Consider the following 144179-nt stretch of genomic DNA (forward strand, 5'->3'; position numbering starts at 1 on the left):
TGGCTAGAGTGGAAACCAACGAGGTTGCTCAAGCAGGCGGTAGCCCTTTGTGCCGTTTGTCGATGTAGCCGAGAGCGTGGGTGGTGGAGCCGTGGTCGAGGTAGCCGTGCAAAGAATGTCGTGGTCGATTTCGAGTCGGGGTGGCCGGTGTCGAGGAAGTCGCCGTAGAGCCGCGGGCGCAAGGGGGCGCCGAGTTAGTCATGGGCGCAGTGGTGTCGAAGTAGTGGTGCGCCGGGAAGAAGATGTTGACGACGCGTCGCGGCGGGTTTGCCAAGCCCAGGGACACATTGTGGACGAAGGCACGCCCCGGTGTTGCCAGCATAGGGCATGCGTAGATGGACGAAGACGAAGTTGACGAAGCGTCGCACCAGGCTTGCCAGGCCCGGAGACACGTCGTGGACGAAGGCACGCGACAGCGTAGCCAGCACCGGGCATGCGTAGACTGGGACCTGCACGAGCTGTACGCCATGTCGAAGAAGTCGGAGAGGCCAGCAAAGAAGCACTCGACGACGGTTGCGGCGCCAATCGACGCATGGCCAATGTCGCCCGCAGTTGTCGGAGTAGATGAAGCGGTCGGGGTAGATGACGGCGACGCTGGCAACGGGCTGGTGCTGGATGAAGACGAAGGGGGTGGACGGGTGGCTGCGGCGGCTACGGGGGTAGCGGCGGCGGCCGAAGAGGAGCGGCGGCGGCGGCTAGGTTGAAGCGTGGTAGCGGTGCTCGAAGTAGGCGAAGAACCCGATAGCATGACGAAGACCGGTGCAGACGGTGGCGTTCCCGCGCCAAGGGAGGCGGCGCGACGCATACCACGGGAAGTCAACGCGCGTGGACGATGAAGTGGACCGTGGGCCGCCGCGCTACGGCCCTAAGGGGCGACGCAGCAGCGGCGGGCAGGTCGGGGTGACGGCAGGAAGACCTCGGGGCGGCAGCAGGGACCGCGGGCCGCGGCGTGACAGCCCGAAGGGGCGGCGCGATGGAGGAGCGCGAGTTGATGCAACCGCGGGGAGGCCTCTGGACGGCGCCATGGACCGCGTGCCACGCTCGCTACGGCCCGACGGGGCGACGCAGTGGCGGCGCAAGGGTCGGTGCTGCCACGGGGACGACTTGGAGTGGACGGCATCTGGGTGGCGGTGGACCGCGGGCCGCGGTACTATGGCCCGAAGGGGCGACGCAGCGGTGACGCGGGTGAGAAGAACCACGGGGCGGCGGCGCTGCGGCCCGACGGGGCGACACAGCGGCAGCCCGTTGCTCGATCGGTAGAGGGGCGCGCTGAACTCGGGACAGTCTTCACGGGGCCTGCGAAGGCGCGCGCAACCGACGGGCTAGGTCGGTTGCATGGCGTAGATGAGGCGGATTGCGGCGGCGGGCGGGTGATCAATCCGATCGCGCGCGAGGTCGGGGACGCCACTCGATGGAGGCGCGGTGGCAACGGAGTCCGAGATGAAGCCGACGGCGGCGGGCGGCTATGATTGGCCGCAGCATGGCGCGAGGCCGCCGGGTCGAGGTGATGCAGGAGTCCTGGTCGGAGCAGGGCAATGACGGTCGGCGTAGATTGACGGGCGGGCAGGCGCGCGAACGGCGGCGGTGAAGGGCCGCCGCATGACGCGAGGCCGCCGGGTCGGGGCGACCGCCGGGCCGACGTGTGGACGACGCGCGAGGCCGCCGAGTCAGGGTGACCGGCAGGCAGACGCGCGGACGACGTGCGAGGCCGCCGGGTCGGTGAAGAAGCCGGCCAAACGCGCCGGTGTTGAAGTAGAGGTGCATGAGGTCGACGGCGGCGATGGGTGACGCAAACCGGATCACATAGACCAGAAAACCAAAAAGTAGACGCCGATCAAAACGACCGACTAGAGAGAGAAAACCCGGATCAAAGGATCGGGAAAAAAGACTCTCTAGGGCAGCCGGCCAACACGGTCGGCGGACAAACCCTAGGTACGGGTGGCGCGGCCCCCGGCGGCGGTCATGGAGGCCGACCACCCTGGGGGCGGCGCGCGGGTGCGGAAGCGGCGGCGGCTAGAGTTTAGGATCGACTTGCGATAGATACCATGTTAGAAAGGAGAGAGGGATTGATGGAATAGTTCAATATATTGCTTGAGCCTCGTGAGCATATATATATAGGAGTACAATCATCTACTTGGAGTACAAGACAAGCCAGAACAAATCCTAGTTTATATCATCTTTCCTAATAAACATTATACTCCACACCATTATTATAAAAATAAGACAAGTGCTTTTCTACCTTTTTCGGCTCAACAAAAGATGCACTCTTGTTTTACGTTAGTCCTAGATACACTTGGAGAGAGGAAGATGTTGTTTACCACAGTCGTCTCATATTACATACAGTACTAGCACACATACCCGTGTGTTGCAACGGGATAATAAAATTACATGCCTCTAGCTCAATATAAGAATGGATCAAGACCCCCACACGACCGTATTCTCTAGTTCGGCATGGCACCCTTTAATTAGAGTCAAATCAGTAAATTCTGTTGTATTGGCACGTGCCCACAATTTCTTTGAATTACAATTAACCTGCATATTCTTTTTTTATTGTCATATGGAAGCTATCACCGTTAATAATTTATGGCACCCCTTATTCCGAACAAGCTGACTTAGCTCGATGTGCCAGATGCGGAGCTGGCCCAGGATGGGAGTGATCTAACTCATGACCTTAAAGACCCGACTACATGTTGCTAGCCACTCAAACAAACATGTCCTACTATAGTCAGCGTGAACATTAAAGAATATAATGCAACGTCCGCTTCAAAACATTTTTATTTATTTTTTAATCTTTTCAGACATTGATTACTATCCACTGCCAAATATACTTGGCAACATGAACATGATGGATTCACTAATGTTTCCGAGTATGCTCTGGATATGTATCTGTCGGGGTACTAATCCACGAGCACCTATGGGACCGGCGGACCGAGCCCCTTTCGGTTCGGCGGGGGGGGGGGGGGGGGGGCCGGAGATCGCACAAAGAGCAGATTGAGCCGAAACACACGAGCAGTTTACCCAGGTTCGGGCCGCACGGATGCGTAAAACCCTACTCCTGCTTTGTGGTTTGTATTGAGTTCTTGCTCGGGAGCGCTGAGTGCTACAGTACACACCAGCAGCTAACGAGACCGAGCGTGAGTGTTCTCTCCTTCCAACCTTTCTCTCCCTCTATGTTGCGCATGGGCCTCCTTTTATATGCTGAAGGGGTCACCGACAGGTGGCAACGTAGACAAGGGTAAAAATGGAAAGGTGTTGCGGTTGGTACAGCTACCTGCTACAGTGAATCATACCTAACCCTGACGGCAGGGGACAAAGGCATTAAATGCCTGTCTGCGTCGCTCAAATAGTGCAAAAGGGACCGTCAGGGACGCCACCGCTCGCCACGATGGCAATCTTGCCAGCGCCACTTGCCACCGCGCACCGCTGGCTGCATAGCCTCCCGCCACGTATGCCTGGAAGGGTCCCAGAGCGACACGTTGGTGGATGTGCTGGAGCGCGGGCACAGAGTGGTGGCTTGCCGCGGCAAGCGCCTTGCCGCGGTCGTTGTCTTGTCGCGTCCGGGAGCTTGTCGCTCACCGGGCCTTGCCTGGACGCGTGGCGCGTCGCGGCAACTTCCTTGAGATGCCTTGGTTGGCCTTCCCGGCAAGCTCCTCTTGCCGGGGTCTTGTCTCCTTGGCTTGGATACTTTGTCCTTGAATGGCTCCAAAGGAACCACGGAGGACCTTGGCGGTCACCCGGCAAGCCTTGCCGCGGGATGCTGCGACTGCCCGTGCACAAGTTCGGGATACTAGGGTACCCCTACTCTAGTACATCGACAGGAGCCCCTGTGCCAGGGCCATACATGGTGCCGAGCGCTGTTGGGCCAGGCCCAAAATAGGGCACGGGCACGCGCGGCCTGGGTTACGCCGTATCTCTCCCCGTATCCACCGCGCCCTCCCCGAACGGCACGCATTGAATGCGGCGTCGTGGGAGAGATCGTGGGTGGTTTCTTTATTCGGAAAGGCGGAACGTCCGCCCCCTCCCTCTTTATAAGCATGGGAAACAGGGGTAGTTCGCCCATTCGCCGGTTGCTACTCCAATCTCGGAAACCTCCACCGCTCCCTCGTCTTCCCAAAGCTGAAAGAGAGCAGCGCCCCGCCCCGCCCCCCATCGCCACCAGCACCACCAACGCCGTCGACCTCCTCCACCACTTCCGCCATGGCTCCGAGAGCCGACAAAGGGAAGGTTGTGAAGTCGACCGAGGCGCAGCGGCTTGTGGCGCTGCGAAAGGAGCGGACAATCTTCCCCCCCAAGCTCGCCGCGAGGGAGCTGAGGGAGGATTACTACCTCTTCTGGTCGGCGGAGACGCGAGCGCATCCGCGCATGAAGGTACTTCCAGCCGCCGCTTGGAAAATGGCTCCAAATGGATATCCTTTCTTCGCCTTGTTCTTCTACTGCGGGCTCTGCCCGCCTTTCTCTGAGTTTTTCTGCGATATTATGAAGACCTACGGATTCCGCCTCCTTGACTTCACCCCCAATGCTGTTCTAACCATGGCAGTTTTCGCACATCTCTGCGAAAACTTTGTCGGAGTCTATCCAAATGTAGCCCTTTTTCGCCACTTCTTTATGCCCCGAGTAGAGAGAGGAGAGCCTTTATCCGGCGGAATCGCCTGGATATCGAGGGTCGGCAAGAAGGACACTTATCTGGAGGGAGAGTTCCGCGGCAAGTGGGAGGAATGGAGAGCAGACTGGTGCTGGATTGTCGAGGAGAATCCGCAGCCGTTTACCGCCCGGCGCCAAGCCCCAGTAGCACGCGGCAGCGATTGGAGTGACGTGGCTCCGGAAGACGATAGGCTGAAGATTGCCGTCACCCGGATCCAATGCCTCAGGCTTGCCGGGCTCACTGTAGGCACTGTCGGCGCAGATTTTCTTCGCCGCCGCATCGCCCCCCTGCAAGAACGGAGGAGACCCGCTTGGGAATTCAAGAATGCGGCGGATATCATGAGGCTGCGTCCGGGCCTCAACTTCAACTTCACTGTTCTAGAGCTTAACGCGATGCTCCAGGAGCTGTTCAAGTACGACCCTCAACATCCCGAAGTGTTCAGGTTGCCGAAGGGTGTCGTTCCGCTGTGCAACAACTCCGCGCTCGACCGCATCCGTGCAATGATGCCGCTGTGCAATTCGCATGGAATTGTCGCAACTTGGCAAGAGCCTGCAGACGACGTCGTGCAGGAGTTCTTTGACGGCTTGGTAGAAGTGTCGGTCCGCTCCGACGAAAAGAATAGCCTCACCCGCGACACCACCGATGCAGAGACGCAACGCATCGCCACCAGGCTGGAAGAGGCGGCGGTAGCCGCAGCCACGGGCGAGTTTGGATTCACCATGGAGGAGGCAGAGGCAACAGAGGCGGCAAGCCGTACCGAGCGAGAGGGGCTTGCCGGCGGGGAAGAGCTTGCCGGGCATGACGTCGAGTTGAGCGAGCCCGCCGAGGATACGAGCGGCTCATTGGAGATCAACTCCTCTTCCTCAGACAGCTCGCCGCAAGCAGAGCCCCCAGCTCCACCAAGAAGGCGTCTCCGCAAGGCCGGGGACGTAGCGGGGCGGCGGGCAAGTCGACAGTCGCCGCGCCGCGCGACACGCTCCACCGCAGCAAGCACTATTGCCGCGGGAGCACCTCACGCTGCTGCGGCAACTGGAGCGGGGTCCACCCGGACCACCGCTTCTGCTCCTGCCGCTTCTCACGCCGCGGCGGCAGCCGGAGCAGGGTCGTCTCAGACCACCGTCACTATTCCCGCCAAGCGGCCAAGGGAACCTACTCCTCTGCCTCCTCGCGCCGGACGTGAGCCGGACTTCGACTTCTCCGCGTTCAGCTCCGACGAGGAAGAAGAAAAGTAAGATTCTCTTGTTGTACTTGTAGTTCTTCAATTCTTGCTGTTTTGTCTTGTATCTCATTTGCTTTACTCTGAACTTATTCCTTTTTAGGACTCTGGCCCAGAGAGCAGCGAAGAGAGCCAAGGTCCCGGTGATTGTCATCGAGGACGAACCCACCGCGACAGCAGGGGGTGTGTCCGAGACAACCTTGCCGGCCCGGCAACTGTTCTCCAGAGCAGCCCCCAGCGTAAGTATATGGTTCACTTTCCGCTGTTAGGCGCGCATGGATACTCTTTCTTTGCTGACATCTGACTGTTGGTTTGTGTAGGAGCAGAGCAGCCCCACCAGGAGCGCCCGGAGGCCGCCCCCGAAATGCCAAGGGAGAGTCCTCCGGCAAGGGAGAGGTCTCCGGTAAGGGAGAGTTCTCAGGCAAGGGAGAAGTCTCCGGCAAGGGAGAGTTCTCTGGCAAGGGACAGCACCAGCGGCCCCCCGGCGGTGGAGACCACGACTGCAGAACCCGGTAAAGGTAATCCTCTCGCTTCAAAACTTCCCTTGGGTTCTTCTTCTTTTGATCTTCTTTTCTTTTGGATATTTGCTTGACTCTTCTCCCTTTTCTGGCCGTCAGACCCATCTGCTGCGGAGCCGATGGAGACCGAGGTTGCCGCCGACGACACTGCTGCCACCAAAAAAGCATCCGGCGCTGACGATCCCGCCGGCGCAGAGGCCGCCAAAGCTGCCGCCGCAGAAGCAGGCGGGGGGTCTGGCGACCGCACTGACGGCCCTGAGGCCGCAGGAGTGCCAGGCGCTACGCCGACCGCCGATCCCTCCGCCGCTGCCACAACGTCAGGCTCCGAAGAGCCCCAGCCAGGCGTCTACTTGAAGGCCGGCGATGGCGTCTTCATCAACCTCCCCTGGGCGTCAAGCTCCAGGGCGCCGGTCGAAGGAGAGAGCTTCGATGGAGAGGTGCTCGCCTCCGCTGGGCTGACGCTGGTTGACGCGCCGAGCAGCAGCGGCAACGAGCCTGAGGAGGAGCGGCTGCTGCGGAAGCTGGTGTCGCTCTACCGTGCCCGGCAAGCCAAACTGGAATCCCGCGAGGCGCTTGTTGCGAAGGCGGGAGTGGACATCGAAAAGCGCGCGGAGGAGCTCCGGGGTTTCAACCAGGAAGCTCTCCGGTCCCTGGCAGAGGAGCGGGCGCAACTCGCCGAGGAGTAGAAGGCCTTCCTCCTCGAGAGGGCTGAAGTCGAAGAGCAACAGCGGCTTGCCGCTGAAAAGCTGTCTGCGCAGGAGGGCGAGCTGGTGCAGCGGAAGGTCAACCTTGACAGCCACGAGGAGGAGCTTGCCGCGCGCGAGCGAACATTCGGCGGAGCCCTCAAGCAAACGGAGGATGCTGCCGCAGCTGCCGAGGCCGCCAAGAAGGAGCTGGAGACGAAGGTGGCACAGCTGGAGGCCGATCTCAAGGCGAGCGGTGAAGAGCTTGCCGCACTCAAGCGTGAGCAGGAGAAGGACGCCTACAGCCACTCAGAGCTGCAGGCTCTTCTCGCCGAGAAGGGCAAGGAGCTTAGCGCCACCAAGGACTCCAACGCAGATCTTGAGTTGAAGCTGACTACTTTGATCAAGACGCTGGACGGCGCCAGGGAGCAGGAGGCGGCTTTGAAGGAGGAGGTCAAGGCCGACAAGGCACTGCTGGCGAGTGCCGTTGCCGCCCAGAACACTTTTAGGGAGAATGTGGAGCATTGGACGGAGTGTCTCGTGAATGTTGCTGCAGACATTGACAGGGAGCTGGCGCAGCTGGGGATGGAGGATCTCGGGTATCCCTCCGACGAGAACCTCCAACCCAGCGCCAAGCTCATCTTGTTCTTCAAAGGTGTGGCGACGGCCCTCCAGCGACTCCGGGAGAGGATCCCAAAGCAGCTGGCCGACGAGTCGCGCAAGATCTGCGCGGGAGCTCTTCAAAAGGTGTTGGTGAAGGTGGCCTTCCGCAACCCGGGCCTCAATCTCACCAACGTCCTCAAGACCCTGCCGCCGGATGCTGATCTGGAGGCGCTCAAGAGCCTTGTCGCACCTATTGTGGACAAGGTGAGCGGGATCAAGAGGATTGAGGGCGATCGCGTAGACTAGGCCGCCCGTTTTCTTCTTTTCTTGTCGCTGCTAGTCATGTTATGAGAACAATCTGTTAGAGCCACGACAAGCTACCTTGTAATATAACTCTATTCCGGGTAATGATTGCAATGTTATCTCCTTTACTTGATTCCTTCCTTTGTATGTTTTTGCCCTACGCTTTTAGGGAACTTGCCGGCGCAGGCACCTTAGCCGTGAGCGCTGACTGCGGGACGTCAGCAGCCTGCTGGCGGCGCCGCTACCGACAAGAAACCTTGTCGCAACTAGTCGCACCTCACTTAAGTTGTTGAGCGGACTCGAAACAAAGTAAGGGCGCAACTAGCTACGAGTTGGTTCCTCCGCGCACAGGTTTTCCATACAAAGCACGGTCGTTCAAGGAAGATAACTTAAAAATTTTAAAAATCTGATTGCTCAAACTTTGGCAACTTAGCTTTTCTGTTGTTTGCTTCCCGGTAAGGTGAAACTTTCTTGAACGACGCCTGGTCCATACCATTATCTTCTCCTTTCCCCCCCGGCAAACTTGTGGGCGAGGGAACCTTCCTTTCCTTGAGAAGAAAGAAAGAGGAGAAAGAAAGATATGGAGCCTTATGGCTCGTTGTTGCTTACCGGGGGTAGGTGCTGCACAAAGTGTCAGTTAACACATGCAAAAAATAGAAAGCATGAAATTGACAAGGTGTGCGGAGCACATGAGCTTTCTGCACGGGGTCTGCGCCCAGCTTTGTACAAAGGATTACATGCAACAGCGGCAAGACTTGTACAAAAGGTGGTTGCCGGAACGGGTTCCGGCAACCGCGCCTTACGAGTAAAACTTACGAAGATGCCCAATGTTCCAGGAGTTGCTCACTGGAATGGCATCTTCAGTCTCAAGGAGGACAGCGCCAGGCCTAGTGACTCGTTTCACCCGGTAAGGGCCTTCCCACTTCGGCGTCAACTTGTTGGAATTCTTGGCGGACTGAACACGCCGAAGAACAAGGTCGCCTTCCTCGAGACTTCTGGCGTTAACTTTGCGGCCATGGTAGCGGCGCAAAGCTTGCTGGTAGCGAGCAGCTCGTACAGCAGCCTGAAGATGGTCTTCCTCAAGGAGCAGCGCGTCATCTTGTCGCAGCTACTCTTGCTCAAGCTCATCATAAGCGAGCACTCGAGGTGACCCGTATACGAGTTCCGTGGGGAGAACTGCCTCTGCTCCATAGACTAGAGCGAAAGGTGTCTGGCCAGTGGCTCGATTTGGCGTCGTCCTGATCGACCAAAGAACCACCGGCAGCTCCTCAATCCAGTTTCTTCCGCACTTGTGCAGCCTGTCGAAAGTCCTGGTCTTGAGCCCACGCAGCACTTCAGCATTTGCCCTCTCCGCTTGACCGTTGCTTCTCGGGTGAGCAACAGAAGCGAAGCAGACCTTGGCGCCAAGATCTTGGACGTACTGCATGAAGGTGCGGCTCGTGAATTGTGTACCGTTGTCGGTGATTATCCTGTTAGGGATCCCGAAGCGGCAAACAATCGACCTGAAGGACTTGACTGCTGACTGTGCTGTCACCTTCCTCACTGCTTCCACTTCCGGCCACTTTGTCAACTTGTCGATTGCAACGTACAAGTACTCAAAGCCCCCGACTGCTCGGGTAAAGGGGCCGAGGATGTCGAGCCCCCAGACTGAAAATGGCTAGGATAAAGGGATCGTCTGGAGAGCTTGAGCTGGCTGGTGTATCTGCTTGGAATGGAACTGGCACGCTTCACACTTGGTTACTTGTGCAGTTGCATCCTGGAGGGCTGTCGGCCAAAAGAATCCTTGCCTGAATGCTTTGCCGGCAAGTGCTCTTACGCCAATGTGGTGACCACATATGCCTCCATGTATCTCTGCCAACAGCTTCTGTCCATCTTTCCGGTGAATACACTTCAATTTCACGCCATTGAGTCTTCTTCTGTACAGTGTGTTGTCGACAAACTGGTACATACTTGACTGCCGGGCTACTCTTTCCGCTTCTTCTTGCTCTTCGGGAAGTTCTCCTGTCTGAAGGAAACGGACAATCTGCTGTGCCCATGCTGGAGCTTGTGGCTCGACAACAAGGACTAAAGGCACATCTGCTGCTGTGTGAACATCCGCTTCTACGGCGAGAACCTGCGGCTCAGCCGGAGCTTGACGTTCCCCGGCAAGCTTGCCAGAGCGAAACTTGTCGGGAGCCTCTGCTTCAACGGAACAAACCCTAGGGCTTGCCGGAGCAGACTGCTCCTCAACACTCTTGGTGTTGATCTTGGGGACCTTCTTGGCGGCGGCTTCGGGAAGCTCTGCCAGAAAATAGTCACCAGAAATCAACTTCCTCTTCTTGCTCTGTCCAGTTGATGGCGTTACGGACGGTCGAGTCAGCTTGAGCACAAAGATCCCTGGTTCCATAGGTAACTTAAGTGCGGCGCACTTTGATAGGCCATCGGCAATGTCATTCTGAGCTCTTGGAACATGCTCCATCTGTAGGCCGTCAAAGTGCTCTTCTAGCTTTCTCACTTCGTCAACGTAGGCTTCCATCAACGGACTCTGATAGCTCTTGTTCACTTAGTGGACGACAAGCTGCGAGTCACCCCTGACAATGAGCTTCTTGATCCCAAGGTCTGCCGCGATCCTGAGACCGGCAAGCAAGCCTTCATACTCTGCAGTATTGTTTGTTGCTTGCTCCTTGGGAAAGTGCATCTGGACTACGTACTTGAGGTGCTCTCCGGTGGGTGCGACAAGCAGCATGCCAGCACCGGCGCCTTGCAGCGAAAAGGCACCATCAAAGTACATCAGCCACTCTTTGCTTGCTTCCTCGACGGGGATGCTTGTTTCTGGAATTTCTTCATCTGGTGTTGGCGTCCACTCTGCTATGAATTCTGCCAATTCTTTGCTTTGGATAGTTGAAGTACTCTCAAACTTGAGGCCAGAGCTTGACAGTTCTAGTGCCCACTCAACAATCCTGCCTGTCGCTTCTGGATTCTGTAGTATCCTCTTCAGCGGAAAATGAGTGACAACTGTGATCTCATGTGCCTGGAAGTAATGGCGCAGCTTTCTCGAGGCCATGAGAAGGCCGGAAAGCAATTTCTGCACGCCAGAGTACCTTGACCTAGCCCCCTGCAGAAGGGAACTGACAAAGTAAACTGGGCGCCATACCATTCTCTTCTGTATCTCCTCGCGCGTCAGCGCAGATCCATCCTTGTCGGGACCAGAGCTTGTCGGGGAAGCCCCCTGCTTGTCGCTGGATGCGCCTGCCGTGGTTGCTGGCTCGTCATCTGTCTCCCTCTCTGCTACTAACGCAGCACTAACCACTTGATTGGTTGCCGCTATATACAGCACCAACTTCTCTTGTGGCTTAGGTGCGACAAGTGTTGGAGTGGAGGACAGGTATCTCTTCAAGTCTTGCAGCGCAGCCTCCGCTTCCGCAGTCCATTTCATTGGACCTGCCTTTTTCAATATTTTGAAAAACGGCAGGGCGCGCTCAGCAGACCTAGAGATAAACCTGCTGAGAGCAGCCACGCAACCGGCAAGTCTTCGTACATCCTTGACGCGCTTTGGTGCTTCAATCCACTCAATGGCCTTGATCTTGTCGGGATTGGCTTCAATTCCCCGCTGAGACACGAAGAACCCGAGAAGCTTGCCGGAGGGGACTCCAAACACACACTTCTCGGGGTTGAGCTTGAGGCTGATCTTGCGCAGATTTGCAAAGGTCTCGTCTAAATCTTGAATCAGAGTTGCCTTGTCCTTGCTCTTGACCACTATGTCATCCATGTAGGCTTCCACATTTCTGTGTATTTGTGGCTCAAGAGTGACATGGACTACCCTTGCAAATGTTGAACCAGCATTTTTTAAACCGAAAGGCATCCGTATGAAACAGTACGTGTCACATGGAGTGATGAATGCGGTCTTCTCCTCATCCTCTTCTGTCATGAAGATTTGATGGTATCCTGAGTATGCGTCAAGAAATGAAAGCAAGTCACATCCGGCCGTGGAGTCAACAATCTGGTCAATGCGCGGCAAGGGAAATGGGTGTTTGGGACAAGCTTTATTAACATCGGTAAAGTCGATGCAAAGCCTCCATTTCCCGTTTGCCTTGCGCACGACTACAGGATTGGCCAACCACGTAGGATGGAGCACTCCTCTGACAAGGCCAGCTGCTTCCAATTTCTTGATCTCTTCTGCGATGAATTCTTGGCGCTCCACTGCTTGCTTCCTGACCTTCTGCTTGACGGGCCGCGCATGAGGACAAACAGCAAGATGGTGCTCAATTACTTTCCTGGGAACACCGGGGATGTCAGACGGTTGCCACGCAAACACGTCGACGTTCGCCCACAGGAAAGCAATGAGCGCGCTTTCCTATTTAGGGTCAAGAGTGGCACTGATGGTGAAGGTACCACCAGTGCCATCCTCCTTGGCGGACACCTTCTTGGTCTCTGGCGGAGCTGCCATTGTCTTCTTACACTTGCCGGTGGAGCTCGATGGTGCGTCCTCGACGGCAGCGCGGCACTCCGAAGAGGTGCGCTTGCCGGAGTGGGCATCAGAACTCTTGCCGGACTTGGTCTTCTTCTTTCCCCCGGGAGCTTCAACGGCAGGTGACTTGCGATCTGTTGCGGCTGCCGCTTCCCGGTAGATCTTGTCGGCGCAGATAAGAGCATCCTTCTTGTCGCCAAGGACAGAAATGACGCTTATCGGGCCTGGCATCTTCAGCATGTTGTATGCGTAGTGAGAGGCTGCCATGAACTTGGCGAGTGCTGGACGGCCGAGTATCCCATTGTAAGGCAATGGAAAATCGGCAACGTCAAAAGTGACCCTCTCAGTCCTGAAGTTCAACTCGCTGCCAAATGTTACTGGCAACGTGACCTTCCCCTTTGGCTTGCTCCTTCCCGGGTTGATTCCTTGGAATGTGCCGGTCTCTTCAAGCTCGCTGTCAGGGATCTGGAGTTTCTGGAGTACAGCGGAGGAGATCAGGTTCAAGCCGGCCCCGCCGTCAACTAGAATCTTAGTGACCTTGAGGTTGCGGATAGTTGGTGAAACCAACATCGGCAAGCACCCGACCGCAGTTGTGCGATCAGGGTGGTCCTCAATATCAAAGATGATAGGCGTGCTGGACCATTTCAGAAGCTTGCGTGACTCGACAGGTGGTTCCGCCGCATTGACTTCCCGCACCCACTGCTTGAGTTGGCGGTGCGAAGTATGCAGAGAAGCACCGCCGTCAACGCACAAGACCTCTATGGCTTTCTGGAACTCCTGCTCACTGGTCTCGACATCATCCATGTCTTCATCGTCGTTGTCATCTTCATCCTTGTCGCGGCCGCGGGGAGGTCTGTCTCCTTGCCGCTGCTTGGCCTTGCCACGGCGTCCTCCCCGGCCGGCGCGCTTCTTGCCAGATTCTCCAGCGCCTCCTTGGGCCCTCTCCTTGTCGCGTCGCCGGTATTCAGCCTTTTGCTGCTGGACAAGCTGCTCGACCTTCTTGCAGCTCTGGAGGTCATGGCCCTTGGTGCGGTGGATCTTGCAGTACTGCTTGTCGGTACCGTCCTGCTTGTCGGCGACCACCACAGCCTGGCAGTTGGTGCATGCGGCAATATCCTTGCCGGAGCTACCAGCTTTGGCTTTCTTGGCGCCACCTTCGTTGCCGGACTGCTCAATGACTAGCACATCTTTGCCTTTCTTCTTCCTGTTGTTCTGCCGCCGGTTTTTCTTTGCCGGGGCAGCATCCTCGCTGTCAGATCCTCCTGCTCCTGTATTCTCTCCGGGGAGTTTCCTCCCTTCCTCAGCACGTGCACACTTGTCGGCCAGGGCATACAGCTCACTGACGTCTCTGATCTTGCACATCGCCATTTCCTCCCTCATCCTGCGGTTACGCACATTCTGATGGAACGCGCTGATGACTGCGGCAGGGTGGACATCTGGGATGTTGTGCTGTACACGGCTGAATCTCTGAATGTACTTGCGCAGGGGCTCTCCTTCCTTCTGGGCGAGCAAGTGAAGGTCACTCTATTGGCCATGAGGTTTGTGGCCGCCTGTAAAGGCGCCAACAAACTGATGGCATAGGTCTGCCCAGGAGGATATGGAGTTGTCCGGCAAATGCATGAGCCAGGACCTGACGTTGGGCTTGAGCACCAGCGGGAAGTAGTTGGCAAGGATCTTGTCGTCCCGCCCCCCGGCAGCTTGCACCGCGATGGTATAGATGCTGAGGAACTCTGACGGATGCGACTTGCCGTCGTACTTCTCTGGTACGTCTGGCTTGAAATTCTTCTTGATGGGCCACTGGACTTGCCGCAGCTCACGAGTAAACGCAGGGCAACCTACCGCGTACGGCAAGTCACCTGGTTCCCCAGGCGCATGCATGTGAACAGAGGGCCCAGCGCGCTGGTCTGATTGACGCCGCACTTCTCTTTGGCGCTCGATGCGAGTACGAGCGTCTTCTTGCTGTCGTTCGCGAAGAACTTGGCGCTGATCGCGACGAGCTCGTGGATCTGATGACGCGGTGGAGTCGCTGTCAAGGTGGATCCGGCGAGTCGGCGATCTTGGCCTTCGGGGCAGAGAGCGCACAGTGGTTGCACCCCCACCGGTCTTGTCGCCATCGGCTCGTGCCTGGCTGACTTGCCGCGGCTGCGATATACTCGGCTGCCGTGGAGTGTCGCCTTTGGCGAAGCCGATGAGACTTTGAATGGTGGCCCTCCAGTCGTCGATCTTGTCTGCCGCTGGAGGGTAGTCTAGGAGCAGTTGAGCCCGCGCCAAAGTTTCTGCTGAAGTGACGGGTGGCGGCGGCGAACGGTGTGAGGAGCGGGATATGCTCGGACTTCTAACTATGTTAGAAGGAGCAGTATCTCGTCCAGGCGACCGTGCCCCGCTCATGCCAGCATGTTGGCGTGCATGCTGGTCTTGAGCACTCCGAGATCCACCAGCTCGATCTTGGTCCAGCAAACGTATGGCACCTTGAGTACCATGACGCTGCCGGTCCCGCGCCTCCTGGGATGGGCGCGGTGCATGTACGGACGCCGAGGTCTTGGAGTGCGCTCGGTCGTTGTGGGAGCCGACTGCACCGCCGATGGGCAGCGCAGCCTTGTCCTTGGACCTGGCAGCACCGTGAGCTCCCTCGTCGACGCCCGTTCTTCCGCCGGCGTCTACCCCACCAGCCGTTTGCTCCAGCGGTGGTGGGTTCGGCACGGACGGAGCAGTCGCCTCCGAAGCCTTCTTCTTCGGCGGCATGTCGATGAAGACGATGAAGATTTAGCTCGACGCACCCCCTACCTGGCGCGCCAAGGATGTCAGGGTACTAATCCACGAGCACCTATGGGACCGGCGGACCGAGCCCCTTTCGGTTCGGCGGGGGGGGGGGGGGGGGGGGGCGGAGATCGCACGAAGAGCAGATCGAGGCGAAACACACAAGCAGTTTACCCAGGTTCGGGCCGCACGGATGCGTTAAACCCTACTCTTGCTTTGTGGTTTGTATTGAGTTCTTGCTCGGGAGCGCTGAGTGCTACAGTACACACCAGCAGCTAACGAGACCGAGCGTGAGTGTTCTCTCCTTCCAACCTTTCTCTCCCTCTACGTTGCGCATCGGCCTCCTTTTATATGCTCAAGGGGTTACCGACAGGTGGCAACGTAGACAAGGGTAAAAATGGAAAGGTGTTGCGGTTGGTACAGCTACCTACTACAGTGTATCATACCTAACCCTGACGGCAGGGGACAAGGGTATTAAATGCCTGTCTGCGTCGCTCAAATAGTGCAAAAGGGACCGTCAGGGACGCCACCGCTCGCCACGATGGCAATCTTGTCAGCGCCGCTTGCCACCGCGCACCGCTGGCTGCACAGCCTCCCGCCACGTACGCCTGGAAGGGTCCCAGAGCGACACGTTGGTGGATGTGCTGGAGCGCGGGCACAGAGTGGTGGCTTGCCGCGGCAAGCGCCTTGCCGCGGTTGTTGTCTTGTCGCGTCCGGGAGCTTGTTGCTCACCGGGCCTTGCCGGGACGCGTGGCGCGTCGCGGCAAGTTCCTTGAGATGCCTTGGTTGGCCTTCCCGGCAAGCTCCTCTTGCCGGGGTCTTGTCTCCTTGGCTTGGATACTTTGTCCTTGAATGGCTCCAAAGGAACCACGGAGGACCTTGGCGGTCACCCGGCAAGCCTTTCCGCGGGATGCTGCGACTGCCCGTGCACAAGTTCGGGATACTAGGTTACCCCTACTCTAGTACACCGACAGTATCTCTGTGGGTGAGGATTAAGGGGCTGCCAGATGGACTCACAAGGAAAAGGGAGCTAGCGGAGAAAGTTGCTAAGAAGGTGGGAGAGCCGCCGTTCACGGTGGTTGTGAATGAAGGGAGAATTAATCCATCTAGCCACTTAAGGGTAAGGGTGTTTATGAATGTGCAGAAACCGTTGGTGAGATTCGTGAGTATTATGCTCAAAGAGACAAAAAGGTATCTTGTTACATATGAAAAGCTTCTAGATTTCTGTTTCTTTTGTGGCTGTATGGGCCATGTGGTGGAAGAGTGCGGAGACGGGGTTCACGATCCTTCCGAATGTGATTGGGGGGACTGGTTGCACTGGAGTGTTGAACCGGCAATGGCAGGAGGTGGTGTAGGGCGAGGCAGAGGAGGTGGGCCAGCAGGTTTCGGTGAGGGAGGAATTAGACGGGCTGGTAGAGGCGGTGGTAGAGGAGTAGGAATCCTAGGAGAAAGGGGTAGTGTAGAAAGTCGGCTGGCTGGAGGAGCAGAGGTGGTTGGAAAGAAGGATGGTAGGAGTGGGATTCAGGTGTCGAGCGCCCCCAACATTGGGGAGGAGGACCTCAAGACCGCTCGGAAAAGACTCATGGGGGCTGATGGAGTTGTGATGGTTCGTGGCCCACCAGTGCCGAATCTTGCTGGCAAGGTCCCAAACACGGTTTTGCTATTGGAAAGTGGAAGTGGGTCAGGGGAAAATGTAGTGCCTGCTCCGTCATCTACGCCGGGCAAGACACAAGTTGTAAAAAGGAGGAAGCAAGGTGAGGAGAGGGAGGATGTTGTAACGACGGAAGAGGCGGCCTCCTACGAGGAGGACCGCCGGGCTCAATGAATATCCCTAGTTGGAACTGCCGGGGAGGGGGGAATCCCCGGACAGTTTGTGAGTTGGCGACTATCTGTCAGTCGCACTCCCCCAGTGTGGTGTTTTTGTGTGAAACAAGGCAGAAAGCTGAAAGAATGAAGAAGGTGCGAGGGAGCATTGGGTTAAAGGGTTTTGTAGGAGTTGACAGTAATGGCATGAGCGGTGGTCTTGCGTTGTATTGGCATGAGAGTTATGATGTGGTAATCCTGGACAAGGAAGAACATTTTATTGATGCAACAGTCCGTGTTCAGGAAGGGGCAGCCCAATGGCGGATTACTTGTATATATGGTGAACCGCGTGTGGAGAATAGGCACCGTATTTGGTCCAAAATTGAACAACTAAAACTTGTGAACGATTTACCTTGGCTAGTGGTGGGTGACTTCAACGAGGCCATGTGGGGCTTTGAGCATCTTTCAGTGACACCACGGGGTGAGCCACAAATGGTTGCTTTCCGTGATATGTTGGAGATTTGTGGTCTTGTTGACCTAGGTTTTGTTGGGACCCCGTTTACGTATGATAATAAGAGGGGCAGAGGAGGCAATGTGAAGGTGAGGCTGGATAGGGCAGTGGCTAACAACGCATGGAGGAATTTGTTCGCTTATGCTTCGATACTTCATGTGCCATCACCATGCTCGGATCATGTGGCACTTGTATTGAAGGGGTCGGCTTATCGAGGACCGAATGGAAGGGGCAGCCCAATGGCGGATTACTTGTATATATGGTGAACCGCGTGTGGAGAACAGGCACCGTATTTGGTCCAAAATTGAACAACTAAAAGTTGTGAACGATTTACCTTGGCTAGTGGTGGGTGACTTCAACGAGGCCATGTGGGGCTTTGAGCATCTTTCAGCGACACCACGGGGTGAGCCACAAATGGTCGCTTTCTGTGATACGTTGGAGATTTGTGGTCTTGTTGACCTAGGTTTTGTTGGGACCCCGTTTACGTATGATAATAAGAGGGGCGGAGGAGGCAATGTGAAGGTGAGGCTGGATAGGGCAGCGGCTAACAACGCATGGAGGAATTTGTTCGCTTATGATTCGATACTTCATGTGCCATCACCATGCTTGGATCATGTGGCACTTGTATTGAAGGGGTCGGCTGATCGAGGACCGAATGGAGGGAAGCAGCGGAGGTATGAACTTTTTTGGGAGAGGGACGGAGCTTTACCGGAGGTGATTAAGGAGGCTTGGGAGGCTGCGGGAGGTGTGCACAACATGACACAGCTGAGAGACGCGCTAACTAAAACAATGACAGCCCTGCGTCTTTGGAGCAAAAAATTCGGTAATGTAACTCGAGAGCTAGCAAAATCTCGGTCCCAGCTAGAGGAGTTGATGTGCATGAATGCTGATCGCCAAGATATAGTTCGGGTGACGGATAAGATGAATGAGCTTTTGTATCAAGAAGAGATGCTTTGGTTGCAACGTTCGCGTATTACGTGGCTGAAGGAAGGGGATAGAAACACAAGATATTTCCAAAGTAAGGCAGTGTGGGGGGCAAGGAAGAACAAAATTCGTGAACTTACGGACAGCGTTGGAGTAATACACTCAGACCTTGCCGGCATGGGAGATTTGGCTAATATGTACTTCCATGATATTTTTATAGCTGATCCGACGCTTAATGCTGCGCCTATTCTGGACCTAATAAACCAGGTGGTTACTGAAGAGGATAATACTAAGCTATGTGCGCCTTTTACAGATAAAGAGATTTCGGATGCCTTGTTCCAGATTGGCCCTCTAAAATCCCCGGGTCCAGATGGCTTTCCTGCGAGATTCTTCCAGAGGAATTGGACTACCCTCGAGGAGGGGGTTTTGCCAGCGGTAAGGGATTTTTTCAGTACAGGTATCATGCCGGAGGGGGTGAAATCTACCTCAATTGTACTTATTCCCAAGATCCCCAATCCAGTGAGAATCACAGATTACAGACCAATTAGTCTATGCAATGTTATCTATAAGGTGATCTCCAAGTGCCTGGTGAATAGGATGAGGCCTTTATTGGATGATCTCATATCTCCTGAACAGAGTGCATTCATCCCAGGAAGGATGATCACGGACAACGCACTTGTTGCGTTTGAATGTATCCATCATATTAAGCAGGAGAAGGATCCCACAAGGAGTTACTGTGCGTACAAATTGGACTTATCAAAAGCATACGATCGAGTTGATTGGGTCTTTTTGAGGCAAATGATGCAAAAGTTAGGTTTCTCTCAGCGATGGGTTGACTGGATAATGTCTTGTGTCACGTCGGTGAGGTACTCTGTCAAACTTAACGGAACCTTCTTGGATTCATTTGCACCGACGCGTGGGCTTCGGCAAGGAGATCTGCTATCCCCGTTTCTTTTTTTATTGGTGGCAGATGGACTTTCTGTTTTACTAAGGAACAAAGTGGCCACAGGGGACATCACAGTGGTGAAAGTGGCTAGACGAGGACCTGGCGTGTCCCACTTATTGTTTGCTGATGATACGTTGTTGTTCTTTCAAGCAACAGGTGAACAAGCACGGGAGGTCAAAGCCTTGCTAGATGTATACAGTAGGGTGACAGGCCAGTGCCTAAACCCTAATAAGTGCTCAATTCTATTTGGGGATGCTTGTCCCGCGGCGAGGCAGGAGGAAGTACGAGCAGTGCTTGGGATCACTAATTTGCTATTTGAGGAACGGTACATGGGCCTGCCGACACCGGAGGGTCGGATGTCTAAGGGCCGTTTTCAAAACCTTCAGACTCGGTTAACCAAGCGATTGATACAGTGGGGTGACGGCCTCCTTGCGCAACCGGGAAGAGAAGTGTTGATCAAGTCAGTTGCACAGGCTCTTCCAACATACATCATGGGTGTGTTCAAGGTACCCTTTTCTGTTTGTGATGATCTTACGCGCATGGTACGGAAGTTTTACTGGGGGTCGGCAAAGGGGAAGAGGAAAGTACATTGGAAGAATTGGGATGATCTCATGCAGCCCAAGGAGAGGGGAGGTCTTGGTTTCCATGATTTCAGGTTGTTCAATCAAGCATTATTGGCTCGGCAGGCATGGAGACTTATAACCAAGCCGGAAAGCCTGTGTGCTAGGGTTTTAAAAGCGCGGTACTACCCGGATGGTAAATTGGAAGATACAGTGTTTTCTGGAAATGGTTCATCTTCATGGAAAGCTATCTGCCATGAGCTGGAACTGCTGAAAAAGGGTCTACCGTGGAGAGTTGGTGACGATGCAAGCATAAGGGTTTGGTGAGATAATTGGATTCCTTTGTGGTTTGTGTCCGGTCTTCTGAATGATAATGGGTCATGGAATATGAAGCTTCTTCAGGCTTTCTTTGTGGAAGCAGATGTACTGGAAATCCTAAAGACCCGCGCCTCGCCCAGGTCGATGGGGGATGTTATTGCTTGGGGACCTGGTCGCCATGGCAGCTTTTCGGTTAAGTCTGCATATGAGTTGGCCTTCGACGAGGATCATTGTGATTCTGCGTCCTCGTCTAGTGCATCACCCTCAGGACGTCGCGCCTGCTGGGACTTCATTTGGAAGTGCGGTGCCCAGCCAGCAGTGAGGCACTTCGCTTGGCGGATGGCTACTGATGCACTTCCTACCTGGAAGAAGAAACACCGGATTGGGCTGGAGACTACGAGTATATGCCCGGTGTGTGGAATAGAAGAGGAGGATAATTTTCATCCGTTCGTTCGGTGTCAGCTCGGACGGGATCTATTTCTGGCTATGGCTAAGGTATGGAGGCTGCCTGACATAGCTTCTATACTGAATAATGGAAAGGAATGGCTGCTACATGTGTTGAGTCCTCTTAATGAGCTTGGGCGCACAATGGTACTAATGATCTTTTGGAGAAGTTGGTTTGTTCGTAATGAGCTTACTCATGCGGAGCCTGCCCCACCAATGGAAGTGTCAACACGTTTTTTGCAAAGCTACTTGGAATCTTTGTTGGGTATAAAGCTAAACCCACAAGCTGATCCGGCCAAGGGAAAAGCTTATGTTGAATGGCAAAGCTCGAGGAAGAGGGGGAGCGATGCTGCAGTTCAAGAAGAACGAAGATGGACGAAACCGGATGAGGGTTGGTGCAAGGTAAACACAGATGGCTCTTTTGCTGTGTCTAGCGAAGCTAGGGCGGGGATGATCCTGCGTGATCATCTGGGCGCCATCAACTACTCGGCTTGCAGGGCCTTGTACTCGTGCAGGGACCCCTTCGAGGCGGAGCTTTGCGCATGTATGGAGGGTTTGTCTTTGGCAATACAGCGATGTGACACACCACTAGTGTTGGAGTTGGATTCCTCTGAAGCAGTCACGCTCATATCAAGCTCTGAGATCGACCGGTCGGTATACTCCTCAATTGTCAAAGAGATCAAGCATCTGTTGGGTCTTAGGAAAATTTGTATTTCCCTTATATCTAGATCTCAAAATAAGGCTAGTGATAGTTTAGCTAGTTTTGCTAGAACCCAAGGTAGGACCATGACTTGGTTAGGAGCTGGTCCAGTTGAAGTTATGGAAATAGCATCCGTTGATTGTAAGGACCCTGTGATTGATTAATACATTGCTATTTCACCCGCAAAAAAAAACGGAGTGGCGCGAGTGCGGGAAGAGCGGCTAGGTCTTCTCCATAGAAGCGGCTCCCTTTTATACTCCGATGCTTGAAATGATAAAAATGCCCCCGGCGGGGCATCGAATTAACAAGGGGTGGCACAAGCGAGGTGGAACTGTTCATAGCGATTTAAAGCCGACGTGGATGGCCTCGTCCTGCCTAGGACTTTTTGCGAGGTGGAACTATTCGTAGCGATTTAAAGCAGACGTGGATAGCCTCATCCTGCCTACGACTTTTTGAGAGTTTATATGTTCAATGATCAATATGTAATGGATGGATACAATGCTTGTATATATAATCCATATATTGAGGGTGTCTCTCGGCATAATTTTTGCAGATGTTGGAATTTCTAGTTGTTTTCATCTAATAAGAATAATAAAAGAGATTATGTCCCTAAAAAGGAATGCAAGTTAAAATTCTGCCAAAAAAGTCTCATGTAGATAGACTAGGAAAGTCAAGGCTAGTGTACCTCTCACATGTCGATGAAATCCTTTTTTATGATAACTTGACAAAATACAAAAATGGGAGAACTCAAATGCAGAAAATGCACTAACCATCACTATAACTACGACAGAGTAAGGAATAGCATTATATTGTTATTCTAGTACCCCAAATGTATATTTCTATAACTACTAACATATCCCAATACTCTGTTGGACGAGGGGGGGAGGTGGGGAGGCAATGTATTAATAAGCCTAACATCTATAATGTCCAAGCAGAATATAAATATCATGACCTATGGACCAATCCCACAAACCAAATTATGTGAGGTGCATAAACATGCATGGGCAGGTGGTGCCTTTCGATATTTGGGGTCAATGCTGCAGATCCGAGGTATTGATGAAAATGTGAACCTTTGAATCAAAGATCGATGGATAAAGTGACACCAAGCTTCTGGCATTCTGTATGACAAGAAAGTGCCACAAAACCGAAAATCAAGTTCTATAGGACGGCGGTTCGACCCGCCATGTTGTATGGCACTGAGTGTTGGTTGACTAAAATACGACATGTTCAATAGTTAGGTGTGATGGAGATGCGCATGTTGAGATGGATGTTTGGCCACACGAGGAAAGACTGGGTCCGGAATGACGATATACGAGATAGAGTTTGGGTAGCACCAATTGAAGAGAAGCTTGTCCAACACTGTCTGAGATGGTTTTGGCATATTCAGCGCAGGTCTCCAGAAGCTCCAGTGCATAGCGGACGGCTAAAGTGTGCTGATAATGTCAAGAGAGGACGACTCTAGTGCATCAGTTGTCTCCAAAAAATTAAGTAAAATGGGCTGTTGCGTGAGTGACAGAACAGAGCACAAAGCATGACAGGAAGATGAACATAAGTACATGACGGCCTACTGAAGGAAATATGCCCTAGAGGCAATAATAAAGTTATTATTTATTTCCTTATATCATGATAAAAGTTTATTATTCATGCTAGAATTGTATTAACCGGAAACATAATACATGTGTGAATACATAGACAAACAGAGTGTCACTAGTGTGCCTCTACTTGACTAGCTCGTTAATCAAAGATCGTTATGTTTCCTGACCATGGACAAAGAGTTGTTATTTGATTAACGGGATCACATCATTAGTTGAATGATCTGATTGACATGACCCATTCCATTAGCTTAGCACCCGATCGTTTAGTATGTTGCTATTGCTTTCTTCATGACTTATACATGTTCCAATGACTATGAGATTATGTAACTCCCATGTGCCGGAGGAACACTTTGTGTGCTACCAAACGTCACAACGTAACTGGGTGATTATAAAGGTGCTCTACAGGTGTCTCCAAAGGTACATGTTGGGTTGACGTATTTCGAGATTAGGATTGTCGGTGTACTAGAGTAGGGGTACCCTAGTATCCCGAACTTGTGCACGGGCAGTCGCAGCATCCCGCGGCAAGGCTTGCCGGGTGACTGCCAAGGTCCTCCGTGGCTCCTTTGGAGCCATTCAAAAACAAAGTGTCCAAGCCAAGAAGACAAGACCCCGGCAAGAGGAGCTTGCCGGGAAGGCTAACAAAAGCATCTCAAGACCCCGGCAAGAGGAGCTTGCCGGGAAGGCCACCCAAGGCATTTCAAGGAACTTGCCGGGGCGCACCACGCGTCCCGGCAAGGCCCAATGAGCGACAAGCTCCCGGACGCGACAAGACCACAACCGCAGCAAGGCGCTTGCCGCGGCAAGACACCACTGTGCCCGCGCTCCAGCACATCCACCAACGTGTCGCTCTGGAACCCCTCCAGGCGTACGTGGCGGAAGGCTGTGCAGCTTGCGGTGCGCGGTGGCAAGCGGCGCTGACAAGTTTGCCATCGTGGCGAGCGGTGGCGCCCCTGACGGTCCTTTTTTTGCACTGTTTAGGCGAAACAGACGGGCATTTAAGGCCCTTGTCCCCTGCCGTCAGGGTTAGGTATGATACACTGTAGCAGGTAGCTGTACCTACCGCAGCACCTTTCCATTTTTACCCTTTGCCTCCGTTGCCACCTGTCGGTGACCCCTTGAGCATATAAAAGGAGGCCCGTGTGCAACGTAGAGGGGGTTCGAACACTCACGCTCGATCTCGTTAGCTGCTGAAGTGTATTGTAGCACTCCGCGCTCCCGAGCAAGAACTCAATACAAACCAGAAAGCAGGAGTAGGGTTTTACCCATCCGTGCGGCCCGAACCTGGGTAAACTGCTCGCGTGCTTCGCCTTGATCCGCTCTTTGCACGACCTCCGCCCCTGCCGAACCGAAAGGGACTCGGTCCGCCGGTCCCATAGGTGTTCGTGGATTACTCCCCCGACATCTTTGGTGCGCCAGGTAGGGGGCGTCGAAGTTGTGTGAACCAGATCCGGCGTTCTCGCGAGCTAGATCTTCATCATCTTCATCGACATGCCGCCGAAGAAGAAGGTTTCGGAAGCGGCTGCTCCGTCCGCGCCGAACCCACCATCGCCGGAGCAAACGGCTGATGGGGCAGGCGCCGGCGGAAGAACGGGCGTCGACGAGGGAGCTCACGGTGCTGCCAGGTCCAAGGACAAGGCTGCGCTGCCCATCGGCGGCGTAGCCGGCTCCCACAATGACCGGGTGCACTCCAAGACCTCGGCGTCCGTACATGCACCGCGCCCATCTCAGGAGGTGCGGGACCGGCAGCGTCATGGTACTCACGGTACCATGCGTTTGCTGGACCAAGATCGAGCTGGCGAACCTCGGAGTGCTCAAGACCAGCATGCACGCCAACATGCTGGCATGAGCGAGGCACGGTCGCCTGGACGGGATACTGCTCCTTCTAACATAGTTAGAAGTTCGAGCATATCCCGCTCCTCGCACCGTTCGCCACCGCCACCCGCCACTGCAGCAGAAGCTTTGGCGCGAGCTCACCTGCTCCTGGACTACCCTCCAACAGCAGACAAGATCGACGACTGGAGGGCCACCATTCAGAATCTCATCGGCTTCGCCAACGGCGACACCCAACGGCAGCCAAGCACGTCGCAGCCGCCGCAAGTCAGCCAGGCACGAGCCGGTGGTGACAAGACCGGTGGGGGTGCAACCACTGTGCACTCTCCGCCCCAAAGGCCAAGATCGCCGACTCGCCGGATCCACCACGACAGCGACTCCACCGCGCCAAGTTCTTCACGAATGACAGCAAGAAGAGGAAGTTGATTTCTGGTGACTATTTGCCGGCAGAGCTTCCCGAAGCCGCCGCCAAGAAGGTCCCCAAGATCAACGGCAAGAGCGCTGAGGAGCAGTCTGCTCCGGCAAGCCCTAGGGTTTGTTCCGTTGAAGCAGAAGCTCCCGACAAGTTTTGCTCTGGCAAGCTTGCCGGGGAACGTCAAGCTCCGGTAGAGCCGTAGGTTCTCGCCGTAGAAGCGGACGTTCCCGCAGCAATAGATTTGCCTTGCGCTGAGGAGCAGTCTGCTCCGGCAAACCCTAGGGTTTGTTCCGTTGAAGCAGAAGCTCCCGGCAAGTTTTCCTCCAGCAAGCTTGCCGGGGAACGTGAAGCTCCGGCAGAGCCATAGGTTCTCGCCGTAGAAGCAGACGTTCCCGCAGCAACAGATTTGCCTTGCGCTGAGGAGCAATCTGCTCCGGCAAACCATAAGGTTTGTTCCGTCGAAGCAGAAGCTCCCGACAAGTTTTGCTCCGGCAAACTTGCCGGGGAACGTCAAGCTCCGGCGGAGCCGCAGGCTCTCGCCGTGGAAGCAGATGTTCCCGCAGCAGCAAATTTGCCTTTAGTCCTTGCTGCCGATGGTTCTTTGGTCGATCAGGACGACGCCAAATCGAGCCACTGGACAGACACCTTTCGCTCTAGTCTATGGAGCAGAGGCAGTTATCCCCACGGAACTCGTATACGGGTCACCTCGAGTGCTCGCTTATGATGAGCTTGAGCAAGAGCAGCTGCGACAAGATGACGCGCTGCTCCTTGAGGAAGACCGTCTTCAGGCTGCTGTGCGAGCTGCTCGCTACCATCAAGCTTTGCGCCGCTACCATAGCCGCAAAGTTAACTCCAGAAGTCTCGAGGAAGGCGACCTTGTTCTTCGGCGCGTTCAGTCCGCCAAGAATTCCAACAAGCTGACGCCGAAGTGGGAAGGCCCTTACCGGGTGAAACGAGTCACTAGGCTTGGCGCTGTCCGCCTTGAGACCAAAGATGGCATTCCGGTGAGCAACTCCTGGAACATTGAGCATCTTCGTAAGTTTTACCCGTAAGGCGCGGTTGCCGGAACCTGTTCCGGCAACCACCTTTTGTACAAGTCTTGCCGCTGTTGCATGTAATCCTTTGTACAAAGCCGGGCGCAGACCCTGTGCATAAGTAAAGCTCATCTGCTCCACACATTTTGTCGATTTCATGCTTCTTATTTTTTGGCATATATGATCTGACACTTTGTGCAGCACCTATTCCACGGTAAGCAATAACGAGCCATAAGGCTCCATATCTTTATTTTCTCTTCTTTCTTTTCTCTCAAGGAAAGAAAGGTTCCCTCGCCCACAAGTTTGCCGGGGAGGAAAGGAGAAGACGATGGTATGGACCAGGCGCCGTTCAAGAAAGTTTTGCCTTGCCAGGAAGCAAACAACAGAAAAGCTAAGTTGCCAAAGTTTGAGCAATCAAATTTTTTAAATTTTAAGTTATCTCCCTTGAACGACCACACTTTGTATGAAAAACCTGTGCGCGGAGGAACCAACTCGTAGCTAGTTGCGCCCTTACTTTGTTTCGAGTCCGCTCAACAACTTAAGTGAGCTGCTAGCACCCTTACTTTGTTTCGAGTCCGCTCAGCAACTTAAGTGAGCCGCTAGCGCCCTTACTTTGTTTTGAGTCCGCTCAGCAACTTAAGTGAGCTGCGACTAGTTGCGACAAGGTTTCTTGTCGGTAGCGGCACCGCCAGCAGGCTGCTGACGTTCCGCACTCAGCGCTCGCGGCTAAGGTGCCTGCACCGGCAAGTTCCCTAAAAGCGTAGGGCAAAAACATACAAAGGGAGGAATCAAGTAAAGGGAATAACCTTGCGATCATTGCCCAGAATAGAGTTATATTACAAAGATAACTTGTCGCAGCTCTAACAGATTGTTTTCATGACATAATAAACAGCGACAAGGAAAGAAGAAATAGGCAGCCTAATCTACGCGATCGCCTTCGACCCTCTTGATCCCGCTCACCTTGTCCACAATGGGTGCGACAAGGGCCTTGAGCTCCTCCAGATCAGCTTTCGGCGGCAAGGTCCTGAGGATGTTGGTGAGGCGGAGGCCCAGATTGCGGAAGGCCACCTTCATCAACACTTTCTGAAGAGCTCCCGCGCAGATCTTGCGCGACTCGTCAGCCAGTTGCTTGGGGATCCTCTCCCGGAGTCGCTGGAGGGCTGTCGCCACGCCCTTGAAGAACAAGACGAGCTTGGCGCTGGGTTGGAGGTTCTAGTCGGAGGGATACCCGAGATCCTCCATCCCCAGCTGTGCCAGCTCCTTGTCAATATCTGTGGCGGTATTCACAAGACTCTCCGTCCAGTGCGTCACAGTCTCCCTAAAAGCGTTCTGGGCGGCGGCAGCACTCTCCAGCAGCGCCTTGTCGGCCTTGATTCCCTCCTTCAAGGCCGCCTCCCGCTTCTTGGCGCTGTCCAGAGTCTTGGTCAAAGTGGTTAGCTTCAACTCAAGATCCACGTTGGAGACCTTGGCGGCGCTGAGCTCTCTGCCCTTCTCGGCGAGGTCGGCTTCCAGCCGCGCCACCTTCGTCTTCAACTCCTCCTTGGCGGCCTCGGCGGCGGTGGCGGCGTCCTCTGCTTGTTTGAGGGCTCCACTGAGTTTTTCCTCGCGCGCGGCAAGCTCCTCCTCGTGGGCGTCGAGATTGACCTTCCGCTGCGCCAGCTCGCCCTCCTCCGCGGCTAGCGTCACAGCGGCAAGTCGCTGCCGCTCTTCGACTTCGGCCTTCTCGAGGAGGAAGGCCTTCTGCACTTCAGCGAGCCGCTCCCGCTCCTCCGCCAGGGATCGGAGGGCTTCCCGATGGAAACCCCCGAGCTCTTCTGCGCGCTTCTCGATATCAGCTCCCGCCCTCGCGACAAGCGCCTCGCGGGATTCCATCTTGGCTTGCCGCGCATGGTAGAGCGACATCAACTTCCGCAGCAGCCGCTCTTCTTCGGGCTCGTTGCTGCTGCTGCTTGGCGCGTCGACCAGCGTCAACCCCGCGGAGGCAAGCACTTCTCCGTCAAAGATCTCCCCCTCGACCGGCGCCCTGGAGCTTGATGCCCAGGGGAGGTTGATGAAGATGCCTTCGCCGGCCTTCAAGTAGACGCCCGGCTGGGGCTCCCCAGAGCTTGGCGCTGCGGCTTCGGCGGACGGGTCGGCGATCGGCGTAGCGCCTGGCGCTCCTGCGGCCTCTGGGCCGTCAGTACGATCGCCAGATCCCTCGCCAGTTGCCGCGTCGGCAGCCTTGCCGGCCCCTGCGCCGGCGGCATCGCCACCACCGGCTGCTTCGTCGGCGGCGACCTCGGTCTCCATCTGCTCCGCAGCGGATGGATCTGACGGCCGAAAAAGGGGGAAGAGCCAAACAAAATCCAGCAAAAACCCAAGAAGATCAAAAGAAGAAGAACCCAAGGGAAGTTTTGAAGCAAGAGGAGTACCTGCACCAGGTTCTGCAGTTGTGGTCTCCGCCGTCAGGGGGCCGCTGGTGCTGTCCCTCGCCAGAGAACCCTCCCTTGCCGGAGACTTCTCCCTTACCGGGAAGCCCTCCCTTGCCGGAGAATTCTCCCTTGTCGGGGGATTCTCCCTTGGCTCCTGGTGGGGCTGCTCGGCTCCTACACAAGTCAACAAGCAGATATCAGCAAAGACAAGTACCCGTGCGTGCCTCGCAGCGGCAAGTAAATCATACACTTACGCTGGGGGCTGCTCTGGAGGAAAGTCGCCGGGTCCGGCAAGGTTGTCTCGGGCGCGCCACCTGCTGTTGCAGTGGGCTCGTCCTCGATGACGATCACCGGAACCTTAGCTCTCTTTGCCGCTCTCTAGGCCAGAGTCCTAAAGAGGAACAAGTTCAGAGAAAAGCAAGTGAGGAACAAGACAAACAGCAAGAATTGAAGAAATGAAAGTACAGCAAGAGAAGCTTACACTTCTTCTTCTTCCTCGTCGGAGCTGAACGCGGAGAAATCGAAGTCCGGCGCGCGCCCGGCGCGAGGTGGCGGAGGAGAAGCTTCCCTTGGCCGCTTGGCGGGAGCAGTGGCGGTGGTCTGAGACGACCCCGCTCCAAGGATTTGTCACTCCGATCGTCGAAGAGGTATCTCTGGGCCCTCTCAGTAATGCACATCACTTAAGCCTTGCAAGCATTGCAACTAATTAGTTAGTTGCGGGATGATGTATTACAGAACGAGTAAAGAGACTTGCCTGTAACGAGATTGAACTAGGTATTGGATACCGACGATCGAATCTCGGGCAAGTAACATACCTATGACAAAGGGAACAACGTATGTAGTTATGCGGTCTGACCGATAAAGATCTTCGTAGAATATGTGGGAGCCAATATGGGCATCCAGGATCCACCTATTGGTTATTGACCGGAGACGTGTCTCGGTCATGTCTACATTGTTCTCGAACCGTAGGGTCCGCACGCTTAAAGTTACGATGACAGTTTCATTATGAGTTTATGTATTTTGATGTACCGAAGGTTGTTCGGAGTCCCAGATGTGATCACAGACATGACGAGGTGTCTCGAAATGGTCGAGACATAAAGATCGATATATTGGAAGCCTATATTTGGACATCGGAATCGTTCCGGGTGAAATCGGCATTTTATCGGAGTACCGGGGGGTTACCGGAACCCCCCCGGGGGGTTATTCGGCCTACATGGGCCTTGAGGGAGAAGAGAGAAGGAGGCAGGAGGTGGCCGCGCGCCCCTCCCCTTCCTAGTCCGAATAGGACAAGGGAAGGGGCGCGGCGCCCCCCCTTTCCTTCCTCTCTTCCTCCTCTTTCCCCCCTTCTCCTTCTCCAACTAGGAAAGAAGGGAGTCCTACTCCCGGTGGGAGTAGGACTCCCCCCTGGCGCGCCCTCCTTGGCCGGCCGCCCCCTCCCCTTGGCTCCTTTATATACGGGGCAGGGGGGCACCCTAGGACACACAAGTTGATCTTCGTGATCGTTCCTTAGCCGTGTGCGGTGCCCCCTCCACGATATTACACCTCGATCATATTGTAGCGGTGCTTAGGCGAAGCCCTGCGACGGTTAAACATCAAGATTGTCACCACGCCGTCGTGATGACGAAACTCCTCCCCGAAGCTTTGCTGGATCGGAGCCCGGGGTGCGTCATCGAGCTATACGTGTGTCAAGAACTCGGAGGTACTGGAGTAACGGTGCTTGGATCGGTTGGACCGGGAAGACGTACGACTACTTCCTCTACGTTGCGTCAACGCTTCCGCTTCGGTCTACGAGGGTACGTAGACAACACTCTCCCCTCTCGTTGCTATGCATCACCATGATCTTGCGTGTGCGTAGGAATTTTTTTGAAATTACTACATTCCCCAACAGTGGCATCAGAGCCTAGGTTTTATGGTTTGATGTTATATGCACGAGTAGAACACAAGTGAGTTGTGGGCGATATAAGTCATACTGCTTACCAGCATGTCATACTTTGGTTCGGCGGTATTGTTGGATGAAGCGGCCCAGACCGACATTACGCGTACGCTTATGCGAGACCGGTTCTCCCAACGTGCTTTGCACATAGGTGGCTTGTGGGTGACAGTTTCTCCAACTTTAGATGAACCGAGTGTGGCTACGCCCGGTCCTTGCGAAGGTTAAAACGGCATCAACTTGACAAACTATCGTTGTGGTTTTGATGCGTAGGTAAGATCGCTTCTTGCTTAAGCCTGTAGCAGCCACGTAAAACTTGCAACAAACAAAGTAGAGGACGTCTAACTTGTTTTTGCAGGGCATGTTGTGATGTGATATGGTCAAGACATGATACTAAATTTTATTATATGAGATGATCATGTTTTGTAACCGAGTTATCGGCAATTGGCAGGAGCCATATGGTTGTCGCTTTATTGTATGCAATGCAATCGCACTGTAATGCTTTACTTTATCACTAAGCGGTAGCGATAGTCGTGGAAGCATAAGATTGGCGAGATGACAACGATGCTACGATGGAGATCAAAGTGTCGCGCCGGTGACGATGGTGATCATGACGGTGCTTCGGAGATGGAGATCACAAGCACACGATGATGATGGCCATATCATATCACTTATATTGATTGCATGTGATGTTTATCTTTTATGCATCTTATCTTGCTTTGATTGATGGTAGCATTATAAGATGATCTCTCACTAAATTATTAAGAAGTGTTCTCCCTGAGTATGCACCGTTGCCAAAGTTCATCGTGCCCAGACACCACGTGATGATCGGGTGTGATAAGCTCTACGTCCATCTACAACGGGTGCAAGCCAGTTTTTGCAGACGCAGAATACTCAGGTTAAACTTGACGAGCCTAGCATATGCAGATATGGCCTCGGAACACGGAGACCGAAAGGTCGAGCGTGAATCATATAGTAGATATGATCAACATAATGATGTTCACCATTGAAAACCAATCCATTTCACGTGATGATCGGTTATGGTTTAGTTGATTTGGATCACGTGATCACTTAGAGGATTAGAGGGATGTCCATCTAAGTGGGAGTTCTTAAGTAATATGATTAATTGAACTTAAATTTATCATGAACTTAGTACCTGATAGTATCTTGCTTATGTATGTTTGATTGTAGATAGATGGCCCGTGCTGTTGTTCCGTTGAATTTTAATACGTTCCTTGAGAAAGCAAAGTTGAAAGATGATGGTAGCAATTACACGGACTGGGTCCGTAACTTGAGGATTATCCTCATTGCTGCACAGAAGAATTACATCCTGGAAGCACCGCTGGGTGCCAGGCCTCCTGCTGGAGCAACACCAGATGTTATGAACGTCTGGCAGAGCAAAGCTGATGATTACTCGATAGTTCAGTGTGCCATGCTTTACGGCTTAGAATCGGGACTTCAACGACGTTTTGAACGTCATGGAGCATATGAGATGTTCCAGGAGTTGAAGTTAATATTTCAAGCAAATGCCCGGATTGAGAGATATGAAGTCTCCAATAAGTTCTATAGCTGCAAGATGGAGGAGAACAGTTCTGTCAGTGAGCATATACTCAAAATGTCTGGGTATAATAATCACTTGATTCAGATGGGAGTTAATCTTCCAGATGATTGCGTCATTGACAGAATTCTCCAATCACTGCCACCAAGCTACAAGAGCTTCGTGATGAACTATAATATGCAAGGGATGAATAAGGCTATTACCGAGCTCTTCGCAATGCTGAAAGCTGCGGAGGTAGAAATCAAAAAGGAGCATCAAGTGTTGATGGTCAACAAGACCACTAGTTTCAAGAAAAAGGGCAAAGGAAAGAAGAAGGGGAACTTCAAGAAGAACAGCAAGCAAGTTGCTGCTCAAGAGAAGAAACCCAAGTCTGGACCTAAGCCTGAAACTGAGTGCTTCTACTGTAAGCAGACTGGTCACTGGAAGCAGAACTGCCCCAAGTATTTGGCGGATAAGAAGGATGGCAAGGTGAACAAAGGTATATGTGATATACATGTTATTGATGTGTACCTTACTAGAGCTCGCAGTAGCACCTGGGTATTTGATACTGGTTCTGTTGCTAATATTTGCAACTCGAACCAGGGACTACGGATTAAGCGAACACTGGCAAAGGACGAGGTGACGATGCGCGTGGGAAATGGTTCCAAAGTCGATGTGATCGCGGTCGGCACGCTACCTCTACATCTACCTTCGGGATTAATATTAGACCTAAATAATTGTTATTTGGTGCCAGCGTTGAGCATGAACATCATATATGGATCTTGTTTGATGCGAGACGGTTATTCATTTAAATCAGAGAATAATGGTTGTTCTATTTATATCAGTAATATCTTTTATGGTCATGCACCCTTAAGAGTGGTCTATTTTTGATGAATCTCGATAGGAGTGATACACATATTCATAATGTTGAAGCCAAAAGATGCAGAGTTGATAATGATAGTGCAACTTATTTGTGGCACTGCCGTTTAGGTCATATCGGTGTAAAGCGCATGAAGAAACTCCATACTGGTGGACTTTTGGAACCACTTGATTATGAATCACCTGGTACTTGCGAACCGTGCCTCATGGGCAAGATGACTAAAACGCCGTTCTCCAGTACTATGGAGAGAGCAACAGATTTGTTGGAAATCATACATACAGATGTGTGTGGTCCGATGAATGTTGAGGCTCGTGGCGGATATCGTTATTTTCTCACCTTGACAGATGATTTAAGAAGATAAGGGTATATCTACTTAATGAAACATAAGTCTGAAACATTTGAAAAGTTCAAAGAATTTCAGAGTGAAGTCGAAAATCATCGTAACAAGAAAATAAAGTTTCTACGATCTGATCGTGGAGAAGAATATTTGAGTTACGAGTTTGGTGTACATTTGAAACAATGCGGAATAGTTTCGCAACTCACGCCACCCGGAACACCACAGCGTAATGGTGTGTCCGAACGTCGTAATCGTACTTTACTAGATATGGTGCGATCTATGATGTCTCTTACTGATTTACCGCTATCATTTTGGGGTTATGCTTTAGAGATGGCCGCATTCACGTTAAATAGGGCACCATCAAAATCCGTTGAGACGACTCCTTATGAGCTATGGTTTGGCGAGAAACCAAAGTTGTCATTTCTGAAAGTTTGGGGCTGCGATGCTTATGTGAAAAAGCTTCAACCTGATAAGCTCGAACCCAAATCGGAGAAATGTGTTTTCATAGGATACCCAAAGGAGACTGTTGGGTATACCTTCTATCACAGATCTGAAGGCAAGACATTCGTTGCTAAGAATGGATCCTTTCTAGAGAAGGAGTTTCTCTCGAAAGAAGTGAGTGGGAGGAAAGTAGAACTTGATGAGGTAACTGTACCTGCTCCCTTATTGAAAAGTAGTTCATCACAGAAACCGGTTTCTGCGATACCTACACCAATTAGTGAGGAATTTAATGATGATGATCATGAAATTTCAGATCAAGTTACTGCTGAGCCTCGTAGATCAACCAGAGTAAGATCCGCACCAGAGTGGTATGGTAATCCTGTTCTGGAAGTCATGCTACTAGATCATGATGAACCTACGAACTATGAAGAAGCGATGGTGAGCCCAGATTCCGCAAAATGGCTTGAAGCCATGAAATCTGAGATGGATCCATGTATGAGAACAAAGTATGGACTTTGGTTGACTTGCCTGATGATCGGCAAGCAATTGAGAATAAATGGATCTTCAAGAATAAGACTGACGCTGACGGTAATATTACTGTCTACAAAGCTCGACTTGTCGCAAAAGGGTTTCGGCAAGTTCAAGGGGTTGACTACGATGAGACCTTCTCACCCGTAGCGATGCTTAAGTTTGTCCGAATCATGTTAGCAATTGCCGCATTTTATGATTATGAAATTTGGCAGATGGATGTAAAAACTGCATTCCTGAATGGATTTCTGGAAGAAGAGTTGTATATGATGCAACCGGAAGGTTTTGTCGATCCAAAGGGAGCTAACAAAGTGTGCAAGCTCTAGCGATCCATTTATGGACTGGTGCAAGCCTCTCGGAGTTGGAATAAACGCTTTGATAGTGTGATCAAAGCATTTGGTTTTAAACAGACTTTCGGAGAAGTCTGTATTTACAAGAAAGTGAGTGGGAGCTCTGTAGCATTTCTGATATTGTATGTGGATGACATATTACTGATTGGAAATGATATAGAATTTCTGGATAGCATAAAGGGATACTTGAATAAGAGTTTTTCAATGAAAGACCTCGGTGAAGCTGCTTACATATTGGGCATTAAGATCTATAGAGATAGATCAAGACGCTTAATTGGACTTTCACAAAGCACATACCTTGACAAAGTTTTGAAGAAGTTCAAAATGGATCAAGCAAAGAAAGGGTTCTTGCCTGTGTTACAAGGTGTGAAGTTGAGTAAGACTCAATGCCCGACCACTGCAGAAGATAGAGAGAAAATGAAAGATGTTCCCTATGCTTCAGCCATAGGCTCTATCATGTATGCAATGCTGTGTACCAGACCTGATGTGTGCCTTGCTATAAGTTTAGCAGGGAGGTACCAAAGTAATCCAGGAGTGGATCATTGGACAGCGGTCAAGAACATCCTGAAGTACCTAAAAAGGACTAAGGATATGTTTCTCGTATATGGAGGTGACAAAGAGCTCATCGTAGACGGTTACGTTGATGCAAGCTTTGACACTGATCCGGACGATTCTAAATCGCAAACCGGATACGTGTTTACATTAAATGGTGGAGCTGTCAGTTGCTGCAGTTCTAAACAAAGCGTCGTGGCGGGATCTACATGTGAAGCGGAGTACATAGCTGCTTCGGAAGCGGCAAACGAAGGAGTCTGGATGAAGGAGTTCATATCCGATCTAGGTGTCATACCTAGTGCATCGGGTCCAATGAAAATCTTTTGTGACAATACTGGTGCAATTGCCTTGGCAAAGGAATCCAGATTTCACAAAAGAACCAAGCACATCAAGAGACGCTTCAATTCCATCCGGGATCTAGTCCAGGTGGGAGACATAGAGATTTGCAAGATACATACGGATCTGAATGTAGCAGACCCGTTGAGTAAGCCTCTTCCACGAGCAAAACATGATCAACACCAAGGCTCCATGGGTGTTAGAATCATTACTGTGTAATCTAGATTATTGACTCTAGTGCAAGTGGGAGACTGAAGGAAATATTCCCTAGAGGCAATAATAAAGTTATTATTTATTTCCTTATATCATGATAAAAGTTTATTATTCATGCTAGAATTGTATTAACCGGAAACATAATACATGTGTGAATACATAGACAAACAGAGTGTCACTAGTATGCCTCTACTTGACTAGCTCGTTAATCAAAGATGGTTATGTTTCCTGACCATGGACAAAGAGTTGTTATTTGATTAACGGGATCACATCATTAGTTGAATGATCTGATTGACATGACCCATTCCATTAGCTTAGCACCTGATCGTTTAGTATGTTGCTATTGCTTTCCTCATGACTTATACATGTTCCTATGACTATGAGATTATTTAACTCCCGTGTGCCGGAGGAACACTTTGTGTGCTACCAAACATCACAACGTAACTGGGTGATTATAAAGGTGCTCTACAGGTGTCTCCAAAGGTACATGTTGGGTTGACGTATTTCGAGATTAGGATTTGTCACTCCGATCGTCGGAGAGGTATCTTTGGGCCCTCTCGGTAATGCACATCACTTAAGCCTTGCAAGCCTTGCAACTAATGAGTTAGTTGCGGGATGATGTATTACAGAACGAGTAAAGAGACTTGCCGGTAACGAGATTGAACTAGGTATTGGATACCGACGATCGAATCTCGGGCAAGTAACATACCGATGACAAAGGGAACAACGTATGTAGTTATGCGGTCTGACCGATAAAGATCTTCATAGAATATGTAGGAGCCAATATGGGCATCCAGGTCCCGCTATTGGTTATTGACCGAAGACGTGTCTCGGTCATGTCTACATTGTTCTCGAACCGTAGGGTCCGCACACTTAAAGTTACGGTGACAGTTTCATTATGAGTTTATATATTTTGATCTACCGAAGGTTGTTCGGAGTCCCGGATGTGATCACGGACATGACGAGGAGTCTCAAAATGGTCGAGACATAAAGATCGATATATTGGAAGCCTATATTTGGACATCGGAATCGTTCCGGGTGAAATCGGCATTTTACCGGAGTACCGGTGGGTTACCGGAACCCCCCGGGGGGTTATTGGGCCTACATGGGCCTTGAGGGAGAAGAGAGAAGGAGGCAGGAGGTGGCCGCGCGCCCCTCCCCTTCCTAGTCCGAATACGACAAGGGAAGGGGGGTGGCGCCCCCCCTTTCCTTCCTCTCTTCCTCCTCTTTCCCCCCTTCTCCTTCTCCAACTAGGAAAGAAGGGAGTCCTACTCCCGATGGGAGTAGGACTCCCACCTGGCGCGCCCTCCTTGGCAGGCTGCCCCCTCCCCTTGGCTCCTTTATATACGGGGGCAGGGGGCACCTAGGACACACAAGTTGATCTTCGTGATCGTTCCTTAGTCGTGTGCGGTGCCCCCCTCCACGATATTACACCTCAATCATATTGTAGTGGTGCTTAGGCGAAGCCCTGCGACGGTTAAACATCAAGATTGTCACCACGCCGTCGTGTTGACGAAACTCCTCCCCGAAGCTTTGCTGGATCGGAGCCCGGGGTGCGTCATCGAGCTGTACGTGTGTCAAGAACTCGGAGGTACCGGAGTAACGGTGCTTGGATCGGTTGGACCGGGAAGACGTACGACTACTTCCTCTACGTTGCGTCAACGCTTCCGCTTCGGTCTACGAGGGTACGTAGACAACACTCTCCCCTCTCGTTGCTATGCAGAACCATGATCTTGCGTGTGCGTAGGATTTTTTTTGAAATTACTACGTTCCCCAACACCTACAGCATTCAAGACTGAGTTGAGAGATGATGTTTCTTTGCTTTGAAACATGAATTAACAAAGAAGGTCGAGGTTAATGGAATTTCCAGCAACCCTACCAGCTTACACTGGTAGAAAAAGGGCCTGTAGTCCCGGTTCGTAAGGGCCTGTAGTCCCAGTCCTGGAACCGGGACTAAAGGGTCGGTACTAATGCCCTGTCCCTTTAGTCCCGGTTCAATCCAGAACCGGGACAGATGGGCCTCCACATGGCATGTGCGCGGAGCCCAGGCAGGAGACCCTTTGGTCCCGGTTGGTGGCACCAACCGGGACCAATAGGCATCCACGCGTCAGCATTTCTGTGGCTGGGGTTTTTGTTTTTTTTGAAGGGGGGGTTGGGGGTTTTGGGGTGTTAATTTAGGTGTTTCATATATTGTGTTAGGTAGCTATAATTAATAGAGAGAAGTGTCCTCTCTTATGTCCATGCTTGGTCGACGCTACGTATTATACATACGTATAGAGAGGACTAGACACGCTAGCTAGCTAGTAAGCAAATGAAGGAAACAGAAGATCGTCATGAACATATATGCATACAGAGAGAAGTGATATCGACCACCTCTCCTTCTCCGAGAGATTAGTCGAACAACAAGTTCTCGTATATCTATCCGACACTACCGGCTACATATATACAATAATTATCTCTTACAAATATAATCATACAGACTCATGGTCCACATAGTATTCTCCGTCTTCAGCGATCACGTGGTCAAGAAAGAATGCCGCCAATTCCTCTTGAATTGCTCGCATGCGAGTTGGTGCTAGGAGTTCATCCTGCTTCCGAAACATCTAATTTGAAGAAGGGGGTCAATACATATATATATGAATGAATGAAACTCAACACAGATGATTGTAATAAAATAAAATTGTAAATGTTGTTATTTATGTACTTCATATTGTTCGTCAGAGTACCCGCCCCGCTCACAGGTCGTGTGGCGGATGGACTCGCAGACGTAGTATCCACAGAAATCATTCCCTTGTTCCTGCCACAACCACTTTACAAGAAATAGAGGTCAATCAAACTGATAAGCAAGAATGCTAAATGGTATTGATGAAACTAGCGCTTGAATCACTAGGAGATGCACGGAACATGCTACTATAGTACTTACTTTCGGGTGTCTAAATTCCAGCTCCTTCGGCGGTCCCGGAACTTTTCTGGTGAATTTTCTCCAAACCCTGCCGGACAAAGAAAACAATTACTTGATATCAGGAAATGAACAAAGTTGCTGATATGGTGGATAATGATCAATTTAACTTACTTCTTGAGGATTTCAGTCATGTCCGCATACTCCTGGGGATCTTTTCGTTTAGAGTCCAAGACAGTTACTACTCCCCGCTCAAGCCTAATCTCTAGGAGAATATAGTGGTACCTGCGCACGCATGCATAACTCATCAATTACATTACTATAACCTGGACTAATATATAAGGGAAACCGAATATGCACAAGACAGTAACACTCACTTGAAGTTGTAAGGAAAGAGTATTATATCTTTGTTTTCATTTTTTTGAATGATCGTAGCAAGTTGGCCTCGGTATCTTCGGGACGATGTTCAACCTCAGTTGCATCTATGAGATATGTGTTAACGAACCCAATATCACCGATTTGTCTTTTCTTCAATTCGGCGATCTTCAATCTGCATAATATAGTGAGGATAATTATAAATACATGCAATGAAAGAGATGAGCTATATAGAGAGACTTAATGATAGAAGTAGTAGTACTTACAGACAGTAGCAGGTGACCGTTGTTTTATCGAGGGCCAATTGATTGAAAAACTGATAGAACTCCTCAAATGGAATAGGCAACAGTTCAATTCCAACGAGGTCATGCTCCGGTTTAACTCTCGCATACAAAGTACTCCTCCCCCCAGACTCTCTGTAGATTTTCAAGTACCAATCATGTAATCTTCGCATCATCGTTGTTAAAGATTTTTCATCTTTGACGAGAGGCTTCCCGTACTCGTATCTGTGTATCTGCACCTCCATGGGATCATAATGTACATCGTCGGGCAGGTAATCGTCAACATTGCAATAACCGGGCACCATCCTCGAATCTACGATGTCGCTAGGCACCTTGAGCGGGGGGCACGATTGCTTCGCTTGTTCGCCGAGCTGGGCAATTTGTCTCCCAGCTGCTCGTCGTTCTTTCAGCCTTTGATCACTGACTGTACTTCCCGACCGCTCCACTTCGGCCCATGTCTTTGCAATAATGCGCTCATAGTTGCCTTTCGGCGGAGACTTGGGTGGTTTTGCCAGGGCAGCCAGAGTGCGCTTCACTTTCACCGGATCTACCTTCTCCTCCGGAGGTGGATGTCTCTTTGCTTTCAACCCTTTAAACCAGTCATCCACTTCGGTTCGCGCGATCTTCACGTTCTCCTCCGGGGTCCTCTCGTATGGTAACTTCTGTGGACTCTTCAGAGAAGGACCGAATCTGTATGTCCTCCCGCCTCTGGTTGTACTGCTAGACGTCGGCCGAGCAGACGGAGCGGTTGTCTTCTTTACTTGCTTACGAGGCGGAGGAGAAGGACTACGACGCGCCGGAGCAGCTGCCAGAGCGGCGGCGGGTCTCTTCCGCCCTTGCTGACGAGGCGGAGAAGGAGGAGGCTGGCTGCTCGGGCGCGCAGGCGTAGGCGGAGAAGGAGGCGGAGTGCGGCCACGCGCCGGAGAAGGAGCTGGCCGAGGGCCCTGATCGTCACTCGCCGGAGGAGGAGGCGGTGGAGGAGGCGGAGTGCCCTGACTCGCCGGAGGAGGAGGAGGAGGAGGAGGCGGAGGCGTCTAGTTCAGAAGGTTGATGAGCTCCTTCCGCCATAGGCATGGAGTCTTCATAGCAGACCCCAGCCGAGTCTCCCCTTCACCGGTAGGGTGGTCAAGCTGGAGGTCCTCAAATCCCTCCGTTATTTCATCCACCATCACCCTAGCATATCCTTCTGGAATCGGCCGGCAGTGAAAAGTTGTGCCGGGTTCAGTAGGGTAAACAGAGCCAACAGCCGCCTTGACCTTCAAATTCATCCATTGTGTCATAAGGTGGCAATTTTGAGACTCCGTGATAGCATCCACGGGATAGCTGGCAGGAGCCGTCAAGGCATGCTCCAGCTGAAGCAGCTCGGTGGAAGCCACGCTACTTCTGCGCTGAGATGGCGGGGTAGCTTCAGGGGAAGCTTCGGCAGTACGTTTGCTGCGATTTTCTTCTCGTTCCTCTATCGCGTCTACCCTTGCTTGCAGCGCCTGCATTTGGGTCTGCTGCACTTTTTTCCTCCTCTCATGGGATTTGTAACCGCCTGCGTCCGGAAACCCAACCTTCCACGGAATAGAGCCTGGCGTGCCTCGTGTCCGTCCAGGGTGCTCAGGATTCCCGAGGGCCATTGTGAGCTCGTCGTTCTCTCTGTCTGGAAAGAACGTCCCTTCCTGCGTTGCTTCAATATACTGCTTAAGCTTCCTGACTGGTATGTCCATTTGATCGTTCGTCCAAATGCACTTCCCTGTTACAGGGTCCAAGGTTCCGCCAGCCCCGAAGAACCAAGTCCGGCAACGGTCTGGCCAGTTAATTGTCTCTGGTTCGATCCCTTTATCAACCAGATCATTCTCAGTCTTGGCCCACTTAGGCCGGGCTACGAGGTAGCCACCTGACCCCGTGCGATGGTGAAGCTTCTTCTTCGCAGCATTTTGCTTGTTTGTCGCCGACATCTTCTTAATCTTTTCCGATGTCTTGTGGGCCACAAATGCGGGCCAGTGATCTCTGATCTTCTCATATCTGCCCTTGAATTCTGGTGTCTCATTATTTTCGACAAACTTATTCAGCTCTTTCTTCCACCTCCTGAATAGTTCTGCCATCCTCTTAAGAGGAAAAGACTTGATTAATTTCTCTTTAATTGGGTTCTCTGGATTATCCTCTGGCGGTAGGGTGAAATTTGACTTCAGCTCAGTCCAAAGATCATTTTTCTGCATATCATTGACATAAGACACCTCAGGGTCTTCTGTACCCGACTTAAACCATTGCTGGATGCTTATCGGGATCTTGTCCCTAACCAGAACCCCGCACTGAGCAACAAATGCGTTCTTTGTTCGAATGGGTTTAATCGGTTGGCCGTCGGGCGCGATTGCTATGATCTCAAACCTTTCATCCGAGCTCAACTTTTTCTTCGGGCCTCGTCTCTTTACCGAAGTTGTGCTCGATCCGGAGGGCTAGAAAAAAGAACAAAGACTTAATTAATATGTGTACATACCAAAACAATGAATGCATCAATCAGCTAGTCAGCACAGGCTTAACTAATATATATACCTGGCCAGACTCGGTTTGGTCACCAGAGGCATCATCACGGTCTCCTTCTTGCACCGGCATTGGGTCACCGGAGCCGTCCTCATGTTCTTCTTCTTGCACCGGCATTAGGTCACTGTAGCCAGCTTCTTCACCCTCTCCTTCCAGACCATCGGTGTCGTTGAGAAACAACGAGACGGCATCACTTCCTTCTGCGATTATGTCCCTCAACAACGCTTCTTTTGCTTTCTCTCGGGCGGTGTCCATAGTTTCTACAAATATTTACAACATGGCAATTATTATTCAAACATGACAGATGGATATATTAGTGGCAAACGTAGAACTAGCTACCTAATCATAGTAAGGAATCATATATATTAATTAGTGGCCTCGATGCTGCTTCTCTAGGGTTTGGGGTGGCCTCGAGAACGCTTCAAGGAGGGGGTAATATCGACCCCCCCACGTGTTGAAGCTATCGGGAGGGGGTATATATCGACAATGATGACACTACATCTATGTCCCTCGACGACCCTCGTTCCCGATAGAAAAAGAGGAAGAAGAAGAAAAAAAAGAGGAGAAGAAAGAATAGAGGAGAAGAACTCCTCTACTCTTTCTTCTCCTATTTTTTTTCTTCTTCCTCTTCTTTTTTTATCCTCTTCTTCCTCTCATGTTCGAGAGGATCGCTGAGGGGTCGGGAGGTTGCCTAGTGTCAAAGGATTCAAAAAAACCATGTCTTCATCATTAGGCGAAAGTAACAGGTGCATGATGGTATGAAGCTCTCCAAAGTTATTTTGGAACGGAGTCCTAGATAGGATAATTCGCTTTTTGGTACAAAGTTCAGCAAGAACCTTCCAAATATCGTTATTTGAAAGGCCTTTGCTGAAATTCATACAAGAAGGCAAATTATCCTATCCGGGACACCATTCCAAAATAACTTTGGAGGACTTCGTCATGCCCTGGTTACTTCTGGCTAATGATGAAGCCATGGATTTCTTCAATACTTTGACACTAGGAAATCTCTCTCTCGACCCCTCGGCGATCCTCGACCCCTCGAGCCCTCGACGACCCTGGAACCCTCGACCCCTCGGCGATCCTCTTCTTCCTCTCATGTTCGAGAGGATCGCCGAGGGGTCGGGAGGTTGCATAGTGTCAAAGGATTCAACAAAACCATGTCTTCATCATTAGGCGAAAGTAACAGGTGCATGATGGTACGAAGCTCTCCAAAGTTATTTTGGAACTGAGTCCTAGATAGGATAATTCGCTTTTTGGTACAAAGTTCAGCAAGAACCTTCCAAATATCGTTATTTGGAAGGCCTTTGCTGAAATTCATACAAAAAGGCAAATTATCCTATCCAGGACACCATTCCAAAATAATTTTGGAGGACTTCGTCATGCCCTGGTTACTTCCGGCTAATGATGAAGCCATGGATTTCTTCAATACTTTGACACTAGGAAACCTCTCTCGACCCCTCGGCGATCCTCGACCCCTCGAACCCTCGACGACCCTGGAACCCTCGACCCCTAGACGACCCTGGAACCCTCGACCCTCGACCCTATAGAACCCTCGAACCCACGACTCTGAAACCCTCGACCCTTGACCCCTTAACGACCCTCGACCCTCTACCCTAGTTCCCGACCCTCGACCCCTCTGCGATCCTCGACACCCTCATTCCTGATAAAAATTAAGAAGAAGAAGAAGAAGAAGAAGAAGAAGAAGAAGGAGAAGAAGAAGAAAAAAAAAGAGGAGAAGAAGAAAGGAATAGCTAGAGGAGAAGATCGAAGAAAAAAAGAAGAAAAAAAAGAGGAGAAGAAGAAAGGAATAGTGAAGAAGAAGAGAAATATTCACAGTTCTTATTCTCCTCTTCGTTTTCTTCTTTTTTCTTCTTCTTATTTATTTCTCCTCTTCTTCCTCTCCTCTTCTTCTTTCTAAGTCCTGCTTATATACACAGAGTATTGGTCCCGGTTCGTACCCCTCTCGACCCCTCGTCCCTCTCTCAACCCCTCGATGACCCTCGTCCCTGATAACATTTTTTTCTCCCCTCAACCCCTCTCGACCTCTCGTCCCCCTCTCGACCCCTCATCATCATTTATCACCCCCTCGTTTTTTTAGCATATATCCATGAACAAAAAAATAATTCATATATAGAAAAAATGCTATATGAACATACATACATATGAGCATATACAGAGAGCATATACATAGCCAAATCCATATACAGAGAGCATGTACATACATACATACATATGAGCATATACATACATACATAGCCAAATCCAAATACATATGAGCATATACATACAGATATGAAAAGTTTTATCACACACAGAGAGCAGCGGCGGCGGCGGCGATGGTCAGAGCGATAGGGATCGATGGGAAGGGGGGAGCTCCCTGGGGGTGTGACGGGGAGGAGGCCGGGGACGGGGAGGAGGCCGGCGACGGCGCGGGGGAGGCCGGCGACACGGCGCGAGGCGACGGGGAGGGGGGCGGAGATAGCGCACGCAGCGACGAGGAGGAGGCCGGCGACGGCGCAAGCAGGAAGGGGACAAGGCCTGCGGCGGCGCGGGGCGACGGCGACGGGGAGCGGGCGACGACGGGCTCGGGGCGGCGACGACGACGACGAACGGCCTGGGGGCGTCGGGGGCGAATGGGAGTGTTTGACGAAATTTTCACAAGTGCTACCTTATATACCCAGAGCAATGGTCCCGGTTCGTGGCACGAACCGGTACCAATGCACACCTATGGTCCCGGTTTGTGCCACCAACCGGGACCATAGGTCTCTTTTCAGCAGCCGAAAGGGCGGGAAGCAGAGGCCTATGGTCCCGGTTGGTGGCACAAACCGGGACTAAAGGGGGGCATTGGTCACGGTTGGTTCCACGAACCGTGACCAATGCCCCCTTTAGTCCCGGTTGGTGGCACCAACCGGGACCAATGGCCTTGTGCTGCCCCGCGCCCAAAAGTTTAGTCCCACCTCGCTAGTTGAGAGGGCTCGGGAGTAGTTTATAAGCGCTGTTGCGCCCACCCTCCCGAGCTCCTCTCAACTGCAGGCTTTCGGGCCTAATCTGTCACTGCAATGCCTCTGGGCCTACTGGGCCTGCTGCGGGCCTGAATCCTGGCCCATGGTAGGGTTTCTAGTCGTATTCAGGCCGTGGTAGCCCAGTAGGTGGCATTTTTTTGTTTTTTTGTTGCTTTACTTATTTTCTTTTGTTTTTTGCTTTATTTTTTAATTCTTTATGCTTTTAGTTTTAGAAAAATTATAAACTTTTTGTTAATGCCATTAGTTTTCAAATTTGAAAATACTTTTTTAGTTTTTTAGTTTTCTTTGTTGCTTTATTTATTTTATTTTGTGATTAACTTTACTATAAAAATAGTTTTTTCCTGTTTTTTTGATTTGTTTTTTGCATTATTTATTTTCTTTTGTTTTTCTTGATCTTCTGAAAACATCATCGGGCACATCGTCTGGTTCCTCTTGATCTTCAGCAGCTTCACCCGTTGCAGCATCATTGGGCACATCGTCTGGTTCCTCTTGATCTTCACCAGCTCCCCCCGTTGCAGCATCACCGTATTCAGGGGGCACATAGTTGTCATCGTACTCTTCTTCTTCGCTGTCTTCCATCATAACCCGTATTTCTCCGTGCCTCGTCCAAACATTATAGTGTGGCATGAAACCCTTGTAAAGCAGGTGGGAGTGAAGGATTTTCCGGTTAGAGTAAGACCTCGTATTCCCACATTCAGTGCATGGACAACACATAAAACCATTCTGCTTGTTTGCCTCAGCCGCTTCGAGAAACTCATGCACGCCCTTAATGTACTCGCGGGTGTGTCTGTCACCGTACATCCATTGCCGGTTCATCTGCGTGCATTATATATAATTAAGTGTCCAAATTAATAGAAGTTCGTCATCACATTAAAACCAAAGTGCATACATAGTTCTCATCTAACAACATATAGCTCTCCAGAGCATCTAATTAATTAAACCATACATTGAAACTATGTAAAACATTTCAATGCGAAAACAAATGCGATCATAATCGCAACCAAGGTAACAATTGATCCAACGGCATAATGATACCAAGCCTCGGTGTGAATGGCATATGCATATTTTCTAATCTTTCTAATCTTCAAGCGCATTGTATCCATCTTGATCTTGTGATCATCGACGACATCCGCAACATGCAACTCCAATATCATCTTCTCCTCCTCAATTTTTTTTATTCTTTCCTTCAACAAATTGTTTTCTTCTTCAACTAAATTTAACCTCTCGACAATAGGGTCGGTTGGCATTTCCAATTCACATACATCCTACATAAATAAAATCTATGTCACGTTGGTCGGCATAATTTTCAAAAACAATAAATGAACCAATAGTTATAAAGATAATATATATACCACATCCGAATCATAGACAGGACGAGGGCCGACGGGGGCAGATACCAAAACCATCGCACTATATAAGATGCAATAATAAAAGTAAGAAAATAATACAAGTATCTATGTAAACATGCAAGTAAGAATATTTTTCCTTTCAGAAAGAAGATAAAACAAGAGGCTCACCACGATGGTGCCGGCGATGAGCTCGGCGCGGGTGATCGACGGCGGTGAAGATGGGGACGGGGCGTGACGGACCGCTAAACCTAGACAAATATTATGGAAAATGGAGCTTGGAGGTCGAGCTTGGAGAGGAGAAAGCTTAAGTAGTGTGGCTCGAGCATTCCATCGAACACCTTGTGTGCATAGGAGGTGAGCTAGAGCACCACCAAGCCCTCTCCCCCTCGGCCAGAGAAAAACAGAGCACTGGGGTGCTCTGCTCGTGAGCGAGGGGTATATATAGGCACCTCGTTGGTCTCGGTTGGTGGCATGAGCCGGGACTAACGGGGAGCCTTTGGTCCCGGTTCAAGCCACCAATCGGGACCAATGGTGGTGGGCCAGGAGCGAGGCCCATTGGTCCCGGTTCATCCCACCAACCGGGACCAAAAGGTCCAGATGAACCGGGACCAATGGCCCACGTGGCCCGGCCGGCCCCCTGGGCTCACGAACCAGGACCAATGCCCACATTGGTCCCGGTTCTGGACTGAACCTGGACTAATGGGCTGAGCCGGCCTGGACCAAAGCCCTGTTTTCTACTAGTGTTAGTAACAAAGGAGCAGCCACACCTTTCTCCAAAGGAAACACTTGTACCATAAGGTAGTAATCAAGAGCTGGCCAAAACTAAACTAAAAAATAGTCACTTGGTTGACATTTTTTGGGGAACATGTGAACATGTACGCCACTACAAAGTTCACTCATCTCTGATTTAGCTTCAGCAGTAAATCAGTGCCTATCTAAATCAAATTTACATATAGGTTTTCTTCTCACTACCAGTCTAATAAAGCTATCAGATGATGGGCAATTGAGTATGTTCTTGAAATGATCAGATGTGGTAGCTTTATTAGACTGGTCATTTCAAGGGCAAGGCCCTCCACTCCACTGCCCTTGTATCTCATCTCTTTTCCCAACTCTTCTCTCAGTGGTGAAGCTACATGCACTGCTGAGGGGGCCGGTGCCCCCTAGCCCTTGGATATTTATGTTGGGGAACGCAGTAATTTCAAAAAAATTCCTACGGACACGCAAGATCATGGTGATGCATAGCAACGAGAGGAGAGAGTGTGATATACATACCCTTGTAGATTGCAACGGAAGCGTTAACACAACGTAGAGGAAGTAGTCGTACGTCTTCTTCCCGATCCGACCGATCCAAGCACCGTTACTCCGGCATCTCCGAGTTCTTAGCACACGTACAGCTCGATGACGATCCCCGGGCTCCGATCCAGCAAAGCGTCGGGGAAGAGTTCCGTCAGCACGACGGCATGGTGACGATCTTGATGTTCTACTGTCGCAGGGCTTCGCCTAACCACCGCTACAATATGATCGAGGTGGAATATGGTGGCAGGGGGCACCGCACACGGCTAAGGAGCGATCTCAAGGATCAACTTGTGTGTCTATGGGGTGCCCCCTGCCCCCGCATATAAAGGAGTGGAGGAGGGGAGGGCCGGCCCTCTCTATGGCGCGCCCTAGGGGAGTCCTACTCCCACCGGGAGTAGGATTCCTCCTTTCCTAGTCCAACTAGGAGTCCATCCATGTATTAGGAGTAGGAGTCAAGGCAAGGGAAAAGAGGAGAGAAGGAAGGAGTGGGCGCAGCCCTTCCCCCTAGAACAAATCGGACTAGGCCTTGGGGGGTGCCCAACTTCTCCTATCTCTTTCCCCTAAAGCGCAATAAGGCCCATATACTCCCCGGTGAATTCCCGTAACTCTCCGGTACTCCGAAAAATACTCGGATCACTCGGAACCTTTCCGATGTCCGAATATAGTCGTCCAATATATCGATTTTTACGTCTCGACCATTTCGAGAATCCTCGTCATGTCCCCGATCTCATCCGGGACTCCGAACTCCTTCGGTACATCAAAACTTATAAACTCATTATATAACTGTCATCGAAACCTTAAGCGTGCGGACCCTACGGTTCGAGAACAATGTAGACATGACCGAGACACGTCTCCTGGATGCCCATATTGGCTCCTACATATTCTACGAAGATCTTTATCGGTCAGACCGCATAACAACATACGTTGTTCCCTTTGTCATCGGTATGTTACTTGCCCGAGATTCGATCGTCGGTATCCAATACCTAGTTCAATCTCGTTACCGGCAAGTCTCTTTACTCGTTCCGTAATACATCATCTCACAACTAACATATTAGTTGTAATGCTTGCAAGGCTTATGTGATGTGCATTACCGAGAGGGCCCAGAGATACCTCTCCGACAATCGAAGTGACAAATCCTAATCTCGAAATACGCCAACCCAACATCTACCTTTGGAGACACCTGTAATGCTCCTTTATAATCACCCAGTTACGTTGTGACGTTTGGTAGCACCCAAAGTGTTCCTCCGGTAAACGGGAGTTGCATAATCTCATAGTCATAGGAACATGTATAAGTCATGAAGAAAGCAATATCAACATACTAAACGACCGGGTGCTAAGCTAATGGAATGGGTCATGTCAATCAGATCATTCATCTGATGATGTGATCCCGTTAATCAAATAACAACTCTTTGTCCATGGTTAGGAAACATAACCATCTTTGATTAACGAGCTAGTCAAGTAGAGGCATACTAGTGACACTCTCTTTGTCTATGTATTCACACATGTATTATGTTTCCGGTTAATACAATTCTAGCATGAATAATAAACATTTATCATGATATAAGGAAATAAATAATAACTTTATTATTGCCTCTAGGGCATATTTCCTTCAGTCTCCCACTTGCACTAGAGTCAATAATCTAGATCACATCACCATGTGATTAACATCGATAGTTCACATCATCATGTGATTAACACCCATAGTTCACATCGCCATGTGACCAACACCCTAAGGGTTTACTAGATTCAGTAATCTAGTTCACATCGCTATGTGATTAACACCCAAAGAGTACTAAGGTGTGATCATGTTTTTCTTGTGAGAGAATCTTAGTCAACGGGTCTGCCACATTCAGATCCACATGTATTTTGCAAAATTTCTATGTCAACAATGCTCTGCATGGAGCTACTCTAGCTAATTGCTCCCACTTTCAATATGTATCTAGACCGAGACTTAGAGTCATCTAGATTAGTGTCAAAACTTGCATCGGCATAACCTTTTACGACGAACCTTTTTTTTGTCACGTCCATAATCGAGAAACATATCCTTATTTCACTAAGGATAATTCTGACCGCTGTCCAGTGATCTACTCCTAGATCACTATTGTACTCCCTTGCCAAATCAGTGCAGGGTATACAATAGATCTGGTATACAACATGACATACTTTATAGAACCTATGGCCAAGGCATAGGGAATGACTTTCATTCTCTATCTATCTTCTGCCGTGGTTGGGCTTTGAGTCTTACTCAACTTCACACCTTGTAATACAGGCAATAACTCTTTCTTTGACTGCTCCATTTTGAACTACTTCAAAATCTTGTCAACGTATGTACTCATTGAAAAAACTTATCAAGCGTCTTGATCTATCTCTATAGATCTTGAAGCTCAATATGTAAGCAGCTTCACCGAAGTCTTTCTTTGAAAAAACTCCTTTCAAACACTCCTTTATGCTTTACAGAACAATTCTACATTATTTCCGATCAACAATATGTCATTCACATATACTTATCAGAAATAATGTAGTGCTCCCACTGACTTTCTCGTAAATACAGGCTTTACCGCAAGTCTGTATAAAACTATATGCTTTGATCAACTCATCAAAGCGTATATTCCAACTCTGAGATGCTTGCACCAGTCCACAGATGGATCGCTGGAGTTTGCACATTTTGTTAGCACCTTTCGGATTGACAAAACCTTCTGGTTGCATCATATACAACTCTTCTTTAATAAATCCATTAAGGAATGCAGTTTTGTTTATCCATTTGCCAGATTTCATAAAATGCGGCAATTACTAACATGATTCGGATAGGCTGAAGCATAGATACGAGTGAGACACTCTCATCGTAGTCAACACCTTGAACTTGTCGAAAACCTTTTGCGACAATTCTAGCTTTGTAGATAGTAACACTACTATCAGCGTCCGTCTTCCTCTTGAAGATCCATTTATTCTCAATTGCTTGCCGATCATCGGGCAAGTCAACCAAAGTCCAAACTTTGTTCTCATACATGGATCATATCTCAGATTTCATGGCCTCAAACCATTTCGCGGAATCTGGGCTCATCATCGCTTCCTCATAGTTCGTAGGTTCGTCATGGTCAAGTAACATGACCTCCAGAACAGGATTACCGTACCACTCTGGTGCGGATCTCACTCTGTTTTACCTACGAGATTCGGTAGTAACTTGATCTGAAGTTACATGATCATCATCATTAGCTTCCTCACTAATTGGTGTAGTAGTCACAAGAACAGATTTTTGTGATGAACTACTTTCCAATAAGGGAGAAGGTACAATTACCTTATCAAGTTTTCTACTTTCCTCCCACTCACTTCTTTCGAGAGAAACTCCTTCTCTTGAAAGTATCCATTCTCAGCAACGAATATCTTGCCTTCGGATCCGTGATAGAAGGTGTACCCAACATTTTTCTTTTTGGGTATCCTATGAAGATGCACTTCTCCGATTTGGGTTTGAGCTTATCAGGATGAAACTTTTCCATATAAGCATTGCAACCTCAAACTTTAAGAAACGACAGCTTAGGTTTCTTGCCAAACCATAGTTCATACGGTGTCGTCTCAACGGATTTAGATGGTGCCCTATTTAACGTGAATGCAGCTGTCTCTAATGCATAACCCCAAAACGATAGTGGTGGATCGGTAAGAGACATCATAGATCGCACTATATCTAATAAAGTACGATTATGACGTTCGGACACACCATTACACTATGGTGTTCCAGGTGGTGTGAGTAGTGAAACTATTTCACATTGTTTTAACTGAAGGCCAAACTCGTAACTCAAATAGTTTACCTCTGCGATCATATCGTAGAAACTTTTATTTTCTTGTTACGATGATTCTCCACTTCACTATGAAATTCTTTGAACTTTTCAAATGTTTCAGACTTGTGTTTCATCAAGTAGATATACTCATATCTGCTCAAATCATCTGTGAAGATCAGAAAATAATGATACCTGTCGCGAGCCTCAATATTCATCGGACCACATACATCAGTATGTATGATTTCCAACAAATTTGTTGCTCGCTCCATTGTTCCGAAGAATAGAGTCTCAGTCATCTTGCCCATGAGGCATGGTTCGCAAGCATCAACTGATTCATAATCAAGTGATTCTAAAATCCCATCAGCATGGAGTTTCTTCGTGCGCTTTACACCAATATGACCTAAACGGCAGTGCCACAAATAAGTTGCACTATCATTATTAACTTTGCATCTTTTGGTTTCAATATTATGATTATGTGAATCACTACGATCGAGATCCAACGAACTATTTTCATCGGGTGTGTAACCATATAAGGTTTTATTCATGTAAACAGAGCAACAATTTATTCTCTTACTTAAATGAATAACCGTATTACAATAAACATGATCAAATCATATTCATGCTCAACGCAAACACCAAATAACACTTATTTAGGTTCAACACTAATCTCGAAATTATAGGGAATGTGCGATGATGATCATATCAATCTTGGAACCACTTCCAACACATATCATCACTTCACCCTTAACTAGTCTCTGTTTATTCTGCAACTCCCGTTTCGAGTTACTAATCTTAGCAACTGAACCAGTATCAAATACTGAGGGTTTGCTATAAACACTAGTAAAATACACATCAATAACATGTATATCAAATATACTTATGTTCACTTTGCCATCCTTCTTATCCGCCAATCACTTGGGGTAGTTCCGCTTCCAGTGACCCGTCCCTTTGTAGTAGAAGCACTTAGTCTCAGTCTTAGGACCAGACTTGGGCTTCTTCACTTGAGCAGCAACTTGCTTGCTGTTCTTTCTCGAAGTTACCCTTCTTCCCTCTGCCCTTTTCTTGGAACTAGTGATCTTGTCAACCATCAACACTTGATGTTTTTCTTGATTTCTACCTTCGTTGATTTCATTATCACGAAGAGCTTGGGAGTTGTTTCCGTTATCCCTTGCATATTATAGTTCATCACGAAGTTCTACTAACTTGGTGATGGTGACTGGAGAATTCTGTCAATCACTATCTTATCTGGAAGATTAACTCCCACTTGATTCAAGCGATTGTAGTACCCAGACAATCTGAGTACATGCTCACTAGTTGAGCGATTCTCCTCCATCTTTTAGCTATAGAACTTGTTGGAGACTTCATATCTCTCAACTCAGGTATTTGCTTTGAGATATTAACTTCAACTTATGGAACATCTCATATGGTCCATGACGTTCAAAACGTCTTTGAAGTCCCGATTCTAAGCCATTAAGCATGGTGCACTAAACTATCAAGTAGTCATCATATTGAGCTAGCCAAACGTTCATAACGTCTGCATCTGCTCCTGCAATAGGTCTGTCACCTAGCGGTGCATCAAGGACATAATTCTTCTATGCAGCAATGAGGATAAACCTCAGATCATGGATCCAATCCGCATCATTGCTACTAACATCTTTCAACACAATTTTCTCTAGGAACATATCAAAATAAACATAGGGAAGCAACAACGCGAGCTATTGATCTACAACATGATTTGCAAAATACTACCAGGACTAAGTTCATGATAAATTTAAGTTCAATTAATCATATTATTTAAGAACTCCCACTTAGATAGATATCCCTCTAATCTTCTAAGTGATCACGTGATCCAAATCAACTAAACCATAACCGATCATCACGTGAGATGGAGTAGTTTTCAATGGTGAACATCGTTATGTTGATCATATCTACTATATGATTCACGCTCGACCTTTCGGTCTCCGTGTTCCGAGGCCATATCTGCATATGCTAGGCTCGTCAAGTATAACCCGAGTATTCTGCGTGTGCAAAACTGGCTTGCACCCGTTGTAGATGGACGTAGAGCTTATCACACCCGATCATCACGTGGTGTCTGGGCACGACGAACTTTGGCAACGGTGCATACTCGGGGAGAACACTTCTTGATAATTTAGTGAGAGATCATCTTATAATGCTACCGTCAATCAAAGCAAGATAAGATGCATAAAGGATAAACATCACATGCAATCAATATAAGTGATATGATATGGCCATCATCATCTTGTGCCTGTGATCTCCATCTCCGAAGCACCGTCATGATCACCATCGTCACCGGCGCGACACCTTGATCTCCATCGTAGCATCGTTGTCGTCTCGCCAATCTTATGCTTCCACGACTATCACTACCGCTTAGTAATAAAGTAAAGCATTACATCGCAATTGCATTGCATACAATAAAGTGACAACCATATGGCTCCTGCCAGTTGCCGATAACTCGGTTACAAAACATGATCATCTCATACAATAAAATTTAGCATCATGTCTTGGCCATATCACATCACAACATGCCCTGCAAAAACAAGTTAGACGTTCTCTACTTTGTTGTTGCAAGTTTTACGTGGCTGCTACGGGCTTAAGCAAGAACCAATCTCACCTACGCATCAAAACCACAACGATAGTTTGTCAAATAGACTCCGTTTTAACCTTCGCAAGGACCGGGCGTAGCCACACTTGGTTCAACTAAAGTTGGAGAGACAGTCGCCCGCAAGCAACATGTGTGCAAAGCACGTCGGGGAAACCGGTCTCGCGTAAGCGTCCGCGTAATGTTGGTCCGGGTCGTCTCGTCCAACAATACCGCCGAACCAAAGTATGACATGCTGGTAGGTAGTATGACTTATATCGCCCACAACTCACCTATGTTCTACTCGTGCATATAACATCAAACCATAAAACCTAGGCTCGGATGCCACTGTTGGGGAACGCAGTAATTTCAAAAAAATTCCTACGGACACGCAAGATCATGGTGTTGCATAGCAACGAGAGGAGAGAGTGTGATATACATACCCTTGTAGATTGCAACGGAAGCGTTAACACAACGTAGAGGAAGTAGTCGTACGTCTTCTTCCCGATCCGACCGATCCAAGCACCGTTACTCCGGCATCTCCGAGTTCTTAGCACACGTACAGCTCGATGACGATCCCCGGGCTCCGATCCAGCAAAGCGTCGGGGAAGAGTTCCGTCAGCACGACGGCATGGTGACGATCTTGATGTTCTACTGTCGCAGGGCTTCGCCTAACCACCGCTACAATATGATCGAGGTGGAATATGGTGGCAGGGGGCACCGCACACGGCTAAGGAGCGATCTCAAGGATCAACTTGTGTGTCTATGGGGTGCCCCCTGCCCCCGCATATAAAGGAGTGGAGGAGGGGAGGGCCGGCCCTCTCTATGGCGCGCCCTAGGCGAGTCCTACTCCCACCGGGAGTAGGATTCCTCCTTTCCTAGTCCAACTAGGAGTCCATCCATGTATTAGGAGTAGGAGTCAAGGCAAGGGAAAAGAGGAGAGAAGGAAGGAGTGGGCGCAGCCCTTCCCCCTAGTCCAATTCGGACTAGGCCTTGGGGGGTGCCCAACTTCTCCTATCTCTTTCCCCTAAAGCGCAATAAGGCCCATATACTCCCCGGTGAATTCCCGTAACTCTCCGGTACTCCAAAAAATACTCGGATCACTCGGAACCTTTCCGATGTCCGAATATAGTCGTCCAATATATCGATTTTTACGTCTCGACCATTTCGAGAATCCTCGTCATGTCCCCGATCTCATCCGGGACTCCGAACTCCTTCGGTACATCAAAACTTATAAACTCATTATATAACTGTCATCGAAACCTTAAGCGTGCGGACCCTACGGTTCGAGAACAATGTAGACATGACCGAGACACGTCTCCTGGATGCCCATATTGGCTCCTACATATTCTACGAAGATCTTTATCGGTCAGACCGCATAACAACATACGTTGTTCCCTTTGTCATCGGTATGTTACTTGCCCGAGATTCGATCGTCGGTATCCAATACCTAGTTCAATCTCGTTACCGGCAAGTCTCTTTACTCGTTCCGTAATACATCATCTCACAACTAACATATTAGTTGTAATGCTTGCAAGGCTTATGTGATGTGCATTACCGAGAGGGCCCAGAGATACCTCTCCGACAATCGAAGTGACAAATCCTAATCTCGAAATACGCCAACCCAACATCTACCTTTGGAGACACCTGTAATGCTCCTTTATAATCACCCAGTTACGTTGTGACGTTTGGTAGCACCCAAAGTGTTCCTCCGGTAAACGGGAGTTGCATAATCTCATAGTCATAGGAACATGTATAAGTCATGAAGAAAGCAATATCAACATACTAAACGATCGGGTGCTAAGCTAATGGAATGGGTCATGTCAATCAGATCATTCATCTGATGATGTGATCCCGTTAATCAAATAACAACTCTTTGTCCATGGTTAGGAAACATAACCATCTTTGATTAACGAGCTAGTCAAGTAGAGGCATACTAGTGACACTCTCTTTGTCTATGTATTCACACATGTATTATGTTTCCGGTTAATACAATTCTAGCATGAATAATAAACATTTATCATGATATAAGGAAATAAATAATAACTTTATTATTGCCTCTAGGGCATATTTCCTTCAGTCTCCCACTTGCACTAGAGTCAATAATCTAGATCACATCACCATGTGATTAACATCGATAGTTCACATCATCATGTGATTAACACCCATAGTTCACATCGCCATGTGACCAACACCCTAAGGGTTTACTAGATTCAGTAATCTAGTTCACATCGCTATGTGATTAACACCCAAAGAGTACTAAGGTGTGATCATGTTTTTCTTGTGAGAGAATCTTAGTCAACGGGTCTGCCACATTCAGATCCACATGTATTTTGCAAAATTTCTATGTCAACAATGCTCTGCATGGAGCTACTCTAGCTAATTGCTCCCACTTTCAATATGTATCTAGACCGAGACTTAGAGTCATCTAGATTAGTGTCAAAACTTGCATCGGCATAACCTTTTACGACGAACCTTTTTTTTGTCACGTCCATAATCGAGAAACATATCCTTATTTCACTAAGGATAATTCTGACCGCTGTCCAGTGATCTACTCCTAGATCACTATTGTACTCCCTTGCCAAATCAGTGCAGGGTATACAATAGATCTGGTATACAGCATGACATACTTTATAGAACCTATGGCCAAGGCATAGGGAATGACTTTCATTCTCTATCTATCTTCTGCCGTGGTTGGGCTTTGAGTCTTACTCAACTTCACACCTTGTAATACAGGCAATAACTCTTTCTTTGACTGCTCCATTTTGAACTACTTCAAAATCTTGTCAAGGTATGTACTCATTGAAAAAACTTATCAAGCGTCTTGATCTATCTCTATAGATCTTGAAGCTCAATATGTAAGCAGCTTCACCGAAGTCTTTCTTTGAAAAAACTCCTTTCAACCACTCCTTTATGCTTTACAGAATAATTCTACATTATTTCCGATCAACAATATGTCATTCACATATACTTATCAGAAATGATGTAGTGCTCCCACTGACTTTCTCGTAAATACAGGCTTTACCGCAAGTCTGTATAAAACTATATGCTTTGATCAACTCATCAAAGCGTATATTCCAACTCTGAGATGCTTGCACCAGTCCACAGATGGATCGCTGGAGTTTGCACATTTTGTTAGCACCTTTCGGATTGACAAAACCTTCTGGTTGCATCATATACAACTCTTCTTTAATAAATCCATTAAGGAATGCAGTTTTGTTTATCCATTTGCCAGATTTCATAAAATGCGGCAATTACTAACATGATTCGGATAGGCTGAAGCATAGATACGAGTGAGACACTCTCATCGTAGTCAACACCTTGAACTTGTCGAAAACCTTTTGCGACAATTCTAGCTTTGTAGATAGTAACACTACTATCAGCGTCCGTCTTCCTCTTGAAGATCCATTTATTCTCAATTGCTTGCCGATCATCGGGCAAGTCAACCAAAGTCCAAACTTTGTTCTCATACATGGATCATATCTCAGATTTCATGGCCTCAAACCATTTCGCGGAATCTGGGCTCATCATCGCTTCCTCATAGTTCGTAGGTTCGTCATGGTCAAGTAACATGACCTCCAGAACAGGATTACCGTACCACTCTGGTGCGGATCTCACTCTGTTTTACCTACGAGATTCGGTAGTAACTTGATCTGAAGTTACATGATCATCATCATTAGCTTCCTCACTAATTGGTGTAGTAGTCACAAGAACAGATTTTTGTGATGAACTACTTTCCAATAAGGGAGAAGGTACAATTACCTTATCAAGTTTTCTACTTTCCTCCCACTCACTTCTTTCGAGAGAAACTCCTTCTCTTGAAAGTATCCATTCTCAGCAACGAATATCTTGCCTTCGGATCCGTGATAGAAGGTGTACCCAACATTTTTCTTTTTGGGTATCCTATGAAGATGCACTTCTCCGATTTGGGTTTGAGCTTATCAGGATGAAACTTTTCCATATAAGCATTGCAACCTCAAACTTTAAGAAACGACAGCTTAGGTTTCTTGCCAAACCATAGTTCATACGGTGTCGTCTCAACGGATTTAGATGGTGCCCTATTTAACGTGAATGCAGCTGTCTCTAATGCATAACCCCAAAACGATAGTGGTAGATCGGTAAGAGACATCATAGATCGCACTATATCTAATAAAGTACGATTATGACGTTCGGACACACCATTACACTATGGTGTTCCAGGTGGTGTGAGTAGTGAAACTATTTCACATTGTTTTAACTGAAGGCCAAACTCGTAACTCAAATAGTTTACCTCTGCGATCATATCGTAGAAACTTTTATTTTCTTGTTACGATGATTCTCCACTTCACTATGAAATTCTTTGAACTTTTCAAATGTTTCAGACTTGTGTTTCATCAAGTAGATATACTCATATCTGCTCAAATCATCTGTGAAGATCAGAAAATAATGATACCTGTCGCGAGCCTCAATATTCATCGGACCACATACATCAGTATGTATGATTTCCAACAAATTTGTTGCTCGCTCCATTGTTCCGAAGAATAGAGTCTCAGTCATCTTGCCCATGAGGCATGGTTCGCAAGCATCAACTGATTCATAATCAAGTGATTCTAAAATCCCATCAGCATGGAGTTTCTTCGTGCGCTTTACACCAATATGACCTAAACGGCAGTGCCACAAATAAGTTGCACTATCATTATTAACTTTGCATCTTTTGGTTTCAATATTATGATTATGTGAATCACTACGATCGAGATCCAACGAACTATTTTCATCGGGTGTGTAACCATATAAGGTTTTATTCATGTAAACAGAGCAACAATTTATTCTCTTACTTAAATGAATAACCGTATTACAATAAACATGATCAAATCATATTCATGCTCAACGCAAACACCAAATAACACTTATTTAGGTTCAACACTAATCTCGAAATTATAGGGAATGTGCGATGATGATCATATCAATCTTGGAACCACTTCCAACACATATCATCACTTCACCCTTAACTAGTCTCTGTTTATTCTGCAACTCCCGTTTCGAGTTACTAATCTTAGCAACTGAACCAGTATCAAATACTGAGGGTTTGCTATAAACACTAGTAAAATACACATCAATAACATGTATATCAAATATACTTATGTTCACTTTGCCATCCTTCTTATCCGCCAATCACTTGGGGTAGTTCCGCTTGCAGTGACCCGTCCCTTTGTAGTAGAAGCACTTAGTCTCAGTCTTAGGACCAGACTTGGGCTTCTTCACTTGAGCAGCAACTTGCTTGCTGTTCTTTCTCGAAGTTACCCTTCTTCCCTCTGCCCTTTTCTTGGAACTAGTGATCTTGTCAACCATCAACACTTGATGTTTTTCTTGATTTCTACCTTCGTTGATTTCATTATCACGAAGAGCTTGGGAGTTGTTTCCGTTATCCCTTGCATATTATAGTTCATCACGAAGTTCTACTAACTTGGTGATGGTGACTGGAGAATTCTGTCAATCACTATCTTATCTGGAAGATTAACTCCCACTTGATTCAAGCGATTGTAGTACCCAGACAATCTGAGTACATGCTCACTAGTTGAGCGATTCTCCTCCATCTTTTAGCTATAGAACTTGTTGGAGACTTCATATCTCTCAACTCAGGTATTTGCTTTGAAATATTAACTTCAACTTATGGAACATCTCATATGGTCCATGACGTTCAAAACGTCTTTGAAGTCCCGATTCTAAGCCATTAAGCATGGTGCACTAAACTATCAAGTAGTCATCATATTGAGCTAGCCAAACGTTCATAACGTCTGCATCTGCTCCTGCAATAGGTCTGTCACCTAGCGGTGCATCAAGGACATAATTCTTCTATGCAGCAATGAGGATAAACCTCAGATCATGGATCCAATCCGCATCATTGCTACTAACATCTTTCAACACAATTTTCTCTAGGAACATATCAAAATAAACATAGGGAAGCAACAACGCGAGCTATTGATCTACAACATGATTTGCAAAATACTACCAGGACTAAGTTCATGATAAATTTAAGTTCAATTAATCATATTATTTAAGAACTCCCACTTAGATAGATATCCCTCTAATCTTCTAAGTGATCACGTGATCCAAATCAACTAAACCATAACCGATCATCACGTGAGATGGAGTAGTTTTCAATGGTGAACATCGTTATGTTGATCATATCTACTATATGATTCACGCTCGACCTTTCGGTCTCCGTGTTCCGAGGCCATATCTGCATATGCTAGGCTCGTCAAGTATAACCCGAGTATTCTGCGTGTGCAAAACTGGCTTGCACCCGTTGTAGATGGACGTAGAGCTTATCACACCCGATCATCACGTGGTGTCTGGGCACGACGAACTTTGGCAACGGTGCATACTCGGGGAGAACACTTCTTGATAATTTAGTGAGAGATCATCTTATAATGCTACCGTCAATCAAAGCAAGATAAGATGCATAAAGGATAAACATCACATGCAATCAATATAAGTGATATGATATGGCCATCATCATCTTGTGCCTGTGATCTCCATCTCCGAAGCACCGTCATGATCACCATCGTCACCGGCGCGACACCTTGATCTCCATCGTAGCATCGTTGTCGTCTCGCCAATCTTATGCTTCCACGACTATCACTACCACTTAGTAATAAAGTAAAGCATTACATCGCAATTGCATTGCATACAATAAAGTGACAACCATATGGCTCCTGCCAGTTGCCGATAACTCGGTTACAAAACATGATCATCTCATACAATAAAATTTAGCATCATGTCTTGGCCATATCACATCACAACATGCCCTGCAAAAACAAGTTAGACGTTCTCTACTTTGTTGTTGCAAGTTTTACGTGGCTGCTACGGGCTTAAGCAAGAACCAATCTCACCTACGCATCAAAACCACAACGATAGTTTGTCAAATAGACTCCGTTTTAACCTTCGCAAGGACCGGGCGTAGCCACACTTGGTTCAACTAAAGTTGGAGAGACAGTCGCCCGCAAGCAACATGTGTGCAAAGCACGTCAGGGAAACCGGTCTCGCGTAAGCGTCCGCGTAATGTTGGTCCGGGTCGTCTCGTCCAACAATACCGCCGAACCAAAGTATGACATGCTGGTAGGTAGTATGACTTATATTGCCCACAACTCACCTATGTTCTACTCGTGCATATAACATCAAACCATAAAACCTAGGCTCGGATGGCACTGTTGGGGAACGCAGTAATTTCAAAAAAATTCCTACGCACACGCAAGATCATGATGATGCATAGCAACGAGAGGGGAGAGTGTGATCTACATACCCTTGTAGATTGCAACGGAAGCGTTAACACAACATAGAGGAAGTAGTCGTACGTCTTCTTCCCGATCCGACCGATCCAAGCACCGTTACTCCGGCACCTCCTAGTTCTTAGCACACGTACAGCTCGATGACGATCCCCGGGCTCCGATCCAGCAAAGCGTCGGGGAAGAGTTCCGTCAGCACGACGGCATGGTGACGATCTTGATGTTCTACTGTTGCAGGGCTTCGCCTAAGCACCGCTACAATATGATCGAGGTGGAATATGGTGGCAGGGGGCACCGCACACGGCTAAGGAGCGATCTCAAGGATCAACTTGTGTGTCTATGGGGTGCCCCCTGCCCCCGTATATAAAGGAGTGGAGGAGGGGAGGGCCGGCCCTCTCTATCGCGCGCCCTAGGGGAGTCCTACTCCCACCGGGAGTAGGATTCCTCCTTTCCTAGTCCAACTAGGAGTCCTTCCATGTATTAGGAGTAGGAGTCAAGGCAAGGGAAAAGAGGAGAGAAGGAAGGAGTGGGCGCAGCCCTTCCCCATAGTCCAATTCGGACTAGGCCTTGGGGGGGCGCCCAACTTCTCCTATCTCTTTCCCTAAAGCCCAATAAGGCCCATATACTCCCCGGTGAATTCCCGTAACTCTCCGGTACTCCGAAAAATACTCGTATCACTCGGAACCTTTCCGATGTCCGAATATAGTCGTCCAATATATCGATTTTTACGTCTTGACCATTTCGAGACTCCTCGTCATGTCCCCGAACTCATCCGGGACTCCGAACTCCTTCGGTACATCAAAACTTATAAACTCATTATATAACTGTCATCGAAACCTTAAGCGTGCGGACCCTACGGTTCGAGAACAATGTAGACATGACCGAGACACGTCTCCGGTCAATAACCAATAGCGGGACCTGGATGCCCATATTGGCTCCTACATATTCTATGAAGATCTTTATCGGTCAGACCGCATAACAACATACGTTGTTCCCTTTGTCATCGGTATGTTACTTGCCCGAGATTCGATCGTCGGTATCCAATACCTAGTTCAATCTCATTACCGGCAAGTCTCTTTACTCGTTCCGTAATACATCATCTCACAACTAACATATTAGTTGTAATGCTTGCAAGGCTTATGTGATGTGCATTACCGAGAGGGCCCAGAGATACCTCTCCGACAATCGAAGTGACAAATACTAATCTCGAAATACGCCAACCCAATATCTACCTTTGGAGACACCTGTAATGCTCCTTTATAATCACCCAGTTACATTGTGACGTTTGGTAGCACCCAAAGTGTTCCTCCGGTAAACGGGAGTTGCATAATCTCATAGTCATAGGAACATGTATAAGTCATGAAGAAAGCAATAGCAACATACTAAACGATCGGGTGCTAAGTTAATGGAATGGGTCATGTCAATCAGATCATTCATCTAATGATGTGATCCCGTTAATCAAATAACAACTCTTTGTCCATGGTTAGGAAACATAACCATCTTTGATTAACGAGCTAGTCAAGTAGAGGCATACTAGTGACACTCTCTTTGTCTATGTATTCACACATGTATTATGTTTCCGGTTAATACAATTCTAGCATGAATAATAAACATTTATCATGATATAAGGAAATAAATAATAACTTTATTATTGCCTCTAGGGCATATTTCCTTCAATTTAGTGAAGAAAAATAAAAAGAAAGGCATAGACTAAGAAGATTGCATCCATTTGCCCCCCTCAAACATGTGTATTTTCTCTTTGCCCCCTAGCTCTGCCACTACCTCCTCTCCTCTCGATTTGAGCTCCCGATCATGGTGAAGGGCGTAGCTATCTTATCTACATGATGATGCTGCATTTCGTGTGGAGCTTCGCCCAAGCCGTAGTCTACCTGCTCACTCAATTGGCCGGTGACGACATTCACCGCCTCGACATCGCCTTCCTTCTAGCACTAGGTGACGGGGTACGTACGTGTTGGGAATTAGCACACAAATGCACTTGTGGTTTACTGAAAACTGCAACGAAAACAATGTAATCTCAGCACCACATCATGTACTAACTCAAGGATCGTTGCTTAGCATGGAAGAAAACATATGCAGTAGCATATATGGAGGTAAAATATGTTACTCAACAGACAAGACACTCCTCAGCCGAGTGTCTTGTGTTAGGAGTAACTTTCTGGACAGCGGCAAGCATCAACAAAGAGACATGAGATTTTTACGTGGAAAAAACCCCAACTTGAGGGGAAAAACCACAGGCCGAAGCTACCCAAATCTTTTTTCACTATTATCAAATGTGGGATACAAGAAGTCTTCTCTAGATAGCACTAGAGGATTGCATACATGTACACAAGGGATTGGAACAATCTCACCAAAGATGGTGGAACCGGAACTTGGAGGAGACAAGGTAGTGGATCTGGACCCACTAGTAGAAAAAGGGCCTTCAGTCCCGGTTCATAAGGGCCTTTAGTCCCGGTTCTGGAACCGGGACTAAAATGTCGGTACTAATGCCTCTCCCTTTAGTCCCGGTTCAATCAGAACCGGGACTAAAGGGTGCGGCCACGTGGAGCTCCACCTTTAGTCCCGGTTGGTAACACCAACCGGGACTAAAGGAAAATTTATGATTTTTTTTTGAAATTTTTTTTTGAAATTTTTTTTAATTTTTCTTTTTCAAATTTCTGAATTATTTTAACCTCTAGTCTGTAATCACCACCCCTCATCACTTCTCAATTTATCCTCTAATCACCCCTCATCATTCCAAATCATCTAACTTCCCGAACGGTCACCCGTCCTCCCACTCCCCCAGCCTGAGCACGCTTAACTTCCGGATTCTATTCTCCCTCGCTCCAAGTCTGCACTTGTTGTTTTCCTGACAATACTAAGATGTCAATCCTATTAACCTTCAGGAATTTTGCTTGAGCATGAAGTGACACATTTCATAGTTTTATTTTGAAACTATTGTTTTAAAAAACAATAATTATTTAGTAACACTAATATTTCTTGAATAATTAGTTTGACCATTGTTTGACCATAGTTTGACCAGATTTGACCAAAATTGAAATAACTGAAATAATTATTTAGTAACACTAATATTCTAGAATAATTAGTTTGACCATTGTTTGACCATGCCCATTGTTTGAAGTTTTTCGCTTTTTTTCACTCTAGATCTTAAAAGCCCCGTGACTTTTTTTCTATTAGGTTTTTGAGAATTTTGAAAATGTTTAACAGGGTACCCCGGTTAAATTCGGATGTAACTTTTCGAGTAGATGATTTTTCATATAAAAAACTTTTTCATCCGAGTTAGTATGCAAAAGTTATGCCCATTTTTACAAATTTCAGAGAGATTTTGCAAATAAAGTCAAAATTCACATTTGCAAATTTTCCCAACAACTAGACCACATATCACATGGGAAACTTATTTTCTTTTATTTTTTGACATTTCCATCATTTTCTTTTTTTTAACTGAAAAGGCGATCCAAGGGGGGGGGAGGGTAGAGTTTGAAAATGGGACCTTTAGTACCGGTTCGTGGCACGAACCGGGACTAAAGGTCTCATCCCCATTAGTCCCGGTTCGTGCCTCAAACCGGGACTAAAGGTCTAATCTTTAGTCCCGGTTTGAGGCACGAACCGGGACCAATGGTTGTGGGCCAGGAGCGAGGCCCATTGGTCCCGGTTCATCCCACCAACCGGGACCAAAAGGTCCAGATGAACCGGGACCAATGGCCCACGTGGCCCGGCCGGCCCCCTGGGCTCACGAACCGGGACCAATGCCCCCATTGGTCCCAGTTCTGGACTGAACCGGGACCAATGGGGTTACCCGGCCTGGACCAAAGCCCCCTTTTCTACTAGTGACCATCACAACATGCATGCATAATGTATCCATGTGTATGTAGGTGGTGGCTCTTTTCACCTTGTCGACGGTCTTTTTTGTGTGGGAAATTCCGAGAGCTTTTATTCAAACAAAAGCATTCCTAGGACAATCCGGTAATAAACTGGTCACTAGGAACCTAGAGTCATATCGAGCCAGCTTTCGGTCACACTCAATGCACAAGTGCGCTTGGTACAGGGATGAGCTGGGACATTAGTTGATCGATTTACATGTTGAACATCAAATAAAGAGAAATCACTAACTAGCTCTCCAATTTCAAGTAACAGAGGAGCCACAATTAAATGAGAATTGTGGCGAGTTTTCCAGAGTTGTACCATCTCCGGACAATCCGCTTCCATTATCACATGCATGAAGCCTCGTAATTTAGCGAAGAGAGCCCCATCTTGCATTGATAAAGCTTCAGCTATAAGTGGATCAGAAATGCCCGCGTGGGTTCACACCACGCACCTAAGAACTTTCCTCCCGAGCGAGTCACACCACCACCACCACCACTGCAATTTTCTACGAAGTCTATAGCGTCGTCCATGTTGAGCTTGATGATGTTCTCCTCCGGCGGTCTCCAGCCATGTCCTGGAAGGATGACTAGGATCTCTCTTAGCAACTCAAGGACTGCAGGAGCCTCTCTAGTCCGCTACATGGAAGTGGCTGGGTCGAGTCCCTCCTTCTCATGTTTTATCCGGTTACGCGAGTGCCATATATATGGACCACATGATAGTAATAATTTTTGTTATTTCCGTGTCCAAGAACCTAGGATCACAAAGAATGTCCCTTGCCCATGAGCTAGGGTGCAGCCGGGGTGACGAAAGATCAAACCACGCATGTGCTTCCTCTCAAAAACGTTTTGCATGTGAGCATGAAATCAAAGCATGTTGGATATCCTCTTCCATTGCACAACAGATATTACATCTGCTAATTTCGGCTATGTGACGTCGTTTCAGAGTGTTCTCATCAGGGAGGATTCCACGAAGGACTCTCCACCAAAACACATGTACTTCCGCTACCACATTGAGCTTCCAAAGAGCCTTCCACATCTGTTGATTATTCCTGAAGTCCCGGTAGCCCTCCCTTCCTCTAGAGATTCTCGCTTGAGTCATACGAGCACGGTACGCTGTCTTTACATAGTTGCTGCCCAATCGGTCAAACGCCCAAGCGAAAAAATCACCACCACCACCATGATGTAGTGGGATATTTAAAATGGCTTCGGCATCTGATGCAATCAAAGTGTCACAGATCACTTGCGGTCGCCATGTCCAATTGTCCTCATCAATTACATCCGAGACAGTTTCTATAGTGGTTTGACTTTATTTCTCTTGTGTTTTCTCGAACGGTTTTAATAACTTTTCTTTTGGTCTTATTCCTATTTTTCTTCTTTTTCATGTTCTTTACCTTATTATTATTATATTTTTGGGGGTTTTCTTCTCTCTTTTTTATTTTCATTTTTCATGTTTAATACAAGACCATATTATAATTTTGTGAACATTCAAAAAATCCTCAACTGTTTTCCAAATCTATGAATATTTTTTCAAATTTAGGAACAATTTAAAATTTTGGGAATATTTTTAATCCATGAACATTATTTGAAATCCAAGAATATTTTAAAATTCACAAACATATTTAAAAAAATTCGTGATACTAAGCTCCCTTTATTTGGAACCTCCCAGTGAGTAGGGAGTTGTGGGGGTTGATATGGACCCCGTTTGTAATGATGTGTGCCGCTGGTTGAGACACGAGAGTAGTGCAAATCTATATAGCAGCAACGTGCCAGCCAGTCTATCCACTTCTGATTTCCTTTTTGTGTGTTTTCTCCAATGGTTTTAATAATTTTTCTTTTGGTTTTCTATTTTTCTTCTTTCTTTTCATGTATGTTTTGGGTTCTTTCCTCTCTTTTTTTTACCTTTTTCAGATCTTAATTCATGATAATTTTAAAAACTGTGAACAACAAAAAAATCGTGAAGTTTTTTAAAACTCCATGTTTTTGTTTTGCAAGTTCATGAACATTTTCTAAACTCATGGATATTTTAAATTACATGAACAGTTTTTAGGTATGTGAACCTTTAAAATTTTGCGAACCTTTTTTTTCAAATTCGCCAACACTATTGAAATCAACGAATATTTTGAACCTTCACAATTTTTTTAAATTTAGGTTTTCTTTCCTTCAGATCATTTTCAAAATATATTCTTTGAAAAAATCATGAATATCTTATGATCTAGTGAAGCTTTTCAAATGAAAAAAAAGATAGTTGAATTTTTTCGAGTTAGCAGTGGAGCAAGCGTGAAAGGGGTAAGCGAGTGAGAGGAGCAGGGAGCCGAGTTGGGCGAGCGAGAGCTTCATGGACCGGCCCATGTGAGTGTTATAGCAGCAATTTCATGTTTTCAACGTGGAATATGAGCTCCCAAGGGGCATCGCGCATGCACTGCACAAGGCCCCTGCACACAGTGCAGCAGCCTCGAAGGTGCTCACCTAGCTGGATAGGACGGGTCGTGAGAAGAGGACGAGGACCAGACCTCAGCTCGGACTCGATCACCACCATGACACACTACACAAGGCCCAGTGTTCTGACCCCTTACCTGGAGGTAGCATCATGCTCACCCTTCTTTTCATTTTTTCAGTTCATCCACCTTTAAAATTACCATGTCTTTGTCCCAGTATAGACATAGCACAATTTTGTAATTACACTCTCACTTGCATGGCCACTAAAAAGGCATATGTTTCCATGGAAACTAAAAAGCATATGTTGCCATGGCAACCAAAATCATCTGAACTTTCTGTTAAGTTTTATAGATTCCGTGTCAAGTAAAATTGATATGTGCACATGGCAACTAAAAAGCATATGTTGCTATGGCAACCAAAATCTTATAAACTTTCTGTTAAATTTTATATATGATGTTGCGATGGCAACTAAATCATATGTTGCAATTGCGACAACTTATTCATTGTGTGATTTGTCATATGTACTCAAATGATTTTGCCCTAGTTATGTTTTATAAGTTCTATAGTTTTATGGGTCATGTATTTTTTCTATATATACGAATACATATAATGGCAATTTTTTCTTATACAAAGCATGACAAGTATAATCAAAACAATATGGCAATGTTTTCACATGCATCCGTCATGGCAAATTTTGTTTCATAATTTGGTGTTACTTTATATTCATGACAAAATTTTGTTTCCATGACAAATTTGTTGCCATGCCGAGTCAACTTATGTTGCCATGAAAAATTAAATCATGTTTCTGTTGCTATGGTAATAAAAAAGTATATATTACCATGGGTAGCTCCATGGCATTTGTGAGTTGGGACTGTTCATATGTATTTTACCAGGGCAAAGTTTAATATGTATCTGCCATGGCAATTTTTGTTCATAACTCTGTTTACACTGTTCATTCAATTTTCAATGGCAATTTCCATATAAAGCATGGGAGCCTTAAGTAAAATAGCACAACATATTCTATACGTATATGCCATGGCATTTTGGTTATTTTTCCAGTTATTTTTTGCCAAGGCAAATTCTAATATGTATCTACATTTTTCCCAGGGGAACAAAAGCATTTATAGTTGCCGGATGTTAAAAGAACAGTTTTTCCTCTTTTTTTTCACCGTTTTGCAAAAATAAATTGTTCGCAAATTCATACGGGCCCATAAAATCATTTTTTGCCAAGGAAAAAATGTTCATGGAAATTTTTTAGGTTTTTTACCATGAAAATTTTAGTAATTGACCATGGCAAATTTTTGTAGTTGGCCCTACCAAATTTAGTTTATTAACCATGGAAAATGTAAGTACTTTTTTGACTATTGAAATTCAGTAATTTACCTTGGAAAATTTAGTATATTGACCATGGAAAATTTTAAGTCCTTTTTCGACAATGGAAAAGTTTTATCAATTGGCCATGGAAAATTTAATGTCCTTTCTTGGCATGGTAAATTTAGTAATTGACGATGGCAAATTTTAGTAATTGACCATGGCAAGTTTTTAGAAATTGTCCATGGCCAATTTAGTTTATTGACCATGGCAAATTTTAAATACTTCTTCGACCATGGCAACTTTTAGTGTGACCATGGCATTTTTTTATAGATCATGGAAAATTAGTAATTGAGCATGGCAAATTTTAGTAGTTGGCCATGGCAAATTTTAGTAATTAAGCATGTCAAATTTAATAATTGAGCATGGCAAATTTGTAGTAATTGACCATGGCAAATTTTACGTACTTTTTCGACCATGACAAATTTTGTAATTAACCATGGGAAATTATTTGGTGAATCATGTCAGATTTAGTAATTGAGCATGACAAATTTGTAGTAATTGACCATGGAAGATTTTAAGTGCTTTTCGAGCACGGCAAATTTAGTAATTGAGCATGGCAAATTTGTAGTAATTGACCATGGAAAATTTTAAGTACTTTTTCGACCACGGCAATTTTTCATAATTGACCATGGCAAATTATTTGGTGGATCATGGCAAATTTAGTAATTGAGCATGGCAAATTTAAAGTGCTTTTTAGACCATGGCAAATCTATAATACCTAAATAGTTCATCCCTACTAAACTAATTCTCTTGACATGCATCTTATCCACATCAGTGGCCCCACTACCTCATCAGCCTTCCTGATGTCATTTCTTTTTACAAAAGGATTCCTCCGCAACACAACATAAAGGTTCCAACATGTGTGTCCAACTGACTTTATTACTTTCCATTGATGAGGGTTAACACTCCACTTCCTTCAGATGCATCAACTTCCACTCTCATTTCTCCTTTGGTTCAGCCATGAACCTTCCTGTTAACACCCTCACAAGTCATAGTAATCGATGAAATGCAACTCCCATCTAAGCAACTTGCCACCTCACCAGAAACTACAGTTTGGTGAAGCCACATTATCTTATGGCCCACTTATCCACACATCTGAATCTGAAAGAGTTGTTGATCTCTTGCGTCCCCCTCCCTCATTAGTCCTTCATCATGTCTGACTACACGTCCACTTTCTTGCATTCGTTTCTGTAATGAACACTCCAAGTCAATGCAAGAAAATGAAAAGTCTTTTCTGGCAGCCTATTTAGTGTGGTTAGTCTAGGAAGATCAGCCGGTGGAGGCACAAAGTAGAGGCTTGCCAACAATCCAGCGACAGTGGAGGAGCCGAGAGGACACCGGCGGCCAGCTCACGCACCATCTCCACACCTCATACGTCGTTCTCTTCTCCTCTCATTTGTCCTTCAGGCCATGCTATACCGATCTCTCTGACCACCAAATTATCAGCCTTCGTGGGCAATCGAAAGGGTTTGGATGTTGAGCCGGTCTGCAAGTCGTTACTTCCATGATGCCCCCTTCTTTTGCTTTGTACGTTTATTTATAGGCAAGTCCCATGTTCTGCAGTCACAGGCGAGAAGTGTCACGTAAGGAACAAATTGAAGTTTAAGTGTCAAAAAGGGAAGAAACAAGTTTTTTGGGCCAAAAAGGGAAGCAAATTTTAAGAAAGGGCCAACTAAGGAATTCTCTCATCTCGATAAGTTTTGGTGTGCACCCACGTTGTAGGCTTACCGTATCTTTTTTTCACCGTTTGCACCAGAACTTTTACATCATCTGTGATGAGCGGACTTTTACATCATCTGTGATGGCAGTGTGTTTCCAAATTTTATCATGAATCTTTCTCATATTTATTTGTGTGTATAGTTTAATTATCTATGACAAGTGTCCACAAGGTATTTGATGAAAATCCAAGCAGACTGCATGTGAAAATAAATATATGTAGTTTTCATGCTTTTCCATTGTCTGCTATTTTTTTGTATAGCCGTTCATAATTATGATATGCAGGTTTGGAATATAAAAAGTTTCAACATGTATGTTTGTAATCGCTTATCTTATTTGATTGTTCTCAATTGTCATGTGGTTCATTGATTCACCTTATAACTTAATTTATATCACTTAATGTTCGTATTTTTCACATCTTTTTATCGTGATGTACGTAACATGTTTTTGTCCTAACATTTTTACCTGAAATGTAGTGAAGAAAGATCAACTTTTCCTTTTTGATATAGAAGAGAGATTAACTATCTCAAAAATGAGAGATCAGCTACTTACACAAATGTGGAGACTAAATTCCTAACATATTCAAATCTTGATATAATGTCTAATCATATAAGTTATGGTTGCACCATTTTGTACTAAAAGCCTGGTGATCCATGAGAGTTAGGGATGCATATTAGGTGTCGTCTCCAAGAAGTGTTGCTCCTCATTTTGCGAGCCTTGCATCAATGTCAAATCATTGTCAATTCGGACCAAAGAAAATTGACCAAATTATATCTCTGCGGTATATATATTTGTTTTCTGAAAAAGGATCTCTGCGGTATATATGACAAGTACACCACTTCCCTCACATTTTCATTTTAATTACAATGACTTATGTTGCATCAAGTGAGCTTTCTCCATGCTAAAATCTTCCATTTTCATTGCCTATTGTTCTACCTTTGATGTAGTTTATCACCGCTTACTTCCTGTCCATTTGTCCTCCTATTTATATATAAAATAATGTATGCAAAAAATTCCCGTAGCAACACACGGAGTATTTTCTACTTTTAGTAATTGACCATGTCAAATTATTTGGTGGATCATGGAAAATTTAGTAATTAAGCATGGCAAATCCTCACCAAGGTTTTGGTTATGGAAGCATCAAAAATGATTTTTGATTACGACTTGAAAATTTTGGTTATGGCATGGTTACTGAGTTTTGTCGATGCCCCATGAGAAAAGTGTATAGCGAGCAGAAAAAAAATCAGTTTTTCTCGAAATTTTTGAATTTAAACGCCTGTCGTATAGTTAAATAACCTAGTATCTTTTTTCAGACACCATGGCTGGTCGTGGCGTAGTGTAAGTACTAGTGGTTGGGGCGCGCCTCTTGAGGCCTTCTGGTGCGCACTAATCATGCTGGTGTGCTTGTTTATGTTTTGAAAGTGCATATAAACCACATTGATTAAAAGTATGATGCATGGAACACAATTGCATGAGAACATTCATACAACAGAGCAAGCATAGTAATTTCATAGAAGCTAACAGGTTCATATTAATATAAAAGGGTTGGACTTAGAAGGTGCTTGACCGATCACAAAGACCTAAGTAGTGATTCAAATCAAAATCTAACAGGCTCGAAAAGCAAGGCTATGTCCAAAAGCAGAGGTAGAGTTCCTCAGATCAACATAAAGTAGGCGGTGCCTTGACTTGCACTTGAAATGGAATGACTTTCTTGTATGTTTGTGTGATAGCGAAACTCTGACCTGTTCATCATGATGGTAGCCCTCTTGTCGGTTCCAAGAATAAAGTGACAGTCGCCACCCATAGTGTCGTCCGCAAGGTTAACTGGTATGTTATCATCATCCTAGTGGGTACATTTCCTCAAGTTGTCCTCTGTGTATTACACTTAAAAGTATTGTTGACATAGAGAAAAGGAGTGAGAACACAAAAGAGTATTGTGTGATGGTCAATAACAGGATTAATCTTTGAACGCACCATCCTCTAGCCTCGTTTGGCAAAGGTCTTATTGATGGCGCACACATAGTACTTGATCTTTGGCGCCTTGTGTCAAAACACCGCATGGTGTTCACAGAGTTTGACCTCATTGCCCCAGAAACTATGTTCCTCTAGCTTTCCATGGTGTGCCGCATTTATTCTATATGTTAGCTGCAGTTGTACAAGCGTGGGGTTGTTCCTTGGCTGTTGGGGTCAACGTTGCAGCAAACCGGCATCGTCACGATGTGCTTCACCTTGGAGGCAGACGAGGGGGGCGACGGCATGGCGGAAGAGAGATTTGTGAGGGTGGTGGCAAGAGGGAACGGGGTCGTGTGGGAGACCCAGGCTACGTTAGTCGAATTTCATCTCAATCTCCTATATAGCCAGCTCGGTTATTTATTTTCTCATGCTAGGTTGTGCTCCGGCACAACAAAAAAGTGACGACCTGGATACCTCCAATGATGGCCCTGTTATTCCCTCTTGAAGAGGGCCTCCTCTGCTGTCCTATGCGCACAAATCTTGCCGATGCCATTTTGATCGTGCATATGCAGCCCAGATGAGAGGCAGAGGTTAAAAATACTCCACTTAACATAAATACATCATTGAAGTGTTCAGTCATATAGCAGAGCAACCCAGGAGGTCTATATTAGCATGTACTCCCTCCGTCTACCGTCTACGTCACAGTGTTACAAGGTGGATGCCAGAGCACAACCAACGATTGAAAATCAAAGCCTAACATATCTTTGCTGACTTTAACCACAATACCTGTCACTCTTCTTGACACTCTCAAAGCAAAACTATCACTAATTCACCTGATAAAATCTCTTGTTTGTGCCATCCCACACACAAATCCATCATGTTCTCCAGTGGCAATTGTGGCGTATCTGCAGAAAACAATTCTAGAAACTGAGCATTGATAGGATAAGGCATCATATATGCTTTACTGCATTCTCCTAATAATAATACAAAAGTGAATTCAAACTCTGTACCTCCATGAATCAGTCATGCTCGGAGCCACATCAACATATTGCCATCGGTCCCCGGTCTTCCACATCTACGCACTAGCAAAATAAAGAAGCTGCTCAAAAGTGTTCCGGTCTTCCACATCTACGCACTAGCAAAATAAAGAAGATGCTCAAAAGTGTTCCGGTCTTCCACATCTACGCACTAGCAAAATAAAGAAGCTGCTCAAAAGTGTTCAGCTGAAACATAAGTAGATATACAATGTGGGGCTTTCCCCAGCCCAGTCCTTGCTAAAATAAATTAAAATGTAAGTGATTAATTTTTTTGGAATGAATGTCAAGGGAATATGTACTATAAAAAGCAGGGGGTATTTTCTTTTAGTCATTTGAACAGACAAACAAGGCACACCTTTTCTGTCACATAATTAATTGCAGCCATCAAAACAAAAAGTTGTTAGATTAATTGTGGATAAAGATCCATGATAAAATAGATGCAAACATCCTATTTGATGCATTAACACAATCCATCGAAGGGCATATACACCATGCATAGAAAAGAAACTAAACAAGCAGGAAAAACAAATGAAAATCGCATCCAAGGAGGATGGCATAATCCAGACGAACTGATCATCCCCAACCCATCCAAGGCAAGGCCATACTCGAATCCCGTGGTGGTGGAGTATCTTGGGCAGCGGAGCAGGGAAAGGAGAATAAGAGCATCTCCAGCCGCGCCCCCAACAGGCCCTTCCCAGGCGATTTTGCTGCGTTGGCGTCGAAAAAACGGCCCAGTCGCGCCCCCAGAAGCCCGTTTTTCGCCGGCTCGGGGCGAAACTGGTGCCGGCGGACCCAGGCCGAACCCGGCTTCCTGGGAGGCGCCTTGGTCGCCGGCACAAGCGAAAAGGGCGCGTGGGTCCGCCCTGTCGGCGAGGCGATCGCCTCTTCCCGCCGTTTCTTCCCGCGTTTTCCCCACTTCCATCACGTACTCTTCCTTCCTCCCGTCAATCTCCCTCCCAGCCGGCCGCCATGCCACTGAAGAAGTACGTCTCCCCCCGCGCGGCGGCAACCGCGACCGTCTCCATCGCCCAGCCGAAGTAGAGGAAGCCGAGGGCGCCGCCGGTCAAGCCACCGGGCATGTCAAACGCCGAGTGGAGGGCAGAAGTTCAGCGGCGGGAGGCTATCACTGCCGACCGGCCGAACAGGGCCATCGCCAAGAAGGCCCGCGACAACGCAGCGCGCGCGGCTGCGGCTGCCTCGGCGGACCAAATCGAGGCCGAGGAGGCTCGCGCGGGGATGATGAATCCACCCGGAAGCCACGCCCAGTACGCGCCCTGGGGTCAGCAAGGCGTCGGCTCTCCGCAACCATGGGGATCTCCCTCGCCGGGCTACGCTGACGGGGACGCGCACGGTGGGTTCAACCCAAACGTCACCTTCCCCCATGGATACCCGGTCCAACGCACGCCCTCTCCCGCCTTCGCCGGCGTGCAGTACCCTCCATACAACTACTCGCCGCCCGCCTACGCTTCCTCCCCGACGCCCCCGCTACGCCGTGGCCCGCTGCCCTTCTCGCACCTCGGCGACACCGACGAGACCGAGGCCGACATGGACGACATTATCGTGACAGGTTCGGCCGCGGCCGCCGCATCTCCCGGGTTCGTCACCCAGGACGAGGTGGTGGATCTCAGCGGCGGCATGGACGGCGAGCTCGGCTACGTATACGGCGAGGACGAGCAGGAGGAGCAGGAGGAGGAGGACGACGAAGAGGAGGAGGAGGAGGAGCCGACGCCTGCGACGGCGAAGGGCCGCAAAAAGAAGCGGGCGACCAGGACAGGCGAGCCGCGCATCAAGTGGGCGTCCAAGGAGGAGGAATGCCTCGCAGAAGCATGGAAAGTCGTCTGCCTCGACCCGACGACCGGCACGAACCAGAGCGTCGACACATACTGGGACCGCATCAAGGCCGAGATCGACGAGCGCAAGCTCGTCGACCCCTACTTCAAAGGCGCCTACATGCAGCGCGGCTCCAAGACGATGGCGAACCATTTGGGGCGTATCCAGGGGGCGTGCAACAAATGGCATGGGGTCGTCGAGGAGGTCGCGGCTCGCCCGAAGAGCGGCGCCAGCATCGAGGATCAGGTATGCCACGCCGGCCTCTCGCCTCTCTTCGTCGTGTACGTGCGCCAACTGTTTGTCCCTCCGCACAATTGCTACGCATGTTCACCCTGTACCAGCAGAGCAACAGCGACGCCAAATTCAAGTACCTCCACGTCTACAAGCGCATTGACAAGTGTGAGAAGTGGGCGGAAGTCTGGCGCACCCTCGACAAGGCCAAGGAGACCTACAACCCGGACGCGCCGACTCCTGGCGCATCAGAAGGGCGGCCGGACGGCAAAGAAGGGGAAATACGCCGACGCGGCCACCGCTCGAGTGCAGGAGTCCATCGAGCACTGCCTCACCGACGCGCAGGCCCAGGCCGTCCTTCGTGAAGAGAAGACCGAGGCGCGGTGGTCGGCGTTGATGTCGAGCAGCGCCGTCAAGCTCGACCTGCTCCGGACGAACGTCGCCGCGAAGAAGAGAAACACCGACCTGACTTTCTTGCTGGGCGGGGCGGACATGCTCCAGAGCACCGACGAGGCGTTCAAGGCGTGGTACTTGGCAGAGCGCGGCCTCATCCTGAACCAGCTTCCCTCGACAAGGCCACCGACGCCGACACACACGCCGACGCCGACGCCGACGCACACGCCGCCGCCGGCGCCAAGCCCGCATGACGACGCTTCCACGACGCCCAGCACCACCGAAGCCGCGCCGACACCGCCCAACGCAGAGGCTGCTCCGACACGCCAAGCCCGCGCACGCCAACTCCGCCGACGCCTGGGGCAGAGCCCGCCGAGTGATGCGCATGCGAACTTCTGCCGCTCTATTTTTTGTACGCCGAACTGTGGCTTGTGATCGCCCGACTTGTGGCGTCTTTTGTGAGCGGGAACGACCAAGTTCGAATTTTTCGCGTCCTGGGGGCGGCGCCTGGGGGCGTGACTGGGAGCTAGGTCGCCCCCAGGGGCCGAACTAGCGCCGGTTCGCCCCCAGACCGCCCTTTTTTAGCGCCCTGGGGGGCCGAACGGCTGGATATGCTCTAACATACCAGCAGCGTGACCGGCGACGATGAAGACACCAATGACTGCTCGGCCTCCTCGTCCTTCTCTTCGGTGCCACACTCCGAGGCACGATAAGTGTTTTCATCATTCCAATTCCCATTGAACTGATGCTTGATTCTGGTGCTAACCTATAAGAAAGAACACATATTTATGTATATTTCATCAACTATATGCCAGAAATATCAACAAGCGAAGTTGAACGTAAACCTGTGCGGTTTGACCTCAAGTCCCATCATCGTAGAAACGTTTGAATCACCATCCTTGTGGTTGTGTATGGAGTGTTTGCCATCTTTGCTCTAGAAACATATTTATATATGTGAATTCGCTAGTCCCAATCATATGTGTAAAGACGAGGGTAAACATGAACCGGCTATATGAGTTTATTACAGCATACAGGCCCTTGACACGCTTTGCATACAGATCCCTTTCCTTATGAGCTGAAGTAAAATGAGCTAGTATCCAATATTTAGCAGGATAATAAAACCAACATTTGTCATGTTAGCACAACCAAGCTGTGGCAGTAAGAAAACTTCCTCTTAGGGGCAAACAGAAACTAATGTGCATCCAAGAAACTAAGGAGGGATAGGAAAAGTAATTGTAGCAATGAAGGCCATCGCCCATATATTATGTGCCCTCAATTATTGCCCAGGAACACATATGCAGAAGGTGATTATCAAAACAAAAGGACTGGTAAATTAACATCAACAAATGGATCATTTAGCAAACATGTCACAGGGTTTCCTAATGTATCAACATAGTTGATATAATTCTTGAATCATTCGAGCGAATTTAGCTGATACAGAATATAATAATATAAGTATGCATACTTACATTCTATATTTCAACTCCCTTATGTGCATTTGCTCAGACATCTTGCATGCTCCTCAAAGCATCTTATATATGGAGAAATAAATGGATCTTCCCTTTGGTAGTCACAAAAAAGAAAAGCCATAAATCCTGATTGGGGGGGGGGGGGGGGGTGATTACTCATGTCCAGTCAAGGGCCAAGAAAGTGCAGTATGGTGCACACTAGCTATCCAATGAAACAGCATGCACCGTCTGAATTTTCTGAAATATACCTTGTCACACACAGGCTGTGTGTACTTCAAATCGTCATCCCACGGGCACTCGGACCAAAAGTTCCTGAAATCTTCCTACAGATTAATTACACTGTGCTTATTAAGTGATCCCACATCGTAGCATTGCAGAGCATAGCAACAGATAATGGTGAACGTACCTGGAACCAGATCTTGAGGTAGAAGGCGGTGCAGTTGTGCCCGGCTGCATGGAGCGGCCGGAGCGCGACGCTCAGCAGCACTGCCCCCCGCCGTGGAGCTCTCCCCGCTACCGCGCACCGTACGAGGTGCTCCTCGCTGATCTCAGCCGCCCTGGGTGAAGGCGCGGCTGCGAGCGGCGCCAAGGACGAGAGGCCGCGAAACAACACAATTGGTCCAGTCGCCACGCATCAGGGCGGAGTCAACACATCGTGATATGGGGTCTCAGATCAACGGCTTGGCGTCGCCGAAACCCACGACCGAAAGCCAGGCTAGTCCCTTCTCATGCGATCCCCAGACACCTCACCGGCGCACCCGACACCGTGACAGCTGCCTGAGCCCGGGCCTCCATGCCGGTGGCATCGCGGCGTGGATGGGAGGCATGGCCTCGCGAGACAGAGAGATCCGACACTACCACCACTCGGGGACGCATGTCTACGCCTAGGGTCAAGCCTCCTTAGCGCCACCGTTTTCTAAGTGGCCCGTGGTCTCCGGTGGTGCGGTCTTCGGCCGTGGCGAGCGGGACGGGCGGAGAATAGAGGGAGAGGAGGCTTGCGTGTGTGAAAGGAGGAGGCGGCGTGCATGGGGTGGAGGCTGAAGTCGCTTTTCTCTTCCCATCTCTTTCTTCGCGACGAAGCGAACCATGTTTTGTCTCACAGCATTGCCGGTGTACCCAAAATACAAGTGAACCAACGAGGTGCAAATATTTTGTCGACATAACAGTAGCTCCTGCCGACGTGGCTAGGCCAAGGATGCGCCATTGTGGCGATCCTTATTGTGTTTGATGATCTTCCATCAGCAACTGCGCGTATAGGTTCGATTACCGCCAACCGTGCTCTTCTAATTTCTATTCTATTCTTGGAGAGTGCATTCAACCCTGAACGTGATAGTTGCTAGAAATGTGAGGGGGTCGAGACCTTGCGACACCAGACCACCTGCCTCTGCGCTAGTACATAGTTAGGTATAAATTTGCGTTCTAAACTTAAAAATTGAATTCAAATTTTGATTGTGAATTTCGTCCCCCTTTTTTTTTGGTATTTCGTGGTTACCCTGGTAACCAAGTTTTTCGTCCCTCCTGGGTAAAAACTATGTGTTCGATAGCCAAAACGTTGATCCTGACTCGTTTCGCTGCCCTCCTTGAATCTGAGAATGAAGATGAGGAGGACGCATATGTGAAGGTAGCTAAAAATGGAGGCCGGCGTACAGCTACACGATGGCTAGTTTGTATACGATGATGGATGTTATTTGCTTGCCTTGTGTAAGGCTACGGTATCTATTGTGTCTTCTTAAGCTGCGACGATTAACAATTTTTTTCTAAACACAGTACAGACATAGACGCTCATACGTACACACATACATGCATTCTTATAAACGTACGCATGCACACCTATCTCTATAAGCATCTTCAAGAGACTGAGCCAGCACATCATCTGAGATTGACAGAGTTGTCACGGTGTCAAGCCTAGGACTTGAACCCTGATGAAATGAGGATACCACTGTCCTCCTAACTATCCAACCACATTTTAGTTCGTGATGATCAACAATTAATGTATCTTTTTCTTATGGCGCTAATGTATTTTCTTCCTCCTTTTTCTTCTATTTTTCATTTCCAATAAAGTCTTTTTATATAATACTCCCTCCTTCCCAATATAAGTGTCTCAAGCTTACTACAATTTTGTACTAAAGTTAGTACAAAGTTAAGACACTTATTTTGGGACAGAGGGAGTACATACACATTTTTATTTTCTTTTTCCCATTTTCTAATTTTTGAAGAAATTCTTTTTATATAATATATACACATTTTTTGACAAATACACTCATTTATCTTCTCTGTTTATTTTTATTCCTTCTTTTTGTTTTTTCATTCTGTTTTTATTTCTATTTAACTTTTTGGATGTTTTTCCATTTATTTTTGTTTCAAGGAAGTATACATAATTTGTTGAAAAAAATGTAAGAATCATTTTTAATGTGTGGACAATTTTCTAAAACTACAAATATATATTTTAAAGACATGAGCACTTCTAAAATTATATAAATTATTTTTAAATACATGAACAGTTTTTAAAACCTGCATTGATTTTTTTAAGAAATGATCCCAGACCTTCCTTTCCTTTAGACCTAGTTAATTTGCCCCATGCTAACCAATGACTCTCCCCACCAAAAAATCCTAATAATCTGGGTTAACTCCTCACAATGGGAAGCTGGAAACTTAAAGATACCCACTGCATACACAGGTAGAGCCTGAATAACTGACTTTATTAAGTCTTTCTTCACCCGAGAAGAAGCGTATTTTTCAATCCAATCAGAGAGCCTTTTCAAAACCTTTTCTTTAGTAGATTGGAACTTATCAGCCTTCATTCTTCCCTCTGGAACCGGTAGTCCAAGATATTTATCCTCGAACCCATCGACCGTAATTTTTAAGATTACCATTATCGCCACTTCATTCTCCAAATTGCACTTTTTCCCAAACATCATGGAACACTTATCTAGACTTAAAAGTTGCCCAGTCCCCTTCTCGTATCCTGTCAGAATATTCTTAATGGTTACTGCTTGATCAATGGAGCCTTTGAAAAATAACATACTGTCATCCGCGAACAACAAGTGCGAAATACATGGAGCTTGTCTATTCAAACGAAACACCTGAAGAGCTCCTCTGGCTGAAGCATCATTTTTGCAATTCTGCAATTGTTCAATTGACATAGTTGCATTCTTTTATTCCATGGCAGCGCACAACCACTCAACTAGTATGGGTAATATGTGTATCAGGCGTGCTTTGGATCGTTTCCTCATATTTTTGTTGCAGCTCCGAACCATGATGGCAGCTGGATTCGTGCTTGTGCCTAGCACATGGAACAACATGGCACTGTAGCTCGGGGAGTGTGACTTCTCCTGCGCGTTCGGCGTCATCATGTTCACATCCCTCGCCTCACTGACCTACTCGGGAACCTGCATGTAAGCACACAAAAAAGGGGCCCATTCAACATGCTAGTCCTCAGGACCAGCCTTAGGCCATGGCAAAAGGTGCGGCGGTCTAGGCCCATCTTAAATAAGGGCTCAATATATCAACATACTTAAATAATTAAAAAAATATTTTGCAGAACAAAAAATAACATGGACAGAGGGCATATGCCCCCCTCCCCAACGAAGTTCACCACGTTGTATTATTCAGTAGTTATTTATAGTACATTATAATCATTATTTGCATCATATAATCACATATAGATGGTGTATTCAGACTTTATTTGTCAAATAAAATTATGTTTTTATGTTAATGATTTTCTATTTTTCATGATATACGATATATATTGTTGAAAGTACATATGTTACTAATGTTAATGTTCATTATGCCTCAATTGCACCAAGGGCCTCCATAATGTTAGGTGCCGCCCTGCTAGTCCTGATGCATATATGCATGCAGCATATGCTAATCTGCTTCCTGTGTCTCTACATAGCTATATTATCTGCGTGATGCTACTGCATTTTGTGTGGAGTATCGTCCAAGCCATAGTCTACCTGCTCACATTATAAAAAAATACTTTCATGATGATATGTGTTTGTCACAGTAGGTCACATTTTCTATCATGTATGTACATCCGTGATGATTTTATGACAGAATTAAGATAGTCATATATGTGTTGTCGTAGAAATATTCCATGACAATACTTAAATTATCATCATGAAAGTGTTCACTTCCATGATGATAAATGACGTGTCATGAATGTGTTTTCGTTAAGGGTAACCGACACGTGGCATCCACCATAATGGGTTGTTGTTAAGCTATTAGCACTAGTAGAAAAAGGGCCTAATGTTCAGCTTATTAGTCCCGGTTTGTAATTGAACCGGCACTAATGTGACCATTAGTGCCGGTTCCAACGGCTAGGCGGGCAGCGCTCATTAGTCCCGGTTCGTGGCGAACCTTTAGTATCGGTTCGTGCCACGAACCAGGACTAACGAGGTGGTGGCAGGCTGGTGTCAGGCTACGGCCCCACCAACACCTTTAGTCTCGGTTCGTGGCACAAACCGGGACTAGAGATGAACCTTTAGTCCCGGTTCGTATAACCAACCGGGACTAAAGATCATCCTATATAAACCCTTCGTCGATCCCAAGCTCTCTATTCTTCCACTTCCATCTCCTCTATTTTCTTCCTCTTTCTCTCGAGTTGATCCTCCATTTTTGCCAGAATTTGTCAAGATTTGAAGGCATCCCATCCATCCAAGTGATCACAAAGCTAGATTAGCTCTTGCAATGCTCTATAAGTATAGTGATTTGTGGGTTTTTAATTTGGGTGGAATTAGATGTGATAGTTTATTTGATTTATATGCAATTTGAGGTCAAAATAACTCTTAGTTTGCATATGCGGTGTGGTTTACTTAGTGCCTTCCCGTCCCCGTCCTAACCACCGTCGATCGCCCGCACCGTACTGTCGTCGGCACCACCTTGTGGTGAGCCTCTTGTTCTTATCTTTTTTATATAAAAAATCATGTTTGTGTGATTTAGATATATAGTTACTTGTATAATTATCTTACCCGTACGTTATTTGTTATACATAGTGCCATGGTTTTGATATCCGTCCTCATCGGCCCTCGTCCAGGTTATGATTCTGATGTGGTATATTCTCTTTTATAACTATTTGTTGCATTTTGTGTTTATGACAAATTATGCCCATCAAGTTGACATAGATATTTTTATCTAGGAGGTATGTGAACCGGAAATTCCAACCGACCCTATTGTCGAGAGGTTAAATTTAGTTGAAAATGAAAATGAGTATTTGAAAGAAAAATTGAAAAGAATTAAGGAGGAGAAGATGGAATTGGAGTTGCATGTTGCCGATGTTATCGATGATCACAAGATCAAGATGGAGAAAATGCGCTTGAAGATTAGAAAGATTAGAAAATATGCCATTGATCATGAGGCTTGGTATCATTATGCTATTGGATCAATTGTTACCTTAGTTGCGATCTTGATCGCATTTGTTGTTGCATTTAAATGCTTTAGCTAGAGAGTTATTTGTATGTTGTTTTATGAGAATAAGTGTTGTATGAACTTGTATTAATTTGGTCTATTCGGTGTTGTGTAATGAAGATGAGTTGGCAATGGATGTACGATGACCGATGCTCTCCCCGGTTCATTAAAGGCGTGCATACTTTTCTGCTTGCGGCTGAGGAAAACAAGCGGGCGGATGGTTTTATATCTTCTCCATGTGCTGGCTGTAAGAATGATCACAATTGCTCTAACTCAAGAACCATTCACTGGCACCTGTTTGAGTCCGATTTCATGCCCCACTATAATGTTTGGACCAAGCACGGAGAAAGAGGGGTTATGATGGAAGAAAATAAAGAAGAGGACGACGACAACTATCCTGGCCATGGGTTCTCTGAATATGATGGTACAACAATGGGGGAAGAAGCTGAGCCGGCAATGCGGGAAGAAGCTGAAGAAGAGCCATCAGATGAGCCCACTGATGATCTCGGTCGGGCCATTGCCGATGCAAAGAGAAACTACACAAGTGAGAAGGAGAGGCTGAAGTTGCAGCGCATGTTAGAGGATCACAAGAAATTGTTGTACCCGAATTGCGAAGCTGACAAGAAAAAGTTGGGCACCACACTGGAATTGCTGATAATGTTAAAGAAGATGCTTCCAAAGGACAACAAATTGCCCGAGAGTACATACGAAGCAAAGAAGGTTGTCTGCCCTCTAGGATTAGAGGTGTAGAAGATACATGCATGCCTGCATTCTCTACCGCGGTGAGTTCGAGGATTTGAACGCGTGCCCGGCATGCGGTGCATTGCGCTATAAGATCAGCCGCGATGACCCTGGTCATGTCGAAGGCGAGCGCCACAGGAAGAAGATACCTGCCAAGGTGATGTGGTATGCTCCAATAATACCATGGTTGAAATGTTTGTTCCAAAACAAAGAGCATGCCAAGTTGATGCGATGGCACAGAGAAGACCGTAAGAAAGATGGGAAGTTGAGAGTACCCACTGACGGGTTGCAGTGAAGAAAAATCGAGAGGAAGTGGGGGGACTTTGCAGGTGACACAAGGAACGTATGGTTTGGTCTAAGCGCAGATGGCATTAATCCTTTTGGGGAGCAGAGCAACAATCATAGCACCTGGCCTATGACTCTATGTATGTATAACCTTCCTCCTTGGTTGTGCATGAAGCGGAAGTTCATTATGATGTCAGTGCTCATCCAAGGCCCTAAGCAACCCGGCAACGACATTGATGTGTACCTAAGGCCAATAGTTGAAGAACTCTTACAGTAGTGGATGGAAAAGGTGTACGTGTGAGGGATGAGGTTGATCAGGAATAATTTGACCTACATGCGTTGCTATTTGTGACCATCAATGATTGGCTTGCTCTTAGTAACCTTTCAGGACAAACAAACAAGGGATATTGCGCATGCACGCAATTGTTTGGATGATACCGATAATATATATTTGGATAATTTTAGGAAGAATGTGTACATGGGACATCGTCAATTTCTTCTGAATAGGCATTCTATAAGAAAGCATGGCAAGCATTTAAAAGGTGAGGCAAATCACCGGATGAAGCCTCGCCACCGTACTGGTGATGATGTACATGATATGGTCAAGGATTTGAAAGTAATCTTTGGAAAGGGTCCTGGCGGACAATCTGTTCCAAATGACGCTGACGGACGCGCACCCATGTGGAAGAAGAAATCTATATTTTGGGACCTACCCTATTGGAAAGACCTAGAGGTCCGCTCTGCAATCGACGTGATGCATGTGAGGAAGAATCTTTGTGTGACCCTGCTTGGCTTCTTGGGGGTGTATGGGAAGACAAAAGATACACCAGAGGCACGGGAGGACCAGCAACGTATGCATGGAAAATACGGCATACATCAGGGTCATGCCAGCTACGCACTTACCAAAGAAGAGAAGGAAATCTTCTTTGAATGCCTGCCCAATATGAAGGTCCCGTCTGCCTTCTCGTCGAATATAAAGAGAATAATAAATATGGCAGAGAAAAAGTTCTAGAACCTAAAGTCTCATGACTGCCACGTGATTATGACGCAACTACTTCCGGTTGCATTGAGGGGGCTTCTACCGGGAAATGTTCGATTAGCCATTGTGAAGCTATGTGCATTCCTCAATGCAATCTCTCAAAAGGTAATCGATCCAGAAATCATACCAAGGTTAGAGAATGATTTGGTGCAATGTCTTGTCAGTTTCGAGTTGGTGTTCCCACCATCCTTCTTGAACATCATGACGCACGTCCTAGTTCACCTATGCGAAGAGATTAACGTTCTGGGTCCTGTATTTCTACACAATATGTTCCCCTTTGAGAGGTTCATGGGAGTCTTAAAGAAATATGTTCATAACCATGCTAGGCCAGAAGGAAGCATCTCCAAGGGCCATGAAAATGAGGAGGTCATTGAGTTTTGTATTGACTTTATTCCTGACCTTAAGCCGATTGGTGTTCCTAAATCACGGCATAAGGGAAGACCGGGTGGAAATGGCACGCTAGGACCGGAACAAATAATATGTATGGACGAACATTCTCTCACTCAAGCACACTACATAGTTTTACAAAATTCCGCCTTGGTGGCTCCGTATATGGAGGAACACAAGAATATTCTACGTTTCAAACACCCGGAGCAGTCTGACGACTGGATTACACATGAACAAACGGGGACTTTCGCCGGTTGGTTGCAGACACGTGTGCTACCTCTTGAGCATGCGTTGGTTTTCCCTTGAAGAGGAAAGGGTGATGCAGCAAAGTAGCGTAAGTATTTCCCTCAGTTTTTGAGAACCAAGGTATCAATCTAGTAGGAGACTACACGCAAGTCACCTAGTACCTACACAAACAATCAAGAACCTTGCAACCAACGCGATAAAAGGGGTTGTCAATCCCTTCACGGCCACTTGCAAAAGTGATATCTGATAGAGATAATAAGATAATATTTTTGGTATTTTTGTTGTATAGATTGAAAAGTAAAGATTGCAAAATAAAATAGATAGTAAACTAGAATTGTAGATCGGAAACTTATATGATGTAAAATAGACCCGGGGGCCATAGGTTTCACTAGTGGCTTCTCTCATGGTAGCATATATTACGGTGGGTGAACAAATTGCTGCCGAGCAATTGATAGAAAAGCACATAATTATGAGAATATCTAGGCATGATCATGAATATAGGCATCACATCTGTGTCAAGTAGACCGAAACGATTTTGCATCTACTACTATTACTCCACACATCGACCGCTATCCAGCATGCATCTAGAGTATTAAGTTCATAAGAACAGAGTAATGCATTAGGCAAGATGACATGATGTAGAGGGATAAACTCAAGCAATATGATATAAACCCCATCTTTTTATCCTCGATGGCAACAATACAATACGTGCCTTGCTGCCCCTGCTGTCACTTGGAAAAGGACACCGCAAGATTGAACCCAAAGCTAAGCACTTCTCCCATTGCAAGAAAGATCAATCTAGTAGGCCAAACTAAACCGATAATGTGAAGAGACTTGCAAAGATATCAAATCATGCATATAATAATTCAGAGAAGAACCAAATATTGTTCATAGATAAACTTGATCATACACCCACAATTCATCGGATCTCGGCAAACACACCGCAAAAGAATATTACATCGAATAGATCTCCAAGAACATCGAGGAGAACTTTGTATTGAGAACCAAAGAGAGAGAAGAAGCCATCTAGCTAATAACTATGGACCCGAAGGTCTGTGGTAAACTACTCACACATCATCAGAGAGGCTATGGTGTTGATGTAGAAGCCCTCCGTGATCGAATCCCCCTCCATCAGATCGCCGGAAAAGGCCCCAGATGGGATCTCACGGGTACAGAAGGTTGCGGCGGTGGAAAAGTGGTTCCGTGGCTCTTCTGGATGTTTTTAGGGTACATGGGTATATATAGGCAAAAGAAGTACGTCGGTGGAGCTACGAGGGGCCCACGAGGGTGGGGGCGCGCCTACCCCCTGGGCGCGCCCTCCTGCCTCGTGACCGCCTCGTTGCTTCTCTGACTTCCACTCCAAGTCTCCTGGATTGCGTTTGTTCCAAGAAAGATCCTCATGAAGGTTTTGTTCCGTTTGATATTCCTTTTCCGCGAAACACTGAAATAGGCAAAAAAATAGCAACTGGCACTGGGCCTCCGGTTAATAAGTGCTACCTCTTTTAGCACTGCGTTGGTTTTCCCCGAAGAGGAAGGGATGATGCAGCAAAGTAGCTTAAGTATTTCCCTCAGTTTTTGAGAACCAAGGTATCAATCCAGTAGGAGGCTACACGCAAGTCCCTCGTACCTGCACAAAACAAATAAATCCTCGCAACCAACGCAAATAGGGTTGTCATAGGGCCACTTACAAGAGTGAGATCTGATAGATATGATAAGATAATATTTTGGTATTTTTATGATAAAGATGCAAAGTAAAATAAAGGCAAAGTAAAATAGCAAAGTAAATAACCAGGTAGTAGGAGATTGATATGATAAAGATAGACCCGGGGGCCATAGGTTTCACTAGTGGCTTCTCTCGAGAGCATAAGTATTCTACGGTGGGTGAACAAATTACTGTTGAGAAATTGACAGAATTGAGCATAGTTATAAGAATATCTAGGTATGATCATGTATATAGGCATCACGTCCGAGACAAGTAGACCGACTCCTGCCCGCATCTACTACTATTACTCCACTCATCGGCCGCTATCCAGCATGCATCTAGAGTATTAAGTTAAAACAGAGTAATGCCTTAAGCAAGATGACATGATGTAGAGGGATAGACTCATGCAATATGAAGAAAACCCCATCTTGTTATCCTCGATGGCAACAATACAATACGTGCCTTGCTGCCCTTACTGTCACCGGGAAAGGACACCGCAAGATTGAACCGAAAGCTAAGCACTTCCCCCATTGCAAGAAAGATCAATCTAGTAGGCCAAACCAAACTCATAATTCGAAGAGACTTGCAAAGATAACCAATCATACATAAAAGAATTCAGAGAAGATTCAAATATTATTCATAGATAGACTTGATCATAAACCCACAATTCATCGGTCTCAAAAAACACACCGCAAAAAGAAGATTACATCGAATAGATCTCCACAAGAGAGGGGGAGAACATTGTATTGAGATCCAAAAAGAGAGAAGAAGCCATCTAGCTACTAACTATGGACCCGTAGGTCTGAATTAAACTACTCACACTTCATCGGAGAGGCTATGGTGTTGATGTAGAAGCCCTCCGTGATCGATGCCCCCTCCGGCGGAGCTTCGGAATAGGCCCCAAGATGGGATCTCGTGGATACAAAAAGTTACGGCGGTGGAATTAGGGTTTTGGCTCCGTATCTACTCATTTGGGGGTACATGGGTATATATAGGAGGAAGAAGTACGTCGGTGGAGCAACAGGGGGCCCACGAGGGTGGAGGGCGTGCCTGGGGGGGGGGCATGCGCGCCCCCTACCTCGTGGCCTCCTGTTAGCTGGCTTGACATAGGGTCCAAGTCTCCTGAGTTGTATTCGGTGAGAAAATCACGTTCCCGAAGGTTTTATTCCGTTTGGACTCCGTTTGATATTCCTTTTCTTCGAAACCCTAAAACAGGAAAAAAAACAACAATTCTGGGCTGGGCCTCCAGTTAATAGGTTAGTCCCAAAAATAATATAAAAGTGGATAATAAAGCCCAATAATGTCCAAAACAATAGATAATATAGCATGGAGCAATAAAAAGTTATAGATACATTGGAGACGTATGCTACCTCTTGAGCACTGCGTTGGATTTCCCCGAAGAGGAGAGGATGATGCAGCAAAGTAGCGTAAGTATTTCCCTCAGTTTTTGAGAACCAAGGTATCAATCCAGTAGGAGGCTACGCACGAGTCCCTCGTACCTACACAAAAACAGTAGCTCAACGCAACCAACGCGCTTAGGGGTTGTCAATCCCTACACGGTCACTTACGAAAGTGAGATCTGATAGAGATGATAAATAATATTTTTGGTATTTTTGGTATAGAGATGCAAAGTAAAAAGTAAAAGCAAAGCAATAATAAAGTGATGGAGATTGATATGATGAGAAAGAGACCTGGGGGCCATAGGTTTCACTAGTGGCTTCTCTCAAGAGCATAAGTATTCTACGGTGGGTGAACAAATTACTGTTGAGCAATTGACAGAATTGAGCATAGTTATAAGAATATCTAGGTATAATCATGTATATAGGCATCACGTCCGAGACAAGTAGACCGAGTAGACAGGGGGCCGCATCTACTACTATTACTCCACTCATCGGCCGCTATCCAGCATGCATCTAGAGTATTAAGTTAAAACAGAGTAGTGCCTTAAGCAAGATGACATGATGTAGAGGGATAGACTCATGCAATATGAAGAAAACCCCATCTTGTTATCCTCGATGGCAACAATACAATACGTGCCTTGCTGCCCTTACTGTCACCGGGAAAGGACATCGCAAGATTGAACCCAAAGCTAAGCACTTCCCCCATTGCAAGAAAGATCAATCTAGTAGGCCAAACCAACTGATAATTCGAAGAGACTTGCAAAGATAACCAATCATACATAAAAGAATTCAAAGAAGATTCAAATATTATTCATAGATAGACTTGATCATAAACCCACAATTCATCGATCTCAACAAACACACCGCAAAAAGAAGATTACATCGAATAGATCTCCACGAGAGAGGGGGAGAACATTGTATTGAGATCCAAAAAGAGAGAAGAAGCCATCTAGCTACTAACTATGGACCCGTAGGTCTGAAGTAAACTACTCACACTTCATCGGAGGGGCTTGGATGATGATGTAGAAGCCCTCCGTGATCAATGCCCTCTCTGACGGAGCTCCGAAACAGGCCCTAAGATGGGATCTCGTGGATACAGAAAGTTGCGGTGGTGGAATTAGCTTTTTGGCTCCGTATCTGATCGTTTGGGGGTACGTGGATATATATAGGAGGAAGAAGTACGTCGGTGGAGCTTCGAGGGGCCCACGAGGCAGGGGGGCGCGCCCTAGGGGGGGGCTGTAACGCCCCGGACACTCCCGCCGGTGGTCGTTACTCCTGGCGGGATCTAGACTGGCCCCACAGATCAATACTAGTCTTTTCTGCGCACTTTGTCCTCACTCATGCGCACCCGGGAGCAAGTTCCCGGTCGGTCACCCATCCTGACACTACTCCAAGTTGAGCACGCTTAACTTTGGAGTTCTGTCCGAATGGGCTCCCGGAAAAGAAGGAATTCCTTATTGATATGAGTAGTCTATCATCCCTAATAAGCCAGGCCATCACATACACCCCCACTCAGAGGAACCGACGTCCTCGTCGGGCCACAGGAACGTTCCCTCTTGGCACATACGTCTGTGCATCCAGTCCGGTACATGTGCCATGCCAGGTGCCATGACGGGTCACAAACGTCATGAACAACATGACCACGCACCTGTCCGCAACCATCCGCCGCCGTCCTCCTCCCGTGCCGCTCCGGTGGCCTCACCGCCCGGATCCGGCCGTCACGTCCACCCCCGGCGAGTTCTTCGTCTCCGGCGAACCATGGAGTGCGAGCCGCTATAGTGTTTCCGGCGAGATCCCGATCTGGATCTGGATCTACTCGATTGACTTTTTCCCTCCTAACCCTATTTTTTTTGCATACTTCGTCAGCTCATAACTCTGCATCCGTAGCTCCGATTCGTGCGTGTAGCATATCAAAATATACGACTCGACGAGTACATCATTTCATCTCATTGAATCATTTCCATTTGAGCTCATCTTGATGCCCGAAATGTTGTTGGAAGAGGGCTATGTGATGATAGTTTCAGATCTGTTTCAGCAAATGCACTTTTGTCATTTTTTCATGATTAATGTGTGCATGCTATGATCCTGAGATCTACATGTGTTTTGTTATATGCCATGCCATCTTTACAGGGGTGTAAGCCATGTATTTTTGTGATCTTCGTGGTGACTAGCACAAGCATGCAAAGTAGCTTACTCAATGATGCTGATTTCAGGGACTTAGAATTTCACTAAGTCCTTGTCCTGCTATAATTGTTATGCCATATGTTCATATTGTTTCCTAGTGATCCGTGCCTCTTTTGAGGATGATCAGTAAGGATGTTTTGTAGATATTGTGGTTCTCTATCCATCCATGTCTTTTGTTGCAATTATGGAGCACCCTAGCTTGATTCAATCAAGCTCTACTTTTGCTATAAAATGTTCCTGGCAGATTGGTAACATGCTTAGCAATTTTGCCGAGCTTGTTGTTGTTGATCCATGCATGCTATGTTGTTGTTCTTGCCATGTATAGCTTCTATGCCATGTCTATTTGCTGGGTGTATGCTTAGTTTGTCATGCAATGCCTAGTAGTGAGTGCATCGAGCTCGTAAACATGCCTACTTGATGTCTGTTTTGCCATGCTCCAGTTTTTCACTAAGTCTGAATCTGTTTATGTTTTTGCTATGTTCACATGCTTTGCAATTGTATTTTCTGATCCCTTTTGGCTCATGGTCACTAAGGGACTTTTGTTATATGCTTTGAGTAGCTTCATGCCAGGCCTTGATTTGCCATGATATGTTCTTGTAGCATGTAGTTTTCATGCTTGAAAGATTGCTCCCTGATGTTAAATTCCTGACATGCTGTTAATTTCACTAAGTCTGAAACCTGTTATCTTTTGCACTTTTGCCATGCTTGTTTGAACCTGCTATTGAGCGAATTAGCCGTAGCTCAGTGTTCATCTTTTGTCAAGCATCATGAGTGGATCCCTGCCATGTATTTTGTTGTCATGTTGGAGTGCTGTAGAATGTTGTTCTTGTTGCATTTAGATGGTCTCTTGCTGATTATCGCAGACCGATGCCATATTTGTTTTGCTTGTCAATTCCAAACCATGCATCCGATTCCGGCGATCTTTATATCGATTTCGACCGAAATCAACTCACCTTTCCAGTGGCACTCTTGGATTTCCAAGTTGAGGCCAGGTTCAATCATTCCTTTCAAAATCATGCATATGCACCGCATACGCATCCCGCATATCATGCCATGTTCTTGTGTTGGTTGTTTACTATGTTGTGTGCTTCTTTCCGGTGTTGCTTCTTAGGGTTGGTTCCGATAACGTCGCGTTTGTGAGGACCCGTTCGAATACGTCCATTTATCTTCTTCATGGACTCGTTCTTCTTCCTTGCGGGATTTCAGGCAAGATGACCATACCCTCGAAATCACTTATATCTTTGCTTGCTAGATGCTTGCTCTTTTGCTATTCCTATGCTACGATACCTACCACTTGCTTATCATGCCTCCCATATTGCCAGGTCAAGCCTCTAACCCACCTTGTCCTAGCAAACCGTTGTTTGGCTATGTTACCGCTTTGCTCAGCCCTCCTTATAACGTTGTTAGTTGCAGGTGAAGATTGGAGTTTGTTCCTTGTTGGAACATGGATATTTGTTGGGATATCACAATATATCTTATTTATATTAATGCATCTATATACTTGGTAAAGGGTGGAAGGCTCGGCTGTTGGGGAACGTAGTAATTTCAAAAAAATTCCTACGCACACGCAAGATCATGGTGATGCATAGCAACGAGAGGGGAGAGTGTGATCTACGTACCCTTGTAGACCGACAGCGGAAGAGTTAGCACAACGGGTTGATGTAGTCGTACGTCTTCACGGCCCGACCGATCAAGCACCGAAACTACGGTACCTCCGAGTTCTAGCGCATGTTCAGCTCGATGACGATCCCCGGACTCCGATCCAGCAAAGTGTCGGGGAAGAGTTCCATCAGCACGATGGCGTGGTGACGATCTTGATGTTCTACCGTCGAAGGGCTTCGCCTAAGCACCGCTACAATATTATCGAGGATTTATGGTGGAAGGGGGCACCGCACACGGCGAAGAATATGATCACGTGGATCAACTTGTGTGTCTAGGGGTGCCCCCTGCCCCCGTATATAAAGGAGCAAGGGGAGGTGCTGCCGGCCAGGAGGAGGTGCTGCCGGCCATGAGAGGATGACCATCGGGAGTAGGACTCCCTTCTTTCCTAGTTGGAGAAGGAGAAGGGGGGAAAGAGGAGGAAGAGAGGAAGGAAAGGGGGGGCGCCACCCCCCTTCCCTTGTCGTATTCGGACTAGGAAGGGGAGGGGCGCGCGGCCACCTCCTGCCTCCTTCTCTCTTCTCCCTCAAGGCCCATGTAGGCCCAATAACCCCCCGGGGGGTTCCGGTAACCCACCGGTACTCCGGTAAAATGCCGATTTCACCCGGAACGATTCCGATGTCCAAATATAGGCTTCCAATATATCGATCATTATGTCTCGACCATTTTGAGACTCCTCGTCATGTCCGTGATCACATCCGGGACTCCGAACAACCTTCGGTACATCAAAATATATAAACTCATAATGAAACTGTCACCGTAACTTTAAGTGTGCGGACCCTACGGTTCGAGAACAATGTAGACATGACCGAGACACGTCTTCGGTCAATAACCAATAGCGGGACCTGGATGCCCATATTGGCTCCTACATATTCTATGAAGATCTTTATCGGTCAGACCGCATAACTACATACGTTGTTCCCTTTGTCATCGGTATGTTACTTGCCCGAGATTCGATCGTCGGTATCCAATACCTAGTTCAATCTCGTTACCGGCAAGTCTCTTTACTCGTTCCGTAATACATCATCTCACAACTAACTCATTAGTTGTAATGCTTGCAAGGCTTATGTGATGTGCATTACCGAGAGGGCCCAGAGATACCTCTCCGACAATTGAAGTGACAAATCCTAATCTCAAAATACGCCAACCAAACATCTACCTTGGGAGACACCTGTAATGCTCCTTTATAATCACCCAGTTACGTTGTGACGTTTGGTAGCACCCAAAGTGTTCCTCCGGCACACGGGAGTTAAATAATCTCATAGTCATAGGAACATGTATAAGTCATGAAGAAAGCAATAGCAACATACTAAACGATCGGGTGCTAAGCTAATGGAATGGGTCATGTCAATCAGATCATTCATCTAATGATGTGATCCCGTTAATCAAATAACAACTCTTTGTCCATGGTTAGGAAACATAACCATCTTTGATTAACGAGCTAGTCAAGTAGAGGCATACTAGTGACACTCTCTTTGTCTATGTATTCACACATGTATTATGTTTCCGGTTAATACAATTCTAGCATGAATAATAAACATTTATCATGATATAAGGAAATAAATAATAACTTTATTATTGCCTCTAGGGCATATTTCCTTCAGTCTCCCACTTGCACTAGAGTCAATAATCTAGATCACATCACCATGTGATTAACATCGATAGTTCACATCATCATGTGATTAACACCCATAGTTCACATCGCCATGTGACCAACACCCTAAGGGTTTACTAGATTCAGTAATCTAGTTCACATCGCTATGTGATTAACACCCAAAGAGTACTAAGGTGTGATCATGTTTTTCTTGTGAGAGAATCTTAGTCAACGGGTCTGCCACATTCAGATCCACATGTATTTTGCAAAATTTCTATGTCAACAATGCTCTGCATGGAGCTACTCTAGATAATTGCTCCCACTTTCAATATGTATCTAGACCGAGACTTAGAGTCATCTAGATTAGTGTCAAAACCTGCATCGGCATAACCTTTTACGACGAACCTTTTTTTTGTCACGTCCATAATCGAGAAACATGTCCTTATTTCACTAAGGATAATTCTGACCGCTGTCCAGTGATCTACTCCTAGATCACTATTGTACTCCCTTGCCAAATCAGTGCAGGGTATACAATAGATCTGGTATACAGCATGACATACTTTATAGAACCTATGGCCAAGGCATAGGGAATGACTTTCATTCTCTTTCTATCTTCTGCGTGGTTGGGCTTTGAGTCTTACTCAACTTCACACCTTGTAATACAGGCAATAACTCTTTCTTTGACTGCTCCATTTTGAACTACTTCAAAATCTTGTCAAGGTATGTACTCATTGAAAAAACTTATCAAGCGTCTTGATCTATCTCTATAGATCTTGAAGCTCAATATGTAAGCAGCTTCACCGAAGTCTTTCTTTGAAAAAACTCCTTTCAAACACTCCTTTATGCTTTACAGAATAATTCTACATTATTTCCGATCAACAATATGTCATTCACATATACTTATCAGAAATGATGTAGTGCTCCCACTCACTTTCTCGTAAATACAGGCTTTACCGCAAGTCTGTATAAAACTATATGCTTTGATCAACTCATCAAAGCGTATATTCCAACTCTGAGATGCTTGCACCAGTCCACAGATGGATCGCTGGAGTTTGCACATTTTGTTAGCACCTTTCGGATTGACAAAACCTTCTGGTTGCATCATATACAACTCTTCTTTAATAAATCCATTAAGGAATGCAGTTTTGTTTATCCATTTGCCAGATTTCATAAAATGCGGCAATTACTAACATGATTCGGATAGGCTGAAGCATAGATACGAGTGAGACACTCTCATCGTAGTCAACACCTTGAACTTGTCGAAAACCTTTTGCGACAATTCTAGCTTTGTAGATAGTAACACTACTATCAGCGTCTGTCTTCCTCTTGAAGATCCATTTATTCTCAATTGCTTGCCGATCATCGGGCAAGTCAACCAAAGTCCAAACTTTGTTCTCATACATGGATCATATCTCAGATTTCATGGCCTCAAACCATTTCGCGGAATCTGGGCTCATCATCGCTTCCTCATAGTTCGTAGGTTCGTCATGGTCAAGTAACATGACCTCCAGAACAGGATTACCGTACCACTCTGGTGCGGATCTCACTCTGGTTTACCTACGAGATTCGGTAGTAACTTGATCTGAAGTTACATGATCATCATCATTAGCTTCCTCACTAATTGGTGTAGTAGTCACAAGAACAGATTTTTGTGATGAACTACTTTCCAATAAGGGAGAAGGTACAATTACCTTATCAAGTTTTCTACTTTCCTCCCACTCACTTCTTTCGAGAGAAACTCCTTCTCTTGAAAGTATCCATTCTCAGCAACGAATATCTTGCCTTCGGATCCGTGATAGAAGGTGTACCCAACATTTTTCTTTTTGGGTATCCTATGAAGACGCACTTCTCCGATTTGGGTTTGAGCTTATCAGGATGAAACTTTTCCATATAAGCATTGCAACCTCAAACTTTAAGAAACGACAGCTTAGGTTTCTTGCCAAACCATAGCTCATACGGTGTCGTCTCAACGGATTTAGATGGTGCCCTATTTAACGTGAATGCAGCTGTCTCTAATGCATAACCCCAAAACGATAGTGGTAGATCGGTAAGAGACATCATAGATCGCACTATATCTAATAAAGTACGATTATGACGTTCGGACACACCATTACACTATGGTGTTCTAGGTGGTGTGAGTAGTGAAACTATTTCACATTGTTTTAACTGAAGGCCAAACTCGTAACTCAAATAGTTTACCTCTGCGATCATATCGTAGAAACTTTTATTTTCTTGTTACGATGATTCTCCACTTCACTCTGAAATTCTTTGAACTTTTCAAATGTTTCAGACTTGTGTTTCATCAAGTAGATATGATGATACCTGTCGCGAGCCTCAATATTCATCGGACCACATACATCAGTATGTATGATTTCCAACAAATTTGTTGCTCGCTCCATTGTTCCGAAGAATAGAGTCTCAGTCATCTTGCCCATGAGGCATGGGTCGCAAGCATCAACTGATTCATAATCAAGTGATTCCAAAATCCCATCAGCATGGAGTTTCTTCATGCGCTTTACACCAATATGACCTAAACGGCAGTGCCACAAATAAGTTGCACTATCATTATTAACTTTGCATCTTTTGGTTTCAATATTATGATTATGTGAATCACTACGATCGAGATCCAACAAACTATTTTCATCGGGTGTGTAACCATATAAGGTTTTATTCATGTAAACAGAACAACAATTTATTCTCTTACTTAAATGAATAACCGTATTACAATAGACATGATCAAATCATATTCATGCTCAACGCAAACACCAAATAACACTTATTTAGGTTCAACACTAATCTCGAAATTATAGGGAATGTGCGATGATGATCATATCAATCTTGGAACCACTTCCAACACATATCATCACTTCACCCTTAACTAGTCTCTGTTTATTACGCAACTCCCGTTTCGAGTTACTAATCTTAGCAACTGAACCAGTATCAAATACTGAGGGTTTGCTATAAACACTAGTAAAATACACATCAATAACATGTATCTCAAATATACTTATGTTCGCTCTGCCATCCTTCTTATCCGCCAATCACTTGGGGTAGTTCCGCTTCCAGTGACCGGTCCCTTTGCAGTAGAAGCACTTAGTCTCAGTCTTAGGACCAGACTTGGGTTTCTTCACTTGAGCAGCAACTTGCTTGCTGTTCTTTCTTGAAGTTCCCCTTCTTCCCTCTGCCCTTTTCTTGGAACTAGTGATCTTGTCAACCATCAACACTTGATGTTTTTCTTGATTTCTACCTTCGTTGATTTCATTATCACGAAGAGCTTGGTAGTTGTTTCCGTTATCCCTTGCATATTATAGTTCATCACGAAGTTCTACTAACTTGGTGATGGTGACTGGAGAATTCTGTCAATCACTATCTTATCTGGAAGATTAACTCCCACTTGATTCAAGCGATTGTAGTACCCAGACAATCTGAGTACATGCTCACTAGTTGAGCGATTCTCCTCCATCTTTTAGCTATAGAACTTGTTGGAGACTTCATATCTCTCAACTCGGGTATTTGCTTTGAAATATTAACTTCAACTTCTGGAACATCTCATATGGTCCATGACGTTCAAAACGTCTTTGAAGTCCCGATTCTAAGCCATTAAGCATGGTGCACTAAACTATCAAGTAGTCATCATATTGAGCTAGCCAAACGTTCATAACGTCTGCATCTGCTCCTACAATAGGTCTGTCACCTAGCGGTGCATCAAGGACATAATTCTTCTGTGCAGCAATGAGGATAAACCTCAGATCACTGATCCAATCCGCATCATTGCTACTAACATCTTTCAACACAATTTTCTCTAGGAACATATCAAAATAAACATAGGGAAGCAACAACGCGAGCTATTGATCTACAACATGATTTGCAAAATACTACCAGGATTAAGTTCATGATAAATTTAAGTTCAATTAATCATATTATTTAAGAACTCCCACTTAGATAGATATCCCTCTAATCTTCTAAGTGATCACGTGATCCAAATCAACTAAATCATAACCGATCATCACGTGAGATGGAGTAGTTTTCAATGGTGAACATCGTTATGTTGATCATATCTACTATATGATTCACGCTCGACCTTTCGGTCTCCGTGTTCCGAGGCCATATCTGCATATGCTAGGCTCGTCAAGTATAACCCGAGTATTCTGCGTGTGCAAAACTGGCTTGCACCCGTTGTAGATGGACGTAGAGCTTATCACACCCGATCATCACGTGGTGTCTGGGCACGACGAACTTTGGCAACGGTGCATACTCGGGGAGAACACTTCTTGATAATTTAGTGAGAGATCATCTTATAATGCTACCGTCAATCAAAGCAAGATAAGATGCATAAAGGATAAAGATCACATGCAATCAATATAAGTGATATGATATGGCCATCATCATCTTGTGCCTGTGATCTCCATCTCCGAAGCACCATCATGATCACCATCGTCACCGGCGCGACACCTTGATCTCCATCGTAGCATCGTTGTCGTCTCGCCAATCTTATGCTTCCACGACTATCACTACCACTTAGTAATAAAGTAAAGCATTACATCGCGATTGCATTGCATACAATAAAGTGACAACCATATGGCTCCTGCCAGTTGCCGATAACTCGGTTACAAAACATGATCATCTCATACAATAAAATTTAGCATCATGTCTTGGCCATATCACATCACAACATGCCCTGCAAAAACAAGTTAGACGTTCTCTACTTTGTTGTTGCAAGTTTTACGTGGCTGCTACGGGCTTAAGCAAGAACCAATCTCACCTACGCATCAAAACCACAACGATAGTTTGTCAAATAGACTCCGTTTTAACCTTCGCAAGGACCGGGCGTAGCCACACTTGGTTCAACTAAAGTTGGAGAGACAGTCGCCCGCAAGCAACATGTGTGCAAAGCACGTCGGGGAAACCGGTCTCGCGTAAGCGTACGCGTAATGTTGGTCCGGGTCGTCTCGTCCAACAATACCGCCGAACCAAAGTATGACATGCTGGTAGGTAGTATGACTTATATCGCCCACAACTCACCTATGTTCTACTCGTGCATATAACATCAAACCATAAAACCTAGGCTCGGATGCCACTGTTGGGGAACGCAGTAATTTCAAAAAAATTCCTACGCACACGCAAGATCATGGTGATGCATAGCAACGAGAGGGGAGAGTGTGATCTACATACCCTTGTAGATTGCAACGGAAGCGTTAACACAACATAGAGGAAGTAGTCGTACGTCTTCTTCCCGATCCGACCGATCCAAGCACCGTTACTCCAGCACCTCCGAGTTCTTAGCACACGTACAGCTCGATGACGATCCCCGGGCTCCGATCCAGCAAAGCGTCGGGGAAGAGTTCCGTCAGCACGACGGCGTGGTGACGATCTTGATGTTCTACTGTCGCAGGGCTTCGCCTAAGCACCGCTACAATATGATCGAGGTGGAATATGGTGGCAGGGGGCACCGCACACGGCTAAGGAGCGATCTCAAGGATCAACTTGTGTGTCTATGGGGTGCCCCCTGCCCCCGTATATAAAGGAGTGGAGGAGGGGAGGGCCGGCCCTCTCTATGGCGCGCCCTAGGGGAGTCCTACTCCCACCGGGAGTAGGATTCCTCCTTTCCTAGTCCAACTAGGAGTCCTTCCATGTATTAGGAGTAGGAGTCAAGGCAAGGGAAAAGAGGAGAGAAGGAAGGAGTGGGCGCAGCCCTTCCCCCTAGTCCAATTCGGACTAGGCCTTGGGGGGGCGCCCAACTTCTCCTATCTCTTTCCCTAAAGCCCAATAAGTCCCATATACTCCCCGGTGAATTCCCGTAACTCTCCGGTACTCCGAAAAATACTTGTATCACTCGGAACCTTTCCGATGTCCGAATATAGTCGTCCAATATATCGATTTTTACGTCTTGACCATTTCGAGACTCCTCGTCATGTCCCCGATCTCATCCGGGACTCCGAACTCCTTCGGTACATCAAAACTTATAAACTCATTATATAACTGTCATCGAAACCTTAAGCGTGCGGACCCTACGGTTCGAGAACAATGTAGACATGACCGAGACACGTCTCCGGTCAATAACCAATAGCGGGACCTGGATGCCCATATTGGCTCCTACATATTCTATGAAGATCTTTATCGGTCAGACCGCATAACAACATACGTTGTTCCCTTTGTCATCGGTATGTTACTTGCCCGAGATTCGATCATCGGTATCCAATACCTAGTTCAATCTCATTACCGGCAAGTCTCTTTACTCGTTCTGTAATACATCATCTCACAACTAACATATTAGTTGTAATGCTTGCAAGGCTTATGTGATGTGCATTACCGAGAGGGCCCAGAGATACCTCTCCGACAATCGAAGTGACAAATACTAATCTCGAAATACGCCAACCCAATATCTACCTTTGGAGACACCTGTAATGCTCCTTTATAATCACCCAGTTACATTGTGACGTTTGGTATCACCCAAAGTGTTCCTCCGGTAAACGGGAGTTGCATAATCTCATAGTCATAGGAACATGTATAAGTCATGAAGAAAGCAATAGCAACATACTAAACGTTCGGGTGCTAAGCTAATGGAATGGGTCATGTCAATCAGATCATTCATCTAATGATGTGATCCCGTTAATCAAATAACAACTCTTTGTCCATGGTTAGGAAACATAACCATCTTTGATTAACGAGCTAGTCAAGTAGAGGCATACTAGTGACACTCTCTTTGTCTATGTATTCACACATGTATTATGTTTCCGGTTAATACAATTCTAGCATGAATAATAAACATTTATCATGATATAAGGAAATAAATAATAACTTTATTATTGCCTCTAGGGCATATTTCCTTCAATTTAGTGAAGAAAAATAAAAAGAAAGGCATAGACTAAGAAGATTGCATCCATTTGCCCCCCTCAAACATGTGTATTTTATCTTTGCCCCCTAGCTCTGCCACTGCCTCCTCTCCTCTCGATTTGAGCTCCCGATCATGGTGAAGGGCGTAGCTATCTTATCTACATGATGATGCTGCATTTCGTGTGGAGCTTCGCCCAAGCCGTAGTCTACCTGCTCACTCAGTTGGCCGGTGACGACATTCACCGCCTCGACATCGCCTTCCTTCTAGCACTAGGTGACGGGGTACGTACGTGTTGGGAATTAGCACACAAATGCACTTGTGGTTTACTGAAAACTGCAACGAAAACAATGTAATCTCAGCACCACATCATGTACTAACTCAAGGATCGTTGCTTAGCATGGAAGAAAACATATGCAGTAGCATATATGGAGGTAAAATATGTTACTCAACAGACAAGACACTCCTCAGCCGAGTGTCTTGTGTTAGGAGTAACTTTCTGGACAGCGGCAAGCATCAACAAAGAGACATGAGATTTTTACGTGGAAAAAACCCCAACTTGAGGGGAAAAACCACGGGCCGAAGCTACCCAAATCTTTTTCCACTATTATCAAATGTGGGATACAAGAAGTCTTCTCTAGATAGCACTAGAGGATTGCATACATGTACACAAGGGATTGGAACAATCTCACCAAAGATGGTGGAACCGGAACTTGGAGGAGACAAGGTAGTGGATCTGGACCCACTAGTAGAAAAAGGGCCTTCAGTCCCGGTTCATAAGGGCCTTTAGTCCCGGTTCTGGAACCGGGACTAAAATGTCGGTACTAATGCCTCTCCCTTTAGTCCCGGTTCAATCAGAACCGGGACTAAAGGGTGCGGCCACGTGGAGCTCCACGTTTAGTCCCGGTTGGTAACACCAACCGGGACTAAAGGAAAATTTATGATTTTTTTTTGAAATTTTTTTTTATTTTTTTTGATTTTCAAATTTCTGAATTATTTTAACCTCTAGTCTGTAATCACCACCCCTCATCACTTCTCAATTTATCCTCTAATCACCCCTCATCATTCCAAATCATCTAACTTCCCGAACGGTCACCCATCCTCCCACTCCCCCAGCCTGAGCACGCTTAACTTCCGGGTTCTATTCTCCCTCGCTCCAAGTCTGCACTTGTTGTTTTCCTGACAATACTAAGATGTCAATCCTATTAACCTTCAGGAATTTTGCTTGAGCATGAAGTGACACATTTCACAGTTTTATTTTGAAACTATTGTTTTAAAAAACAATAATTATTTAGTAACACTAATATTTCTTGAATAATTAGTTTGACCATTGTTTGACCACAGTTTGACCAGATTTGACCAAAATTGAAATAACTGAAATAATTATTTAGTAACACTAATATTCTAGAATAATTAGTTTGACCATTGTTTGACCATGCCCACTGTTTGAAGTTTTTCGCTTTTTTTCACTCTAGATCTTAAAAGCCCCGTGACTTTTTTTCTATTAGGTTTTTGAGAATTTTGAAAATGTTTAACGGCGTACCCTGGTTAAATTCGGATGTAACTTTTCGAGTAGATGATTTTTCATATAAAAAACTTTTTCATCCGAGTTAGTATGCAAAAGTTATGCCCATTTTTACAAATTTCAGAGAGATTTTGCAAATAAAGTCAAAATTCACATTTGCAAATTTTCCCAACAACTAGACCACATATCACATGGGAAACTTATTTTCTTTTATTTTTTGACATTTCCATCATTTTCTTTTTTTTAACTGAAAAGGCGATCCAAGGGGGGGAGGGTAGAGTTTGAAAATGGGACCTTTAGTACCGGTTCGTGGCACGAACCGGGACTAAAGGTCTCATCCCCATTAGTCCCGGTTCGTGCCTCAAACCGGGACTAAAGGTCTAATCTTTAGTCCCGGTTTGAGGCACGAACCGGGACCAATGGTTGTGGGCCAGGAGCGAGGCCCATTGGTCCCGGTTCATCCCACCAACCGGGACCAAAAGGTCCAGATGAACCGGGACCAATGGCCCACGTGGCCCGGCCGGCCCCCTGGGCTCACGAACCGGGACCAATGCCCCCATTGGTCCCGGTTCTGGACTGAACCGGGACTAATGGGGTTACCCGGCCTGGACCAAAGCCCCCTTTTCTACTAGTGACCATCACAACATGCATGCATAATGTATCCATGTGTATGTAGGTGGTGGCTCTTTTCACCTTGTCGACGGTCTTTTTTGTGTGGGAAATTCCGAGAGCTTTTATTCAAACAAAAGCATTCCTAGGACAATCCGGTAATAAACTGGTCACTAGGAACCTAGAGTCATATCGAGCCAGCTTTCGGTCACACTCAATGCACAAGTGCGCTTGGTACAGGGATGAGCTGGGACATTAGTTGATCGATTTACATGTTGAACATCAAATAAAGAGAAATCACTAACTAGCTCTCCAATTTCAAGTAACAGAGGAGCCACAATTAAATGAGAATTGTGGCGAGTTTTCCAGAGTTGTACCATCTCCGGACAATCCACTTCCATTATCACATGCATGAAGCCTCGTAATTTAGCGAAGAGAGCCCCATCTTGCATTGATAAAGCTTCAGCTATAAGTGGATCAGAAATGCCCGCGTGGGTTCACACCACGCACCTAAGAACTTTCCTCCCGAGCGAGTCACACCACCACCACCACCACTGCAATTTTCTACGAAGTTTATAGCGTCGTCCATGTTGAGCTTGATGATGTTCTCCTCCGGCGGTCTCCAGCCATGTCCTGGAAGGATGACTGGGATCTCTCTTAGCAACTCAAGGACTGCAGGAGCCTCTCTAGTCCGCTACATGGAAGTGGCTGGGTCGAGTCCCTCCTTCTCATGTTTTATCCGGTTACGCGAGTGCCATATATATGGACCACATGATAGTAATAATTTTTGTTATTTCCGTGTCCAAGAACCTAGGATCACAAAGAATGTCCCTTGCCCATGAGCTAGGGTGCAGCCGGGGTGACGAAAGATCAAACCACGCATGTGCTTCCTCTCAAAAACGTTTTGCATGTGAGCATGAAATCAAAGCATGTTGGATATCCTCTTCCATTGCACAACAGATATTACATCTGCTAATTTCGGCTATGTGACGTCGTTTCAGAGTGTTCTCATCAGGGAGGATTCCACGAAGGACTCTCCACCAAAACACATGTACTTCCGCTACCACATTGAGCTTCCAAAGAGCCTTCCACATCTGTTGATTATTCCTGAAGTCCCAGTAGCCCTCCCTTCCTCTAGAGATTCTCGCTTGAGTCATACGAGCACGGTACGCTGTCTTTACATAGTTGCTGCCCGATCGGTCAAACGCCCAAGCGAAAAAATCACCACCACCACCATGATGTAGTGGGATATTTAAAATGGCTTCGGCATCTGATGCAATCAAAGTGTCACAGATCACTTGCGGTCGCCATGTCCAATTGTCCTCATCAATTACATCCGAGACAGTTTCTATAGTGGTTTGACTTTATTTCTCTTGTGTTTTCTCGAACGGTTTTAATAACTTTTCTTTTGGTCTTATTCCTATTTTTCTTATTTTTCATGTTCTTTACCTTATTATTATTATATTTTTGGGGGTTTTCTTCTCTCTTTTTTATTTTCATTTTTCACGTTTAATACAAGACCATATTATAATTTTGTGAACATTCAAAAAATCCTCAACTGTTTTCCAAATCTATGAATATTTTTTCAAATTTAGGAACAATTTAAAATTTTGGGAATATTTTTAATCCATGAACATTATTTGAAATCCAAGAATATTTTAAAATTCACAAACATATTTAAAAAAATTCGTGATACTAAGCTCCCTTTATTTGGAACCTCCCAGTGAGTAGGGAGTTGTGGGGGTTGATATGGACCCCGTTTGTAATGATGTGTGCCGCTGGTTGAGACACGAGAGTAGTGCAAATCTATATAGCAGCAACGTGCCAGCCAGTCTATCCACTTCTGATTTCCTTTTTGTGTGTTTTCTCCAATGGTTTTAATAATTTTTCTTTTGGTTTTCTATTTTTCTTCTTTCTTTTCATGTATGTTTTGGGTTCTTTCCTCTTTTTTTTACCTTTTTCAGATCTTAATTCATGATAATTTTAAAAACTGTGAACAACGAAAAAATCGTGAAGTTTTTTAAAACTCCATGTTTTTGTTTTGCAAGTTCATGAACATTTTCTAAACTCATGGATATTTTAAATTACATGAACAGTTTTTAGGTATGTGAACCTTTAAAATTTTGCGAACCTTTTTTTTCAAATTCGCCAACACTATTGAAATCAACGAATATTTTGAACCTTCACAATTTTTTTAAATTTAGGTTTTCTTTCCTTCAGAACATTTTCAAAATATATTCTTTGAAAAAATCATGAATATCTTATGATCTAGTGAAGCTTTTCAAATGAAAAAAAAGATAGTTGAATTTTTTTGAGTTAGCAGTGGAGCAAGCGTGAAAGGGGTAAGCGAGTGAGAGGAGCAGGGAGCCGAGTTGGGCGAGCGAGAGCTTCATGGACCGGCCCATGTGAGTGTTATAGCAGCAATTTCATGTTTTCAACGTGGAATATGAGCTCCCAAGGGGCATCGCGCATGCACTGCACAAGGCCCCTGCACACAGTGCAGCAGCCTCGAAGGTGCTCACCTAGCTGGATAGGACGAGTCGTCAGAAGAGGACGAGGACCAGACCTCAGCTCGGACTCGATCACCACCATGACACACTACACAAGGCCCAGTGTTCTGACCCCTTACCTGGAGGTAGCATCATGCTCACCCTTCTTTTCATTTTTTCAGTTCATCCACCTTTAAAATTACCATGTCTTTGTCCCAGTATAGACATAGCACAATTTTGTAATTACACTCTCACTTGCATGGCCACTAAAAAGGAATATGTTTCCATGGAAACTAAAAAGCATATGTTGCCATGGCAACCAAAATCATCTGAACTTTCTGTTAAGTTTTATAGATTCCGTGTCAAGTAAAATTGATATGTGCACATGGCAACTAAAAAGCATATGTTGCTATGGAAACCAAAATCTTATAAACTTTCTGTTAAATTTTATATATGATGTTGCGATGGCAACTAAATCATATGTTGCAATTGCGACAACTTATTCATTGTGTGATTTGTCATATGTACTCAAATGATTTTTCCCTAGTTATGTTTTATAAGTTCTATAGTTTTATGGGTCATGTATTTTTTCTGTATATACGAATACATATAATGGCAATTTTTTCTTATACAAAGCATGACAAGTATAATCAAAACAATATGGCAATGTTTTCACATGCATCCGTCATGGCAAATTTTGTTTCATAATTTGGTGTTACTTTATATTCATGACAAAATTTTGTTTCCATGACAAATATGTTGCCATGCCGAGTCAACTTATGTTGCCATGAAAAATTAAATCATGTTTCTGTTGCTATGGTAATAAAAAAGTATATATTACCATGGGTAGCTCCATGGCATTTGTGAGTTGGGACTGTTCATATGTATTTTACCAGGGCAAAGTTTAATATGTATCTGCCATGGCAATTTTTGTTCATAACTCTGTTTACACTGTTCATTCAATTTTCAATGGCAATTTCCATATAAAGCATGGGAGCCTTAAGTAAAATAGCACAACATATTCTAATACGTATATGCCATGGCATTTTGGTTATTTTTCCAGTTATTTTTTGCCAAGGCAAATTCTAATATGTATCTACGTTTTTCCCAGGGGAACAAAAGCATTTATAGTTGCCGGATGTTAAAAGAACAGTTTTTCCTCTTTTTTTTCACCATTTTGCAAAAAGAAATTGTTCGCAAATTCATACGGGCCCATAAAACCATTTTTTGCCAAGGAAAAAATGTTCATGGCAATTTTTTAGGTTTTTTACCATGAAAATTTTAGTAATTGACCATTGTAAATTTTTGTAGTTGGCCCTACCAAATTTAGTTTATTAACCATGGAAAATGTAAGTACTTTTTTGACTATCGAAATTCCGTAATTTACCTTGGAAAATTTAGTATATTGACCATGGAAAATTTTAAGTCCTTTTTCGACAACGGAAAAGTTTTATCAATTGGCCATGGAAAATTTAATGTCCTTTCTTGGCATGGTAAATTTAGTAATTGACGATGGCAAATTTTAGTAATTGACCATGGCAAGTTTTTAGAAATTGTCCATGGCCAATTTAGTTTATTGACCATGGCAAATTTTAAATACTTTTTCGACCATGGCAACTTTTAGTGTGACCATGGCATTTTTTTATAGATCATGGAAAATTAGTAATTGAGCATGGCAAATTTTAGTAGTTGGCCATGGCAAATTTTAGTAATTAAGCATGTCAAATTTAATAATTGAGCATGGCAAATTTGTAGTAATTGACCATGGCAAATTTTACGTACTTTTTCGACCATGACAAATTTTGTAATTAACCATGGGAAATTATTTGGTTAATCATGTCAGATTTAGTAATTGAGCATGACAAATTCGTAGTAATTGACCATGGAAGATTTTAAGTGCTTTTCGAGCACGGCAAATTTAGTAATTGAGCATGGCAAATTTCTAGTAATTGACCATGGAAAATTTTAAGTACTTTTTCGACCACGGCAATTTTTCGTAATTGACCATGGCAAATTATTTGGTGGATCATGGCAAATTTAGTAATTGAGCATGGCAAATTTAAAGTGCTTTTTAGACCATGGCAAATCTATAATACCTAAATAGTTCATCCCTACTAAACTAATTCTCTTGACATGCATCTTATCCACATCAGTGGCCCCACTACCTCATCAGCCTTCCTGATGTCATTTCTTTTTACAAAAGGATTCCTCCGCAACACAACATAAAGGTTCCAACATGTGTGTCCAACTGACTTTATTACTTTCCATTGATGAGGGTTAACACTCCACTTCCTTCAGATGCATCAACTTCCACTCTCATTTCTCCTTTGGTTCAGCCATGAACCTTCCTGTTAACACCCTCACAAGTCATAGTAATCGATGAAATGCAACTCCCATCTAAGCAACTTGCCACCTCACCAGAAACTACAGTTTGGTGAAGCCACATTATCTTATGGCCCACTTATCCACACATCTGAATCTGAAAGAGTTGTTGATCTCTTGCGTCCCCCTCCCTCATTAGTCCTTCATCATGTCTGACTACACGTCCACTTTCTTGCATTCGTTTCTGTAATGAACACTCCAAGTCAATGCAAGAAAATGAAAAGTCTTTTCTGGCAGCCTATTTAGTCTGGTTAGTCTAGGAAGATCAGCCGGTGGAGGCACAAAGTAGAGGCTTGCCAACAATCCGGCGACAGTGGAGGAGCCGGGAGGACACCGGCGGCCAGCTCACGCACCATCTCCACACCTCATACGTCGTTCTCTTCTCCTCTCATTTGTCCTTCAGGCCATGCTATACCGATCTCTCTGACCACCAAATTATCAGCCTTTGTGGGCAATCGAAAGGGTTTGGATGTTGAGACGGTCTGCAAGTTGTTACTTCCATGATGCCCCCTTCTTTTTCTTTGTACGTTTATTTATAGGCAAGTCCCATGTTCTGCAGTCACAGGCGAGAAGTGTCACGTAAGGAACAAATTGAAGTTTAAGTGTCAAAAAGGGAAGAAACAAGTTTTTTGGGCCAAAAAGGGAAGCAAATTTTAAGAAAGGGCCAACTAAGGAATTCTCTCATCTCGATAAGTTTTGGTGTGCACCTACGTTGTAGGCTTACCGTATCTTTTTTTCACCGTTTGCACCAGAACTTTTACATCATCTGTGATGAGCGGACTTTTACATCATCTGTGATGGCAGTGTGTTTCCAAATTTTATCATGAATCTTTCTCATATTTATTTGTGTGTATAGTTTAATTATCTATGACAAGTGTCCACAAGGTATTTGATGAAAATCCAAGCAGACTGCATGTGAAAATAAATATATGTAGTTTTCATGCTTTTCCACTGTCTGCTATTTTTTTGTATAGCCGTTCATAATTATGATATGCAGGTTTGGAATATAAAAAGTTTCAACATGTATGTTTGTAATCGCTTATCTTATTTGATTGTTCTCAATTGTCATGTGGTTCATTGATTCACCTTATAACTTAATTTATATCACTTAATGTTCGTATTTTTCACATCTTTTTATCGTGATGTACGTAACATGTTTTTGTCCTAACATTTTTACCTGAAATGTAGTGAAGAAAGATCAACTTTTACTTTTTGATATAGAAGAGAGATTAACTATCTCAAAAATGAGAGATCAGCTACTTACACAAATGTGGAGACTAAATTCCTAACATATTCAAATCTTGATATAATGTCTAATCATATAAGTTATGGTTGCACCATTTTGTACTAAAAGCCTGGTGATCCATGAGAGTTAGGGATGCATATTAGGTGTCGTCTCCAAGAAGTGTTGCTCCTCATTTTGCGAGCCTTGCATCAATGTCAAATCATTGTCAATTCGGACCAAAGAAAATTGACCAAATTATATCTCTGCGGTATATATATTTGTTTTCTGAAAAAGGATCTCTGCGGTATATATGACAAGTACACCACTTCCCTCACATTTTCATTTTAATTACAATGACTTATGTTGCATCAAGCGAGCTTTCTCCATGCTAAAATCTTCCATTTTCATTGCCTATTGTTCTACCTTTGATGTAGTTTATCACCGCTTACTTCCTGTCCATTTGTCCTCCTATTTATATATAAAATAATGTATGCAAAAAATTCCCGTAGCAACACACGGAGTATTTTCTACTTTTAGTAATTGACCATGTCAAATTATTTGGTGGATCATGGCAAATTTAGTAATTAAGCATGGCAAATCCTCACCAAGGTTTTGGTTATGGAAGCATCAAAAATGATTTTTGATTACGACTTGAAAATTTTGGTTATGGCGTGGTTACTGAGTTTTGTCGATGCCCCATGAGAAAAGTGTATAGCGAGCAGAAAAAAAATCAGTTTTTCTCGAAATTTTTGAATTTAAACGCCTGTCGTATAGTTAAATAACCTAGTATCTTTTTTCAGACACCATAGCTGGTCGTGGCGTAGTGTAAGTACTAGTGGTTGGGGCGCGCCTCTTGAGGCCTTCTGGTGCGCACTAATCATGCTGGTGTGCTTGTTTATGTTTTGAAAGTGCATATAAACCACATTGATTAAAAGTATGATGCATGGAACACAATTGCATGAGAACATTCATACAACAGAGCAAGCATAGTAATTTCATAGAAGCTAACAGGTTCATATTAATATAAAAGGGTTGGACTTAGAAGGTGCTTGACCGATCACAAAGACCTAAGTAGTGATTCAAATCAAAATCTAACAGGCCCGAAAAGCAAGGCTATGTCCAAAAGCAGAGGTAGAGTTCCTCAGATCAACATAAAGTAGGCGGTGCCTTGACTTGCACTTGAAATGGAATGACTTTCTTGTATGTTTGTGTGATAGCGAAACTCTGACCTGTTCATCATGATGGTAGCCCTCTTGTCGGTTCCAAGAATAAAGTGACAGTCGCCACCCATAGTGTCGTCCGCAAGGTTGACTGGTATGTTATCATCATCCTAGTGGGTACATTTCCTCAAGTTGTCCTCTGTGTATTACACTTAAAAGTATTGTTGACATAGAGAAAAGGAGTGAGAACACAAAAGAGTATTGTGTGATGGTCAATAACAGGATTAATCTTTGAACGCACCATCCTCTAGCCTCGTTTGGCAAAGGTCTTATTGATGGCGCACACATAGTACTTGATCTTTGGCGCCTTGTGTCAAAACACCGCATGGTGTTCACAGAGTTTGACCTCATTGCCCCAGAAACTATGTTCCTCTAGCTTTCCATGGTGTGCCGCATTTATTCTATATGTTAGCTGCAGTTGTACAAGCGTGGGGTTGTTCCTTGGCTGTTGGGGTCAACGTTGCAGCAAACCGGCATCGTCACGATGTGCTTCACCATGGAGGCAGACGAGGGGGGCGACGGCATGGCGGAAGAGAGATTTGTGAGGGTGGTGGCAAGAGGGAACGGGGTCGTGTGGGAGACCCAGGCTACGTTAGTCGAATTTCATCTCAATCTCCTATATAGCCAGCTCGGTTATTTATTTTCTCATGCTAGGTTGTGCTCCGGCACAACAAAAAAGTGACGACCTGGATACCTCCAATGATGGCCCTGTTATTCCCTCTTGAAGAGGGCCTCCTCTGCCGTCCTATGCGCATAAATCTTGCCGATGCCATTTTGATCGTGCATATGCAGCCCAGATGAGAGGCAGAGGTTAAAAATACTCCACTTAACATAAATACATCATTAAAGTGTTCAGTCATATAGCAGAGCAACCCAGGAGGTCTATATTAACATGTACTCCCTCCGTCTACCGTCTACGTCACAGTGTTACAAGGTGGATGCCAGAGCACAACCAACGATTGAAAATCAAAGCCTAACATATCTTTGCTGACTTTAACCACAATACCTGTCACTCTTCTTGACACTCTCAAAGCAAAACTATCACTAATTCACCTGATACAATCTCTTGTTTGTGCCATCCCACACACAAATCCATCATGTCCTCCAGTGGCAATTGTGGCGTATCTGCAGAAAACAATTCTAGAAACTGAGCATTGATAGGATAAGGCATCATATATGCTTTACTGCATTCTCCTAATAATAATACAAAAGTGAATTCAAACTCTGTACCTCCATGAATCAGTCATGCTCGGAGCCACATCAACATATTGCCATCGGTCGCCGGTCTTCCACATCTACGCACTAGCAAAATAAAGAAGCTGCTCAAAAGTGTTCCGGTCTTCCACATCTACGCACTAGCAAAATAAAGAAGCTGCTCAAAAGTGTTCCGGTCTTCCACATCTACGCACTAGCAAAATAAAGAAGCTGCTCAAAAGTGTTCAGCTGAAACATAAGTAGATATACAATGTGGGGCTTTCCCCAGCCCAGTCCTTGCTAAAATAAATTAAAATGTAAGTGATTAATTTTTTTGGAATGAATGTCAAGGGAATATGTACTATAAAAAGCAGGGGGTATTTTCTTTTAGTCATTTGAACAGACAAACAAGGCACACCTTTTCTGTCACATAATTAATTGCAGCCATCAGAACAAAAAGTTGTTAGATTAATTGTGGATAAAGATCCATGATAAAATAGATGCAAACATCCTATTTGATGCATTAACACAATCCATCGAAGGGCATATACACCATGCATAGAAAAGAAACTAAACAAGCAGGAAAAACAAATGAAAATCGCATCCAAGGAGGATGGCATAATCCAGACGAACTGATCATCCCCAACCCATCCAAGGCAAGGCCATACTCGAATCCCATGGTGGTGGAGTATCTTGGGCAGCGGAGCAGGGAAAGGAGAATAAGAGCATCTCCAGCCGCGCCCCCAACAGGCCCTCCCCAGGCGATTTTGCTGCGCTGGCGTCGAAAAAACGGCCCAGTCGCGCCCCCAGAAACCCGTTTTTCGCCGGCTCGGGGCGAAACTAGTGCCGGCGGACCCAGGACGAACCCGGCTTCCTAGGGGGCGCCTTGGTCGCCGGCACAAGCGAAAAGGGCGCGTGGGTCCGCCCTGTCGGCGAGGCGAGCGCCTCTTCCCGCCGTTTCTTCCCGCGTTTTCCCCACTTCCCTCCCGTACTCTTCCTTCCTCCCGTCAATCTCCCTCCCAGCCGGCCGCCATGCCACTGAAGAAGTACGTCTCCCCCCGCGCGGCGGCAACCGCGACCGTCTCCATCGCCCAGCCGAAGTAGAGGAAGCCGAGGGCGCCGCCGGTCAAGCCATCGGGCATGTCAAACGCCGAGTGGAGGGTAGAAGTTCAGCGGCGGGAGGCTATCACTGCCGACCGGCCGAACAGGGCCATCGCCAAGAAGGCCCGCGACAACGCAGCGCGCGCGGCTGCGGCTGCCTCGGCGGACCAAATCGAGGCCGAGGAGGCTCGCGCGGGGATGATGAATCCACCAGGAAGCCACGCCCAGTACGCGCCCTGGGGTCAGCAAGGCGTCGGCTCTCCGCAACCATGGGGATCTCCCTCGCCGGGCTACGCTGACGGGGACGCGCACGGTGGGTTCAACCCAAACGTCACCTTCCCCCATGGATACCCGGTCCAGCGCACGCCCTCTCCCGCCTTCGCCGGCGTGCAGTACCCTCCATACAACTACTCGCCGCCCGCCTACGCTTCCTCCCCGACGCCCCCGCTACGCCGTGGCTCGCTGCCCTTCTCGCACCTCGGCGACACCGACGAGACCGAGGCCGACATGGACGACATTATCGTGACAGGTTCGGCCGCGGCCGCCGCATCTCCCGGGTTCGTCACCCAGGACGAGGTGGTGGATCTCAGCGGCGGCATGGACGGCGAGCTCGGCTACGTATACGGCGAGGACGAGCAGGAGGAGCAGGAGGAGGAGGACGACGAAGAGGAGGAGGAGGAGGAGCCGACGCCTGCGACGGCGAAGGGGCGCAAAAAGAAGCGGGCGACCAGGACAGGCGAGCCGCGCATCAAGTGGGCGTCCAAGGAGGAGGAATGCCTCGCAGAAGCATGGAAAGTCGTCTGCCTCGACCCGACGACCGGCACGAACCAGAGCGTCGACACGTACTGGGACCGCATCAAGGCCGAGATCGACGAGCGCAAGCTCGTCGACCCCTACTTCAAAGGCGCCTACATGCAGCGCGGCTCCAAGACGATGGCGAACCATTTGGGGCGTATCCAGGGGGCTTGCAACAAATGGCATGGGGTCGTCGAGGATCAGGTATGCCACGCCGGCCTCTCGCCTCTCTTCGTCGTGTACGTGCGCCAACTGTTTGTCCCTCCGCACAATTGCTGCGCATGTTCACCCTGTACCAGCAGAGCAACAGTGACGCCAAATTCAAGTACCTCCACGTCTACAAGCGCATTGACAAGTGTGAGAAGTGGGCGGAAGTCTGGCGCACCCTCGACAAGGCCAAGGAGACCTACAACCCGGACGCGCCGACTCCTGGCGCATCAGAAGGGCGGCCGGACGGCAAAGAAGGGGAAATACGCCGACGCGGCCACCGCTCGAGTGCAGGAGTCCATCGAGCACTGCCTCACCGACGCGCAGGCCCGGGCCGTCCTTCGTGAAGAGAAGACCGAGGCGCGGTGGTCGGCGTTGATGTCGAGCAGCGCCGTCAAGCTCGACCTGCTCCGGACGAACGTCGCCGCGAAGAAGAGAAACACCGACCTGACTTTCTTGCTGGGCGGGGCGGACATGCTCCAGAGCACCGACGAGGCGGTCAAGGCGTGGTACTTGGCAGAGCGCGGCCTCATCCTGAACCAGCTTCCCTCGACAAGGCCACTGACGCCGACACACACGCCGACGCCGACGCCGACGCACACGCCGCCGCCGGCGCCAAGCCCGCATGACGACGCTTCCACGACGCCCAGCACCACCGAAGCCGCGCCGACACCGCCCAACGCAGAGGCTGCTCCGACACCGCCAAGCCCGCGCACGCCAACTCCGCCGACGCCTGGGGCAGAGCCCGCCGAGTGATGCGCACGCGAACTTCTGCCGCTCTATTTTTTGTACGCCGAACTGTGGCTTGTGATCGCCCGACTTGTGGCGTCTTTTGTGAGCGGCAACGACCAAGTTCGAATTTTTCGCGTCCTGGGGGCGGCGCCTGGGGGCGTGACTGGGAGCTAGGTCGCCCCCAGGGGCCGAACTAGCGCCGGTTCGCCCCCAGACCGCCCTTTTTTAGCGCCCTGGGGGGCCGAACGGCTGGAGATGCTCTAACATACCAGCAGCGTGACCGGCGACGATGAAGACACCAATGACTGCTCGGCCTCCTCGTCCTTCTCTTCGGTGCCACACTCCGAGGCACGATAAGTGTTTTCATCATTCCAATTCCCATTGAACTGATGCTTGATTCTGGTGCTAACCTATAAGAAAGAACACATATTTATGTATATTTCATCAACTATATGCCAGAAATATCAACAAGCGAAGTTGAACGTAAACCTGTGCGGTTTGACCTCAAGTGCCATCATCGTAGAAACGTTTGAATCACCATCCTTGTGGTTGTGTATGGAGTGTTTGCCATCTTTGCTCTAGAAACATATTTATATATGTGAATTCGCTAGTCCCAATCATATGTGTAAAGACGAGGGTAAACATGAACCGGCTATATGAGTTTATTACAGCATACAGGCCCTTGACACGCTTTGCATACAGATCCCTTTCCTTATGAGCTGAAGTAAAATGAGCTAGTATCCAATATTTAGCAGGATAATAAAACCAACATTTGTCATGTTAGCACAACCAAGCTGTGGCAGTAAGAAAACTTCCTCTTAGGGGCAAACAGAAACTAATGTGCATCCAAGAAACTAAGGAGGGATAGGAAAAGTAATTGTAGCAATGAAGGCCATCGCCCATATATTATGTGCCCTCAATTATTGCCCAGGAACACATATGCAGAAGGTGATTATCAAAACAAAAGGACTGGTAAATTAACATCAACAAATGGATCATTTAGCAAACATGTCACAGGGTTTCCTAATGTATCAACATAGTTGATATAATTCTTGAATCATTCGAGCGAATTTAGCTGATACAGAATATAATAATATAAGTATGCATACTTACATTCTATATTTCAACTCCCTTATGTGCATTTGCTCAGACATCTTGCATGCTCCTCAAAGCATCTTATATATGGAGAAATAAATGGATCTTCCCTTTGGTAGTCACAAAAAAGAAAAGCCATAAATCCTGATTGGGGGGGGGGGGGGTGATTACTCATGTCCAGTCAAGGGCCAAGAAAGTGCAGTATGGTGCACACTAGCTATCCAATGAAACAGCATGCACCGTCTGAATTTTCTGAAATATACCTTGTCACACACAGGCTGTGTGTACTTCAAATCGTCATCCCACGGGCACTCGGACCAAAAGTTCCTGAAATCTTCCTACAGATTAATTACACTGTGCTTATTAAGTGATCCCACATCGTAGCATTGCAGAGCATAGCAACAGATAATGGTGAACGTACCTGGAACCAGATCTTGAGGTAGAAGGCGGTGCAGTTGTGCCCGGCTGCATGGAGCGGCCGGAGCGCGACGCTCAGCAGCACTGCCCCCCGCCGTGGAGCTCTCCCCGCTACCGCGCACCGTACGAGGTGCTCCTCGCTGATCTCAGCCGCCCTGGGTGAAGGCGCGGCTGCGAGCGGCGCCAAGGACGAGAGGACGCGAAACAACACAATTGGTCCAGTCGCCACGCATCAGGGCGGAGTCAACACATCGTGATATGGGGTCTCAGATCAACGGCTTGGCGTCGCCGAAACCCACGACCGAAAGCCAGGCTAGTCCCTTCTCATGCGATCCCCAGACACCTCACCGGCGCACCCAACACCGTGACAGCTGCCTGAGCCCGGGCCTCCATGCCGGTGGCATCGCGGCGTGGATGGGAGGCATGGCCTCGCGAGACAGAGAGATCCGACACTACCACCACTCGGGGACGCATGTCTGCGCCTAGGGTCAAGCCTCCTTAGCGCCACCGTTTTCTAAGTGGCCCGTGGTCTCCGGTGGTGCGGTCTTCGGCCGTGGCGAGCGGGACGGGCGGAGAATAGAGGGAGAGGAGGCTTGCGTGTGTGAAAGGAGGAGGCGGCGTGCGTGGGGTGGAGGCTGAAGTCGCTTTTCTCTTCCCATCTCTTTCTTCGCGACGAAGCGAACCATGTTTTGTCTCACAGCATTGCCGGTGTACCCAAAATACAAGTGAACCAACGAGGTGCAAATATTTTGTCGACATAACAGTAGCTCCTGCCGACGTGGCTAGGCCAAGGATGCGCCATTGTGGCGATCCTTATTGTGTTTGATGATCTTCCATCAGCAACTGCGCGTATAGGTTCGATTACCGCCAACCGTGCTCTTCTAATTTCTATTTCTATTCCTGGAGAGTGCATTCAACCCTGAACGTGATAGTTGCTAGAAATGTGAGGGGGTCGAGACCTTGCGACACCAGACCACCTGCCTCTGCGCTAGTACATAGTTAGGTATAAATTTGCGTTCTAAACTTAAAAATTGAATTCAAATTTTGATTGTGAATTTCGTCCCCCTTTTTTTTTGGTATTTCGTGGTTACCCTGGTAACCAAGTTTTTCGTCCCTCCTGGGTAAAAACTATGTGTTCGATAGCCAAAACGTTGATCCTGACTCGTTTCGCTGCCCTCCTTGAATCTGAGAATGAAGATGAGGAGGACGCATATGTGAAGGTAGCTAAAAATGGAGGCCGGCGTACAGCTACACGATGGCTAGTTTGTATACGATGATGGATGTTATTTGCTTGCCTTGTGTAAGGCTACGGTATCTATTGTGTCTTCTTAAGCTGCGACGATTAACAATTTTTTTCTAAACACAGTACAGACATAGACGCTCATACGTACACACATACATGCATTCTTATAAACGTACGCATGCACACCTATCTCTATAAGCATCTTCAAGAGACTGAGCCAGCACATCATCTGAGATTGACAGAGTTGTCACGGTGTCAAGCCTAGGACTTGAACCCTGATGAAATGAGGATACCACTGTCCTCCTAACTATCCAACCACATTTTAGTTCGTGATGATCAACAATTAATGTATCTTTTTCTTATGGCGCTAATGTATTTTCTTCCTCCTTTTTCTTCTATTTTTCATTTCCAATAAAGTCTTTTTATATAATACTCCCTCCTTCCCAATATAAGTGTCTCAAGCTTACTACAATTTTGTACTAAAGTTAGTACAAAGTTGAGACACTTATTTTGGGACAGAGGGAGTACATACACATTTTTATTTTCTTTTTCCCCTTTTCTAATTTTTGAAGAAATTCTTTTTATATAATATATACACATTTTTTGACAAATACACTCATTTATCTTCTCTGTTTATTTTTATTCCTTCTTTTTGTTTTTTCATTCTGTTTTTATTTCTATTTAACTTTTTGGATGTTTTTCCATTTATTTTTGTTTCAAGGAAGTATACATAATTTGTTGAAAAAAATGTAAGAATCATTTTTAATGTGTGGAAAATTTTCTAAAACTACAAATATATATTTTAAAGACATGAGCACTTCTAAAATTATATAAATTATTTCTAAATACATGAACAGTTTTTAAAACCTGCATTGATTTTTTTAAGAAATGATCCCAGACCTTCCTTTCCTTTAGACCTAGTTAATTTGCCCCATGCTAACCAATGAGTCTCCCCACCAAAAAATCCTAATAATCTGGGTTAACTCCTCACAATGGGAAGCCGGAAACTTAAAGATACCCACTGCATACACAGGTAGAGCCTGAATAACTGACTTTATTAAGTCTTTCTTCACCCGAGAAGAAGCGTATTTTTCAATCCAATCAGAGAGCCTTTTCAAAACCTTTTCTTTAGTAGATTAGAACTTATCAGCCTTCATTCTTCCCTCTGGAACCGGTAGTCCAAGATATTTATCCTCGAACCCATCGACCGTAATTTTTAAGATTACCATTATCGCCACTTCATTCTCCAAATTGCACTTTTTCCCAAACATCATGGAACACTTATCTAGACTTAAAAGTTGCCCAGTCCCCTTCTCGTATCCTGTCAGAATATTCTTAATGGTTACTGCTTGATCAATGGAGCCTTTGAAAAATAACATACTGTCATCCGCGAACAACAAGTGCGAAATACATGGAGCTTGTCTACTCAAACGAAACACCTGAAGAGCTCCTCTGGCTGAAGCATCATTTTTGCAATTCTGCAATTGTTCAATTGACATAGTTGCATTCTTTTATTCCATGGCAGCGCACGACCACTCAACTAGTATGGGTAATATGTGTATCAGGCGTGCTTTGGATCGTTTCCTCATATTTTTGTTGCAGCTCCGAACCATGATGGCAGCTGGATTCGTGCTTGTGCCTAGCACATGGAACAACATGGCACTGTAGCTCGGGGAGTGTGACTTCTCCTGCGCGTTCGGCGTCATCATGTTCACATCCCTTGCCTCACTGACCTACTCGGGAACCTACATGTAAGCACACAAAAAAGGGGCCCATTCAACATGCTAGTCCTCAGGACCAGCCTTAGGCCATGGCAAAAGGTGCGGCGGTCTAGGCCCATCTTAAATAAGGGCTCAATATATCAACATACTTAAATAATTAAAAAAATATTTTGCAGAACAAAAAATAACATGGACAGAGGGCATATGCCCCCCTCCCCAACGAAGTTCACCACGTTGTATTATTCAGTAGTTACTTATAGTACATTATAATCATTATTTGCACCATATAATCACATATAGATGGTGTATTCAGACTTTATTTGTCAAATAAAATTATGTTTTTATGTTAATGATTTTCTATTTTTCATGATATACGATATATATTGTTGAAAGTACATATGTTACTAATGTTAATGTTCATTATGCCTCAATTGCACCAAGGGCCTCCATAATGTTAGGTGCCGCCCTGCTAGTCCTGATGCATATATGCATGCAACATATGCTAATCTGCTTCCTGTGTCTCTACATAGCTATATTATCTGCGTGATGCTACTGCATTTTGTGTGGAGTATCGTCCAAGCCATAGTCTACCTGCTCACATTATAAAAAAATACTTTCATGATGATATGTGTTTGTCACAGTAGGTCACATTTTCTATCATGTATGTACATCCGTGATGATTTTATGACAGAATTAAGATAGTCATATATGTGTTGTCGTAGAAATATTCCATGACAATACTTAAATTATCATCATGAAAGTGTTCACTTCCATGATGATAAATGACGTGTCATGAATGTGTTTTCGTTAAGGGTAACCGACACGTGGCATCCACCATAATGGGTTGTTGTTAAGCTATTAGCACTAGTAGAAAAAGGGCCTAATGTTCAGCTTATTAGTCCCGGTTTGTAATTGAACCGGCACTAATGTGACCATTAGTGCCGGTTCCAACGGCTAGGCGGGCAGCGCTCATTAGTCCCGGTTCGTGGCGAACCTTTAGTATCGGTTCGTGCCACGAACCAGGACTAACGAGGTGGTGGCAGGCTGGTGTCAGGCTACGGCCCCACCAACACCTTTAGTCTCGGTTCGTGGCACAAACCGGGACTAGAGATGCACCTTTAGTCCCGGTTCGTATAACCAACCGGGACTAAAGATCATCCTATATAAACCCTTCGTCGATCCCAAGCTCTCTATTCTTCCACTTCCATCTCCTCTATTTTCTTCCTCTTTCTCTCGAGTTGATCCTCCATTTTTGCCAAAATTTGTCAAGATTTGAAGGCATCCCATCCATCCAAGTGATCACAAAGCTAGATTAGCTCTTGCAATGCTCTATAAGTATAGTGATTTGTGGGTTTTTAGTTTGGGTGGAATTATATGTGATAGTTTATTTGATTTATATGCAATTTGAGGTCAAAATAACTCTTAGTTTGCATATGCGGTGTGGTTTACTTAGTGCCTTCCCGTCCCCGTCCTAACCACCGTCGATCGCCCGCACCGTACTGTCGCCGGCACCACCTTGTGGTGAGCCTCTTGTTCTTATCTTTTTTATATAAAAAATCATGTTTGTGTGATTTAGATATATAGTTACTTGTATAATTATCTTACCCGTACGTTATTTGTTATACATAGTGCCATGGTTTTGATATCCGTCCTCATCGGCCCTCGTCCAGGTTATGATTCTGATGTGGTATATTCTCTTTTATAACTATTTGTTGCATTTTGTGTTTATGACAAATTATGCCCATCAAGTTGACATAGATATTTTTATCTAGGAGGTATGTGAACCGGAAATTCCAACCGACCCTATTGTCGAGAGGTTAAATTTAGTTGAAAATGAAAATGAGTATTTGAAAGAAAAATTGAAAAGAATTAAGGAGGAGAAGATGGAATTGGAGTTGCATGTTGCCGATGTTATCGATGATCACAAGATCAAGATGGAGAAAATGCGCTTGAAGATTAGAAAGATTAGAAAATATGCCATTGATCATGAGGCTTGGTATCATTATGCTATTGGATCAATTGTTACCTTAGTTGCGATCTTGATCGCATTTGTTGTTGCATTTAAATGCTTTAGCTAGAGAGTTATTTGTATGTTGTTTTATGAGAATAAGTGTTGTATGAACTTGTATTAATTTGGTCTATTCGGTGTTGTGTAATGAAGATGAGTTGGCAATGGATGTACGATGACCGATGCTCTCCCCGGTTCATTAAAGGCGTGCATACTTTTCTGCTTGCGGCTGAGGAAAACAAGCGGGCGGATGGTTTTATATCTTCTCCATGTGCTGGCTGTAAGAATGATCACAATTGCTCTAACTCAAGAACCATTCACTGGCACCTGTTTGAGTCCGATTTCATGCCCCACTATAATGTTTGGACTAAGCACGGAGAAAGAGGGGTTATGATGGAAGAAAATAAAGAAGAGGACGACGACAACTATCCTGGCCATGGGTTCTCTGAATATGATGGTACAACAATGGGGGAAGAAGCTGAGCCGGCAATGCGGGAAGAAGCTGAAGAAGAGCCATCAGATGAGCCCACTGATGATCTCGGTCGGGCCATTGCCGATGCAAAGAGAAACTACACAAGTGAGAAGGAGAGGCTGAAGTTGCAGCGCATGTTAGAGGATCACAAGAAATTGTTGTACCCGAATTGCGAAGCTGACAAGAAAAAGTTGGGCACCACACTGGAATTGCTGATAATGTTAAAGAAGATGCTTCCAAAGGACAACAAATTGCCCGAGAGTACGTACGAAGCAAAGAAGGTTGTCTGCCCTCTAGGATTAGAGGTGTAGAAGATACATGCATGCCTGCATTCTCTACCGCGGTGAGTTCGAGGATTTGAACGCGTGCCCGGCATGCGGTGCATTGCGCTATAAGATCAGCCGCGATGACCCTGGTCATGTCGAAGGCGAGCGCCACAGGAAGAAGATACCTGCCAAGGTGATGTGGTATGCTACAATAATACCATGGTTGAAATGTTTGTTCCAAAACAAAGAGCATGCCAAGTTGATGCGATGGCACAGAGAAGACCGTAAGAAAGATGGGAAGTTGAGAGTACCCACTGACGGGTCGCAGTGAAGAAAAATCGAGAGGAAGTGGGGGGACTTTGCAGGTGACACAAGGAACGTATGGTTTGGTCTAAGCGCAGATGGCATTAATCCTTTTGGGGAGCAGAGCAACAATCATAGCACCTGGCCTGTGACTCTATGTATGTATAACCTTCCTCCTTGGTTGTGCATGAAGCGGAAGTTCATTATGATGTCAGTGCTCATCCAAGGCCCTAAGAAACCCGGCAACGACATTGATGTGTACCTAAGGCCAATAGTTGAAGAACTCTTACAGCAGTGGATGGAAAAGGTGTACGTGTGAGGGATGAGGTTGATCAGGAATAATTTGACCTACATGCGTTGCTGTTTGTGACCATCAATGATTGGCCTGCTCTTAGTAACCTTTCAGGACAAACAAACAAGGGATATTGCGCATGCATGCACTGTTTGGATGATACCGATAATATATATTTGGATAATTTTAGGAAGAATGTGTACATGGGACATCGTCAATTTCTTCTGAATAGGCATTCTGTAAGAAAGCAAGGCAAGCATTTAAAAGGTGAGGCAAATCACCGGATGAAGCCTCGCCACCGTACTGGTGATGATGTACATGATATGGTCAAGGATTTGAAAGTAATCTTTGGAAAGGGTCCTGGCGGACAATCTGTTCCAAATGACGCTGACGGACGCGCACCCATGTGGAAGAAGAAATCTATATTTTGGGACCTACCCTATTGGAAAGACCTAGAGGTCCGCTCTGCAATCGACGTGATGCATGTGAGGAAGAATCTTTGTGTGACCCTGCTTGGCTTCTTGGGGGTGTATGGGAAGACAAAAGATACACCGGAGGCACGGGAGGACCAGCAACGTATGCATGGAAAATACGGCATACATCAGGGTCATGCCAGCTACGCACTTACCAAAGAAGAGAAGGAAATCTTCTTTGAATGCCTGCCCAATATGAAGGTCCCGTCTGCCTTCTCGTCGAATATAAAGAGAATAATAAATATGGCAGAGAAAAAGTTCTAGAACCTAAAGTCTCATGACTGCCACGTGATTATGACGCAACTACTTCCGGTTGCATTGAGGGGGCTTCTACCGGGAAATGTTCGATTAGCCATTGTGAAGCTATGTGCATTCCTCAATGCAATCTCTCAAAAGGTAATCGATCCAGAAATCATACCAAGGTTAGAGAATGATTTGGTGCAATGTCTTGTCAGTTTCGAGTTGGTGTTCCCACCATCCTTCTTGAACATCATGACGCGCGTCCTAGTTCACCTATGCGAAGAGATTAACGTTCTGGGTCCTGTATTTCTACACAATATGTTCCCCTTTGAGAGGTTCATGGGAGTCTTAAAGAAATATGTTCATAACCATGCTAGGCCAGAAGGAAGCATCTCCAAGGGCCATGAAAATGAGGAGGTCATTGAGTTTTGTATTGACTTTATTCCTGACCTTAAGCCGATTGGTGTTCCTAAATCACGGCATAAGGGAAGACCGGGTGGAAATGGCACGCTAGGACCGGAACAAATAATATGTATGGACGAACATTCTCTCACTCAAGCACACTACATAGTTTTACAAAATTCCGCCTTGGTGGCTCCGTATATGGAGGAACACAAGAATATTCTACGTTTCAAACACCCGGAGCAGTCTGACGACTGGATTACACATGAACAAACGGGGACTTTCGCCGGTTGGTTGCAGACACGTGTGCTACCTCTTGAGCATGCGTTGGTTTTCCCTTGAAGAGGAAAGGGTGATGCAGCAAAGTAGCGTAAGTATTTCCCTCAGTTTTTGAGAACCAAGGTATCAATCTAGTAGGAGACTACACGCAAGTCACCTAGTACCTACACAAACAATCAAGAACCTTGCAACCAACGCGATAAAAGGGGTTGTCAATCCCTTCACGGCCACTTGCAAAAGTGATATCTGATAGAGATAATAAGATAATATTTTTGGTATTTTTGTTGTATAGATTGAAAAGTAAAGATTGCAAAATAAAATAGATAGTAAACTAGAATTGTAGATCGGAAACTTATATGATGTAAAATAGACCCGGGGGCCATAGGTTTCACTAGTGGCTTCTCTCATGGTAGCATATATTACGGTGGGTGAACAAATTGCTGCCGAGCAATTGATAGAAAAGCACATAATTATGAGAATATCTAGGCATGATCATGAATATAGGCATCACATCTGTGTCAAGTAGACCGAAACGATTTTGCATCTACTACTATTACTCCACACATCGACCGCTATCCAGCATGCATCTAGAGTATTAAGTTCATAAGAACAGAGTAATGCATTAGGCAAGATGACATGATGTAGAGGGATAAACTCAAGCAATATGATATAAACCCCATCTTTTTATCCTCGATGGCAACAATACAATACGTGCCTTGCTGCCCCTGCTGTCACTTGGAAAAGGACACCGCAAGATTGAACCCAAAGCTAAGCACTTCTCCCATTGCAAGAAAGATCAATCTAGTAGGCCAAACTAAACCGATAATGTGAAGAGACTTGCAAAGATATCAAATCATGCATATAATAATTCAGAGAAGAACCAAATATTGTTCATAGATAAACTTGATCATACACCCACAATTCATCGGATCTCGGCAAACACACCGCAAAAGAATATTACATCGAATAGATCTCCAAGAACATCGAGGAGAACTTTGTATTGAGAACCAAAGAGAGAGAAGAAGCCATCTAGCTAATAACTATGGACCCGAAGGTCTGTGGTAAACTACTCACACATCATCAGAGAGGCTATGGTGTTGATGTAGAAGCCCTCTGTGATCGAATCCCCCTCCATCAGATCGCCGGAAAAGGCCCCAGATGGGATCTCACGGGTACAGAAGGTTGCGGCGGTGGAAAAGTGGTTCCGTGGCTCTTCTGGATGTTTTTAGGGTACATGGGTATATATAGGCAAAAGAAGTACGTCGGTGGAGCTACGAGGGGCCCACGAGGGTGGGGGCGCGCCTACCCCCTGGGCGCGCCCTCCTGCCTCGTGACCGCCTCGTTGCTTCTCTGACTTCCACTCCAAGTCTCCTGGATTGCGTTTGTTCCAAGAAAGATCCTCATGAAGGTTTTGTTCCGTTTGATATTCCTTTTCCGCGAAACACTGAAATAGGCAAAAAAATAGCAACTGGCACTGGGCCTCCGGTTAATAAGTGCTACCTCTTTTAGCACTGCGTTGGTTTTCCCCGAAGAGGAAGGGATGATGCAGCAAAGTAGCTTAAGTATTTCCCTCAGTTTTTGAGAACCAAGGTATCAATCCAGTAGGAGGCTACACGCAAGTCCCTCGTACCTGCACAAAACAAATAAATCCTCGCAACCAACGCAAATAGGGTTGTCATAGGGCCACTTACAAGAGTGAGATCTGATAGATATGATAAGATAATATTTTTGGTATTTTTATGATAAAGATGCAAAGTAAAATAAAGGCAAAGTAAAATAGCAAAGTAAATAACTAAGTAGTAGGAGATTGATATGATAAAGATAGACCCGGGGGCCATAGGTTTCACTAGTGGCTTCTCTCGAGAGCATAAGTATTCTACGGTGGGTGAACAAATTACTGTTGAGAAATTGACAGAATTGAGCATAGTTATAAGAATATCTAGGTATGATCATGTATATAGGCATCACGTCCGAGACAAGTAGACCGACTCCTGCCCGCATCTACTACTATTACTCCACTCATCGGCCGCTATCCAGCATGCATCTAGAATATTAAGTTAAAACAGAGTAATGCCTTAAGCAAGATGACATGATGTAGAGGGATAGACTCATGCAATATGAAGAAAACCCCATCTTGTTATCCTCGATGGCAACAATACAATACGTGCCTTGATGCCCTTACTGTCACCGGGAAAGGACACCGCAAGATTGAACCGAAAGCTAAGCACTTCCCCCATTGCAAGAAAGATCAATCTAGTAGGCCAAACCAAACTCATAATTCGAAGAGACTTGCAAAGATAACCAATCATACATAAAAGAATTCAGAGAAGATTCAAATATTATTCATAGATAGACTTGATCATAAACCCACAATTCATCGGTCTCAAAAAACACACCGCAAAAAGAAGATTACATCGAATAGATCTCCACAAGAGAGGGGGAGAACATTGTATTGAGATCCAAAAAGAGAGAAGAAGCCATCTAGCTACTAACTATGGACCCGTAGGTCTGAATTAAACTACTCACACTTCATCGGAGAGGCTATGGTGTTGATGTAGAAGCCCTCCGTGATCGATGCCCCCTCCGGCGGAGCTCCGGAATAGGCCCCAAGATGGGATCTCGTGGATACAAAAAGTTACGGTTGTGGAATTAGGGTTTTGGCTCCGTATCTACTCGTTTAGGGGTACATGGGTATATATAGGAGGAAGAAGTACGTCGGTGGAGCAACAGGGGGCCCACGAGGGTGGAGGGCGTGCCTGGGGGGGGGCATGCGCGCCCCCTATCTCGTGGCCTCCTGTTAGCTGGCTTGACGTAGGGTCCAAGTTTCCTGAGTTGTATTCGGTGAGAAAATCACGTTCCCGAAGGTTTTATTCCGTTTGGAGTCCGTTTGATATTCCTTTTCTTCGAAACCCTAAAACAGGAAAAAAAACAACAAGTCTGGGCTGGGCCTCCAGTTAATAGGTTAGTCCCAAAAATAATATAAAAGTGGATAATAAAGCCCAATAATGTCCAAAACAATAGATAATATAGCATGGAGCAATAAAAAGTTATAGATACGTTGGAGACGTATGCTACCTCTTGAGCACTGCGTTGGATTTCCCCGAAGAGGAGAGGATGATGCAGCAAAGTAGCGTAAGTATTTCCCTCAGTTTTTGAGAACCAAGGTATCAATCCAGTAGGAGGCTACGCACGAGTCCCTCGTACCTAAACAAAAACAGTAGCTCAACGCAACCAACGCGCTTAGGGGTTGTCAATCCCTACACGGTCACTTACGAAAGTGAGATCTGATAGAGATGATAAATAATATTTTTGGTATTTTTGGTATAGAGATGCAAAGTAAAAAGTAAAAGCAAAGCAATAATAAAGTGATGGAGATTGATATGATGAGAAAGAGACCTGGGGGCCATAGGTTTCACTAGTGGCTTCTCTCAAGAGCATAAGTATTCTACGGTGGGTGAACAAATTACTGTTGAGCAATTGACAGAATTGAGCATAGTTATAAGAATATCTAGGTATAATCATGTATATAGGCATCACGTCCGAGACAAGTAGACCGAGTAGACAGGGGGCCGCATCTACTACTATTACTCCACTCATCGGCCGCTATCCAGCATGCATCTAGAGTATTAAGTTAAAACAGAGTAGTGCCTTAAGCAAGATGACATGATGTAGAGGGATAGACTCATGCAATATGAAGAAAACCCCATCTTGTTATCCTCGATGGCAACAATACAATACGTGCCTTGCTGCCCTTACTGTCACCGGGAAAGGACATCGCAAGATTGAACCCAAAGCTAAGCACTTCCCCCATTGCAAGAAAGATCAATCTAGTAGGCCAAACCAAACTGATAATTCGAAGAGACTTGCAAAGATAACCAATCACACATAAAAGAATTCAAAGAAGATTCAAATATTATTCATAGATAGACTTGATCATAAACCCACAATTCATCGATCTCAACAAACACACCGCAAAAAGAAGATTACATCGAATAGATCTCCACGAGAGAGGGGGAGAACATTGTATTGAGATCCAAAAAGAGAGAAGAAGCCATCTAGCTACTAACTATGGACCCGTAGGTCTGAAGTAAACTACTCACACTTCATCGGAGGGGCTTGGATGATGATGTAGAAGCCCTCCGTGATCGATGCCCTCTCCGACGGAGCTCCGAAACAGGCCCTAAGATGGGATCTTGTGGATACAGAAAGTTGCGGTGGTGGAATTAGGTTTTTGGCTCCGTATCTGATCGTTTGGGGGTACGTGGATATATATAGGAGGAAGAAGTACGCCGGTGGAGCTTCGAGGGGCCCACGAGGCAGGGGGGCGCGCCCTAGGGGGGGGCTGTAACGCCCCGGACACACCCGCCGGTGGTCGTTACTCCTGGCGGGATCTAGACTGGCCCCACAGATCAATACTAGTCTTTTCTGCGCACTTTGTCCTCACTCATGCGCACCCGGGAGCAAGTTCCCGGTCGGTCACCCATCCTGACACTACTCCAAGCTGAGCACGCTTAACTTTGGAGTTCTGTCCGAATGGGCTCCCGGAAAAGAAGGAATTGCTTATTGATATGAGTAGTCTATCATCCCTAATAAGCCAGGCCATCACATACACCCCCACTCAGAGGAACCGACGTCCTCGTCGGGCCACAGGAACGTTCCCTCTTGGCACATACGTCTATGCATCCAGTCCGGTACATGTGCCATGCCAGGTGCCATGACGGGTCACAAACGTCATGAACAACATGACCACGCACCTGTCCGCAACCATCCGCCGCCGTCCTCCTCCCGTGCCGCTCCGGTGGCCTCACCGCCCGGATCCGGCCGTCACGTCCACCCCCGGCGAGTTCTTCGTCTCCGGCGAACCATGGAGTGCGAGCCGCTATAGTGTTTCCGGCGAGATCCCGATCTGGATCTGGATCTACTCGATTGACTTTTTCCCTCCTAACCCTATTTTTTTTTTGCATACTTCGTCAGCTCATAACTCTGCATCCGTAGCTCCGATTCGTGCGTGTAGCATATCAAAATATACGACTCGACGAGTACATCATTTCATCTCATTGCATCATTTCCATTTGAGCTCATCTTGATGCCCGAAATGCTGTTGGAAGAGGGCTATGTGATGATAGTTTCAGATCTGTTTCAGCAAATGCACTTTTGTCATTTTTTCATGATTAATGTGTGCATGCTATGATCCTGAGATCTACATGTGTTTTGTTATATGCCATGCCATCTTTACAGGGGTGTAAGCCATGTTTTTTTGTGATCTTCGTGGTGACTAGCACAAGCATGCAAAGTAGCTTACTCAATGATGCTGATTTCAGGGACTTAGAATTTCACTAAGTCCTTGTCCTGCTGTAATTGTTATGCCATATGTTCATATTGTTTCCTAGTGATCCATGCCTCTTTTGAGGATGATCAGTAAGGATGTTTTGTAGATATTGTGGTTCTCTATCCATCCATGTCTTTTGTTGCAATTATGGAGCACCCTAGCTTGATTAAATCAAGCTCTACTTTTGCTATAAAATGTTCCTGGCAGATTGGTAACATGCTTAGCAATTTTGCCGAGCTTGTTGTTGTTGATCCATGCATGCTATGTTGTTGTTCTTGCCATGTCTAGCTTCTATGCCATGTCTATTTGCTGGGTGTATGCTTAGTTTGTCATGCAATGCCTAGTAGTGAGTGCATCGAGCTCGTAAACATGCCTACTTGATGTCTGTTTTGCCATGCTCCAGTTTTTCACTAAGTCTGAATCTGTTTATGTTTTTGCTATGTTCACATGCTTTGCAATTGTATTTTCTGATCCCTTTTGGCTCATGGTCACTAAGGGACTTTTGTTATATGCTTTGAGTAGCTTCATGCCATGCCTTGATTTGCCATGATATGTTCTTGTAGCATGTAGTTTTCATGCTCGAAAGATTGCTTCCTGATGTTAAATTCCTGACATGCTGTTAATTTCACTAAGTCTGAAACCTGTTATCTTTTGCACTTTTGCCATGCTTGTTTGAACCTGCTATTAAGCAAATTAGCCATAGCTCAGTGTTCATATTTTGTCAAGCATCATGAGTGGATCCCTGCCATGTATTTTGTTGTCATGTTGGAGTGCTGTAGAATGTTGTTCTTGTTGCATTTAGATGGTCTCTTGCTGATTATCGCAGACCGATGCCATATTTGTTTTGCTTGTCAATTCCAAACCATGCATCCGATTCCGGCGATCTTTATATCGATTTCGACCGAAATCAACTCACTTTTCCAGTGGCACTCTTGGATTTCCAAGTTGAGGCCAGGTTCAATCATTCCTTTCAAAATCATGCATATGCACCGCATACGCATCCCGCATATCATGCCATGTTCTTGTGTTGGTTGTTTACTATGTTGTGTGCTTCTTTCCGGTGTTGCTTCTTAGGGTTGGTTCCGATAACGTCGCGTTTGTGAGGACCCGTTCGAATACGTCCATTTATCTTCTTCATGGACTCGTTCTTCTTCCTTGCGGGATTTCAGGCAAGATGACCATACCCTCGAAATCACTTATATCTTTGCTTGCTAGATGCTTGCTCTTTTGCTATGCCTATGCTACGATACCTACCACTTGCTTATCATGCCTCCCATATTGCCATGTCAAGCCTCTAACCCACCTTGTCCTAGCAAACCGTTGTTTGGCTATGTTACCGCTTTGCTCAGCCCCCCTTATAACGTTGTTAGTTGAAGGTGAAGATTGGAGTTTGTTCCTTGTTGGAACATGGATATTTGTTGGGATATCACAATATCTCTTATTTATATTAATGCATCTATATACTTGGTAAAGGGTGGAAGGCTCGGCTGTTGGGGAACGTAGTAATTTCAAAAAAATTCCTACGCACACGCAAGATCATGGTGATGCATAGCAACGAGAGGGGAGAGTGTGATCTACGTACCCTTGTAGACCGACAGCGGAAGAGTTAGCACAACGGGTTGATGTAGTCGTACATCTTCACGGCCCGACCGATCAAGCACCAAAACTACGGTACCTCCGAGTTCTAGCGCATGTTCAGCTCGATGACGATCCCCGGACTCCGATCCAGCAAAGTGTAGGGGAAGAGTTCCATCAGCACGATGGCGTGGTGACGATCTTGATGTTCTACCGTCGAAGGGCTTCGCCTAAGCACCGCTACAATATTATCGAGGATTTATGGTGGAAGGGGGCACCGCACACGGCGAAGAATATGATCACGTGGATCAACTTGTGTGTCTAGGGGTGCCCCCTGCCCCCGTATATAAAGGAGCAAGGGGAGGTGCTGCCGGCCAGGAGGAGGTGCTGCCGGCCAGGAGAGGATGACCATCGGGAGTAGGACTCCCTTCTTTCCTAGTTGGAGAAGGAGAAGGGGCGAAAGAGGAGGAAGAGAGGAAGGAAAGGGGGGGCGCCACCCCCCTTCCCTTGTCGTATTCGGACTAGGAAGGGGAGGGGCGCGCGGCCACCTCCTGCCTCCTTCTCTCTTCTCCCTCAAGGCCCATGTAGGCCCAATAACCCCCCGGGGGGTTCCGGTAACCCACCGGTACTCCGGTAAAATGCCGATTTCACCCGGAACGATTCCGATGTCCAAATATAGGCTTCCAATATATCGATCTTTATGCCTCGACCATTTTGAGACTCCTCGTCATGTCCGTGATCACATCCGGGACTCCGAACAACCTTCGGTACATCAAAATATATAAACTCATAATGAAACTGTCACCGTAACTTTAAGTGTGCGGACCCTACGGTTCGAGAACAATGTAGACATGACCGAGACACGTCTTCGGTCAATAACCAATAGCGGGCCTTGATGCCCATATTGGCTCCTACATATTCTATGAAGATCTTTATCGGTCAGACCGCATAACAACATACGTTGTTCCCTTTGTCATCGGTATGTTACTTGCCCGAGATTCGATCGTCGGTATCCAATACCTAGTTCAAGCTCGTTACCGGCAAGTCTCTTTACTCGTTCCGTAATACATCATCTCACAACTAACTCATTAGTTGTAATGCTTGCAAGGCTTATGTGATGTGCATTACCGAGAGGGCCCAGAGATACCTCTCCGACAATCGAAGTGACAAATCCTAATCTCGAAATACGCCAACCCAACATCTACCATTGGAGACACCTGTAATGCTCCTTTATAATCACCTAGTTACGTTGTGACGTTTGGTAGCACCCAAAGTGTTCCTCCGGCACACGGGAGTTAAGTAATCTCATAGTCATAGGAACATGTATAAGTCATGAAGAAAGCAATAGCAACATACTAAACGATCGGGTGCTAAGCTAATGGAATGGGTCATGTCAACCAGATCATTCATCTAATGATGTGATCCCGTTAATCAAATAACAACTCTTTGTCCATGGTTAGGAAACATAACCATCTTTGATTAACGAGCTAGTCAAGTAGAGGCATACTAGTGACACTCTCTTTGTCTATGTATTCACACATGTATTATGTTTCCGGTTAATACAATTCTAGCATGAATAATAAATATTTATCATGATATAAGGAAATAAATAATAACTTTATTATTGCCTCTAGGGCATATTTCCTTCAGTCTCCCACTTGCACTAGAGTGAATAATCTAGATCACATCACCATGTGATTAACATCGATAGTTCACATCATCATGTGATTAACACCCATAGTTCACATCGCCATGTGACCAACACCCTAAGGGTTTACTAGATTCAGTAATCTAGTTCACATCACTATGTGATTAACACCCAAAGAGTACTAAGGTGTGATCATGTTTTTCTTGTGAGAGAATCTTAGTCAACGGGTCTGCCACATTCAGATCCACATGTATTTTGCAAAATTTCTATGTCAACAATGCTCTGCATGGAGCTACTCTAGCTAATTGCTCCCACTTTCAATATGTATCTAGACCGAGACTTAGAGTCATCTAGATTAGTGTCAAAACTTGCATCGGCATAACCTTTTACGACGAACCTTTTTTTTGTCACGTCCATAATCGAGAAACATATCCTTATTTCACTAAGGATAATTCTGACCGCTGTCCAGTGATCTACTCCTAGATCACTATTGTACTCCCTTGCCAAATCAGTGCAGGGTATACAATAGATCTCGTATACAGCATGACATACTTTATAGAACCTATGGCCAAGGCATAGGGAATGACTTTCATTCTCTTTCTATCTTCTGTCGTGGTTGGGCTTTGAGTCTTACTCAACTTCACACCTTGTAATACAGGCAATAACTCTTTCTTTGACTGCTCCAGTTTGAACTACTTCAAAATCTTGTCAAGGTATGTACTCATTGAAAAAACTTATCAAGCGTCTTGATCTATCTCTATAGATCTTGAAGCTCAATATGTAAGCAGCTTCACCGAAGTCTTTCTTTGAAAAAACTCCTTTCAAACACTCCTTTATGCTTTACAGAATAATTCTACATTATTTCCGATCAACAATATGTCATTCACATATACTTATCAGAAATGATGTAGTGCTCCCACTCACTTTCTCGTAAATACAGGCTTTACCGCAAGTCTGTATAAAACTATATGCTTTGATCAACTCATCAAAGCGTATATTCCAACTCTGAGATGCTTGCACCAGTCCACAGATGGATCGCTGGAGTTTGCACATTTTGTTAGCACCTTTCGGATTGACAAAACCTTCTGGTTGCATCATATACAACTCTTCTTTAATAAATCCATTAAGGAATGCAGTTTTGTTTATCCATTTGCCAGATTTCATAAAATGCGGCAATTACTAACATGATTCGGATAGGCTCAAGCATAGATACGAGTGAGACACTCTCATCGTAGTCAACACCTTGAACTTGTCGAAAACCTTTTGCGACAATTCTAGCTTTGTAGATAGTAACACTACTATCAGCGTCCGTCTTCCTCTTGAAGATCCATTTATTCTCAATTGCTTGCCGATCATCGGGCAAGTCAACCAAAGTCCAAACTTTGTTCTCATACATGGATCATATCTCAGATTTCATGGCCTCAAACCATTTCGCGGAATCTGGGCTCATCATCGCTTCCTCATAGTTCGTAGGTTCGTCATGGTCAAGTAACATGACCTCCAGAACAGGATTACCGTACCACTCTGGTGCGAATCTCACTCTGGTTTACCTACGAGATTCGGTAGTAACTTGATCTGAAGTTACATGATCATCATCATTAGCTTCCTCACTAATTGGTGTAGTAGTCACAAGAACAGATTTTTGTGATGAACTACTTTCCAATAAGGGAGAAGGTACAATTACCTTATCAAGTTTTCTACTTTCCTCCCACTCACTTCTTTCGAGAGAAACTCCTTCTCTTGAAAGTATCCATTCTCAGCAACGAATATCTTGCCTTCGGATCCGTGGTAGAAGGTGTACCCAACATTTTTCTTTTTGGGTATCCTATGAAGACGCACTTCTCCGATTTGGGTTTGAGCTTATCAGGATGAAACTTTTCCATATAAGCATTGCAACCTCAAACTTTAAGAAAGGACAGCTTAGGTTTCTTGCCAAACCATAGTTCATACGGTGTCGTCTCAACGGATTTAGATGGTGCCCTATTTAACGTGAATGCAGCTGTCTCTAATGCATAACCCCAAAACGATAGTGGTAGATCGGTAAGAGACATCATAGATCGCACTATATCTAATAAAGTACGATTATGACGTTCGGACACACCATTACACTATGGTGTTCCAGGTGGTGTGAGTAGTGAAACTATTTCACATTGTTTTAACTGAAGGCCAAACTCGTAACTCAAATAGTTTACCTCTGCGATCATATCATAGAAACTTTTATTTTCTTGTTACGATGATTCTCCACTTCACTCTGAAATTCTTTGAACTTTTCAAATGTTTCAGACTTGTGTTTCATCAAGTAGATATACTCATATCTGCTCAAATCATCTGTGAAGATCAGAAAATAATGATACCTGTCGCGAGCCTCAATATTCATCGGACCACATACATCAGTATGTATGATTTCCAACAAATTTGTTGCTCGCTCCATTGTTCCGAAGAATAGAGTCTCAGTCATCTTGCCCATGAGGCATGGTTCGCAAGCATCAACTGATTCATAATCAAGTGATTCTAAAATCCCATCAGCATGGAGTTTCTTCGTGCGCTTTACACCAATATGACCTAAACGGCAGTGCCACAAATAAGTTGCACTATCATTATTAACTTTGCATCTTTTGGTTTCAATATTATGATTATGTGAATCACTACGATCGAGATCCAACGAACTATTTTCATCGGGTGTGTAACCATATAAGGTTTTATTCATGTAAACAGAGCAACAATTTATTCTCTTACTTAAATGAATAACCGTATTACAATAAACATGATCAAATCATATTCATGCTCAACGCAAACACCAAATAACACTTATTTAGGTTCAACACTAATCTCGAAATTATAGGGAATGTGCGATGATGATCATATCAATCTTGGAACCACTTCCAACACATATCATCACTTCACCCTTAACTAGTCTCTGTTTATTCTGAAACTCCCGTTTCGAGTTACTAATCTTAGCAACTGAACCAGTATCAAATACTGAGGGTTTGCTATAAACACTAGTAAAATACACATCAATAACATGTATATCAAATATACTTATGTTCACTTTGCCATCCTTCTTATCCGCCAATCACTTGGGGTAGTTCCGCTTCCAGTGACCAGTCCCTTTGTAGTAGAAGCACTTAGTCTCAGTCTTAGGACCAGACTTGGGCTTCTTCACTTGAGCAGCAACTTGCTTGCTGTTCTTTCTTGAAGTTACCCTTCTTCCCTCTGCCCTTTTCTTGGAACTAGTGATCTTGTCAACCATCAACACTTGATGTTTTTCTTGATTTCTACCTTCGTTGATTTCATTATCACGAAGAGCTTGGGAGTTGTTTCCGTTATCCCTTGCATATTATAGTTCATCACGAAGTTCTACTAACTTGGTGATGGTGACTGGAGAATTCTGTCAATCACTATCTTATCTGGAAGATTAACTCCCACTTGATTCAAGCGATTGTAGTACCCAGACAATCTGAGTACATGCTCACTAGTTGAGCGATTCTCCTCCATCTTTTAGCTATAGAACTTGTTGGAGACTTCATATCTCTCAACTCGGGTATTTGCTTTGAAATATTAACTTCAACTTCTGGAACATCTCATATGGTCCATGACGTTCAAAACGTCTTTGAAGTCCCGATTCTAAGCCATTAAGCATGGTGCACTAAACTATCAAGTAGTCATCATATTGAGCTAGCCAAACGTTCATAACGTCTGCATCTGCTCCTGCAATAAGTCTGTCACCTAGCGGTGCATCAAGGACATAATTCTTCTATGCAGCAATGAGGATAAACCTCAGATCACGGATCCAATCCGCATCATTGCTACTAACATCTTTCAACACAATTTTCTCTAGGAACATATCAAAATAAACATAGGGAAGCAACAACGCGAGCTATTGATCTACAACATGATTTGCAAAATACTACCAGGACTAAGTTCATGATAAATTTAAGTTCAATTAATCATATTATTTAAGAACTCCCACTTAGATAGATATCCCTCTAATCTTCTAAGTGATCACGTGATCCAAATCAACTAAACCATAACCGATCATCACGTGAGATGGAGTAGTTTTCAATGATGAACATCGTTATGTTGATCATATCTACTATATGATTCACGCTCGACCTTTCGGTCTCCGTGTTCCGAGGCCATATCAGCATATGCTAGGCTCGTCAAGTATAACCCGAGTATTCTGCGTGTGCAAAACTGGCTTGCACCCGTTGTAGATGGACGTAGAGCTTATCACACCCGATCATCACGTGGTGTCTGGGCACGACGAACTTTGGCAACGGTGCATACTCGGGGAGAACACTTCTTGATAATTTAGTGAGAGATCATCTTATAATGCTACCGTCAATCAAAGCAAGATAAGATGCATAAAGGATAAACATCACATGCAATCAATATAAGTGATATGATATGGCCATCATCATCTTGTGCCTGTGATCTCCATCTCCGAAGCACCGTCATGATCACCATCGTCACCGGCGCGACACCTTGATCTCCATCGTAGCATCGTTGTCGTCTCGCCAATCTTATGCTTCCACGACTATCACTACCGCTTAGTAATAAAGTAAAGCATTACATCGCGATTGCATTGCATACAATAAAGCGACAACCATATGGCTCCTGACAGTTGCCGATAACTCGGTTACAAAACATGATCATCTCATACAATAAAATTTAGCATCATATCTTGGCCATATCACATCACAACATGCTCTGCAAAAACAAGTTAGACGTTCTCTACTTTGTTGTTGCAAGTTTTACGTGGCTGCTACGGCCTTAAGCAAGAACCAATCTCACCTACGCATCAAAACCACAACGATAGTTTGTCAAATAGACTCCGTTTTAACCTCCGCAAGGACCGGGCGTAGCCACACTTGGTTCAACTAAAGTTGGAGAGACAGTCGCCCGCAAGCCACTTGTGTGCAAAGCACGTCGGGGAAACCGGTCTCGCGTAAGCGTACGCGTAATGTTGGTCCGGGTCGTCTCGTCCAACAATACCGCCGAACCAAAGTATGACATGCTGGTAGGTAGTATGACTTATATCGCCCACAACTCACTTGTGTTCTACTCGTGCATATAACATCAAACCATAAAACCTAGGCTCGGATGCCACTGTTGGGGAATGCAGTAATTTCAAAAAAATTCCTACACACACGCAAGATCATGGTGATGCATAGCAACGAGAGGGGAGAGTGTGATCTACATACCCTTGTGGATTGCAACGGAAGCGTTAACACAACATAGAGGAAGTAGTCGTACGTCTTCTTCCCGATCCGACCGATCCAAGCACCTTTACTCCGGCACCTCCGAGTTCTTAGCACACGTACAGCTCGATGACGATCCCCGGGCTCCGATCCAGCAAAGCGTCGGGAAGAGTTCCGTCAGCACGACGGCGTGGTGACGATCTTGATGTTCTACTGTCGCAGGGCTTCGCCTAAGCACCGCTACAATATGATCGAGGTGGAATATGGTGGCAGGGGGCACCGCACACGGCTAAGGAGCGATCTCAAGGATCAACTTGTGTGTCTATGGGGTGCCCCCTGCCCCCGTATATAAAGGAGTGGAGGAGGGGAGGGCCGGCCCTCTCTATGGCGCGCCCTAGGGGAGTCCTACTCCCACCGGGAGTAGGATTCCTCCTTTCCTAGTCCAACTAGGAGTCCTTCCATGTATTAGGAGTAGGAGTCAAGGCAAGGGAAAAGAGGAGAGAAGGAAGGAGTGGGCGCAGCCCTTCCCCCTAGTCCAATTCGGACTAGGCCTTGGGGGGGGGCGCCCAACTTCTCCTATCTCTTTCCCCTGAAGCCCAATAAGGCCCATATACTCCCCGGTGAATTCCCGTAACTCTCCGGTACTCCGAAAAATACTCGGATCACTCGGAACCTTTCCGATGTCCGAATATAGTGATCCAATATATCGATTTTTACGTCTCGACCATTTCGAGACTCCTCGTCATGTCCCCGATCTCATCCGGGACTCCCAACTCCTTCGGTACATCAAAACTTATAAACTCATTATGTAACTGTCATCGACACCTTAAGCGTGCGGACCCTACGGTTCGAGAACAATGTAGACATGACCGAGACACGTCTCCGGTCAATAACCAATAGCGGGACCTGGATGCCCATATTGGCTCCTACATATTCTACGAAGATCTTTATCGGTCAGACCGCATAACAACATACGTTGTTCCCTTTGTCATTGGTATGTTACTTGCCCGAGATTCGATCGTCGGTATCCAATACCTAGTTCAATCTCGTTACCGGCAAGTCTCTTTACTCGTTCCGTAATACATCATCTCACAACTAACATATTAGTTGTAATGCTTGCAAGGCTTATGTGATGTGCATTACCGAGAGGGCCCAGAGATACCTCTCCGACAATCGAAGTGACAAATCCTAATCTCGAAATACGCCAACCCAACATCTACCTTTGGAGACACCAGTAATGCTCCTTTATAATCACCCAGTTACGTTGTGACATTTGGTAGCGCCCAAAGTGTTCCTCCGGTAAACGGGAGTTGCATAATCTCATAGTCATAGGAACATGTATAAGTCATGAAGAAAGCAATAGCAACATACTAAACGATCGGGTGCTAAGCTAATGGAATGGGTCATGTCAATCAGATCATTCATCTAATGATGTGATCCCGTTAATCAAATAACAACTCTTTGTCCATGGTTAGGAAACATAACCATCTTTGATTAACGAGCTAGTCAAGTAGAGGCATACTAGTGACACTCTCTTTGTCTATGTATTCACACATGTATTATGTTTCCGGTTAATACAATTCTAGCATGAATAATAAACATTTATCATGATATAAGGAAATAAATAGTAACTTTATTATTGCCTCTAGGGCATATTTCCTTCAGTCTCCCACTTGCACTAGAGTGAATAATCTAGATCACATCACCATGTGATTAACATCGATAGTTCACATCATCATGTGATTAACACCCATAGTTCACATCGCCATGTGACCAACACCCTAAGGGTTTACTAGATTCAGTAATCTAGTTCACATCGCTATGTGATTAACACCCAAAGAGTACTAAGGTGTGATCATGTTTTGCTTGTGAGAGAATCTTAGTCAACGGGTCTGCCACATTCAGATCCACATGTATTTTGCAAAATTTCTATGTCAACAATGCTCTGCATGGAGCTACTCTAGCTAATTGCTCCCACTTTCAAAATGTATCTAGACCGAGACTTAGAGTCATCTAGATTAGTGTCAAAACTTGCATCGGCATAACCTTTTACGACGAACCTTTTTTTTGTCACGTCCATAATCGAGAAACATATCCTTATTTCACTAAGGATAATTCTGACCGCTGTCAAGTGATCTACTCCTAGATCACTATTGTACTCCCTTGCCAAATCAGTGCAGGGTATACAATAGATCTGGTATACAGCATGACATACTTTATAGAACCTATGGCCAAGGCATAGGGAATGACTTTCATTCTCTTTCTATCTTCTGCCATGGTCGGGCTTTGAGTCTTACTCAACTTCACACCTTGTAATACAGGCAATAACTCTTTCTTTGACTGCTCCATTTTGAACTACATCAAAATCTTGTCAAGGTATGTACTCATTGAAAAAACTTATCAAGCGTCTTGATCTATCTCTATAGATCTTGAAGCTCAATATGTAAGCAGCTTCACCGAAGTCTTTCTTTGAAAAAATTCCTTTCAAACACTCCTTTATGCTTTACAGAATAATTCTACATTATTTCTGATCAACAATATGTCATTCACATATACTTATCAGAAATGCTGTAGTGCTCCCACTCACTTTCTCGTAAATCCAGGCTTTACCGCAAGTCTGTATAAAACTATATGCTTTGACCAACTCATCAAAGCGTATATTCCAACTCTGAGATGCTTGCACCAGTCCACAGATGGATCGCTGGAGTTTGCACATTTTGTTAGCACCTTTAGGATTGACAAAACCTTCTGGTTGCATCATATACAACTCTTCTTTAATAAATCCATTAAGGAATGCAGTTTTGTTTATCCATTTGCCAGATTTCATAAAATGCGGCAATTACTAACATGATTCGGATAGGCTCAAGCATAGATACGAGTGAGACACTCTCATCGTAGTCAACACCTTGAACTTGTCGAAAACCTTTTGCGACAATTCTAGCTTTGTAGATAGTAACACTACTATCAGCGTCCGTCTTCCTCTTGAAGATCCATTTATTCTCAATTGCTTGCCGATCATCGGGCAAGTCAACCAAAGTCCAAACTTTGTTCTCATACATGGATCATATCTCAGATTTCATGGCCTCAAACCATTTCGCGGAATCTGGGCTCATCATCGCTTCCTCATAGTTCGTAGGTTCGTCATGGTCAAGTAACATGACCTCCAGAACAGGATTACCGTACCACTCTGGTGCGGATCTCACTCTGGTTTACCTACGAGATTCGGTAGTAACTTGATCTGAAGTTACATGATCATCATCATTAGCTTCCTCACTAATTGGTGTAGTAGTCACAAGAACAGATTTTTGTGATGAACTACTTTCCAATAAGGGAGAAGGTACAATTACCTTATCAAGTTTTCTACTTTCCTCCCACTCACTTCTTTCGAGAGAAACTCCTTCTCTTGAAAGTATCCATTCTCAGCAACGAATATCTTGCCTTCGGATCCGTGATAGAAGGTGTACCCAACATTTTTCTTTTTGGGTATCCTATGAAGACGCACTTCTCCGATTTGGGTTTGAGCTTATCAGGATGAAACTTTTCCATATAAGCATTGCAACCTCAAACTTTAAGAAAGGACAGCTTAGGTTTCTTGCCAAACCATAGTTCATACGGTGTCGTCTCAACGGATTTAGATGGTGCCCTATTTAACGTGAATGCAGCTGTCTCTAATGCATAACCCCAAAACGATAGTGGTAGATCGGTAAGAGACATCATAGATCGCACTATATCTAATAAAGTACGATTATGACGTTCGGACACACCATTACACTATGGTGTTCCAGGTGGTGTGAGTAGTGAAACTATTTCACATTGTTTTAACTGAAGGCCAAACTCGTAACTCAAATAGTTTACCTCTGCGATCATATCATAGAAACTTTTATTTTCTTGTTACGATGATTCTCCACTTCACTCTGAAATTCTTTGAACTTTTCAAATGTTTCAGACTTGTGTTTCATCAAGTAGATATACTCATATCTGCTCAAATCATCTGTGAAGATCAGAAAATAATGATACCTGTCGCGAGCCTCAATATTCATCGGACCACATACATCAGTATGTATGATTTCCAACAAATTTGTTGCTTGCTCCATTGTTCCGAAGAATAGAGTCTCAGTCATCTTGCCCATGAGGCATGGTTCGCAAGCATCAACTGATTCATAATCAAGTGATTCTAAAATCCCATCGGCATGGAGTTTCTTCGTGCGCTTTACACCAATATGACCTAAACGGCAGTGCCACAAATAAGTTGCACTATCATTATTAACTTTGCATCTTTTGGTTTCAATATTATGATTATGTGAATCACTACGATCGAGATCCAACGAACTATTTTCATCGGGTGTGTAACCATATAAGGTTTTATTCATTTAAACAGAGCAACAATTTATTCTCTTACTTAAATGAATAACCGTATTACAATAAACATGATCAAATCATATTCATGCTCAACGCAAACACCAAATAACACTTATTTAGGTTCAACACTAATCTCGAAATTATAGGGAATGTGCGATGATGATCATATCAATCTTGGAACCACTTCCAACACATATCATCACTTCACCCTTAACTAGTCTCTGTTTATTCTGCAACTCCCGTTTCGAGTTACTAATCTTAGCAACTGAACCAGTATCAAATACTGAGGGTTTGCTATAAACACTAGTAAAATACACATCAATAACATGTATATCAAATATACTTATGTTCACTTTGCCATCCTTCTTATCCGCCAATCACTTGGGGTAGTTCCGCTTCCAGTGACCAGTCCCTTTGTAGTAGAAGCACTTAGTCTCAGTCTTAGGACCAGACTTGGGCTTCTTCACTTGAGCAGCAACTTGCTTGCTGTTCTTTCTTGAAGTTACCCTTCTTCCCTCTGCCCTTTTCTTGGAACTAGTGATCTTGTCAACCATCAACACTTGATGTTTTTCTTGATTTCTACCTTCGTTGATTTCATTATCGCGAAGAGCTTGGGAGTTGTTTCCGTTACCCTTGCATATTATAGTTCATCACGAAGTTCTACTAACTTGGTGATGGTGACTGGAGAATTCTGTCAATCACTATCTTATCTGGAAGATTAACTCCCACTTGATTCAAGTGATTGTAGTACCCAGACAATCTGAGTACATGCTCACTAGTTGAGCGATTCTCCTCCATCTTTTAGCTATAGAACTTGTTGGAGACTTCATATCTCTAAACTCGGGTATTTGCTTTGAAATATTAACTTCAACTTATGGAACATCTCATATGGTCCATGACGTTCAAAATGTCTTTGAAGTCCCGATTCTAAGCCATTAAGCATGGTGCACTAAACTATCAAGTAGTCATCATATTGAGCTAGCCAAACGTTCATAACGTCTGCATCTGCTCCTGCAATAGGTCTGTCACCTAGCGGTGCATCAAGGACATAATTCTTCTGTGCAGCAATGAGGATAAACCTCAGATCACGGATCCAATCCGCATCATTGCTACTAACATCTTTCAACACAATTTTCTCTAGGAACATATCAAAATAAACATAGGGAAGCAACAACGCGAGCTATTGATCTACAACATGATTTGCAAAATACTACCAGGACTAAGTTCATGATAAATTTAAGTTCAATTAATCATATTATTTAAGAACTCCCACTTAGATAGATATCCCTCTAATCTTCTAAGTGATCACGTGATCCAAATCAACTAAACCATAACCGATCATCACGCGAGATGGAGTAGTTTTCAATGGTGAACATCGTTATGTTGATCATATCTACTATATGATTCACGCTCGACCTTTCGGTCTCCGTGTTCCGAGGCCATATCTGCATATGCTAGGCTCATCAAGTATAACCCGAGTATTCTGCGTGTGCAAAACTGGCTTGCACCCGTTGTAGATGGACGTAGAGCTTATCACACCCGATCATCACGTGGTGTCTGGGCACGACGAACTTTGGCAACGGTGCATACTCGGGGAGAACACTTCTTGATAATTTAGTGAGAGATCATATTATAATGCTACCGTCAATCAAAGCAAGATAAGATGCATAAAGGATAAACATCACATGCAATCAATATAAGTGATATGATATGGCCATCATCATCTTGTGCCTGTGATCTCCATCTCCGAAGCACCGTCATGATCACCATCGTCACCGGCGCGACACCTTGATCTCCATCGTAGCATCGTTGTCGTCTCGCCAATCTTATGCTTCCACGACTATCACTACCGCTTAGTAATAAAGTAAAGCATTACATCGCGATTGCATTGCATACAATAAAGTGACAACCATATGGCTCCTGCCAGTTGCCGATAACTCGGTTACAAAACATGATCATCTCATACAATAAAATTTAGCATCATGTCTTGGCCATATCACATCACAACATGCCCTGCAAAAACAAGTTAGACGTTCTCTACTTTGTTGTTGCAAGTTTTACGTGGCTGCTACGGGCTTAAGCAAGAACCAATCTCACCTACGCATCAAAACCACAACGATAGTTTGTCAAATAGACTCCGTTTTAACCTTCGCAAGGACCGGGCGTAGCCACACTTGGTTCAACTAAAGTTGGAGAGACAGTCGCCCGCAAGCCACTTGTGTGCAAAGCACGTCGGGGAAACCGGTCTCGCGTAAGCGTACGCGTAATGTTGTTTGGGTCGTCTCGTCCAACAATACCACCGAACCAAAGTATGACATGCTGGTAGGTAGTATGACTTATATCGCCCACAACTCACCTATGTTCTACTCGTGCATATAACATCAAACCATAAAACCTAGGCTCGGATGCCACTGTTGGGGAATGCAGTAATT

Source organism: Triticum urartu, chromosome 5A (assembly GCF_056163025.1).
Source record: "Triticum urartu cultivar PI428250 chromosome 5A, HENAU_Tu73, whole genome shotgun sequence".
NCBI lineage: Eukaryota > Viridiplantae > Streptophyta > Magnoliopsida > Poales > Poaceae > Triticum > Triticum urartu.